This window comes from Rhineura floridana, chromosome 20 (assembly GCF_030035675.1).
Source record: "Rhineura floridana isolate rRhiFlo1 chromosome 20, rRhiFlo1.hap2, whole genome shotgun sequence".
NCBI classification, from domain to species: domain Eukaryota; kingdom Metazoa; phylum Chordata; class Lepidosauria; order Squamata; family Rhineuridae; genus Rhineura; species Rhineura floridana.
The window spans coordinates 7740448-7859390 of NC_084499.1; the positions used below are offsets into that span (position 1 = coordinate 7740448).

A 118943-nucleotide genomic window follows, 5' to 3' on the forward strand; every position below is an offset into this window, starting at 1 on the left:
ACATAATCAAACACAGAAATAACTAAAAAACTCAGTACATGATAATAAATATTAAAATTAAATTAGTTAAAATAATCGGAAGATGTGAAGATGTTGAGGTGTTAAGAATTACAACATTGAATATTAAAGGTATTAAAATATTAAAATGCCTGGGAGAAGAGGAAGGTTTTTACCTGGCGCCGAAAAGATAATAATGTTGGCACCAGGCGTACCTCATCAGGAAGAGTATTCCACAGCTTGGGGGCCACCACTGAGAAGGCCCTTTTTCTTGTTGTCACCTTCCGGGCTTCTCTCTGAGTAGGCACCTGGAGGAGGGCCTTTGATGTTGAGCGCAGTGTACGGGTAGGTTCGTATCGGGAAAGGCGTTCCAACAAGTATTGCGGTCCCAAGCCGTTTAGGGCTTTATAAGTTAAAACCAGCACTTTGAATCGAGCTCGGAAACATATGGGCAACCAGTGCAAGCGGGCCAGAATCGGTGTTATATGATCGGACTGCCTAGTCCCTGTTAATAGTCTGGTCATGCCACCCATGCAGTAAATTCCACCGTCAGCATTGATAATCTCATGAATGTATTGGTACATGGCTAAGCATGGGCAACTCTATGAGTTTCCACATTGGAGGCCGTTAGCACAGATCTGTACACCTGCTGAAACTCAACATGGTTTCACATGCTCGACCCAGAAAAGACCCATTGAAATGAATGGATGTCCACTAATTTCAGTAGGTCTACTCAGGTTAGACTATGACCTAGGAGACCAGGCTTCGAATCCCCACACAGCGCACTGGGTGACCTTGGGCCAGTCACTGCCTCTCAGCCTCAGAGGGAGGCAATGGTAAACCCCCTCTGAATACCGCTTACCATGAAAACCCTAGTCATAGGGTCGCCATAAGTCGGAATCGACTTGAAGGCAGTCCATGTTTACTCAGGGTACGCCCATAACCTGCTGACTGAGGATGGCATGCATGCAGCCTTCCACAGATGTTGCTGGACTCCAGCTCCTGTCAGACCATTGGCCATGCTGGCTACCTTCTCACATCAGTACCTGCAGGTGCCACAAACTTCTGTTTCGCTCTGAGCATGTGCTTCATAATCCAGCTAAAGAACGTAGGAAGAGAATTCCCACCACCACAGCTTTTAGATACCGGAAAAGACCAATATAGCAAGTACACTTTGTCCACAATCCCACCCACCCCCGTTTTCCTTAAAGTGCTTAATGCATCAATGAGAGAAGAGGGAGGTGATGGGTCTGAGAGATGCATAGCTCTACGGCTTCATCCTTTGTCTGCTGCTCTTGCTGCAAGATCACCACAGCCAAGCCGAGCGCCTTCTCCTTGTCACTCTGGAAACACAAAGTGAGGCAGTTCCACCGCCTCTGTATAAGCAAGCTGGAGAAGCGGGAGGCGGGGAGGAAGTCTTGGGCGCCCGGGAGCTTTCTTCGATTGGCTGAACGGTGCACAAAGAGTGGCGAATTCGTCCCGCTCACGATGCCGTGCTCGGGTTCTCATTGGCTCCGGCGCGCGTCCATTTCTTTCTTTCTCTTTCCTCCTCCCCTTTTTTTCCACTTGTGGGGTTGGTGATTGAAAGGAGGAAAGAGGGGACGATCCGGCCGTGGGAGAGAAAGGAAGGAGGGCATCAATGTAGGGGCTGCTTGTCAGGGCGGACGACAGAGGGGGAAATGCAATGGTGACTTCTCCCGTCCGGCTGTTTTCTGGAAGCCGGTTCAGTGCCACCGCCAGCCCGGGCGTAGCAGAGGAAAGCGGAGCCCGGCGGCGGCTGCAGCAGTAAGTGTCCCTGCGGGGGGGGGGGGTTGTCGGTTGTCAATGGGTGACTGACCGCCCCCCCCGCCCGCCCGCTCTCCTCTTCGATGGATGGATGAATGGCTAGATGTCCCTGCGGATGGCGGGATGGGGGCGCCTCTGCGTGGAGAAGACAGCATGAGGACCGCGCCAAGCAGCCGCCGCCGCCGCCGCCGCCGCTGGAGCCTCGGCCGGCTTTCGCTGCTGCCGCTGCTGCCGCTCTGCTTCACGTGCGCGCTGGCCCTTGAGCCAGGTCAGTGGGACGCCACCGCCGGGCCGGCTACAGCAGCAGCACCAGGAGGCGGAGGCGGCTCCGAAGGGGGGTCCGCAGCAGCGGCCGCGGCATTGCCAGGGGAAGTGGAAGCGGCGTCCTTGTCCTCGCCGCCGCCTCCCGGTCCCTCGCTGCTGCTACTTCCTCTTCTTCCTCCGCCGCCGCCTTTCTCTCCTTCGCCCGCCCCTCCGCAGCAGAAAGGCGGAGGCTTCGAGGAGGAAGGGAACGAGCTCGGCTCTTGGGCGGCGGTGGCGGCGCCCAACGCCACTTGGGACCAGCCCACCTTGCCGCCCCCCGAGGATCCCCCCACCCGGCCTGGCCCTACCCGGGGGGCGCAAAAAAGCAGCCCCCCGGGCTCCGAGGGGCCCGAGCCCGTCGTCGCCGCCTCGGCAGCGGGGTCCTCTCCGCCGCCTCTTTCTTCAGCCTCGCCGTCCGGAGGTCTCCAAGAGCGAACCCTCGGCATCGGCTCCAGCAGCGTCCCGACAGCCCTGCCTGTCTCGCCTCGCGAGGAGGAGGAGGAGAAGGAAGAGGACGACCTGGCGGTCTACAGTGGAACAGGTGAGTGGACGTGGGTTTATTCGTGATGGTGATAACACTGATATCCAAGGAGCTCCAGGTGGCTTCTCCCCCTCCTGATTTTATCCTCACAACAATCCTGTGAAGTAGGCTGGCAGAGAAACAGTGGATTGGCCTAAGGTCATCCAGTGGGCTTCATGGCTTAGTGGAGATGTGAACTCTGTTCTCCCAGGTTCCAGTTTGACATGCTAACTGCTACACCACACTGGCTCTCAATTTGTGGGTGTCTCCCACCAATAATGGGTGTTATCTAACTAACCCCCTTTAGGATGCACACCTTAACGTGGTGAGCGGGTTTGAGAGTGTTGAAGAAGCATTGAACTTGTCAAGGATTATCAATACCTCGGCACAGTCATTAACCAAAATGGAGACAATAGTCAAGAAATCAGAAGAAGGGTAGGACTGGGGAGGGCAGCTGTGAGAGAACTGGAAAAGATCATCAAATGCAAAGATGTATCACTGAACACCAAAGTCAAGATCATTCAGACCATGGTATTCCCGATCTCTATGTATGGATGTGAAAGTTGGACAGAGAAAAAGGCAGATAAGAGAAAAATCAACTCATTTGAAATGTGGTGCTGGAGGAGAGTTTTGCGCATACCATAGACTGCGAAAAAGACAAATAATTGGGTGTTAGATCAAATTAAACCAGAACTATCACTTGAAGCTAAAATGTTGAAACTGAGGTTATCATACTTTGGACACATAATGAGAAGACATGATTCACTAGAAAAGACAATAATGCTGGGAAAAACAGAAGGGAGTAGAAAAAGAGGAAGGCCAAATAAGGGATGGATTGATTCCATAAAGGAAGCCACAGACCTGAACTTACAAGATCTGAGCAGGGTGCTTCATGACAGATGCTCTTGGAGGTCGCTGATTCATAGGGTCGCCATAAGTCGTAATCGACTTGAAGGCACATAACAACAACAACAACAACAATCTAACTGAGCCCTACTCAGAGTACACCCATTGAAATTATTGGATCTGATTTAGCCATGCCCATTATTTTCAATGGGTTTACTCTGACTAGGATAAGCTTTGGCTTCGATCCATTGAAATTAATGGACAGGATTAACTTAGCCCTGTTACAATCCATGGGTCTATTCTGACTAGGACTGGCGTTGCAGACCACCCGGTGTTATCGTACTTGCTTACTGGTCCAGCTTCATCACGGAGCCCAAAGTGGAGTCCATGTGGATGTCGTCACACTTGCAGATCCAGACCTGCTTGGTTTTAGTCATGCCTTCACAGAGCATAGCCTGGTGTGCAAAAGGATATTGCAGGGCTGGAAAAGGGCAGGCAGAAATGAGCAGGGGGCTCCAGTGAGGGGAGGTTACAGTGACTGGGCCTTTTTAATTGAGGGAAAAGGTGAGTGGGGAAGACATGATAGAGGGTCTATGATTAAGCATGGCGTGGAGAAAGCAGATAGAGAGTTTTCCCCCCTGCCATAACAGTAGAACCCAATGGGGTCATCCAGCAAAGCTGAAGGCCTTCACACCTCACAGAGTTAAACTGTGGATTTGCTCCCACGAGAGGCAGCGATGGCCACTGAGTTAGCTTTAAAAGGGGATTGGTCAGAATCATGGAGGAAAAGGCTGTCACAGGAACAAAGCCAGCTGCCTTATACAGAGTCAGGCCCTCAGGCCATCTAGCTTGGTACTGGCTGCTGCAGGCAGCGTCTCCAGGGCTTCACACAGGGGACGTTGCCAGCCCTGCCTGGAGATGCTGGGGATTGAAACGGGGACCTTCTGCATGCAAAGCAGGTGCTCTATCACTGAGCGACGGCCCTTCTTCCAGCGATTAGTAGCTGTGATGACTGGGATTTAACTCTTGTGTTGTTGGAGGCAGAATGCCTCTGAATCCCAGTCAGTCGTGGGAGGGGGCTGTTGCTCTCCTGTCCAGTTGGTGGGTTCCCCGCTAAGGCATCTGGTTGGCCGTGATCTGATCCAGCAGGGCTCTGCTTACCCTATGCTGCCTGCTGCGGCTCTGTGGGTGCTTGTTTTAAAGATCATGCTGTTTCTTGTCCTGAGCCTCAAGGCTAGGGTGGGATATAGACACAAAGAATGAAAAGGTGTCTGGATTTGCCTCCAAAGGCCCCAGATTCTTATTGGAAGGCATTCCTGCGCATGGGCTATCTTTCAGGAAGCAGGAGGGTTAAACACTCTACTAAATGAGTCAAGATTTAGCACTTGTGAGGGCATCACAAAAGTAATATTAGTAGTGTTTTTATTAGCAGTATTTGTTACTATTATCTACGTTGTTGTTATATTATCCAATGTGTGTCTCTCTACTCATAGGAGAGGACAGTGGTAAATTGCTGATGGTCTTGGTGGATCATTTCATGATTTTTCTCCCTGTTGTAGCAATTGTAGTGTGTTGTGCCAGATACTGTATGCTGTTTATTTTAAGAACATAAGAAGAGCCTGCTGGATTAGGCCAATGGCCCATGTAGTCCAGCATCTTGTCCTGACAGTTGCACTTGGGAAACCCACAAGCAAGACCTCTGCAAAGAGCACTCTCCCCTTTTGCGGTTACCAGCAACTGGTATTTGGAAGCATACCGTATCCAACTGTGGAGACACAGCATAGCTGTTATGGCTAGTACCCACTAATAGCTTTACCTGCCATGAATTTGTCTAATCCTCTTTTAAATCCTTCCAAGTTAATGGCCATCAGTGCCTCTTGTGGGAGTAAATTCCATAGTGTAACTACGTGTATGTGAAGAAGGACTTTCTTTTGTCACCTCGCTGCTCACCCCTAACCCTAGATCATTTATGAATAAGTTAAAAAGCACAGCTCCCCTCATTGGAGAACTCTGCTGTCTACATCCCTCCATCGAGAGAACTGTCTTTCTGCTACATAACCAATTCCTGATCCATAAGAGGGCCTCTTGTGTTATTCCATGACTTCTAAGCTTACTCAGGAGTCTTTGGTGAGGTACCTTGTTAAAAGCTATTTGAAAGTCCACTGTGTCAACCAGATCACCTTTGTTTATGGATGTTGACACTCAAAGAACTCCAATAGATTAGGACTTGCAGAAGCCATGTGGGTTCTGCTTCACCTGACTCGCTCTTCTATACGCTTGGTTATTTTATCTTTAACAATACTTCCTACCAGTTTTTCTGGGACAGATGTTAAGCTAACTGGCCTGTTATTTCCTGGATCCCTTCTTAAAGATAGGCGTTGCATTGGCCACTTTCCAGTCGTCAGGTGTGGAGGTGGATCTGAGGGAGAAGTTACATATTTTTGTTAGAAGATCAGCATTCTCACGTTTGAGTTAATTGAGAACCAGATGCCATCTGGACCCTGTGATTTGTCAGTTTTTAGTTTGTCTAGCCTAGGACTTCACACCTTGTCACTCAGTTCCTAAGACTCCCTTCCCGCAAAAGTTCGTTCAGGTACTAGGGTCTGCCCTATATCCATTGTGAAGATAGATGCAAAGAATTCATTTAGCTACTCTGCATTCTCCTTACCCTGCTTAAGCATACCTTTGACACCCTTGTCATTCAATGGTCGCACAGCTCCCTAGATGGTCTCCTGCTTTGGATGTAGCTAAAGCATTTTTTGTTGGTTTTTATGTTTTTAGCAATGTGGTCCTCAAATTCTCTTTTGGCATCCCTTATTGTCTTCTTGCATTTTTTTTGCCAGAGTTTTTCCTTTTCTCCTCTTCGCATTTGAACAAGACTTCCATTTTTGAAGGAAGCCTTCTTGCTTCTAATTATTTTTTTGACTCTGCTCATTAACCATGCTGGTATCCTCTTGGCCCTGGTCTGTTCTTGGTTTCCTGATCTAGGGTGTACACGCCAGGTGCTGTTCTAAAATTGTGTTTTTAAACAATTCCCCAGAGAGCCAGTGTGGTGTAGTGGTTAAGGTGCTGGACTACGACCTGGGAGACCAGGGTTCGAATCCTCACACAGCCATGAAGCTCACTGGGTGACCTTAGGCCAGTCACTGCCTCTCAGCCTCAAAGGGAGGCAATGGTCAACCCCCTCTGAATACCGCTTACCATGAAAACCCTATTCATAGGGTCGCCATAAGTCGGAATCGACTTGAAGGCAGTCCATTTTCCCAAACAATTCCCAAGCAACAACTCTCTTGGACTGATTTGACCCTCTGGACTTTGCCTTTCAACTTCCTTTTTACCAATCCCCTCATTTTGGGGAACTTTCCTCTTTTGGAATCAAATATGACTATGTTGGATTTTCTTGGCAATTAGCCATTTACACGTATGTTTAACGCTATGGTCACTGGTCCCAGTCAGTTCAACAACACTTACATCTTGCACCATGTCCTGGGCTTTGCTTAAGATCAAGTCCAGGGTCGCTGCTCCTCTGGTTGGTTCCATGACCAACATGACCAAGGGCACAGTAGTTTAGGGTATCTAGAAATGTTACTGCTTTGTCGTGACTTTGTCAGATATGTAACCAGTCCATGTCAGGGCAGTTGAAGTTGCCCATTACTACAACTTTTCCTAGTTTGGACACTTATTTATTTATTATGCTTGTATACCGCCCCATAGCCGAAGCTCTCTGGACGGTTTACAATAACCGAAAACAAATACAATTTAAAATACATCTTTTAAAAACAATTTAAAACACAATTTAAAAAATTAAAACAATATAGAACACATGCTAAAATGCCTGGGAGAAGAGGAAAGTCTTGACCTGGCTTCGAAAAGATAACAGTGTTGGCGCCATTTTTCATCTCAAGATCTCCCTGAACATTTTGATCAGAGGGATGATAGAATGCTCCAAGTACTAAATTACTCTTGGGGGTCTGGTATCATCACCCACGATTGTGTGGAGCAGTCTGCCTCTTTGGGGTTTCTAGCTTTCTGGATTCAATGCCCTCTTCCAGATACAGAGTTACACCACCTCCAATATGTCCTTCCCTGTCCTTCTGCTATAGTTTATATCCAGGGATAACTGTTTTCTCCGTTCCACCAGGTTTCTGTTATGCTCACTATATCAATACTGCCCTCTAAAACCAAGCACTCCAATTCTCTTCCATAGAATTCAGATTGCAATAAACAATAATATAAAACATAAGAAACTAAAGGAAGCAATAAAAATGCAATTGAAAATCAGTGTGAATATTCAATATGATGGATGTGTCATCTTCTGTCTTCAACCACACATCCACAGACAGCCCATGGACCACCTGAATGAAACTTGTGGACCACTGGTGGTCCACGCAACTACAGTTTGGGAACCCCTAGGCTAGGAAATAATTTTTTGTCACCTTATATTACTATGTATTACTATTTTCAATTTTATCTTATCGTCCAAAGAGCTCGAGGTGGCCTACATAGTTCTTCTCCTCCTCCATTTTATTGTCTCAACAACCCTGTGAGGTAGGTTAGACTGAGAAGCAGCGACTGGCCCAAGGCACCACCTTGGCTGCCACTATGTGTCTGTTGCTTTGGGTTCAGCGTGTTTGTGTGTGTCTTTCTCTCTTCCTAGGCTTGAGATAAGTTGTGGTCACTTTTTATGAGATGTCATCTCTTTCTCTCTTTTCTGATGAGCCCCTGGGATAATAGGTCATTTAGTGGAGTGATTTTTAAGGGTGCTCAAAATGGCAAAGGCAGCAGCAGTTGTAGTCTTTTGAAAGCAAATACAGAGAGTAAAACTGGAAGTGGTTAAAAGAGGTTTTCAGATGAAGGGCTTTTTTCTGGTATTTATTTGAAGGTGATCTCTGTTCTTGTCTCTGTTTCGATGATTTGCATAATTTCTGGCATTTTCTGTGTGCATCTTTTTTGTCAACCTGGTGCACTTCAGATGTTTTGGACCTTGCTTTTTAATGGCGTTTTGATTACTTCTTTTTCTTCTTATATTGTCTTATTGTATTACAGTTTGAAATCTATGGAATGCAAATTGTAATACAGTAAAATACAACATCAGAAATAAAAGAAGCAATAGGAATACAATTAAAAATCACACAGCACCTAGCACCGTGCATGACAATTGCTACAATAGGCAGGGAAATCATTAAGTGGTTCGCAATATTCAAATGGTCCGTGCGGGGGAAAAGTTTGGAAACTACTGGTCTAGAGAAATATTTATAATAGTGGGCTTTAAAAAAAAATCCTATCTTGCCCTAGTTTTGTTAAGGTAATGATTTAGATAACAGTATTATACCTTTGCTTATGCACAATAAAAGCCCTCTTACTTTTGTGTTGCTGAATGTAGCCTACTGTACAGAGGTAAGAGTCGCATCCATTGCTCTGCTCACTTTTTGCATCTGGCCCTGCCTACCACTGGCATGCAGCCCCCAGAAGGATTCCAGTGGGGGTGGGCAGTGGAGACTGGTGGCTCCAATGTCAGTGGGGCAGTGAATCCACTCCAGGAGCTGCCCAAGGTGCTTTCAGCCTCCACTGGGGTGTGTGTGTGGGAGCTGTTCTGTCCCTGGAAAGGCAAGCCTTGGATCTGGATTGTTTTGCCCAATACTGGGGAACATGAAGACTCTGCACATCACTGGAAAGGCTTCTTGTGTGGGGTGGCTCCTTTGACATCCACCACCTCCTGAGATCATCTGTAGCTCCTTGGAATCAGTCACACACACAAACCAGATGTTGCTGCAAGGACATCTCTATTCAGGGAAAGAAGCAAGAGGCATCACACTTCAAGGCACTTGAGGAACGCACAGAAAAGGATCAGTGAGATGTGTGGTCTGGCCTGGGGAAAGTTCCAAGAGTCAGATAGGGAAGCCCGGAGGGCCATATTGAATGCTCTGGGGCTGTTTCCTGCCACTGAGGTCAATTGTGGTTGTTGCGTTTCAAATTAGTCCATTTTTGGTATGAATAATACCTAAGCTACCTGTGGCTATTATGGGTTTTTTTATGGTATTATGTATTTATATTAATGTTTTTAAGTCGATAGGAGACCTTTGGATAACAAGCAACTAATAAGTCTAGACAGTAATCTTTATAAGGCCAACCAGGCTTTTTAAACAAGAAGTTTGGCATGAATGATTGCAAAAAAATTTCAGGACAAAGTACTCCTTCATGCTATGCAGAGTTAATTTGGGGAGCTTGCTGTTGCCAGATGTGAGGGCAGATGCTAGCTTAGGTGTTTTAGGAGTGTTTATGTAGGAGTTTATGTTTATTAAGAGCTGTTGTTAAGTAGAGCCTCCAGATTCAGAGGCAGTCTACCTCTGAATGCCAGTTGCTGGAGGAAAAGAGCAGGGAGGGTTGTGCCCCTCATGTTATGCTTGTGGGCGTTATGGGATGCAGGTGGCTGGTTACTGTTGGGAACAGTATGGTGGATTAGGTAGACTAATCTTTGCTAACCTGGTGCCCTCCAGATGCTCCCCAGCTGTGCTGATTGGGGCTGATTGGAGCTGTAGCCCAAAACATCTGGAGGGCATCAGGTTGTCAAAGTCTCAGATAGACGTTTGATCTAATCCTGCAGACTCTTCTTATGCCTTGAACCCCATAGGCAAATGTCTTGGCATGTATGTGGAGAGGCCTGTGTTCTATAGCTTCCTAAAAGGGGGAAGGGAATTCTTAACTGGCCACGGCTAAGTAGTTTGCCTTTGAATTAAAGAACCCACCAGGTGTTTGATGCTGACTAATGTCTGCAAGCTACCTGCCAGGTGACTCATTCTTTTCCATACAGGCTCGGGTTATGTTCAGGGAGTCTGCTTGGCCAAGGAAAATAAATATTTGCAAACTGAATTTAAAATCTCATCTTAAGAAGCACAGATATGTTTCGGTGCAAAAAACCCAATAATTTTTTCAAGATATGTTTATTAAACTTGCATCCTCTTTGTAGTTTGCCGTCCCAGGGACTGACCAGGTGCACACCTGCTTGGCTTCAGCCACAGCATCAGATGCTCCCAGATTGCTTACTGCCCTCCAGATAGATCCCAAGGTTAGGTTGTCAAGGCACCCTTGCAGATGGATTCTGAGTCAGGGCCGCCTCTTTGCCAGTGAGTCGATTCCAAAAATAGCTCCCGCCCATCCTTAGCTCCAGCAAGCTGAGGCAGTTTCAACTGCTCTCAAATAAAAAAGGGAAACCCCCACACAAACCAACTTGGACATGGCACTCATCATCTGAGACCATTTTCCTTGTGTCTCCTCCAAAGGAAGTGTGAAGGGTAGTGGCTTGAAAATAGGCCTCAGTAGTATCACCCCATTTGTGCAATGCTGTGCCCATGGAAACATGCCCTGGCACCATGGTTTTCTATTGTCAGGCCCCAGGAAAAACATTTTTGTTCACCCAGACTGTTGGCTCTTAATTTGGATGGTAATTACTTAGGTTGCTTTATTGGACCCATCTTTTTAGCGGAATGAGTAGGAATTTTAATTTTTAATATATATTTATTTTAGAGGGGGTTAATTTGTGTTTTTATAATTTGATTTTGAATGTTTCTTACGTTGTTTCTATTATCTTACTTTTGTAAGTCACTTTGAGAGACTTTCGTATAAATACAATTAATAATAATGATTTAAAAATATGTATGTATTGCATTTATGTCTCACCTTTACTCCAAAAAGCTTAAGCCAGCATATATGGGTCCCCCTCCTGCCTCTTATCCTCTCAACAACCCTGTGAGGTAGGTTAGCCAGAGAGACAGTGACTGGCCAGTGAGTATCATCAATGAGTGGGGATTTTTTTCTGGTTGTTCCTAGTCCTTGCCTTATACTGTCACCCACCTTCCCCATCCTGGCACTCTCCAGATGTTCCCGGACTACAGCTATCATCATCCCAGACCATTGGGACTGATGGGAGTTGGTGTTCAGTGACCTCTGGAGGGCACTAGGTTGAGGAAGGCTACCCTAATCACTACACAGAACACAGTGAAGGCTGACCTACGAGGGCGAATGTAGAACTGCCCCGCCAACCTCAGTCTGCCCTCAGCCAGCCCTGCCTTCTTTCTTGCAACCAATCCAATATTTCATGTATTTTTGGCAATAACTAATGTAATGCTCCTGCATTGTTGCTTTTCAGACATTTAAACCAACCCAGGATAAGGAAGAGGAAAGGGTATTGAAAAAGAGCTCCCAACAAAAAAAACCCCACGTTTATTTAAAAAAACCTTGCATATGTAGTATGTTCAGGGAGATATGCTCCACCTGCTTTGAACCTCTTTAGAAGACCTGGACCGTTTACAGGCGGCCAGATGGATAGAGGAAAGTCTTACTTTTCATCACAAGTCTAGGAAACGGCAGGTTATATAGCCAGATTGTGGTGGGCGTCCCTCAGAAAGTGCAGAACAAGGAAGATTCCAGCTCATTTTGAACACTCGGGGGACAAAACGAGCAATCCTGAGCCTTCAAAATTTTGTCTCAATTCTAGACATTCCTAGAATTTGGCAGTCTTCTGCAGCATCCTCGTATGTAGATGCCAGTGGCCAACAGTTGGGAGGTGCTAACAGAGGCAGTTAATGCCTTGTGGAAGAAGGGCTTAGCTCAGAACATCACTGTAGGCCATACTGGTATTTCTCATGATGGCAACTACTAGCCACGATAGCTATGTTCTACCTCCACTGTCAGAGGAAGTATGCCTCTGCATACCGATTGGTGGGAGTTGCAGGTAGGGAGAGTGCTGTTGTGCTCATGTCTGGCTTGTGGGCTTTCCCAAAGAGGCATCTGGTTGGCCATTGTGAGAACAGGATGCTGGACTGGATGGGGGGTGAACAGTATGTTGCTAGATGGACCAATGGTGTGACTTGGTCAGACTTTGCATAAGACAGCTCTGTATATCATCCCAGATCATCTTTCCCCAATCTGACACCCTCCAGATTTTTTGGAATTCTAACTGCCGTCATCCCTAACCATTGGCCATGCTTTCGCTGGGGCTGATGGGAGTTGGGAGTCCAATGACATTTGGAAGACACCAGGTCGGGGGAGCTTGTCCTAGATTAAAAGCCATTCATTGGTCTTGTTTGCCATGTAAAACAATAACTTTGAAAGCTTGTTCACACATTGCACTGAACTAAGGTACAAGCTGTGTTCTATATACTTGTATAAGTGTTTGTGCAAAAGGTTTGCATTGCTCCACTATTGTGTACACAGACAGTACACTTGTTGAACATTACATGTGGATAACTGTAATGTTCAAACATCTCTACTGTTTGTGTACATGGATATGCATGTTGTTGATTGTTGAATGCAATGTATGAACAGCCCTAATAACTCTGTTTCCTGGATATGAGGTTTGAAGGTGCCAGTTGCAGATACAGCTGGAAGGGCCCCCCAGTGTGTGTGTGTGTGTGTGTGCGTGCATACCCATGCACACACACTGGGGGAGAAATTTGATTCTGTTTACATTTAAAGCCACATTTATCAGCTTTTGAAACAATATGAGACGTGAAACACAGCCAGCCATCACAATTAGAATCAATGACCTAGGGAGGTGGTGGGATCTCCAACACTGGAGGCATTCAAGAGGCAGCTGGACAACCACCTATTGGGTATACTTTAATTTGGATTCCTGCATTGAGCAGGAGGTTGGTCTCTACTATTCCAACTCTACTATTCTCTATGATAATTCACACTTAGCTGAATTTTGCAATGGCGTTCTCCAACCAAAGTTTACTAAAATGCATATATAAGGCGAAATGGAAATGGACTGCCTTCACGCTGATCCTGATGTATGGCTACCCTATGAATAGGGTTTTCATGGTAAGCGGTATTCAGAGGGGGTTTACCATTGCCTCCCTCTGAGGCTAGCCCTCCCCACCTGGCTAGGGCCTGCTCAGCTTGCCACAGCTGCACAAGCCCGCTCCTTCCTTGCAACTGCCAGCTGGGGGGCAACTGGGCTCCTTGGGACTATGCAGCTTGCCCACGGCTGCACAGATGCCAGGGCACGTAACCCCTGAGCCACTCCCTGAGCTGGCCCTTGACACCCAGGAGACACTCAGTGATTTGAACTCACAGACTCTGGACTCCCAGCCAGGCTCTCCTCCCCACTGTGCTATACCAGCAGATTTATAAGGCAAAAGTGTGCATAAAAATGTATGCAAAAGTGAAAATATATACAATGCATTATATTAGGAGAAATTCCTTCAAAAATGTGTATATTCATTGAAACTACATACAAAAATATGTTTATTAGGAGAAAGGTGCACTAAAATCCTGAACAATTTTGTGAGGATTTTTTTTAAAATGCAAATTGCTGCAGAAATGTGGAGAATTGAATTTAAGAATGGAGAAAAGGAGAAAGTGGGAGAACTGAATTTGAAAGATCCTTCCGTCCCGTGTGTGTGCGCGCAAAGTAAACAATCACACTTGGTATAATGGGTCAACAACCAAATTGCAGTTTCCTGAGCACGCACACAGGGCATGAATACACCTTGCAATGAGCCACACTTATGTCAATATTTTTCTCCACCTGATTTCCATTGCAAAAGTGTTTTGAAATATATTTTAAAACCACATCTGCTGCCATCAGCAAGGATGTCTCAGCAGCACAAGCATTTATTTTATTGATCCTCATTGTTTCTGGGTTTTATATTCTGCCTTTCATGAAAACGGCAACTAAAACCGGCCAAGGATAGCATTACATCAGAACACATTGCCCACTGCCTAAATGGTAGCCAAAAATTGCCATGTGAAGGCATTTAGGGGGAGAATTCTGTAAGATGGAGTAGAGAAGGGATCCACAAACTCTCTCACCAACTCGCCACTGGCGAATATATCTTTCGCTCTTGCCAGAGTACCAAATCAAGGAGAGTCCCCACACTTCTTAGGAACGTAGGTTGCTGCTTTATTCCAAGTCAGACTGTTAGTTCATGTAGCTCAGTACTCTCTACATTGCTTGGTAGTGGTTCTTCAGGATTTCAGGCAGGGAATCTTTTTGATGCATCCAGGAATTGAACCTGGGACCTTCTGCCTGGAAAGCAGATGCTCTGCCACTGAGCTGTGGCCCTCTCTGTGATGCTAGAATGACTTCAGAAGTGTAGGGAAATGGCAGGGGGCCTCTATGAAAACCTTCTCCAACATGGTACTGCTCAGACTCCACTTCCCATCAGCCCCAACCAACAGGGCCAATGGCCAGGGATTATGGGAGTTGTAGTCCAAAATTACAGGAAGGGGCACTGAGCCTCAGAAGTACTTCTTGCTTCGTCCTGTGAGTCTTAGTGCAGAGAGGGCAAAGGAAGCTCCTAGCCCATAGCTGTGCTGCACTTTGAGCTCGGAGTAATGTCAGAAGACTCTGTTCCCTCACATTCCCTCTGGAGGGAAGGGCTGGGTTATGCCAAGAATACATTTCAGCCCACTAGCAAGGTGAGCCAATAGTGGTTGACCTCTGGAGTAGAGGGCACTTGGTGGCAACTGCAAGCCATTCAAGTCTCTGTCCCTCATTAGGTGAGCCACTGGTCTGCCAAACCGGCCCCACTGAGTCTTTTGGTCACTCATAGCGCAGATGAAGAATTGTATGACTGACTCCCTGAATATGGAAAAACTAGTTTGCGTGCATGCACGCACCCACCCATATCCACACCCACCCATATCCACACATTTCTTTTTATCCAGGCATTTGACGGCTGAAAGGATCTGTCCCTGGTGACCTGAACATCACTGATGAAAGAATGTTTTTGACTAACTGTATTTTAGAATGTTTTAACTGTTTTTAGAATATTTTTCTTTTTCTTGTTCAATTGTTTTTGTTGATATGTTTGCCACCCTGGACTCCTTTGGGAGGAAGAGTGGCATATAAATTATAATAAATAATAATAATAGATTGTTGTTGTTGTTGTTGTTAGTGTGTGCGAGAAAGGGGGGAATTCAAATATGTGATCCCCCATTTGTAGTATGAAGTGGTACAGTCCCAGGAGGACTATATTATGTGGTTGTTCAGCTCCCTGTGTTTGTGTCAGCAATAGCTGGGCAGATTGTTCTTCTTATGCAGGGGTGGTGGGGTTGCTTCTATGCATGCACAGTGGCCTGTGCTTGACTCAAGAGAGGGAGGAGGTGATGATGTTGAAAAGTCATGGCCGTAGGTTAACTTAATGGAAACAGCAACTATAGCGAATCCTGATGATGGCATACCTGCCGTTACTACCTCTGAGCCTTTGCAAATGGCACAAAGCATGCCAGTACGTAAATCATGGGAACCTCTGGCCTGAGGACCAAATACAGCCTTTGGGACTCTCATCAGACCACGCTTCTTCCTGAGCCACTCCTTACACCCACCTTGAATATTTTTGCTTGGCTGGAGCGTGTTCTTGAACTATGATAAAGTTTCTTACTTATCTGGATGGAGTACAGAGAGCGGTGTGCCAGTGTGAAGAAACTCGTGTACTGTATAAAGGTTAAATCCACATTTATTGCTTTGTCCATTTTGGCCTCTGGCCCTACCCACCACTGGCATGTGGCCCCTGGAAAGCTATCCAGAAGGGAATGTGGTCCTTGGGCTGCAAAAGGTTACCCTTGATGCAAATTGAATAAAGGCGAAGTCTCTAGAAAGGACTTAACCAGTTTGGGAGCTGCATGCTATTTGTGTAAGGGATTGCGTATTGGAAGCCTTAGACCACATTCACACCATACATTTATCCACTATTATTCAACTTTAAACAGTCTTGGCTTCCCCCAAAGCATCCTGGGAAGAGTAGTTTTTGAAAGGTGCTGAGAGTTGTTAGGAGACCCCTATTCTGCTCACAGACCCGCAATTCCCAGAGTATTCTGGGAAGAGGATTGACTGTTAAACTTATTGGAGAATTGTAGCTCTGTGAAGAGAATAGGAGTCTCCTAACAACTCTCAGATTCAGCACCATTTGAAAACTACACTTCCCAGGATTCTTTAGGGGAAGCCATGACTGTTTAAAGTGAAATAATAGTATAGTGTAAAGACTGAATGTGGCCTTAGAAGTGTTTTTGATTCCGTGACACCTCTGACTGTCTCACTGGCCTTTATCAAGTTACTTCACCTTTTTTCCTGTTTCATTTGCGACATCACCTTAGCCCATTTTTATCCCCATGTCTCTTTGCCTCCCTCCTATTTAAGAGGATTCCTTGTCAAAGCTCTTTGAAGATTGGAAATGCTAATTATAATGATTAATGCCCACAGCTGGTTATCTCTGTTATCTCTGCTGCCTTCCCTGTGAGAGTGACTTCAGGAGCACGCTTCAACGTGTGGCATGGCAAGCTTCCAAAATTCTAGCCCAACCCCATGTTAAGAGGAAATGAGGAATGGAGGCTACTGGATAGGCACTGAGATTAAGGATGTTTTTGCAACCCTGCTCTGAATTTCTTCCCAGATTTCTGAGTTTTTAATTACTTGGCCTTCTTTCCAAAGTAGAACTGATAAATTTGAAATCCATTGTGTTCTATTTTTCCATTAAAAAAAATATCCAAATTGAGTGTTGCACATACACATTCAGCCACAGCTTCCATAGAACTGTAGAATCTGAAGGGATCTTAGAGGCCATCTAGACCAACCCCTTCCTCAATGCAGGATGCAACTACAGTATCCATAGCAGGTGGTTGCCCAGCTTCTGCTTAAATTTCACCAGTGGCAGACTCTGTGATGAATACCACTTGCCATTGGGAAGTTTCTCCTAATGTTTACCTGTAATCTGCTTTGCTGCAATTTCCACTCATTGCTTCTAGTCCTGCCTTCTAGAGCAGCAGAGAATCAGTTTGCTCCATCTTTTGTGATACTGATCACCCGTCAGATGTTTGGAGAAAGCTATCATGTCTCCCCTTAATGTTCTCTTCTCTAGGCTAAATCTACCTGGCTCTTTCAACGGTTCGTAACAGGACCTAGAATCATAGAATCGTAGAATTGAAATGGGCCTATAAGGTCATTGAGTCAAACCTGCTCAATGCAGGAATCCAGATTAAAGCATATTCAACAGGTGGCTGTCCAGCTGCCTCTTGAATGCCACCAGTGTTGCAGAGCTCACCACCTCCCTAGGTAATGGGTTCTATTGTTGTATCGCTCTGACAGTTAGGAAGTTTTTCCTGATGTTCAGCCGAAATCTGGCTTCCTGTAACTTGAGCCCATTATTCCATGTCTTGCACTTTGTGAGAATTGAGAAGAGATCTTGGCCCTCCTCTATGTGACAACCTTTCAAGTACTTAAAGAGTGCTATCATATTTCCCCTCAGTCTTCTCTTCTCAAGGCTAACATGCCCAGTTCTTTCAGTCTGTCTTCATAGGACTTTGTTTCCAGGCCCTGATCATCCTTGTTGCCCTCCTCTGAACCTGTTCCAGTTTGTCTGCATCCTTCTTAAAGTGCGGTGTTCAGAATTTGACACAGTACTCAAGATGAGGCCTAAGCATTACCCAGTAGAGGGGAACTAATATGCCACACAATTTGGAAACTATACTTTTGTTAATGCAGCCTAAAATAGCATTTGCCTGTTTTGCTTGTGATCAATAACAATTCCAAGATCCTTCTCACATGTAGTACTGCCGAGCCAGATATCCCCCATCTTATAACTGTGCATTTGGTTTCTTTTTCCTTTGCAGTTATCCCTGTTAAATTTCGTTCTGTTGTTTTCAGCCCCATGCTCCAGCCTACCAATATCACTTTGAATTTTGTTTCTGTCTTCCAGGGTATCTCTTCTAGCTATCTCTCCCAATTTTGTATCATCTGCAAATTTGATAAGCATTCCCTGTACCTCCTCATACAAGTCATTAATAAAAATGTTAAGAGCATTGGGCCCAGGACTGAGCCCTGTGGTACCCCATTCGTTACCTCCCTCCAGTTTGAGAAGGAACCACTGATACTCTTTGAGTATGATTCTGGAGCCAACTGTGGATCCACCTGATAGTTGTTCCATCCAGCCTACATTTAGCTAGCTTGCTGATTAGAATATCATGGGGCACTTTGTCAAAAGCTTTGCTGAAGTCAAGATATATTATGTCCACAGCATTCCCACAGTCTATAAGGGAGGTTACCCAATCAAAACACGAGATAAGATTAGTCTGTCAGGATTTGTTCTTGATCAATACATGTTGGCTCCTAGTAATCACTGCATTGCTTTCAAGGTGCTTACAGATTGACTGCTTTATAATCTGCTCTAGAATTTTCCTAGGGATTGATGTCAGGCTGACTGGTCTGTAGTTCCCACTTTCTTCCTTTTTGCCCTCTTTGAAGATAGGGACATTAGTCCTCTTCCAGTCATCTGGCACTTCACTCATCCTCCACAATTTCACAAAGATAATAGCAAAGCTTGGTAAAGTTACTTTTTTTGAACTACAGCTCCCATCAGCCCCAGCCAGCATGGCCACTGGATTGGGCTGATGGGAGTTGTAGTTCAAAAAAAGTAACTTTTCCAAGCTCTGGAATAGCGTGGTTCTGCGAGTTCTTCAGTCAGTTCCTTCAATACTCCAGGATGCAGTTCATTGGGCCCTGCAGATTTGAACTCATTCAAAGTGATTAGGTATCTGTTTGCCATTTGTCTATCAATCTCAAGCTGCAGTCCTGCCCCTTCAGCTTCACGTTTCCCAGGAGGGTCACAGACCCTCTTTGGGAGAAGACCGAGCCAAAGTAGGAATTGAACACTTCTGCCTTTTCTTTGCCACCTGTTTTCATTTTGCCATCCTGTACCACTGTTTCTTTGGTAGCTGTACCACTGTTTCTTTTCAGTGTCTTTTACGGTGGATGTACCTGAAAAAAGCTTTTTTGTTGCTTTTGGCATCTCTCGCTAATCTTAGCTCATTCTCAGCTTGCTTGCTTGATATCCCGCCCTTCCTCCCAGCAGGAGCCCTGCCTTCCTGACTCCATCCCTGCAATTCTGTGTTACCTGTCTGTACTTTTCCTTTGTGGTCTGGCCTTCCTTCCACTTCCTGTATGTGTCCTTTTTTGTTTCCAGGTAATCTCTAAGCTTTTTGTGAAGCCACACTGGCTTCTTCTGCTGTCTTCCCCCTTTTTTCCTTGACGGAATTGTTTGCCATTGTGTGTTTAGAATTTCCTCTTTTAGAAACTCCCACTCATCTTAGACTCCTTTTCTTAGTAGGGTTGCGTGCCATGGGACCTTACTTACCATTGTTCTGAGTTTATTAAGATTTGCTTTCCTGAAGTCTTGGGTATGCGTATATGGCTACTCTCAGCTTTTGTTTCCTTTAAAATCAAGAACTAGTATCGTGAATTTCCCCCAGAATTCTATCCAATATTAGCCCTACTCAGAGTAGACTTGAGAGAAAGTGACTGGCACAAGGTCATTTCAAGGAACCTACTCTGAGTAGGACTAGCATCGCATACCATCATTGGTTTCCAGGCTCTTTACCATCTTGGTCACCCTTCTCTGGACACGCTCCAATTTGTCAGCATCCTTCTTAAAATATGGCACTGAGAACTGTTGATCTGTGTTTTTCTCTCCCTGCTTCATTACTTATGATTGGTGAAATTGCAAACAAGCAATTCTTGATGTGATTCCTAACTGTACATACGGTTAAGATCATAAGAAGAGCCTGCCTGCTGGATCAGGCCAAAAGCCCCTCTAGGCAAGCATTCTGTTCTCACAGTGGCCAACCAGATGCTACAATGGGAAACCCACAAGCAGGTCCTGGGTGAAACAACAACTCTTCCCATCTGCAGTTTCCACAAACTGGTATTCAGGGGCATCCTGCCTCCGGCAGTGGAGGCAGACCAGAGCCATCGTGGCTAGTCGCTATTGATAGCCTTCGCCTCCCGTGAGTTTGTCCAGTTAAATTTATCTAGCTGAGGTGCATCGAGATTCTTTTTGTGTGTGGTGTTTTACTAGTGCTGGGAAATACATCTGCTGGTTGGTAAAATACTGTACAAGAAAGACCTGAATGCAATTAAAAATATAATCATATCAAGAAGCTGGAACCTGTCCAGAGGAGGGCAACTAGGATGGTGAGGATGGGATGGTTTACAGTAGCCCTCTGAAGGTCAAAACGCTCACTTTGCCTGGAAAAGAGACTGCAAGCCAATGTAGATCTTTTATTTCCTGAAAAAAATATGCTCATTGCCACGAGTCCTGGTTAGTATTCTGGCCACCTTGTTTTGAAGTTTCTGACAGGTGATTCCTTTACACAATGCACATTCCTTTACATGTGTGTGTCTATTTATTACCAGGCTGAGCCCCAGAAACTGTTTATAGTGAAGCTGCCCAACCCTTGGAAGTTCCTTTAAAATGTTAACCAGCATATGTCATTGGGTCCAGCCATATCATTAGGAGGAATGAGTTGTTGCACATCAGGTAACAAATTAAATAGCAAATAGGCAGTTTATTATTCATTCATTCATTCTTAATGTTTACCACCATAGTGGGCTTGGTTGTTAGTTCTCATGAGCCTCAGACCTTAGGGGTGGAGCCTAAGAGATCAAAGGTGGTGCTTGTCAGAGGCACATGTCAGTCTGTGCGTGCATGGATTTGTTTTGAAAAGAGCATCTCCTGCTCTAGAAATACAGGCTGCGCACACATCATATACTGAAAGCACAATGAAAGCACATTTCCCCCGCAATAATCCTGGGAGGGAGGGAGGAGTGATGGGGCAAGGGCTTCTACTTTCTGTTGAGAGCATCTGCATCACATGTAGAAGATACCAGGTTGAACCCCAGGGATTGCTGGGGGAGACTCCTGCCTGAAACCCTGGAGAGCCACTGCCAGTCAGCATAGACCAGGTGTGGGGAACCTCTGGCCCTTCAAGAGTTGCTGAACTACAACTCCCAGCAGCCTCAGCAAGTATGGCCAATGTCCAGGGGTGATGGGAGCTGCAGTTCAGCATCGTCAGGAGGGCCACAGATTCCCTATACCTGGTGTAGACAGTACTGAGCTACATGGACAAATGGTCCGATTCCATATAAGGTGGCTTTCTGTGTTCCTACGGCACCCTAGAACCCAGCTAACTTCCACACTCAGGATGAGATAGTATCTTCCACTGTAAGGGCAGCAGGCTAGCTTTGTGGGTAGCAAGCAACCTGCATGGCAGACACAGCTCTGCCCTGCCACTCCTCCCACACTTTGCTGCCCCCCCCTCAACTGCCCTTTCTCTCTATTCCTACTGGCAGTGGAGACTGGTGGTGCCCTGCACCCTCGACAGCTCCTTGAAAGTTTGGACTAAAACCTGGAACGGATTCACTTCCCCACTGACATCAGAGCCATTCATCTCCACTTCCTACTTGTAAGGCTGGCACTGTCCAAAACTTGATTGTCAAGGCTTTTGACCTGTGACACATTTAGTCCCTCTCTGTGTTGCCCTCTGGGCAAACCTGGAGGATATTTTTCCCAGCGAAGTCATCTTCCTGAACAGATGCTGAAAGTCCTGTTTTGCTTGCGAAAGTTGGCTGGTGTGGAATGCAAAGGGCTTGACTTTTATATATTTGTTGTAAATAGCTCTGTGTTTTAACTCTATTAATCCTTTTGTTTGTATCTGCAAAGTCCTTTGTCCCAAGCAGTACCAATAACAAACCTATGTAAGAGGTGTTATTTCTGTGCAGGGAGCAGTTAAGGCTGCAGGTTTTGGTAGAAGGCTGCTTTCTCTTTCTGACGAGGTGCGCCTGGCGCCAACACTGTTGTTTTCGGGGCCAGGTCAAGACTTTCCTCTTCTCCCAGGCATTTTAGCATGTGTTTTTAAATTGCTTTAAAAAAATTTTTAAATTGTCTTTTGTGTTTTAAAATTTGTATATTTGTTTTTAATGTTTTTAATTGCTGTAAACCACCCAGAGAGCTTCGGCTATGGGGCGGTATATAAATGTAATAAATAAAATAATTAATTAAAGAAACAATGGGCACATTTCTTGTATAGCAGGGGCATGGGAACTGTTTTCTGCCTGAGGGCCATATTTCTTTCCGGGCAACTTCCCAGGTGGGAGCAGCTGTTCACGAGAGTAAGTGTGGTGGTGTGGTTAAAGTGTCAGACTGGAACTAAAGAGAGATCCTGGTTGAAATCCCCATTCAGCTATGAAGCCTTGAGCCAGTCACACTCTCCCAACGTAGCCTACTTCACAGGGCTACTGTGAGAATAAAATGGGGGGGGATGAGAACTATGTACCTTAACTGGTACTCCTTGAAGGAAGGATGTCATGGCTGGCCCCAGGCATGCCAGGGACCTTGGGTACCAGCCTGCCCTGGGCCCCGGCATTCCCCTTCTACGATTCGCTGCAGGATTGGTACCACGGATCACAGGGAGGGAGCTCCCAAGCCACCCCCCATTCCCCCGCTCTACTTACCTTTCTCTGAGCTGTTGGACTTTTCCATAACAGCTATAGAGATGCCAACAGATCCAGCAGCATTGACTAAAAGGGAGAACATTTGGATATATTCTCAGGAAACATTGGCACCACATGGCCTGAACCTGGAGGACAGTACCACCACTACTTAGCTTCTGCAAATGAAGCCCCTCTGAGTATTCCATCCTCAAAGATCTATAACTGCCATCTTGGTAAGAGCATTTGTATGTTAGCAGCTCATGAAGGTGGAAGCTGAAACGTTTTGGTAGTAAAATAAAAAAACTTTGCTTTGTTAATCACAATTACGTGTAGATAGACAGACAGACCATGTGTGTTGGGGGGGGAGATTTGAAGGTGTCTTGTAAGTGTGTTTAGCTGAATGTGCTTGCAAGCCTCTCTCCATTTGGGAAGGTCATGGATGGAGCAGGGACACTCAGGATGGGCATCCTTAGGTTTGAGAGCTTGAGCTTAAAACACAGTGCCACTAACTGAAATGGAAATGGACTGCCTTCAAGTCAATTCCGACTTATGGTGACCCTATGAATAGGGTTTTCATGGTAAGCAGTATTCAGAGGTGGTTTACCATTGCCTTCCTCTGAGGCTGAGAGGCAGTGACTCGCCCAAGGTCACCCATTGAGCTTCATGGCTGGTGTGGGAATTCGAACCCTGGTCCTGGGTCATAGTCCAACAGTCTAATCACTATGCCAGTAGGGATAGGCAAACCTGTCAGTGTTGGCTTCTTTCCATTTCTCATTTTTACGTCTTAAGGTCAGTTCTCCGCATTTCCACATCAGTCGGTCATCATCATCATCATCATCATCATCAAAAGGTCTTCATGAACTCATAGTGCAAATTTCTCCTAGTATGTACATTTTGTATGCAGTTTTGCCCAATATACATTTTTACATGGATATTTCCCATGAAACAAACCACCTTCGTATGTTGTTTTCACTCAATATTTTATGCACATTTTACCCCAGTATATATACTTCTGTACAGTAGGGCTCCGCTTTTCGGCGTTCCTCTTCTCAGCGTTCTGCTAATATGGCAGTTTTCAATTACAGTAGGGCCCCACTCATACGGCGCTTGTTCTGCTTTTTTGGTGTTTTTCCGCATGACGCGCTTCGAGAAGGGTGTCGGTGTTCCACTTTTCAGCAATTTTCGCTTTTTGGTGGGGGTCTGGAACCTAACCCGCCATATGAGTGGGGCAATTTTGGAAAGTGCTAATTAGGTGGGTTCTTCTCCATCCCTACCACTAACTCCAAAGTATATGTGGGTGGTGGAAAACTCCTAAGCATACTCCAAATAGCTGAGCTGTCTTACGGAGCTGTGTAACCCTCTGCAGTAGATAGCTAGCTTGAAAAACTATTCTGGGAAGTGCTTTTCCTGATTTAAAACAGCTCTGTCTTAAAACTTCAGAAACTTCTTCATTGATACAAATTCTTTTCCTAATGGTAAGGCAGAAAAAGCCTCTTGGGTTCAACCCATCTCAAGAGACAGAGTGTTGCAGGAGCTATGTCAAGGCAATGAAAAACAATTTACATAAGTGACGCACAACCTCATCTGTGGGGATAGTAAATCTAGGACATAAAACGATGGCCAGCTACCACTGCTAGAATGTATTTGTGCCTTTGGGAGCCAGAGGAACTACAAGGTTTGACATTTACTTGGGACAGTCCCTATTTTCAGGCAGGGAAGGGGTCCCTCTTGATATGCAAGTTGTGCTGTTGTTGTTATGTTGCTAAGTGGAGCACAGTGGATGACCTGTGTGAAGATATTAAATCTACAATGTAAAACAAGGTCCCAGTACAACTGCCAAAATGTATTTATGCCCTTGGTGGCCATGAGGAACTTCAGCTTTTGGTATTTATCAGGGACAGGCACCTTTTTCAGATATCTCTCCCTGGTAAATTACTGTCTGCTTTGGGGAGAATTTGAGGGGTGCAGTTAACATTTTGGTAGCATGCATGAGCTTTCCTTGCACTGTTACCCCATCACTGTGCCATTCGGCGGCACTCAGTTCCTCTGGGAAGTCGAGCTTAAGGGTGAGCATTCACCTCAAGGGTCCTGTCTTAGCTTCCACAGGCTTTGGCCCACCAGCCTCAAATTCCATGGGTTTTGAACCACCAGCATCAGCTGATGGCATCAGCATCTCCAGCTAAAGGGAGAGAATGCATTCCAGCCAGGCAAAAGCACTCAAGGAGGGTGCAGAGTAGGACACCCTGGGAAGAGTCCCGAGGGCCAGATAAAGGGGCCTGGAGGACCTCATTTCCCCCATACTGGCCTTATTACATCCATGGGCCCCCTCCTCTGTGGGTGAGCCAGCAGTCAGGCTGAGGCATTCCTGCTCTAAAGCTGCCTTGCAAGCAATATATGCCAGTTGCTGGAAACCACAGGAGGGGAGAGTGCTCATTGACATCTGGTTGGGCACTGTGAGAATAGGACGTGGCTACTGGCCTGATCCAGCAGGCACCTCTTATGTTCTTAGGCAGCTTCCAAATCTCAGGGGATATCTGTAATCAGCCTCCAGTCCAGTGCAACTTTTTGGGGGGCATGCATGGTTGGGGGGTTTAGGAGAGAACCATGAAGTAACTAACTGACTCATACAAGCACCACATCAAGTTTCATAGCATGGAAACCTCTAGAAGGTCATTGAGCAGAAAAGGAATGTAGCCACAAAACATTCAACCAGCTTTGGGAAGATCATCACAGCCCCAAATGCATTCGTGTGCACAGTGTGTTTGCATGGGTCATTGTTTGTGACATTAGCAGAAAGTCTACTTAACTAGCCCTCTGTTTTGTTTTTCACATCAGGTAGAATGTAACTCTTTGTTTTTGGTGTGATGGGGCTGAGCAATCCAATATTTCCTGGTCCCTTAGGATCACTTCATGTGTTACCAAATTCCTGGATGGAAGGTGCATCCTGGATGGAAGGTGCATGTCGGGTTTAGATATGCCGTGACCTGCCTGCCTATCTATCCATCTTATTTATTGGATTGTTACATACAAGAACATTCCCCAGGTGATTTCCAAATGACTCTGCCTGCCAGTTAAAATCTATTGGGGAGGCTCTGACGTTTTTGTCAGATATGGGGCGTGCAGGGGAAGGGAGACATGGAAAACAGGAAGCTGTCTTATACTGAGTCAGACCTTGCTCTGTCTAGCTCAGTTTTGTCTGCACTGACTGGCAGAGGCTCTCGGGGATTTCAGACTAGGAGTCTTTTCAGCGTTACCTGGAGATGCCAGGAATTGAATCTGGGACCTCCTATATGCAAAGCAGATGCTGTAACACTGAGCCACGGCCCTTCCCTGTAAATGCTTCTGAAGAACTTAATAACTGAGCAGGTTATTTAAGGGAGTGGATGGCTGTTCCTTGGCTCTCTGGAGCATGGGTATGCACTAGGGTGTGGGGCTGTGCAGAATCTGTGTGTAAATTCCTCACTCATGGGACTGAGCCTTTTCTGCCAAGTGCCTTCCATTCAGGAACTGGATGCTGTGTGAAGTGGCTCCAACATTGGGTGGGATAAGGGTGGTGTTGGGGAAACACAAGACACTGTTCTTCACATTTAATCTTCTGTCCCATCAGAGTCAGGGATGGGGAACCTGGTGCCCTCCAGATGTAGTTGATCAACAGCTCCCATCATTCCTCACCATTGGTCATGTTGGCCGGGGCTGATGGGAACTGGAGGCCAGCCACATCCTCATTCCTGCATTCAGCAGAGGATTAAGCAGAGATGAGGAACCTATGGCCCTCCAGTTGTTGGACTTCATTTCTTATCAGCCCTAGCCAACAGTCAGGGATGGTGGGAGTTGTGGGTCTGATTATGAATGGCAACTGGGTACCTCTGAAAAATAAGAACAAGGGCTAGAAAACTCTAGTGAAGGGGTGGGGAATCTCAGACCTGGGGGCCATATGTGGCCCTTCAGGACTCTCTATCCAGCCCTTGGAACTCTTCCCAGGTCACACTTCCTCAAATGCAACACCCTCTCCCTGTGTCCTGAAGCTTGGGTGGAACGTATCTTTGAACTGTGATGTTGCCTCTTGCTTGCATGAATGCAGGATGGAGAGATGTGAGTATATGCAGAAAGCATGGACTTTTGCACAGCAGGAACCTAGCTTGTTGTATAAAGGTAAGAGTCCCACCGATTGAGCCACTTTCTTTTGCATCTGGCCACACCCCTTTGCCTCAGGTCCTGTCTGGGATTGGCATGTGGCCCCTGGAAAATTACGCATGAGAGAATGTGCCCCTAATGTAGCAGGCCATATAGCAATGAATCCATGGCACTACTAAGACCAGCAGCCCTGGTAATAATGGACAAAAGGCAGAGGGGAACACTGCCTGGATCTAGTAGTGATGTGAAACTCCCCACCCGCCTCACTGGAGGAAGTGATGAAATGCAAAAAAGGAACAATGATTTGCAGTTTTGCTAATAAAGCACCTTCGTTTTCCAAGGTCAGCCCAATATCAGGAGGTCACGAAGTCCCAAAACCAAAGCAGCCAAACCACAAAAGTGGGGGGACCATCCACCCTCTGGGTCTTACAGTACAGTCAGGAATGGACTGTAGCTCAGTGGTAGAGCATCCACATCGCCAAGTAGGGCTGGAAAAGATTCCCTGCCTGAAATCCTGGAGAGCCGCTGCCAGTCTAGACAGTACTGAGCTGGATGGACGAAAGGTCTGACTTGGTATAAGGTGGCTTCCTATGTTCCTATTTAATTCAGTCCTTTATTCAGAACTGTGAAGACGGGTGTCTTACTTCATGTTTTAGGGGAAGGGGAATAGCTCAGTGACAGCGTGTATGCTTTGCATGCGGAAGATCCCAAGTTCAGTCTCTGACATCTCCAATGGAGCAGGGATGGGAAAAGTACTGAGACTTTGGAAAGCAACTTCTTCCCTGAGGACCTACCCTCACAGCACCAGCATCTCTAGCTAAAAGGCTGGGAGAAATGCTAGAGAGCTGCTGCCAGTCAGAGCAGGTCAGCTTTTGCCAACTACGTGTCCTCCCATGTTTTGAACTGCAACTCCCATCAGCCCCAGCCAGCACCACCATCCAGAGGAGCTCCTTGGCAGAGGTGAGATTTGCACCGGGGTGACTTCACTTTTAGTCAACCCACCACACCCACAGAAATGAAGCTCAGCTCCTCACTTGAGGAAGTTTTTATTGGGCCTAATTCCATGTTGTCAAACATTAGGGTGGCCACTTATATGCATTTCCTCCCCCTGCCCAAAAAAGGAGACACAGATTTGCACAAAAATTGCACATGCTGATTAAGATGTATAGATGCACATTTGGAAATCATTACTATGATTTCAAGAGGAATACAATCCATCTCACCCTAGTGAGGAAGTGTGTGACCAGATGAGCTGTGTGCCTATTCAATCTGCTATCCAGGTTCTCACTGTGGATGAGCAAGGCCCCTTCTGCTCTCCCTTCTTAGGGTTCTTTATCCTTAAACTGGATTTGTTCCATTTCCAGATGACCTGTTTATTGAGCTTTCATCCAGATTTGTTTGCAGGTAGGCTAGGCAATGCTGGCTATTTAATGAGCATTCATTCTCATTGGTTTGTGGGGATGTTAGATGACATTGTGTCAAAGCAAGTGTTATCCCACACGTACTAGTCCATTTCCCCACTACTTTCCTTACTGCAAAAAGTCCAGTCTTTTGGGGAAGCGAGTTTGCAGTACAAGGCCTCCCAGTCTACTGTAACTGTGTAACCTGAATTTTCTGGTATGTTATTGAATCCCATCCAAAAATAGAGACAGTCTGGAAGTGCCCTTGGACTACACAACCATTCAAAGGGAAGAGTCCTTCATATAGAGGACTGCCCTCTCTAAAGTAGTAGACATGGCCCCCTACCAAACCAACTGCCTTTTACCCTCTTGACCCAAAATAAAATTTGGGGTGTGTGTGTGAATCGTGTGAGAAAAAAAATCATACATGTGTTTTTAAAATATATTTTAAAGGAGAAAGTGCCTTCACAAGGCAGTGTGTGACATAATTCCACAATCAGCATAACAATATGAAAACCATCAATTTAAAAATCCACATTTCACCCTTAAAATGTGGATGGGTGAATTGTGAGAGACCCTCACAAAGTTGCTGGACTCCAGCTCCCATAATCCCTGACCATTGGCCAGGCTGATTAGGAGTGATGGGAGTCCAATGATATCTGGAGAGCCACAGGTTGTCCCATCCCTTGCCCAATATGAACGGTAAAACAGTAAAACTTCATCAGGTTTTAGCAGATAATACAAAGCCAATCAAAATAAAAATATATTTATTTATTTATTGTTTTTAAATACTGCCCCATAGCCGAAGCTCTCTGGGTGGTTTGTAATCTTAAGAGGTTTACAACCTTACAATGCCTTAAGAAGTTTTTTTTTACAAATCGCCAGTGATGGGGGTGGAAGGAGGGAACTTCCTAATGTCATTTGGCTGTTAACAGTACATTGGAACAGGAGTTGCAAAATATCCTTCCTAAATTGATTCAGCTCTAAACCAACAACGCTCTTTCATTTCTGCTAACTGTAAAAGTTAGGAGTGGGTTGATAGGAATTAGATTGAATTCACTAATAGGCAAAAAAGCCCCTTGCCATTTAAGAACGTACCTATAGCCTTCTGACCATGGGGAGGAGGACGGGGAGGGGGATGAGGGGGAAGGGGAAGGAGGGGATTGGAAGGGGATGGGGAGGGAGGAGCAAAGGAAGGGGGAGGGAAGGGGCAAGAGGGAGGGGATAGGAGGGTGGAGAAGGAAGGGTGGATTTGATCATTTGCATACTTTTTGAGTTCAGTGAGATTTACATGGGGTTACCTTTGAAAACGGTCCGGAAATTACAGCTGATACAGAATGCGGCGGCACGTTTGATTAAGAACAGCCGTCGCCGTGATCATATCACTCCGGTGTTAGTAGATCTACACTGGCTACCAGTTGTCTACCGGGCCCAATTCAAGGTGTTGGTGTTGACCTTTAAAGCCCTATACGGTTTCGGCCCAGTTTATCTAAAGGAGCGCCTCCAGCATCACCAATTATGCTGCCTGACAAGATCAGCCACACAAGACCTTCTCTCGGTCCCACCAGTTAAAACAGCTAGGCTGGTGCGGACCAGAGAGAGGACATTTTCGACTGTGGCCCCCGCCCTCTGGAATTCCCTTCCTTTCGATCTGCGTCATGCCCCCTCCCTGCTAGGTTTCCGCCGAGCCTTGAAGACCTGGCTATTCAGACAGGCCTATGGGATTTGTGGGATGGGTTAGCTTTTAATGCTGTTTAGTTTAATTTATTGAATGTGGTTTTCTGGTTTTATATTGTATTTCATTGTATCAGTGTACGTCGCCTAGAGTGACCATTAATTCGGCCAGATAGGCGACTCATAAATAAAATTTTATTATTATTATTATTATATCTCTGTGCAATCATGTTTGAAAATGGAAATGATCCTGACTTATGGCGACCCTGTGAATAGGGTTTTCATGGTAAGCGGTATTCAGAGGTGGTTTACCATTGCCTTCCTCTGAGGCTGAGAGGCAGTGACTGGCCCAAGGTCACCCAGTGAGCTTCATGGCTGTGTGGGGATTCGAACCCTGGTCTCCCACTGATCCGGGGGAGGGGAGGAGATTGAGTGGGTGGGCACTGGGCAGAGAGGAAGCCCCTTTCCTTTCCAAAAGGAAAACATTGTGAACAATTCATTGCTTTTCAGTGTTTCCCCTACCTTTTTATTCTACAGCAGGAACATGTAGCCTCCCACCCAAATTTAAACCAAAGCTGTTTCTGGCCACATCCACACCAGGCCTTTATTTCTCTTTAGACAGTCATGGCTTCTCTCAAAGAATCCTGGGCAGTGTAAGTGAAGGGTGGCTGAGAGTTGCTAGGAGATGCCCTGTTCCCCTCACAGACTTTCAATCATAGTGGCTGACTGTTAAACCAGTCTGGCCACTGGGCCTGTGTCAGGGGAACAGGAGTCTCCTCTCAGCACATTACTAACTACACTTCCCAGGATTCTTTGGGGGAAGCCATGACTGTCTCACATGATATCAAAGTCTGGTGTGGGTGTGGCCCCCTGACTAGCCAAGCGAAGCAGCTGTGAGTCTGGCTTTTAGAACATTGTCAGTTGCCTCTTATTGAGCATGCCCGACACTATCATTCAGTTCAATGCAAAATCTCTTAAATTAATTAAAAATCAGCCAGGCATTTTTTTTAAACTTTTAAATTGCAGAAGATGGGGCAAGGTCAGTAACAGGATTACAGGTACTCTGAACATGGCTGATTTTTAATGAATTTCAACAGATTATGAGAACTCTGACAGAAAAAAGTCCAAAAGGGGGCTGAGTTTTTTCTCTCTCTCTTTAGACTTTGAACTCTCTATTCTCTGTTTTGTTTATCGCCATGAAAATTGAGAGGGTTGTTAAGCAAGCGTTTCTGAGTTCAGGACTATAAGTTTTGTAAGATTTTGTTTTGAAATGAGTTTATGGGAAGCATCAGAATGGCATACGGGGTTTTTTCATTTTCACATTGCGGAATGTGAAAAATCCACGCTGTATAAATCCACTCTTGTGGCTGTATAAATCTCTGTGGAGCCAAGGATCCATCAATGGCCATAGATTCAGCTGCTTCTCTGTCCTAATATGGTGGCTGTGACCATTGGTCAGAAGGATTACTGAGACAATGTCTGTTTAAAGTGCTTTCTGAGCATGTTAGAAAAGAACCATATAAAAATACTGAAAGGAGGATATTCAAGAATTTAATACCTCTGGTGGTTAGAAAAAGCAACCCTTTTTAACTTCCAATATGTCAAGACTGGCTTCAATGGTACTAATTATCTTGCTAGCTCACTCATTTCTCTCTGACTTGTTCTGTTCTTGTTAAACTAAGGGAGATTATAGATGACCTGTTTTTTGAGGATTCATCCTGATTTGTTTATAGGGAGATTAGACAGTGTTGGCTATTTAATGAGCATTTATTCTGATCTGTTTTCGGGGAGGTTAGATGACATTGCATCAAAGCACGTGTAATTCTGCACTTTCCAGTGCATTTCCCCACCACCTTCCTTATCGCAAAAAGTCCAAACTTTTGTGAAAGCAGGTTTTTTGTGCAAACCTCCCAGACCACTATAATTGTGCAACTTGAATTTGTCAGTATGGTATTGAACCCCATCTGAAATTAACAACAGTCTAGAAGTGCCCTCAGCCCATGGCATGGGAAAGCATATTGAAAATCCATCATTCATAAGAATTCCAGATTTAGTTAAGTCAAAAAGCAACAACAAAAGAATGGTGCTGGTCCTCATGATGGTGGGAGTGGAAGCAAGATGGCGCGGCGTTAACAGGAATATGTGGACCTCTGTAACTTCTGACTTTTATTACTTTCTCTCTTTATTACTTAGAATCATAGAATAGTAGAGTTGGAAGGGGTCTATAAGGCCATCAAGTCCAACCCCCTGCTCAATGCAGGAATCCAAATCAAAGCATTCGCGACAGATGGCTGTCCAGCTGCCTCTTGAATGCCTCCAGTGTCGGAGAGCCCGCTACCTCTCCAGGTAATTGGTTCCATTGTCGTATGGCTCTAACAGTTAGGAAGTTTTTTCCTGATATCCAGTCGAAATCTGGCTTCCTGCAACTTGAGCCCATTATTCCATGTCCTGCACTCTGGGACGATCGAAAAGAGATCCCGGCCCTCCTGTATGTGACAACCTTTCATGTACTTGAAGAGTGCTATCATATCTCCCCTCAGTCTTCTCATCTCAAGGCTAAACATGCCCAGTTCTTTCAGTCTCTCCTCATAGGGCTTGGTTTCCAGTCCCCTGATCATCCTTGTTGCCCTCCTCTGAACCTGTTCCATATGTGGATGTGAGTTGAAATAAAATCTGTTGAAGGAGTGAAGGAGGCTTTGAAAAACAAAGAGGTTGGTGCCAATAAGAAGATATAACTTTTTTGATCCAACACGGAAGCCAAGAGGTAAAGATAAACACAGACTATTATGTCGTGCTTCGTTATAAGCTCTGGGATTTAAATACAAGCATCCAAAGACAGAGAGCAACTGTATTAATTTGTGTTTAGAACAAGAAAGTCACTCCTTCAGCGATATCCTGTTCCACTGAGTCTATATATATATATATATATAATATTTTCATGTGCAAAGAATGGTGCTTTCCAGAAATGCACGTAAAGCTTTGGGGATTCCGCCCACCTTCGAGAGCATTCCCCTGAACACACAGAGAGATCGTAGTGAGCAAACAAAAATCACACAGTTCCTTGTAAACAGAGATGAAGAGAAGGGTGTGGAAGGGGAGTACTCTTATGTGCTGAATGCAGTCTTAGCTTGGTCTGTGGATTTTAAAAATTAAATGCAAGATGATTACAAAGAGGATTTATCCACTGCAAACTTGGCAGTAGAGCTGGCCCATGCAGAAACCATGGCAACCCAGGAGAAGGTACAGTCACCTGAGCATACACAGCTAAATTAAGACAAGTTACTGAGTTGGCTTGTAGTGTGGGAGAAGTAAACAAGGAGCAGCCCCCCACTCAGCACGAGATAACTCAGGAGTTCAATATGCCAATAGGAGGATGGCACTTTTTTTTGCTAAAGAAAGTTATTGAACACGTTAAATCCTTCTTATCTGAACGCAGTGAACTTCTAACTACACTTGTGAAAGTGCTCAGGATTTGAAAGTGATAAGGAAGCAAATAAATACAAGCTACAAACGAACGAACTGAATAAGCTAGCTGTGAAGAACAGTAAGGCTCCTAAGAAGGTGACAAGGAAGAAAAGTGTTAATAATTTAAAAAAAAAGCAAGAATGTGAAAAATTCAAAATGCATACCATTTAAGAAAATGGAGTTTAAGAAGCTTTTTGAACTATTAGATGAGGATCAAAATCTGCCAGAAATCTGACCAAAAGCTTAAGAAGACATTAATAATCAAAGAAACGAAATGCACAGATAATGAGTTTGAGAGTATAGATGGTTCGGCACGCCTTCCATTGCCACATCCAAGGGATAAGGTTCAGGATCCAGATAACCAGGATCTACAGACTGACAACACCTGGATCAAAATCCTGTCAGAAGAAGTCTGTTAATGGTAACAGCTGTAACCTTGCTTTGATCCGTCACAAATTGGTTCTTTCTAACCACCCAAAACCCAACGGGTTTTTAAATCAAAATGAACGGAAAATGCACCTCTTGAAAATATTAAACAAGGTCCTCCTGAGTTCTCGTTTCGCTGTAACAGACAAGTCATGTGGAATATTTGTATTATAACTATATTTGTGCTGTTGTGGTGAATACCTTTACAGAGTGGGGTTTAGCCAGAATTGTTCTTGATAGCAGGGGAGATCTTATACAAAGTGGCATAATTGTTTCAAGATTCTTTGAGAATCAAGTGCCCCTATGGGACCTAAGAGGATATGCTCAAAATCCACAAACGGTTGTTTAAGAGAGAAGCCCGATACTTCAATCAATTTAATTCACCTAACGGAACCAGATACCACTTATGAACTTGTTCCCTCACATAAATTCCATCTCAGAACAGTTATGGGAAAAGCCACCTTGAATTAATGAACAAAGGCGAATACAGCATATCATAGAATCATAGAATAGTAGAGTTGGAAGGGGCCTATAAGGCCATCAAGTCCAACCCCCTGCTCAATGCAGGAATCCAAATCAAAGCATTCGCAACAGATGGCTATCCAGCTGCCTCTTGAATGCTTCTAGTGTTGGAGAGCCCACTACCTCTCCAGGTAATTGGTTCCATTGTCGTATGGCTCTAACAGTTAGGAAGTTTTTCCTGATATCCAGTCGAAATCTGGCTTCCTGCAACTTGAGCCCATTATTCCATGTCCTGCACTCTGGGATGATTGAGAAGATATCCCAGCCCTCCTCTATGTGACAACCTTTCATGTACTTGAAGAGTGCTATCATATCTCCCCTCAGTCTTCTCTTCTGCAGGCTAAACATGCCCAGTTCTTTCAGTCTCTCCTCATAGGGCTTGGTTTCTAGTTGCCCTCCTCTGAACCTGTTCCAGTTTGTCTGCATCCTTCTTGAAGTGTGGAGATGAGAACTGGACACAGTATTCAAGATGAGGCCTAAAAGGTGCTGAATAGAGGGGAACTAGTACTTCACACGATTTGGAAACGATACTTCTGTTAATGCAGCCTAATATAGCATTTGCCTTTTTTGCAGCCACATCTCACTTTTGGCTCATATTCAGCTTGTGATCAACGACAATTCCAAGATCCTTCTCACATGTTGTATGGCTGAGCCAAGTATCCCCCATCTGATAACTGTGCATTTGGTTTCTTTTTCCTAAGTGTAGAATTTTGCATTTATCCCTGTTGAATTTCATTTTTTTGTTTTCAGCCCAATGCTCCAGCCTATCAAGGTCCCTTTGAATTTTGTTTCAGTCTTCAATGGTGTTAGCTATGCCCCCAAATTTGGAACATCTGCAAATTTGATAAGCATGCTCTGTACCTCCTCATCCAAGTTGTTAATACAAATGTTGAAGAGCACTGGGCCCAGGACCGAGCCCTGTGATACCCCACGCGTTACTTCCACCCAGTTTGAGAAGGAACCATTGATAAGCACTCTTTGAGTACAATTCTGGAGCCAGCTGTGGATCCACCTGATAGTTGTTCCATTTAGCCCACATTTAGCTAGCTTGCTAATCAGAATATCATGGGGCACTTTGTCAAAAGCTTTGCTGAAGTCTAGGTATATTATGTCCACAGCATTCCCACAGTCTACAAGGGAGGTTACCCGACCAAAACACGAGATAAGATTAGTTTGGCAAGATTTGTTCTTCATAAATCCGTGTTGGCTCCTAGTAATCACTGCGTTGTTTTCAAGGTGCTTACAGATTGACTGCTTTATAATCTGCTCTAGAGTTTTTCCAGGGATTGATGTTAGGCTGATTGGTCTATAGTTCCCCGGTTCCTCCTTTTTGCCCTTTTTGAAGATAGGGGCAACATTAGCTCTCCTCCAGTCACCTGGCACTTCACCAGTCCTCCATGATTTCGCAAAGATAATAGACAGCAGTTTTGAGAGTTCTTCAGCCAGTTCCTTCAATACTCTAGGATGCAGTTTATTGGGCCCAGGTTATTTCTCCAGTGTCACACCAGTAAGGTGGATTGATGGTGCTACAGAGGGACTAGTTTGCACCTGTTGATGAAGCACTTTGATGTTTTTAATATTAAGTGAGAGCCCAAGCTTTCCATATGCTTCTGCAAAGACATTTAGGATAGTTTGAAGATCTTTGAATGTGCAGAGACTATCATCGGCATATTGAAGTTCTATGACAGAGGTTGAGATTACCTTACTTTTTGCTTTCAGCTTACTGAGATTAAAAAGCTTTGCATCTGTTCGATATATGATTTCCACACCAGTAGGACGTTTCCCCTCAATAAAGTGTAGAATCATAGCAATGAAGATAGCAAATAAGGTAGGAGCAATGATGCATCCCTGTTTTATGCCTGATCTGACTCTGAATGGATTACTCTGAAAGCCATTGTTATCCCAAACTGTCGCTCTCATGTTGTCATGAAGGAGTCGCAAAATATTCACAAATTTATCAGGGCATCCAGTTTTCAGAAGGATGGTCCAGACAGCGGTTCAATTCACAGTATCAAAGGCCTTAGTCAGATCAGTAAACGCCATATATAAAGGTCGATTCTGCTCCCTGCATTTTTCTTGAAACTGTTGTGCAGTGAAGATCATGTCCACTGTCCCCCTGGAAGGGTGGAAACCATTTTGAGATTCTGAGAGGACATCCTGTGAGATCTGTAAGAGGCGATTTGCGAGGATCCTTGCAAGGATTTTACCTGCGGTAGCAAGGAGAAAGATACCTCAATAGTTCCCACAATCTGTTCTATCACCCTTGTTTAAAAGGGTGATAATTATGGCATCCCTAAAGTCTTCTGGGATCTGCTCCCTCATCCAGATTTTTTCGATGAGTTTATGAAGTTGTTGTGTAAGTTCAGGCCCACCTTCTTTAAAGACTTCAGCAGAAATCCCATCAGGTCTACTAGCTTTGTTGTTCTTCATTTGATTGATGGCTTTACTGACTTCATCCAAATTAGGGGATACTGCACGCTTGTCTCTGGTTTGTTGTTGTGGAATTTGCGAGAAGACCTCACCAGCCACAACAGAGTTACGATTAAGGAGGTCATGGTAATGCTCTTTCCAGCTCAGTGCAATAGACTCTTTATCCTTAAGAAGTTTGGTACCATCCTTTGAGAGTAAGGGATTTGTACCATGATTTGTTGGTCCATAGATGGCTTTTGTGGCATTAAAAAAAGCCCTGTGCATTGTGAGCATCTGCAAAGTGCTGGATTTCTTGAGCTTTCTTTATCCACCAGGCTTTCTTAAGTTCTCTAGTTCTTCTTTGGACCTCAGCCTTTGCACTGGCATAGATTTTTTTCTTAGCAGCACAGTTGTCTTTCTGCCATATCTGGGAGGCTTTCCTTTTCTTGTTGATATGTTCAATTTCACTATCATTCTCATCAAACCAATCCTGATGTTTTTTAGTGTATGTAAACATCTCTCCCCATCTTTGTGTGTGTGTGTGTGTGATATTTATTTTATTTATAGCAAAACCTCAAAAATAAGTACCATTGAGCTTGGTGGGACTTACTTTCAGATTCATGTGCATAGGATTGCAGCCATAGAGTATTTTTAGTGGCTTTTTAGGGCTATGCTGTCACAAAAACAGCAAGGCAAGATATAACTATATCTCTAGCCATACCCACACCATGCATTTAAAGCACTATATTTGAAAAGTGATAAGGAAGCAAATAAATACAAGCTACAAACGAACGAACTGAATAAGCTAGCTGTGAAGAACAGTAAGGCTCCTAAGAAGGTGACAAGGAAGAAAAGTGTTAATAATTTAAAAAAAAAGCAAGAATGTGAAAAATTCAAAATGCATACCATTTAAGAAAATGGAGTTTAAGAAGCTTTTTGAACTATTAGATGAGGATCAAAATCTGCCAGAAATCTGACCAAAAGCTTAAGAAGACATTAATAATCAAAGAAACGAAATGCACAGATAATGAGTTTGAGAGTATAGATGGTTCGGCACGCCTTCCATTGCCACATCCAAGGGATAAGGTTCAGGATCCAGATAACCAGGATCTACAGACTGACAACACCTGGATCAAAATCCTGTCAGAAGAAGTCTGTTAATGGTAACAGCTGTAACCTTGCTTTGATCCGTCACAAATTGGTTCTTTCTAACCACCCAAAACCCAACGGGTTTTTAAATCAAAATGAACGGAAAATGCACCTCTTGAAAATATTAAACAAGGTCCTCCTGAGTTCTCGTTTCGCTGTAACAGACAAGTCATGTGGAATATTTGTATTATAACTATATTTGTGCTGTTGTGGTGAATACCTTTACAGAGTGGGGTTTAGCCAGAATTGTTCTTGATAGCAGGGGAGATCTTATACAAAGTGGCATAATTGTTTCAAGATTCTTTGAGAATCAAGTGCCCCTATGGGACCTAAGAGGATATGCTCAAAATCCACAAACGGTTGTTTAAGAGAGAAGCCCGATACTTCAATCAATTTAATTCACCTAACGGAACCAGATACCACTTATGAACTTGTTCCCTCACATAAATTCCATCTCAGAACAGTTATGGGAAAAGCCACCTTGAATTAATGAACAAAGGCGAATACAGCATATCATAGAATCATAGAATAGTAGAGTTGGAAGGGGCCTATAAGGCCATCAAGTCCAACCCCCTGCTCAATGCAGGAATCCAAATCAAAGCATTCGCAACAGATGGCTATCCAGCTGCCTCTTGAATGCTTCTAGTGTTGGAGAGCCCACTACCTCTCCAGGTAATTGGTTCCATTGTCGTATGGCTCTAACAGTTAGGAAGTTTTTCCTGATATCCAGTCGAAATCTGGCTTCCTGCAACTTGAGCCCATTATTCCATGTCCTGCACTCTGGGATGATTGAGAAGATATCCCAGCCCTCCTCTATGTGACAACCTTTCATGTACTTGAAGAGTGCTATCATATCTCCCCTCAGTCTTCTCTTCTGCAGGCTAAACATGCCCAGTTCTTTCAGTCTCTCCTCATAGGGCTTGGTTTCTAGTTGCCCTCCTCTGAACCTGTTCCAGTTTGTCTGCATCCTTCTTGAAGTGTGGAGATGAGAACTGGACACAGTATTCAAGATGAGGCCTAAAAGGTGCTGAATAGAGGGGAACTAGTACTTCACACGATTTGGAAACGATACTTCTGTTAATGCAGCCTAATATAGCATTTGCCTTTTTTGCAGCCACATCTCACTTTTGGCTCATATTCAGCTTGTGATCAACGACAATTCCAAGATCCTTCTCACATGTTGTATGGCTGAGCCAAGTATCCCCCATCTGATAACTGTGCATTTGGTTTCTTTTTCCTAAGTGTAGAATTTTGCATTTATCCCTGTTGAATTTCATTTTTTTGTTTTCAGCCCAATGCTCCAGCCTATCAAGGTCCCTTTGAATTTTGTTTCAGTCTTCAATGGTGTTAGCTATGCCCCCAAATTTGGAACATCTGCAAATTTGATAAGCATGCTCTGTACCTCCTCATCCAAGTTGTTAATACAAATGTTGAAGAGCACTGGGCCCAGGACCGAGCCCTGTGATACCCCACGCGTTACTTCCACCCAGTTTGAGAAGGAACCATTGATAAGCACTCTTTGAGTACAATTCTGGAGCCAGCTGTGGATCCACCTGATAGTTGTTCCATTTAGCCCACATTTAGCTAGCTTGCTAATCAGAATATCATGGGGCACTTTGTCAAAAGCTTTGCTGAAGTCTAGGTATATTATGTCCACAGCATTCCCACAGTCTACAAGGGAGGTTACCCGACCAAAACACGAGATAAGATTAGTTTGGCAAGATTTGTTCTTCATAAATCCGTGTTGGCTCCTAGTAATCACTGCGTTGTTTTCAAGGTGCTTACAGATTGACTGCTTTATAATCTGCTCTAGAGTTTTTCCAGGGATTGATGTTAGGCTGATTGGTCTATAGTTCCCCGGTTCCTCCTTTTTGCCCTTTTTGAAGATAGGGGCAACATTAGCTCTCCTCCAGTCACCTGGCACTTCACCAGTCCTCCATGATTTCGCAAAGATAATAGACAGCAGTTTTGAGAGTTCTTCAGCCAGTTCCTTCAATACTCTAGGATGCAGTTTATTGGGCCCAGGTTATTTCTCCAGTGTCACACCAGTAAGGTGGATTGATGGTGCTACAGAGGGACTAGTTTGCACCTGTTGATGAAGCACTTTGATGTTTTTAATATTAAGTGAGAGCCCAAGCTTTCCATATGCTTCTGCAAAGACATTTAGGATAGTTTGAAGATCTTTGAATGTGCAGAGACTATCATCGGCATATTGAAGTTCTATGACAGAGGTTGAGATTACCTTACTTTTTGCTTTCAGCTTACTGAGATTAAAAAGCTTTGCATCTGTTCGATATATGATTTCCACACCAGTAGGACGTTTCCCCTCAATAAAGTGTAGAATCATAGCAATGAAGATAGCAAATAAGGTAGGAGCAATGATGCATCCCTGTTTTATGCCTGATCTGACTCTGAATGGATTACTCTGAAAGCCATTGTTATCCCAAACTGTCGCTCTCATGTTGTCATGAAGGAGTCGCAAAATATTCACAAATTTATCAGGGCATCCAGTTTTCAGAAGGATGGTCCAGACAGCGGTTCAATTCACAGTATCAAAGGCCTTAGTCAGATCAGTAAACGCCATATATAAAGGTCGATTCTGCTCCCTGCATTTTTCTTGAAACTGTTGTGCAGTGAAGATCATGTCCACTGTCCCCCTGGAAGGGTGGAAACCATTTTGAGATTCTGAGAGGACATCCTGTGAGATCTGTAAGAGGCGATTTGCGAGGATCCTTGCAAGGATTTTACCTGCGGTAGCAAGGAGAAAGATACCTCAATAGTTCCCACAATCTGTTCTATCACCCTTGTTTAAAAGGGTGATAATTATGGCATCCCTAAAGTCTTCTGGGATCTGCTCCCTCATCCAGATTTTTTCGATGAGTTTATGAAGTTGTTGTGTAAGTTCAGGCCCACCTTCTTTAAAGACTTCAGCAGAAATCCCATCAGGTCTACTAGCTTTGTTGTTCTTCATTTGATTGATGGCTTTACTGACTTCATCCAAATTAGGGGATACTGCACGCTTGTCTCTGGTTTGTTGTTGTGGAATTTGCGAGAAGACCTCACCAGCCACAACAGAGTTACGATTAAGGAGGTCATGGTAATGCTCTTTCCAGCTCAGTGCAATAGACTCTTTATCCTTAAGAAGTTTGGTACCATCCTTTGAGAGTAAGGGATTTGTACCATGATTTGTTGGTCCATAGATGGCTTTTGTGGCATTAAAAAAAGCCCTGTGCATTGTGAGCATCTGCAAAGTGCTGGATTTCTTGAGCTTTCTTTATCCACCAGGCTTTCTTAAGTTCTCTAGTTCTTCTTTGGACCTCAGCCTTTGCACTGGCATAGATTTTTTTCTTAGCAGCACAGTTGTCTTTCTGCCATATCTGGGAGGCTTTCCTTTTCTTGTTGATATGTTCAATTTCACTATCATTCTCATCAAACCAATCCTGATGTTTTTTAGTGTATGTAAACATCTCTCCCCATCTTTGTGTGTGTGTGTGTGTGATATTTATTTTATTTATAGCAAAACCTCAAAAATAAGTACCATTGAGCTTGGTGGGACTTACTTTCAGATTCATGTGCATAGGATTGCAGCCATAGAGTATTTTTAGTGGCTTTTTAGGGCTATGCTGTCACAAAAACAGCAAGGCAAGATATAACTATATCTCTAGCCATACCCACACCATGCATTTAAAGCACTATAATACCACTTTAACAGTCATGGCTTCCCCCAAAGAATCCTGTGAGCTGTAGTTTGTTAAGGATGCTGAGAATTGTTAGGAGGCCTCTATTACGCTCCCACTGCTACGGTTCCCAGAGCAGTTTAACAATCAGTTCCTTTCCCCATGAAACCCTGGGGATGGTAGTTTTGGGACAGGAATGTCAAGGGTAAGTATCTAGCGGTGCTTCTGTGTCAGGGGTGGGGGACCTCAGGTCCATAGACCACATGTGGCTCTCCAGGCCTTTCTTTCTGGCCCACAGAACTTTCCCAAGACCACACCCTTCACTGGCCCTGCGTTGCCCACTTGGAATGCCCTTCAACTCTGACAATGCCTCTTGCTTGCCTGGATGCAGGACTGAGGGGAGGGTGTGGGTGTGTAGGTAGAAAGGTAAAATGAACATTAATTGGCCCACCCACGTTTGCCTCTGGCCTGACCCACCACTGGCATGTGGCCCCTGGAAAGTTGGCCAGAGGGAGATGTGGCCCTAGAAAACACCCCCCAGCTCTATGTAAATTTAAGAATAATGAATCTTGCAGGAGACACAGCACTTAAAAATATCTATCCAAGGTTGTAGAACCTTCCCTTGGACTCCTAGTTCACCCAGTATATATAATTCCTGTGAACACTAATATGGGAAACACCCCCCTGCCCCGCAACTCTACAAAATCCATGCCCCAAAGTAATATCTGGAACCACCCCTAACGAGGAGGCTGAGCTATCTATGTATCTCCACTGCCATGGGGGGGGGGGGAAAGTAAGCTAGTATGTGACAGAGCTACGGGGAGGAGATAGTTGCTATAAATAGGAGAGACTTTAGGTAAGAAAAAGGAGATACTAAAACAAAGAGGGAAGCAAACCAGAACTGACAAGAACCAACAGGTCTGTCTCTTTGATTAATTTGGGGAACTTTGTTTACAAAAGCAATGGAATGAGAATCAGTCTCTTTCCTTTAGCCTCCAGTCATAAGATTAAGTCAGCAACACATTGGTAGGGTAGTGGCGCCCTCCAAATGTTACTGGACTCCAGCTCCCATCAGCCTCGGCTGGCACAGCCCATGGTCAGGGAGTTGTAGCCCAACAACATCCAGAGGACACCATATTGGTTGCCCCTAAGAGAGGCAGTGTAGTGTTGTGTTTAGAGATTTGGACTGGGATCTGGTTCAAATCCCCACTTAGCCATGAAGCTCACAGGGTGATTTTGCACCAGTCACTGTCTCTCAGCTTAACCTATCTCACAGTGTGGTTGTGATAATAAAATCGGGAGGGGGAGAATCATGTTTGTGTGCTACCTTGAGCTCCTTCGAGGAATTGTGGGATATAAATGTAATAATAATTAAAAAATGAGCATTTTGAAAACCTAGGAGCAACACAAGATGGTGGGGGAGACAAAAGGCGGTTATACAGATACTTCTCTCCTTCGCTTGCCCCTATAGAATTAGAGAAAGCTGCCAGCGTTGTCCCCTACCTAGAGATGCTGGGGACTGAACCTTCTGCATGCAAAGCAGGTTCTTTATCACTGAACTACTGCCCCATGTGTTATGCAACACACTCTGATTTGTTTCCCAAGGCTCTGGGTGGCTGGGGGTGGGGTGGGGAAAGATGCATGTTTAAGAACATAAGAAGAGCCTGCTGGATCAGGCCAGTGGCCCATCTAGTCCAGCATCCTGTTCTCACAGTGGCCAACCAGGTGCCTGGGGGAAGCCCACAAGCAGGACCCGAGTGCAAGAACACTCTCCCCTCCTGAGGCTTCCGGCAACTGGTTTTCAGAAGCATGCTGCCTCTGACTAGGGTGGCACAGCACAGCCATCATGGCTAGTAGCCATTGATAGCCCTGTCCTCCATGAATTTGTCTAATCTTCTTTTAAAGCCGTCCAAGCTGGTGGCCATTACTGCATCTTGTGGGAGCAAATTCCATAGTTTAACTATGTGCTGAGTAAAGAAGTCCTTCCTTTTGTCTGTCCTGAATCTTCCAACATTCAGCTTCTTTGAATGTCCACGAGTTCTAGTATTATGAGAGAGGGAGAAGAACTTTTCTCTATCCACTTTCTCAATGCCATGCATAATTTTATACACTTCTATCATGTCTCCTCTGACCCGCCTTTTCTCTAAACTAAAAAGCCCCAAATGCTGCAACCTTTCCTCGTAAGGGAGTCGCTCCATCCCCTTGATCATTCTGGTTGCCCTCTTCTGAACCTTTTCCAACTCTATAATATCCTTTTTGAGATGAGGCGACCAGAACTGTACACAGTATTCCAAATGCGGCCGCACCATAGATTTATACAACGGCATTATGATATCGGCTGTTTTATTTTCAATACCTTTCCTAATTATCGCTAGCATGGAATTTGCCTTTTTCACAGCTGCCGCACACTGGGTCGACATTTTCATCGTGCTGTCCACTACAACCCCGAGGTCTCTCTCCTGGTCGGTCACCGCCAGTTCAGACCCCATGAGCGTATATGTGAAATTCAGATTTTTTGCTCCAATATGCATAATTTTACACTTGTTTATATTGAATTGCATTTGCCATTTTTCCGCCCATTCCCTCAGTTTGGAGAGGTCTTTTTGGAGCTCTTCGCAATCCCTTTTTGTTTTAACAACCCTGAACAATTTAGTGTCATCAGCAAACTTGGCCACTTCACTGCTCACTCCTAATTCTAGGTCATTAATGAACAAGTTGAAAAGTACAGGTCCCAATACCGATCCTTGAGGGGCTCCACTTTCTACAGCCCTCCATTGGGAGAACTGTCCGTTTATTCCTACTCTCTGCTTTCTGCTTCTTAACCAATTTCTTATCCACAAGAGGACCTTTCCTCTTATTCCATGACTGCTAAGCTTCCTCAGAAGCCTTTGGTGAGGTACCTTGTCAAACACTTTTTGAAAGTCTAAGTACACTATGTCCACTGCATCACCTCTATCTATATGCTTGTTGACACTCTCAAAGAATTCTAATAGGTTACTGAGACAGGACTTTCCCTTGCAGAAGCCATGCTGGCTCTGCTTCAGCAAGGCTTGTTCTTCTATGTGCTTAGTTAATCTAGCTTTAATCATACTTTCTACCAGTTTTCCAGGGACAGAAGTTAAGCTAACTGGCCTGTAATTTCCGGGATCCCCTCTGGATCCCTTTTTGAAGATTGGCGTTACATTTGCCACTTTCCAGTCCTCAGGCACGGAGGAGGACCCAAGGGACAAGTTACATATTTTAGTTAGCAGATCGCAATTTCACCTTTGAGATCTTTTAGAACTCTCGGGTGGATGCCATCCGGGCCCGGTGATTTGTCAGTTTTTATATTGTCCATTAAGCTTAGAACTTCCTCTCTCGTTACCACTATTTGTCTCAGTTCCTCAGAATCCCTTCCTGCAAATGTTAGTTCAGGTTCAGGGATCTGCCCTATATCTTCCACTGTGAAGACAGATGCAAAGAATTCATTTAGCTTCTCTGCAATCTCCTTATCGTTCTTTAGTACACCTTTGACTCCCTTATCATCCAAGGGTCCAATCGTCTCCCTAGATGGTCTCCTGCTTTGAATGTATTTATAGAATTTTTTGTTGTTGGTTTTTATGTTCTTAGCAATGTGCTCCTCAAATTCTTTTTTAGCATCCCTTATTGTCTTCTTGCATTTCTTTTGCCAGAGTTTGTGTTCTTTTTTATTTTCTTCATTTGGACAAGACTTCCATTTTCTGAAGGAAGACTTTTTGCCTCTAAGAGCTTCCTTGACTTTGCTCGTTAACCATGCTGGCATCTTCTTGGCCCTGGCGGTACCTTTTCTGATCTGCGGTATGCACTCCAGTTGAGCTTCTAATATAGTGTTTTTAAACAACTTCCAAGCATTTTTGAGTGATGTGACCCTCTGGACTTTGTTTTTCAGCTTTCTTTTGACCAATCCCCTCATTTTTGTGAAGTTTCCTCTTTTGAAGTCAAATGTGACCGTGTTGGATTTTCTTGGCAATTGGCCAGTTACATGTATGTTTAATTTAATAGCACTGTGGTCACTGCTCCCAATCGGTTCAACAACACTTACATCTCGCACCAGGTCCCGGTCCCCACTGAGGATTAAGTCTAGGGTTGCCGTCCCTCTGGTCGGTTCCATGACCAACTGATCTAGGGAATAGTCATTTAGAATATTTATGTTTATGTTTAGAGGAAAACAAAGGTGGAGTTGGAGAGAGACATTCCATGAGTCACTCACTCTGCTAGTATGCATTTCTCTAAAAACATTGTCCTAATATCCAGCAAGTGCCAGTCGTCTACTACAAGAAAGGAAGGAAGGAAGGAAGGAAGGAAGGAAGGAAGGAAGGAGTGATGATCTGTATCAGGTGTGGGGAATCTTTGGCCCTCCAGATGTTGCTGAAGTACAACCCCATAATTCCTAGCCGTTGGCCATGCTTGCTGAGGCTGATGGAAGTTGTAGTTCAGCAATGTCTGGAGAGCCAAACGTTCCGCATACCTGATCTACATGTTATGCTTAATTTATAAAATGGGACTAATCTGGCTGGAAGCAACATCTTATGATCTAGGAGTGCCCTTGTTCATTTTCAAATTTGTAGCAAATACCTTTGAATAAAAAGTTGTGGGAGGGTGGAACACTTTGTACAAATGCTGGCAACATCAGTGGTGGCACTGAGGCCTAAATACTGGAAATAGAGGAAAAGGTGTGCAAGCCATGGGATGGGGTGCGTTTTTTTATTTATTTATTTAAAATATTTCTATCCTGCCCTTCTACCCTACAATAAGGCACTCAGGGCAGGTACAAGAAAATCACACACGTATGTAATAAAATACACAATAAAACACACAATAAAACAGGGATGGTGGAGAAATTATTTATTTGTTTGTTTGTTTATTTATTTATTTGTATCCCGCCCTTCCTCCCAGCAGGAGCCCAGGGCAGGTTAAAAACATTATTAAAAAACATATTAAACAATTCTAACACAGACACAGACTCTTATGATTCAGTTCACATTAGATTCAATTACATTCAGTTTTTAAAGCAGAATCTATCAAATTCACACTTTCCACAACAATATGAGAACCGAAACACGACCATCCTAAAAAATTCACACATCTCAAAATGTGTACATAAACTGCATATAAAATGTTTTTTTATTAGGAGAAATTCATAGTAAAATGATGCATTTTCATGAGGACTTCTTTTTTTAAAATTGCAAAATGCTGCTCTGAATTTAAGGGTGGAAAAATAAGAAATTGAGAGAACCGAAATTGACAGATGTTTCCATCCCTATGGAATATGAGCCACATAGATTTTCAGGCTACAGGGGAAATAAAGAAAGTCACCAGTAAGTTGCAAAAGTGACCTGTATCCTGGCCTTTTGGAATACGGCTGGGGAACCCTGTTCCTCCAGAAGTTCCTGAACTCCAACTCCCATCATCCCTGGCCATTGGCTATGCAAGCTGGGGGATGATGGAAGATGGAGTCCAACAATATCTGTGGGGTTCCTCACTCGTGCCCCAAACTGTGGTTAATGTTAACTATGTGTTCAAACACGCCTGTTTTATAACCCAAGTTTTGAAGTTACCTTGTTTCAAATAAACCAGTGTGAAGATTAACCACAGTTTGTTGGGTTCAACTGACATTGCAAACAGTAGTTAAGGGCAGACTTTGAATCTCCTCCTCACAACTATGCCGGAGAGGGAAGTGTGCAAGTTGAGGCTTGTTGTGGTTCATTCTCATCATGCTTAAATGATGGTTTAACACAGGCGTTGGGAAACTTTGGCCTGCAAGATGTTGCTCAATGACAACTTCCAGGCTATGCTTGCTGGGTCTGGTGGGAGTTGCAGTTCAGCAACATATGGAGAGCCAAATCTTCCCCACACTTGGTTTAGTGCATTAGGCAAGGTAGTGCCCTCAAAATGTTGCTGGACTCCAACTCCCATCATCCCTGACAATTGGCCGTGCTGGCTGGGATTAATGGAAACTGGAGTCCAACCTCTCAGGACCACAGGTTCCCCATCCCTGATGTATAGAGTTGAATTAGATGTTGGTGTAAGGCTAAGAAGGTTCATTGCCCACATTAGCAGCAATTCTGGTTGCCACATGTTGCTTTTAAATATACTGTGCCCAAATCTTCACTTTCCTCTTTCTCTTATCCAGTGGATCAGCACCAAGCAACCTATGCTGCAGCTGTCCTTAATTATTGGATAGTTAATTTTCTGGGATTCGCCTCTGGCAAGTTACTGCCATATTTTTTGCTTTGTTAAAATGTTGCGGTGACAAAGTTGTTGGGGAAGTTGCCATAGCTCAGTGGTAGAGCAAATACTTTGTATGCAGAAGGTCTCTGGTTCAATCCTCTGCATGTCCAGGTAGGGCTGGGAAAGACCCTTGCTTGAAACTCTGGAGAGCCACTGCCAGTCAGTGTTGACGGTACTGAGCTAGATGGAGCAATGGTCTGATTGAGGAATGTTTCCTGATAGATGCCAAATGAATCTGCCAGCTGATGATGTCAGGCAGCAAAGGCCAGCAATTCAGAAGCATGTACACAAACTTGGTCTGTGCCTGTTGGGAACCGCCTGCCTTCAAGGACAGACTGGAAGCCCAACGTGGTAGCTAAATGCAGCATTATTTCCATGTCAATTTTGGTTCACAATGACTCTTGAGAAATCCAAGGCTGGCTCCAGATAATGAATGGGACACTTTTTGGGGGAGAGGGGGTTAGGCCTTAACTAAGTTATCAATTCTCCCCCTTCTCCAATTCCCAGCTTCTTGGAAATTTACTAATACTTGAGAATAGAATGCCTTTTGACATTTTTAAATGATCTTTGGTATCTGTCTGAATTTTTGACTCTCCCCCTCACAGCTCTCTCTTTTCAGGAGGCGTGTGTGCGTGAAGAAGGGGAAAAATCCAAATTGAACTTGGAAATAAATAAAAGAGGCAGCCAAACTATTTTAAGGAGATCAGGATGGTGGATGTTGTTCCTCAGGAGAGGATTTCTTATGTAAGTCAAGGACCACCATCTTCCTCCTGGACCTGTTGATCTAAGATCCCTCCTTCTGTTTGGGATCTGACATCTGTTCTGCTCCCCCCACCTTTAAAATAATGGTGTGGGACGTTTTTTGATTGAGGGGTCTCCAGTGAGTTCAGATATCTAGGTTAGAGAGCTGCTGCCATTTTAATTTCCCACAATACCCCAACATAGTGTCACTCCAGGGCATTGTGGGAAAGTAAAATGGTGGGATCACTTGGATGGCTGGTGTGAATGCCCTGCTTGTGGGCTTAAATAGGCAACAGCCTTATAATGAGCCAGACCCCTGGCCCAGCTAGCTCACAATTGCATATTCTGACTGGCAGTGGTTCTCCAGTCTCAGAAAGGGGTCCTTCCCAGTCCTACCTGGAGATGCCATGGGCATAGGAAGCTGCCTTATATTGAGTCACATCATTCGTCCACCTAGCTCAGTATTGTCTACACTGACTGGTTGCAGCTCTCCTTGGCCAGAGGCTTCTGAATACCAGTTGCTGGAAACCACAGGAAGGGCGAGTGCTCTTGTGCTCAGGTCCTACTTGTGGGATTTCCATAGGCATCTGGTTGGCTACTGTCACACCAGGATGCTGGAGTAGATGGGCCATTGGCCTGATCTGACAGATCTTCTTATGTTCTTATGGTTTCAGGCAGGTGACATTTTCAGCCTTATCCAGAGATCAGTCTTGGGCCCTTCTGCATGCTATGCCACTGAACTATGACCTAATGTATTCTCTGCTGAGCTAGGGTAGAGGCATTATTTTGAAGGCATCTGGTTGGCTACTATAGGGATTCATTCATTTATTTATTTTACATTATGGTAAAGGTAAAGGTGTCCCCGCATAATTCACCGTTATCAATCTAAGACTTCAATTAAGACTTCAATTAATTTGAAGTCTTCTTAGGTTCTTATCCCATTCTGTCTTTGATGAGCCTCTGTTGTGAAGGCCAGAAACAGGAAGATCTGGAGCTTAGAGACTAACAAGCTTGAAAGGCTACTAATTCAGCAGAGGGCCAGAGGATTCTTGGAGGCTTCTGTTTTCACTGCCAGCTCCTCCTCTGGTCCTCTACTGGATCACTGCTTGCAGCTGGGTCTTTCCCGTCCTCTCAAGTAGATCCCTGATGAGAGAACCATCTGGCCACCAAGCGTGCACTCACCTAGTGACTTTGGCCTTCTATTTGGTCCTGAGCAACTAAGGGCTTTTGCAATGGGGTCCTTGGGCAGACCAGGTGAGGCATTTCTGAGATGGGTCTCTTTAGGTTGCTTCTGAACTACTGCAGATTCCTCCAGGTCTTCAACAGGAGAAGGATTCTCTGCAGGGCCCCTAGACTCTTCCTCCAAAGAGGTCTCTCCGGGATAGATAGGATTTTGACGCCCTGTCTGTGCCTCTCCAGGCAATGTATTCCTGAAACTGATGATCCTGAACAGATGTAGATGTAGATATTTGAAAGGCAGCCTCCTTCCCTAATAGGGTTGCCAGGTTCATGGCCTGATCCTGGTCCTGTATCTTTAGGAGAAGAGAAAGTCAGGCAAGTGCAGGTGTTCCCGGCCTCCAAGAGGTCTTCTGTATCTTTAAAGGTTGTGCAGGGGGAAGGGAGAATTCCACCTTGTGGCTTTTCTCATTACAGTGTTGCAAGAACACCTGCACTTGGCTGACTTTCTCTTCTCCTATAGATACAGGATCAGTCTCAGGCCATGAACCTGGCAACCCTATTCCCTAAATAACCACTTGAGTGTTAAGATTGGCAGAAGGGGCCGTCTAGGTAGTTCCACCACCTTTGGAAGTTTGGGGGGTAGCCCAGGAGAGGGTTTTCTCTGTGACAACCCCTAAGCTGTGGAATTCCCTCCGCACAAAGGTGTGCCTGGTAGCTTCATTGTATAGCTTTCGCTATATGCTGAAGACAGTCCTCTTTTTAATATTATATTTTTACATTGCTGTAGCCTGCCCTGGAACCTTATAGCAAAGGGTGTGCAAGAAATCTTAATACTAATAAATACAGCTGTGTGTTTTCCACTATCATGCCATGTGAAAGAAGTCCAGGATTTTGTATTAGGTTCAGAATTCAGCAGCCTGAGAACCTCTACTTTTTAAAAATAATAATAGAAAGCTGAACTGAACTGAACTGAACTGAGCTGCATAATTTGTACAGGCTTCCAATATCTGTTTTTGCTTCCAAGCAGTTTGGGTTAGTGGTGCAGAAAAAAATTGATTTCTGCTTTTTTAAAAAAGTGCCAGGTCCCTGTCATCTTAGAAGTGCAGAATCCTCGCCTTTTAGGACTTTATTTCCCCCCTCCCCAACTTGAATTGCATTCCAAAGCTTTAAAGAGGTAGCTAGTGCAATTTCTACTTTTTCTACGTTAAGTCGGACAGATGGGCGACTAATAAATAAAAAATTATTATTATTATTATTATTATTATTTCTATGCGTTTTCTACAAGCTTTGCAAGTACAGGAGGTGGAGAGGAGGAGTCTAGTCCCTAGAGATTTTCTCTCCTCCCCCCCCCCCCTTGCCAAGTGCTCAGTTTATTGTGCAGAACAGTCCTGGCATTTTTTGGCACAGGTTTCTGCTCAAGCAGTGACACAGCAAAAATGAAAGAAATGAAAGGAGACGAGTGCATTGCAGCAACGAAATCAGGGCTGCTTCTGTCACCGGGCCAATGGATGACATTGAAAGAGCAGTGCTGAGCGCATAATTACACAGTGGATGTGCAATAAATCTCCATCTGAGACTCCCAAAGAATGCGGGTCGATTGGAGTGAGCTTTGTTTAATGAATAGAGAATCAAAAGAGCTTGTTTGGAATCATGTGGCTAACTGGTATTAAACTGGAATGACTGGTTTCACTGTGGGCCTGGTTGTGTTTGCTTACATTTTCCAGATTTTCTTCGGTATATAGACTTGAAGCCCACTCACCCATGGCAGTATGGTCAAGGGAGAGGAACCAGACAGAACGATCCAAGAGTGTCCTCAATGGCACTTCCTTCCAGCCACTTTGCCCCTGATGGCCCTACGCCTAGCTTCCATACTTTCTGAAACCTCTTACCTGCTGCCTCCCCCCAAAAGTGGGACTCTAGGGCCCTCAGGGGTGACTACTGCTAATTGAGACTGGCAGGGCAGAAGGCAGAGGGGCCAAAAGTAAGTGGAGCCAGAGCCAATGACAGACAGTTTTGTCCCAATCTTTCTTCCTGCTGAGTTCTGCAAGGGCAACATGAAGAAGGAGGAGGAAGCTGACAGGCCACCCCATAGACTGGCTGTTAGTAAGGAGGCACGTAGGTGGGGGTTGGTTGATGCAGACTGACACTGGTTGCGTGGTGCATCACTTGTCCCAATGGACCAGCCTTCTCTGAGGGCTTTATGTGAGTTTTTAACTCTAGCCAAATTGACAATTTTCCTTTCTCTTAGAGTGGACTGTGAACATTCTGACAGCTTTGCTCTGAGTGCAAGTGGAATGTTAAAGAACATTCCCTGTAGCCATATCAGCCAATCACGTGCCAGGTTAGGTTAAGTTGGGGTTAGTAAATTTATGTATCGCTTCCCACCAAAAAAGTCCTGAAGCAATTTACAACCAAGTAAAAAAATAACACAATAATAAAATCACAGATGAAAAACAGATTTTAAACAATACATTATCATATCATTGGTGCTCTTCAAATGTCTGAGAAAACAAAAACATATTTGCCCAGCGCTGACATAACAAGGTTAGTTCCAGGCAAGCCTCTCTGGTAGGAGCATTGCATGCCTCAGTCACAATTCAAAGCAAGCTAGATTTATTAAGGTTGTTCTAAATTATTTTTATTTCTGTGCACCACACCTCAGGTTTTAAAAGACATGGAGGATCCAATTTCATATGATGTGGGAATCAAAGGAGGTCTCAAGTGCACTTGAACCAGTGTAAGTGACTCATGTTCCTGGCCACTTCTGTCCCCTTGCGGCAGACTTTTTGCTTTGGAAAGTCTTGTTGAGCAACAAAGCCAGATGGATGGTGAGGTTGAGTGTGAAAGCCTGCTCAAAACAAGGACTACAGCAGCTGCCGTTCAGAGAAAAGTCATTTCTCCATGCAGGAAAAGGTGATCTCACAAGAGTGCCAGTGGAAAAGAAGAAGCAAAAAGCTAAAATTGGACTTAAAAAAAGATCTGGATTTAAAACTTCGCTGGACTAGAGAAGAATCACCAAGGTTGAAGTCTGATAAAGAGAGAGAACTGGCTATAGTCAGTAGGACAAGTGTTTCAGAGTGTTCTTGGACTTGTACCCAATGCTAGTCCTACTTGGAGTAGACCCATTGAAATGGATGAACATGACACATTTAGGTCTATTAATTTCAGTAGGTCTACTCTGAGTAAAACATAGCTGGATACAACTCTTTATTTTATGATTACATTTCTATCCAGATTTTCCTCCAAGAAACTCTAGGTTTCTACAAAATACCTTGCATCTTACTACAGAAGAGCACTTGCTTGCATCCTGCAGTGCTTTGCTGCATTTGGTGATGTCCAAAAGCAGTGTCGAGAGCAGGCTTGTATCCAGCAGAGTTCTGTGTGCTCTATTGGCTGGGGAACAGTTCCGCTAGTTATTTTGCTTAACATGTTTATTTATCTGATTGCCTTGTAAGTAACATCCCCTTATCATGTTTGCTGGACTCTCCATTTTCAGCACTGCTTTTGCATTAATCATATCTGCAACAGAACAGCAGGGCTCAAAAGTCCATAGTTAATTTTTTAAAATGACATCCAGCGGATTAACCTTGGTTAGCAAATTTAGGAAGCTGCCATGGATAGAGGCAGACAGATCTAATCCAGTATTTTCTGCTCTCCATGGTGTTAGTTAGAAGCCTTTCACATCACCTGCTTCCTTATTCCTTTTAACTGCATGTGCTGGGGCTCAATCCTTGGACCTTTTGTATGAAAAGCATGTGCTCTGTCACTGAGCTATGGCTAAATAATAATAAATAATAAAATTTTATTTCTGAGTCGCCTATCTGGTCGGGTTAACGGCCACTCTAGGCGACGTACATAGTAAGATAAAATACAACATATAAAATACCAACAGATAACCCAAAGTGTGTGAGGGCCTGGGAAAAACTGGGAAATTTGGGGGGGGGCAGAGAAACCCTCTTTCCCCTGTTTTTTCTATTCTTCTTGTACTTTTTCTTGGCCCTCACATCTCTAGCTGGTGAAGGTTTGTCTTTAATATGCCTTTTTAGGAGGGAGTTTAATTGCTCTGAGATTCTAAACATTTTGCCCCAAATTGGCCATGCAGAAGGCAAGGAAATCTGCTTGGGCAAGGGTCGTAGCTCAGTGGCAGAGCTTTTGCCTTGCATGGAGTAGATCCCAGGTATCTCCATGTACGGCTGGGAAGGAATCCCTGCGTGACACCCTGGAGAGCCGCTGCCAGTCAGTGTAGATAGTACTGAGCTAGATGGACCAAAGGTCTGAACTCAGTGTAAGGGAATCCCCTTTTGGGGAGGGCTCTAGCTCAGTGGTTGAGCATCTGCCTTTCCTAGGTCCAGTCCCTGGCAGCTCCAGGTAGGGCTGGGAGCGAGCCCTGCCTGAAACCCCAAGAGCCACTGCCAGTCAGTGTTGGCAATACTGAGCAAGATTGGCCCGATAGCTTCCTATGTTTTTATAGCTCTTATTAGTCATAAGTTCATGATAGAGCATCTGCTTTGCATGCAGAAGGTCCCAGGTTAAATCCCTGGCTGCATTTCCAGGTAGGGCTGGGAGAGACCTCTCTGAAATCCTGGAGACAGTACTGAGCTAGATGGAGCAATGACCTGATTTGGTATAAGGCAGCTTCCTATATTCTTCCTTAATTCAGCCCTATTGTACTGAATCAGGGTTGTTGCTCAATAGCAGACCCCTGCCTTGCATGCAAAAGGTCTGAAGTTCAACCCCCGGCATGTCCAGGTAGGGCTATGAAACACACCTGTCTGAGACTTTGCCAGTCTGTGCCGGCAATACTGTGCTAGATGAACAAAGTGTCATGGCCCTGTCAGAGGACTCCTCAGATGAGGATGACTCGGGAGTAACAGCAGCGGACCCAGGAGCAGCAGGAGACACGGAGGAGCCTCCTGAGAATCCAGCTCCTTCTGCCCCTCAGCTGCAGAGCACCCCAGGGACAGCAGAGGCCCTGCAGCCAGACGCAGACAGTGAACAGGATACTCCCCCCTCACCTGCAGAACGTAGACAGCAGAAGGTCAGGCAGAAGAGAGGCAGGCCTGTCTCCTTAAGGCCCAAACGCTGAGGGCTCACACCTGCTGTCCATCCTGCTCTTTATAAGGCACACCTTGGCTACAGCTTGTTGCTGACTGCAATGTCAGGCGTGGCTTTGTGTAGACCTAGTTTCCCTGCAGCATCTCTTTGACTGACCTCCTTGGCAATTGATCCCAGACCTCCACTGACCTCGCTTCTGGACTTCTGACTCGGCAAGTACGCTTTGGATAGGCCTGGCAGATTTACAACCTGGCTGCTGGCTAAGGACTTTCCTTCTCTGCCAATGACCCAGGAATTTCCAGCCCCCCCTGACACTGCTGATGCAGTGTAGAGCTGACACAAAGGGTCTGACTCGGGCAGTTTCTTCCCATGCCACTCGTGGCTGCTTCCCTTTGTGGTAGAGCACCTGCCTTGAGCCCAAAAGGTCCAATCCCTGCATCTCCAGGTGGGGCTGGGAGAGATCCTGGTGTAAACCCTGAAGAGCTGCTGCCAGTCAGTGAACACAGTACGGAGCTAGATGGAGCAATGGCCTGATTTGGAATAAGACTGGTTCTGTGTTCCTGTGCTCTGAGGGGAAATGGACTACCCAGCCCAAACCATTACGCACAGCTCTGTTCTGCAGGCATTGCTGGATACATTTCAACCGCTGGGCAAACACATTATTGGCAGAGCGAAGGGAGGTATGCTGCTGACACACATCCACCATGGGTGACTTTGATCATCTTCTTGTGAGGCAAGCAGGTGTAGAGGCCCTTGATGCTGACTGCAGTCCTGAAGGGGTTTTGTTCTTGCTTTAACACCTAGCCCTGAGTCAGACTGTAGCTGCAGCCTAGGTGCCCATGGAAGCTGAAGAAATTTCACAAGGGCATATGAATTGGGGCAGTGTCTGCATTGGGTCACATTCTGCATAGCCTGCCTGGTATGGTGAGACTGGCCAAACCCCAAAACCACTCAGTTCTGTACATTTATTGTTAAATTTATATCCCACCTTCCTTGAAGGAGCTCAAGGTGATATACATGACTCCCCCCCCCCCATTTTATTCTCACAACAACCCTCTGATATAGTTTTGGCTAAGAGACAGTGGCTGGCCCAAGGTCACCCCCTGAGCTTCATGGCTGAGTCGGGATTTGAATCCTGGTCTCCCTGGTCTTAGCCCAGCACTCTAACCACTATACACCACTGGCTTGCTCTACATGTCTGCTGCGAAGAAAGCCCACTGAGCTCAATAGGGTTTACTCCATGGTAAGTGGTTATAGAATTGCAGCCTCAATCCTTTGTCAAGAATTATTTGTGTCTCATGGGACTTAACTGAGGCTGTGAGCTCACTAGTTGCCTGTAGCAAAGCATTTCCATTGGCCACACCTGGAGGGGCAACGGGTTGATCTGCTGATCAGTTGTGAAATCTGTGTGAAACTGTTGTTTTAAAAAACACGCTTGAGCTGATCCTACCAGGTTTTACAGTTAAAAGGGGCAGAGTTTGACTAGCGTCGTGTGCCCCGTTTTCAGGAAACAGAAATGGAGACGCACTGGAACCAGCAGAACTATAAGTGTGGCTCTACCCCTAGTAAGTGTGTGTAGGATTGCAGCTTTATACTTCTAACTGTGCAATCCTAACCTGTGTTTACTCGGGAATTAGGCCTACTGCATTTAGAGGGACTTACCAGAGAGGGAGTCCTATTGATTTGTAGTCTAAAGTGGTTCAGTCCATTTTACAACCTCATTACCACCTCATTCTCTTGTATGGATATGCCCCCCCCCCAACCGGGGGATCATAATTCTGACATGATGTACAGGGTTGGTATAAAGATGACAAGAAGATAATGTTTGTGAAGTCTTTTGAATGCTACAAAGTGTTGTACGAATGTTGCGTCAGTTACAGTCAGTTTGGTATAGTGGTTAGATTAGGCCTCGGGGGACCAGGGTTCACATTTCCACTTGGCCATAAAAGCTCACTGGGTGACCTTGGGCCAGTCCACTGTCTCTCTGCCTAACCTATCTCACAGTGTGGTTGTGAGGAGAAAATGAGGAAGGGGAGGACCACATATGCCACCTTGAGCTCCTTGGATATGAGTGCGAACAATAAAATAAAATAAATCTGTTGATTGCAGTATAAAGCCCAAATGCTAACCTTTGCCCAAAGTGGTCAGGACCAGAGCTAAAAGTAAATGTGGTTCACCCCCTTTTTAACACTCTATTTCTGCTGCCCCCCTGCTACTCTTCCTCCTGTTTCCCCTCCCAGTTTTCCCTCCCATGCACATGAAATAGGGTGAGAGCCACATGAAGTTAGGTTAAGGGCCGCATGAACCCAGTGAGCTGCAGGTTCCCCGCTTTTGCTGCCAGTGATGAGGATTATATGTATATTTTAATTTTTGGTGTCAAAATGGAATAAACCTCAAAATGACACTGGGAAGTTTTGCCTCTTGTTCTGCCCTCCAGATTAAACCAGTCAGCTACTCGAGATATTTTGTACAAAGCTGCTTGCTTTGCACAAGTATCGGCAATTTGTGTACTTTTGTGCTGAACTTGCAGCTTGAGTTGAATTTTTAGATCATTATTTTATTTCTAGCCTTATTTATTTATTGCAAAAAAGGTTACAGATGCAGGTGCAGTGCATGGAGATTAGTACATGGTGACCGAGAGGAGATGAACGCTGGATGATTAAGTTTATGGTCAGTCACACATGACAGGATCTGTGAGAATTTAACCCTCCTGTTGCTAGGAAATCATAGAATCATAGAAGAGTAGAGTTGGAAGGGGCCTATAAGGCCATCAAGTCCAACCCCCTGTTCAATGCAAGAATCCAAATCAAAGCATTCCCTACAGATGGCTGTCCAGCTGCCTCTTGAATGCCTCCAGTGTCGGAGAGCCCACTTCCTCTCTAGGTAATTGGTTCCATTGTCGTATGGCTCTAACAGTTAGGAAGTTTTTTCTGATGTCCAGTCAAAATCCCCCAGAAGTGTGTAGTTCACCTGCTCCAAACGCTGGTTTTTACAAACCAATCCCCTGCTTTCCAAGACAGAAATGATTGCTTATATTAGGTCAGAGGTGGGAACCTTTTTAGCCCAAGAGCCACATTCCCTTCTGAGAAACCTTCCAGGGACCAAATATCAGTGGTGGGTGGGGCCAGAGGCAAAAGTGGGTGGAGCAATCAGTGCACCTTTAAATTTTAGCCTCTGTGAGGAAGGGGTAGGGAAGGGTTCATAGTAAGCTCACTTGGATACAATCTCTCACAGTAATCATGCCTGGAGATGTACTGGGAGAGATCAAAACACGACCCTTTAAAAAGATTCATCCCTTTAGAAGCAAAATTTGATGTCTGTGATACAAGCATTAAATCCCCTTTTGCAGTCATTTGATACCTCCTATATCTTCACAACAGCCATGTGAGGTGGGTTCAGATGAGAGTTGATCACTTGTCTAAGGCAGGAAATGAGCAAAACAGGTGGTTTAAAATGTGAAATTGTGCATGTTCAGAGTACAGTTTTCGTTTGCTGTAAAAAACTGAGTGGAATGTCAAAAGCAGGGAGAGTTGAGGGGATGGCTGTTTGCCTGGCTTTGTGTGTGTGTGTTTATTTATAGTGTGTCTCATCACCTCTTTTTTTTGCCTGTGCTATATTACAAATTATTTAGTTACAAATGTTAGTTTTTAATATATATCACATTGCCCAAATGTTTTGTTGCAGTGTTGAAGAGGAGAGAAATGTTCATGGTGTGCTTCATAACTGGAGTGTTGTTGTTCCCCCTGTGGAATGCAGCAGTGGGACTGGAAGTGTGTGTGGGGGGTCTTGTTAAGTTGATTGTAGCAGCAATATGAGGATTGGAGTGATTAGTTGCTTTCCCACCCATGGGAGAATATGGAACTTCTTGGGGGTGGGTTGATGCTGCTGGTATAAACACTTAAATGGGTTAGTGTTGTTAGTATTCAAATAGATCAAGGCGATATACTTGGCTCTCCCATTTCCATTTTATCCTCACAACAAGCCTGTGAGGTAGGTTAGGTTAAGAGAGATTGACTAGGTCCAGGGCACCAAGTGAGCTTCATGGCTGAGTGGGGATTTCAAATTCTTTTTGCTTAAAAATGAAAAAGAAAAGAATTCCTATATTTGTTATGAAGTATTAATAAATAACCGTAACAAATGAGTATAGTGTTTGCTTTTAAACTATTTAAATCTTGAATTTATCCCCTCCCATGTATGCATCTGGATAAAATTGCTGTAAATCTTAAATCACTTTTGATTCCCTCCATCTGAAATACCATGCCTGATCTTGCACCGAATGGAGCATTGTCAGCCTAACATAAGCAGGTGAAAGACCTACAATAACATAATTTGTTTACAACTCATGAATGCATGTTTTGCGCTGGAACTTGGCACTGGAGGAGAGCAAGCCTCTCAACAGTTATGTGGCAGGCAGATATTAAACAGAGTAAGCTTTTGATAGTGTGGGGAAAGCTTAACCTGCAGGTATGTGACCCTTGCTTTATTTTTGGTGCACTAGATTTGGCTACAAATTTGCATTTGACATAAAGTATATGCAAATTTTAGGCAGGTTTGTGTCTTTGGTGAGTGCAGCAGAGGATCCAATGTACATACAGTATGTCGAGCCCAGAAAATCTTGTTGGCACCCTGGTTTTGGTCCTCTCAGTTTCTAATTTTTCCAATCTGAAATTCAGTTCTCCACACATCTGCCATAATTTGCAATTTAAAAAAAATCCTTATGAATTTTTTTCAGCATTTTAATATGAATGTCTCTTCCTAAACACATTTTAATGCAGCTTTGGCTAATGAGCACATCTTTGCAAGCAATTTATCCTAACATTATGCATTTTTGTATTTAATTTTCACTAATATATCAATTTTTATGCACACTTTCCCCATAATATATGCATTTTTGTAACTGTTGTTTTGTTGGAGAACTGTGTCCCAAAATTCAGAGAAGTGCAAATTTCAAACGATGGCTGTGTTTCGGTTCTCATATTGTTGTGGAAAGTATGAATTTGTTAGATTTGGCTTGAAATGGGAATTTAATAGAAGTTCTCTTCCTCCCTAGTCCCAGAGGATATAGTAAACTTACATTGGGGGCAGCTTGCATGACCCACAAATGGTTGACAACTGTTTTAAGTGAACCTGGGTTTTGTGGGGGTTTTGGGTGGTGGTGGTGGGTGATCCATATTAATTTCTTTTTCTAAATTCCTTCTGCAGACCTTTTCTGTAACTGCAGTTCTGTTGGGAGCGCAGGCCTGAGCGACTGTAACTCCACAACAGGGCAGTGCGAGTGCCGGACAGGATACAGGGGACTGCACTGCGACGAATGTGAAGAAGGCTATTACCTGGAGCACGGCAGCGGGCACTGCCTTGGGTGTGGCTGTCATTCCGAAGGCTCCGAGTCCTTGTCCTGTGACAAGTAAGGAATGAGGTGTCTGGAGTATTACCCTCCACCCCGTTTGTGCTTTGTCTTTTGGCTGTATGTTCATATCCAAGAGAGGGCTTGTTTATGTAAGGCTCTGTTCTTGTTTTTTGTTTTAAAGCGGGGTGGGGGGGGAAGAAGAGGCTTATGACACATCCACATTATACATTTAAAGCACCTTAGTCTATCAAACTCAGTGGATTGTATGCAACTAACTCCTACTCGGAGCAGACCCATTGAAAATAATGAATCTAAGATAGCCATGTCTATTAACTTCAATGGGTCTACTCTGAGTAGGACTAGCATTGAATACCACCAGTATTATCTATATAGGGGGCTCTCCTAACTACCAATGCTCTGTGAACTTCATTGAGGTGATCTGTGGCATGTCTGTAAAAATACAATGAAAACTCATACAGTATCTAGGACAGCCCATTACAATTGCTACTAAAATCATTAAGGTCGAGTGCATACCATACATTTAAAGCACATGGCTTCCCCCAAAGAATCCTTGGAACGATAGTTTACCCCTCCCAGAACTACAATTCCTACCACCCTTAACAAACTATAGTTCCCAGGATTATTTGGGGAAGCTGTGTGCTTTAAATGCATGATGTGGATATGATCTCACTTAATCAAGTTGGTAAGGACTATTTTATATTATTTTCTTCCCAATTTAAGGTTTTTTAAAAATGCAGATTAGTAGCAAAGTTTGTTGGGGGGAGGGAAATCAATCAAAACTGGTAAAGAAAACGGATTTCTACCTTGCAAGATTGTTTGTTTGTTTGTTTATTCAATTTATTAGTTGCTTGCTATATAATGAATCTCTTAGCTACTTACAAACTTTAAAAAGTTAAAACAACATAAAATCAGAAGCAAAAGGAAAGAACAACAGTACACTAAAATAAAAACCATGCAGAAATCCATAGAACAGCAGAGAAAAAGAAAACTTCAGTACTCCGGACTCTTTTTGGAAAGAACCATTAACACGAACCTGGGTTACAACCAGGTTCTTGGGCTAAAACTCTGCTCTGACCTTCTCAGACAAAGGGCAATTGATGAACATTAACATATAGAGCAAAATTAGGCAGCCCAAATAATAACTTGTGCAACTTCAAGTGAAAGTGAGATCTGGCTAGGAGGAATAATCGGCAATCTTTTTGCATACTTTTGTATATCTGTTTGGTCTACAGACAGAAGTGACTTCTGGCTTCTTCCTCCCACCTCCCCACTGCCTCTCTTTTGTAAATGTCGACAAAGGTTTCCGTCAACAGGTCTAGGAACATCAATGTTATTGCAAAGACAAATAGGCAAATCAGATTTCAGCGTGATGAGGTCAGAGGATGGCAAAGTTTTAAAAGGTGGTTTTTACAATGGAAGAGGACACTCTCCTAATGGTTTGTCAGGTCTAAGTTGATTACTGGACAGAGCAATACAAGGACAGTCATTGTAAATCTCAAGCCAAATTTGATGTTTGGCCATTGGATTGGAACAGTGATTGGCAGTTCCTTTCTTTTTGAAAGGTGCTTGGTTTTTGGAGGTGGGCAAGGCCTCCCTCATTTTCCTCAGATCGACTTGGAAATGATCCATGTTCTTTTCCCCACTGGGACTGGGGAAAAATCAGATAGTTTTATGAGCCAATCTGAACTTGAAAATTACCTTGTACCCATTAACACTCCTTCTGAAAACCCTCTCCCTGCAACTCCCCCACTTCTTCCATTTAATTCTTCCATTTAATTATCTGCTGCAGCAGTAATTAGTTAGCAGCTGTAGTGGGAGGTAAAGAGGGAGGCCTGTCCCTTCTGCGCCCCGCATTTTGTAAGAACATAAGAAGAGCCTGACTGCTGAATCAGGTCAATGACCCATTCAGGCCACCATCTTATTCTCACGAGCCCACAAGCAGAACCTGAGTGCATCAGCAACTCTCCCCACTTGTGATTCCCAGCAACTGATACTGCCTGCCACATTGTGTAGCTATGGTGGTAAATGTTCTGTCACCCTTTTTGCGTTTGCTGGGGGGGGGGGAGATTTTTTTTTATAACGAGGTCAGATAAGCAATAAAGTTTGATACCAGCTGTTACTTAATGTAGTTTTATTCAGCTAACAGATTACACTTCAGCATTACAGATAAGATCCTTCATTGCAGAAAATACTTTACCAGTCTCAGCTATGGGGAAGGTCTCCTTCCCTATATTACGGGGAAGGGAGCCTCTTGTGCATCAGTTCAGCAGCCCTCCCTAGGCCTCTACAGAGTCTGTACCATTGATATGTGATAATTAATGTCTGCTATCTCTCTCCTGTATCTGTTCTCTCTCTGTGTCTGTGTGTTTCTTTTATAGGCAGAGAAATGACTATCATAGGCCATTTCTAGTATTGTAAATGGCCAATAGGTGGCACTGCCACCTCAAAGAATATTCTCTAGTATTTACTATCTTGTTCCCATGGCTTCACTGTTGTAGGCATAACATACTGATAAGGCACCAGCTGTTTGTTTACCGTTTATCTACTTCAAAGGCAACTCATGTTTTCTGCATGAGTCACCTCATGCCCAAGCAGTGTACTGAGCCTATCTCTCATAGTCTGTTCTAAGTAGACTGTCTTTCATTCTTTATTTTTATCATTAATTTTTATTCAAATTTTCAAAAACATAACAAAACAAAACAAAAATAATTAAACAATAAAATAAAATGTTGACTTCCGATTTGTCGCAGATCAGTTATAGGTCTACAATATATAACAATCCTGTCTCTTAAATTATATTACAAAATCACTTTCCTCCAGTAGTTATCTTAATTAATCATCAAATCTCATAAACATTACTTTATTCTTTCCACAAAAAGTCAAAGAGAGGTTTCACTTCCTTGAGAAATATATCTATCAATTTTTCTCCAAATAAACATATCGATTAATCCATCTCATCAAATCTGTTAGGTCCAATAATTTCAATAGCCATTCTTCCATTATCAATGTTAATTCCATCTTCCATCTTCAATAATCCTGTTAAGTCCAATAATTTCAGTAGCCATTCTTCCATTATCAGTATCCCATAATAATCTTGCTGTCATAGCCATAGTCATATAATAAGAGTCTAATGGGAATTTCCTTTTTCACAAATATTTAATCCATCTCATCAAATCTGTTAGGTCCAATAATTTCAATAGCCATTCTCCCATTATCAATGTTAATTCCATCTTCAATAATCCTGTTAAGTCCAGTAATTTCAATAGCCATTCTTCCATTGTCAGTATCCCATAATAATCTTGCTATCATAGCCATAGTCATATAATAAGAGTCTAATGGGAATTTCCTTTCTCACAAATATTTCCTTGCCATCAATTCTGAATATGTTGCTGAAATATTGTTGCAGAGTCATATCTCTGTTCTTTTTTTTTTACAAAATGCACTGGCACATCTCTTGAGAGTTTGTCCATTGTCACATATCTGTAGTTAATTCCATAATTTTTTTCTATGTCAAGCTCCATCACATCATTCTAGTCCAGAAATTTATCCAAGACATTAGTATCTCTAATATCTTCATTAATTTCTTCAGAGACAACGTTGAATTCCAAACAGTAAACTGTATCTCTAATATCCATAAAGTCCAGGTCTTTTTCCAATTCCACATTTGTTCCAATCTCCAGGGCTTGCATCTTCTCTTTAATTTTTCTTTTCTCATCTCTGATCTCATCAATCTCCTCTCTCAGAAGATCCCCTATTTCTTTAAGCTCCTGGTTCATTTTGCCAAATTCAATTTTCATCTCCATTCTACCCTGTCTCAGGGTTTGTTTCGTTATCTCAATCTCATCCATTATTTTCTGAAACATAATTACTTCCAGATTCTCAGCCACTTTCTTGATTGCCATTCTTAAAACCACAAAGAAAAAAAAACACTTCTTATTTCAGCAACAATTGGGTTAATAATTCAAGCCTGATGACATCACAGTATAGACAATACAGCCTGCCTTATCTCTTATATGTTCAGGAATGCAAAACAAATTTAGTTCACAGCATCAGAACAGTTAGTGGCGTCGTGAACAAGCAGATTCATCAAAATGAAATAGACCAAAAAAAAATAGTCCCAGACATATAATATTCCAAAGTTCATAAATCAAATTTATTTATTTATCTCCTCGGAATAGAAATCCCTCATCCGTTTGTATCTTTAAAATTCACAATTCCAGGTCAGCTTTTTGCAATCAAAATAAAGATAAGCTTTTTCAATTTCTTTCCTCCTTAATTTCGTGAATGAAAGAGAAGAATGTTAACTCACCCAGGAATTCTTTATAGCTGATTCATTGACAAATCTCTTTTTGCTGCAACAATTTAAACCAGATGAAAAAAATAGAAAGAAGAATGCTTGCCTGTTAGAATCCGTTTTTCTTTGAAGAAAAGATAAACGTGTCGCTTTATCAGTTAGAGCTTGTTTGAAAATCCGTCCGGCATTGCTGGCTGAACCTTCTCTCATAAATTAATGAAATCCAGTCCTCCCAACTAACACAGGCTTTTGTGGTTAATCTCTATGTTTCTCCCTGCCCGGGAGAAAATCTTTACCAGTCAAAAAGAACGTTCTGACTGATTTTAAAACTGAAAAAGCTTCTTCTGAGACGAGAGCTCGTCTCAAAAGCAGGCACAGGCGAAGTCACCCTTCCCGGAAGTCCCGACTGTCTTTCATTCTTAAACAGAATTAACAATCCTCTGGTTAGAAGCAGTTTAAGGACTCATCCAGACTCAAATAGTGCATTAAAGGGAAAAATTGCTGGATTCCACATACTCTCCTGACAATATTACATTACAGAAACTCTTGGTAAGACTACTGAGGACCTTTCTTCCTGTTATGCTGCTCTCAGCACCACAGGCTAGATAGATAAAGGTAAGGGTGTTTGGGGAAGGGAAATTGGGAGTTTATAAGGAACATCCTTATATAACTAAAATGATACCCCTCACACACAAACATGAGAGGAGGTATCAGCAGACTTCGGTGCAGAAAGAATCTTTTGAGGGGGAAAACACACACACCTAAAGATGAAAAGAAACCCAAGCTAGGCCAGGAACATGCTCAGTGCCCATGGAATGTTGACTCACGTTTGGGAGGGGAATGGTGCAAGAGGAGGGAATGAAATGGGGTGTCCTGGAAATGGGCATGACTGGTGGCTGGAACCCTGAACAGAATCACTCCACACTGCAACATTTTGTTGCAGGCCCCACTGATACCTTCTGTGTTGGATTGCAGTGTTCAGTGTGACAGTGTGATTAGTCTTTGGGATTAGACAAATGCATAGGAAACGTCCATGATGTTATAATAATAATAATAATATTTAATTTGTTTGTCGCCTATCTGGCAATTAGCCACTCTAGGCGACGTACATTAAAAGAGATAAAATACAATAATAACAGATGTAATCACATTAATAACAATAGGTAAAATACTGGACAGTCATCAATACATATAAAAGCAATTATAATAACAACATACAATAAATGACAGAATCATGGTGATTTACCCAATGACCTCAAAGGCTTGCTGGAATAGCCACGTCTTCAGGGCCTTGCGGAATACATCTAGGGAAGGGGCATGTCGAAGATCATATGGGAGGGAGTTCCAGAGAGTGGGGGCCACCACGGAAAAGGCTCTCTCCCTAGTACCCACCAACCTAGCTGTTTTGGTTGGAGGGATTGAGAGAAGGCCTTGTGTGGCTGATCTAGTTGGGCGGCATAATTGGTGGCGGTGGAGGTGCTCTTTCAGGTAAGCTGGGCCGAAACCGTACAGGGTTTTAAAGGTTAAAACCAACACCTTGAATCGGGCCCAGAAAACAACCAGCAGCCAGTGTAGGTCAAACAACATTTGCTAGGTTCTGAAGCAGAACTGCAGGGGAAAGCTTTCCTTGTTATGTCTTTGTTCTGAACTGTGTGGGAATATCTGGCTGATCACGATTTACTAATATATGAAACTGCCCTCTATAGGGTGTCCTGGCTCCCACCAAGACTAAACTACAGGGGTGTTTACTTGTAAGTGAACTTTTATTATAGTAGTCTAATGGTACAAAATCAGTGGCTAAGAAAGAGCAGAATCTAGTCTAGGGACTCTTACAAGGCAAAGAAATAGCAACTATAAATCCAGTTCAAGAACAAAAGCCAAGGTTCAGAGGCCTGAGATAGTTGAGTTCCAAGATTGCACAGGAACTGTGAAGTTGTTCCATCAAGTTTCCCCACCTACCCAACCAAGCTTTTAAGCAGAGGTGGGGAAAGCTCAGTTACTCATAAGAATCCCTGTTCCTGCAGGAATTCCTGGCCTTAAGGCACCTCTGGGGGGGGGGGGAGTAAGTCTCCTTTGTTCTTGATGGAAGACATTGCTAATCCCTGGGAGACATTGCTGGGCATGCCCTCTCCTCTGAAATTTCCCTCTCTGGTGACACTGGGACCCTGAGCCCCTTCATCTTCCACAGGCTGGGAAAAGGCAGCCCTTGGGTTTCCCACCTCATCAGGTTTGGGTGTGTCTGGGGGCAGAGGGTGGGGTGTCATCCAGTAGGCTCTGCTGTATAGTCCAAGGGTTTGCAAACTGGTCCATGGACCACTGGTCCATGAGCTTCTTTCAGGTGGTCTGCAGTGAGTCCATTTTCAATTTTCATATTAATTTAAATTGTATTTTTTTGTTTCTATGGAATTCAAATTGAGATACAATACAAGAAATAGAAGGTAATAAAATACAATTAAAAATCACACAGCATCTAGCACAGCACATTATAAATGCTGCAATGTGCAGAAAAATCATAAGCGGTTCACCAAGTCCCTCAGCAATACTCAAGTGGTCCTTGGGGAAAAATAGTTTGGGAACTACTGGCAGAGTCTCATCCCTCCATTCCTCGCCAGGGTCTCAGGTCCCTCTCATTCCTGGTCTGAATCAGAGGGAACCATGACACAGGGTTGGACCAGGCAGAGGTCTTTCCTAGCCCCTCTACCCAAGATCCAGCCAGCCAGTGGGTCTACCAGCTCAGCTGTGTCTTGCATATCTCTGGTTATTCTCTAGATTCTAGATTTACATCACCTGAGAATTGTTGCTGATAACTCTTGTCCTCTTTAAATAACATTCCAAATATGGAGCTGCCAGAGCGTCATATTTGCAGACATTATTTACAAATATAGAAGAGGGTTTATACTTGCTCATTTTCGTGTTCTGTCTTTTGCTTTGCTAACTGGCCAATTATTATAAGATTCCACCTAAGGAATTTGTCTTTGTGGAACTGGAGAAATAGAGTCTGTAGTCCATGTTCTTTTATATTGCAGTTGTTTTAAGGAGGCTAGCGAGAGGCTGATTCTTCCTTGTCTAAGAACTCTACCCAGAAGACCCACAGCTTAAGTGATGACTTTTTTTATGTTTCTGTAGCTAACTTTTTCTATCCTCAATACAAATTAGGAAGCAGATGGTAAAGCAGAAGTGGGGAATCTCTAGCCTCTGGACCAATCATGGCCCTTTGGGGGTCTGATTTGCACCCTGGGGCCATTTTTCCAAACTCATGGCAACCTGCTGATCAGCTATCATTAGTGCCATCACCTGATGGTGGGAGGACAAGGTTTAATCCAGTATTGACTGTGTGATCCAGTTCCAGCAGGGAACAAGACCACACAGTCAAGGCAGCAGAATTTAATCCCAGTTTATCAGCTGAGCAGAGACTGAAGCCCTGTGGAAAAGCACCCTTTGAAGCAGTTGTTGTGTGCAAGCTAATTCAAAGAGGCTTATGCAAAGGCTTTAAGGTTTGCTCATACAGGAGTGCAGGGGCTGTCTTAAAGCCTTTTCCAAGTCTCCCTGCATTTCCCTTTTAATTCTCCAAGATCAGGAACTTAAAGGCAGAGGGGGAAGGCTTGCAAGAGGCCTTCAGAATCTCTGTTTCCACTTTAAGTCCCCGATCACGGAGAATTAAAAGGGAAGAGACTTGGAAAAGGCTTTTGCAAGTCTTCCCCCTCCCCTTTAAATCCCTGGTTGCAGAGACTTAAGGGAAGCACAAAAGATTTTGACAACTTGGCGACCCTGCCCACTTGTCAATCACATGACATGATAAATGATGCCATGTGGCCCTGCCTACCTGCCAGATTGCTCCTGCAAGACATGGAGCCCAAAAGGCTGCCCACTCCTGTAGTAAAGTCAAATTTTTGTTGGCTCCTCTGCGACTTGTAGGATTTCTTATTCTATTAATTACCCTCTGTGTATCACTTATATTGATCTGTGAATGTAATAAATCTGTCTATCTACTCATTAGGCCCCATGGCTTAGTGGTAACTTAGTAGCAGCCAGTGGGTACATGATCAGTGTTGAAGCCAGGGCTGAGAAATGTGTGACCCCCCCGATGTTCCCAGCCTACAACTCCCATCGCCATTGGACATGCTGGCAGCTAGGGCTGCCACCACTACTTGAAGCTAATCTGAATGGAAGTGTTTGGGTCATATCCAGTGTTAGCTATACACTGAAAAGAAATGATTTAGGTCCATTATGCTTCCAGTTGGATTCCTGCATTGAGCGGGGGCTGGACTCAATGGCCTTATAGGCCCCTTCCAACTCTATTATTCTGTGATTCCATGAATGAGTCTGCTCTGAGTAGGGCTACCATTGCATAAACCCAATGGGTCTACTCTGAGCATAACATAGAAGACTTGCACATGTGTTGCATCTCGAATGTCAGTCTCCGACCTCAGCGGGAGGCCCTGGTGAACGTTGCCTCTGCAAAGTCTTTTCCCTTCCTGCATACCCTTAACCAAACAGTCTGTTGCCTGCATCAGCTGGAAAGGCTAATTATTAACAGAGTCACTCTGGCAGAGAATGTGGTGTGTGAGAAGGAAACACAATCCCTTCCCGGAGCACTGGGTTGAAGTCTGAAGTGAACATTGACTTGACAAGCTGTATGGCCGCTGCAGGTGCTGTAATCAAAGGCCTGCTTGAACAAATTAATCACTGAGACAGAGAGATGCCGTGTGTGTGTGTGTGTGTGTGTGTCCTTTTGAATAGCAGAATTTCTTTTGTGGTATATACCACACAGGTTTCATAGCAATACCTTTGACAGCTCATGTCTATCCCCCCTTTTTTTCTGGTCAGGGTTTATTTTCTTGCTATTATTTTTGCAATAAGATAATTGGATAAAGCATTGAATCCCCCCCCCCTGAGGTGTGTGTGGCACCTTTATTTTATAGTTTTCTTTGTATGCTGGAGGCTTACTTCTTTACCCTGGCCCTCTTTCACACCCTGATCCACCCAATTGTTCTGATTGTAAAGAGTTGTAACTGATTTTCATATTGGATTTTTATATTGTCGTAACCTGTCCTGGCGCCTTCTAGTGAAGGGCAGGTAAGAAATATAGCTGCTGTCGTTGGTCCTGCAGCCAATGTGTCTTTTATTTACTTTGGGTTGCAGTGTAGTGGTCAATTTTATTGTTATTTATTAATCACCTTCCACATATATGTCTCAAGGCAATTTATGCAATATGATAAAAGCAGCTAAAATAGACATCCATGGGAGAGACTTGGGGCACATTCACACCATACATTTATTCCATTATTGTTCCAGTTTAAACAATCATGGCTTCCCCCAAAGAATTCTGGGAAGGGTAGTTTGCTAAGGGTGCTGAGAGGAGACTCCAAATTCTCCTCATAGACCTGCAATCTAAGAATTCCCAGGAAGACTGATTGTTAAACCTCTCTGGGGATTGTAGCTCTGTGAAGGGAATGGGGTGTGTGTCTCCTAACTCTTTGCACCCTTCACAGACTACCCTTCTCAAGATCATTTGGGGGAAAGCCATGACTGTTTAAAGTGGAATAATAGTGAAATAAATGTGAGATGTGAATGTGGTCTTAGTCTTATTTTCTTTCAGTTAGATTCTGCCCTTACAGAGCAAAAGTTCCCAGAGTTTTCTGGGAAGAGAGACTGACTGTTAAGACAATTTGGCAACTGTAGCTCTATGAGTAGAAAAGGAGGCCTTCTTGTTATATTGATCAGGATGAGACCGAGGATAAAATAAGAGCTTCTTTATTTAATAATTCTTAAACAGTAAAACATCTGAGCCTGTTCTGTGCTAGGCCTCACCCAGCACACACAACACTGACTAACTAACTCCAGTAACTAAATCAGTCTAGCTCCCCCTACAGAAAGTTAACTCTCTGCTGTGCATCTAACTTAAAGACACATTTCACTACATTTCCCTTTCTTTGAGTTCTAACACCCCCCTCCCAGCAAACATTGTGTAGAATAACATTTAGTCTCTATAACGTTCTGGTTTTTGAATTACTCTTCCTCTGGATGTCACTCTCTTTGGACTCTCAAGAGATAGGTTGTCTTTGGCAGGTGATGCTTGCTCACAAGAATTTGTCAGTTCTTTGTTCTCAGTCTTTTGAGATTGTTCTGGCAATAAATTCTGCTCTTCTGGTATTTCTGCCTCTGAATTCCCACTTTGTTGTGTAATTGGTTGTGGTTTGGGAACCATCTGTAGATGTCTCCTGTTCCTTCGGAATGTTCCATTGTAGGTAGTGACAACATAAGATCTTGGAGTTTGACTTTGGCTCTGAACTGTTGCTGGTTCAGACCATCCTTTCTGGTCATCCAGTTTCAGTCTTGCTTGTGAACCAGGTTGTAATTTTGGAAGTGTCTTCACTCCATAACGTCTGCCATAGTAATATTTGTAGTTTCTTTTAGCCATGTTGTCTGTGACACGGACTTTTCCCAAAACAGGCCCCTTAGGATAAAAATTTACTTCTAAGGTTGGAATTAGTGTTCTTGATTGTCTTCCCATTATCAGTTACGCAGGACTGCACTTCATTGTGTTGATAGGTGTTGCTCTGTAGCTTAGCAGTGCTAGGAAGGGATCTTCCTGACATAAGATTCACTTTGCTCTTTGTATTGCTCTCTCTGCTTCCCCATTGGCTTGTGGGTAATGGAGACTGGCTGTAAAGTCATATTTCTTTGCGAACAAAGTAAACTCTCTGCAAATTGTGGTCCATTATCTGTTCCTAACACATTTGGGCATCCCCATCTGGCAAAGATTTTCTTCAGACAACTGATAACAGTAGAGCTTGTTGAATCAGGCATATATGGAATCTCTATGTATCTCAAGAAATAGTCTGTTGCAACTAAGTACTTTCGTCCTTGTAACTCACAGATGTCTGCTCCCACTCTCTTCTATGGTCTATCTGGCAATGGAGTGGTAATGAGCAGTTCCTTCCATTGTGAAGGTTTATTTGTCTGGCAAAACTCACAGTTTGCTATTATTGCCTTGAGGTCTTGCCCTATTCGTGGCCACCAAACAGCCATTCTTGCATATTATCTGCACTTAGTGATTCCTTGATGACCTTCATGGAGTTTCCCAACATTTCCTGTCGCATTGTAGCAGGAATGACAATTCTGTCACCAAATAGGACTGTTCCTTCCAACTCTGTAAGGCTTCCCTTTTCTGCAAAGACAGGTTTAAGGTTAGTTGTCACTTCAGACATGTACAATGACCAACCAGTTCTGACAAATTTCAGCACCATTGAAAGTTCTGGATCAGTGCTGGTAGCTGCCTGAATGCGTTGAAGGAGTGTGGTAGATATTGGTTTAGAAGCTTGTAGAAGATTTACATAGACTTTGATTTCTTCAACTAACTGGGCTGTTTCAGGGTCTGGAGTTTCCAGTAGATTTCTTGATAGTGTGTCTGCTACAACAAGAGTCTTGCCTTGTCTGTATTCTGCTTGAGGATTGTACTTCATCATGTGTAAAAGGAGTCGCTGACATCATATTGGTACTCGATCCAGGTCTTTGGAATTTATCAGTGGTACCAAGGATTTATGGTCTGTACAGAGTGTAAATGATTCTAGCCCATAGAGATATTTTGAGAATTTTTCACAAGCCCAAATAGCAGCTAGACATTCCTTTTCTATCTGAGTGTATTGGGTCTCAGCTTCTGTTAGCGTTCTTGAGCAATAGGCCACTGGTTTAAACTCTCCATCATGATTTTGGAGTAGTACTCCTCCCAGGCCATAACTGCTGGCATCAGCACTCACTACGGTCTGCCAGTTAACTTCATAGTAAGCAAGTACTGGAACCTCTGTTAAGAGTGTTTTCACTGTTGAGAAGGCCCTTTCTTGGCTTGGATCCCAGCACCATGTGCTGTCTGTTTTCAAAAGTGTATTTAATGGGTGTAGTTTCCTAAATAATGTACCATGCCCAAAAATCTTTTCAGTCCTGTGATGGAGTCTGGAGGTTTGATTGCGGAAATGGCTTCTACTTTCTTAGGATCTGGACTCACACCATGCTCATTTATGCAGTGTCCAAGATGTGTAAGGTCTTTGTGGCGTAAGATGCATTTGCTGTTCTTGAGTGTTAACCCTGCTGCCTTTACTGTTGCTAAGACTTTGGCCAATCTTTCATCATGTTCTATCATTGTGGCACTATAAACCAACACATCGTCCATGAACACTGAAACGCCTTCCTGGTGTTGTAACAGCTCTGACATTTCTCTCTGAAACAGCTCAGGTACACTTGAAATTCCAAATAGCAATCTCTTGAAGAAGTATATCCTAAATGGAGTGATTAAATGTAGTCAATTTAGCAGTGTCAGCAGCTAGGTAGATCTACCAGAATCCACTTTCAGCATCAGGCAATGAAAATACGCAGACACCAGCTAACTGTGGCAGGGTATCATTCATAGTAGGAAGAATGTACTTTTCCTGCTTGACAGCTTTATTTATTTATTTTATTTATTTATTTATTAGATTTTTATACCGCCCGACTAGCATAGCTCTCTGGGCAGTGTACAACAGAAAATACAAATACATCTCATAAAATCCCATATTAAATACAACAAAAACATGTAAAAAGAAGAAACAATCTAAAATCAATTACACACATTTTACAATTTAAATTAAAATGCCATAGAAAAGAGGCAAGTCTTAAGCTGGCACCGAAAAGACAGCAGCATCGGCGCCATACACACCTCATTGGGGAGACTGTTCCAGAGTTCGGGGGCCACCACTGAGAAGGCCCTAGTTCTTGTCACCGCCCTCCGAGCCTCCCTATGAGACGGGACTCGGAGGAGGGCCTTCAAGGTAGAGCGCAGTGTCCAGGCAGGTTCATATCGGGAGAGGCGTTCCAACAGATATTGTGGTCCCGCGCTGTATAGGGCTTTATAGGTTAAAACCAACACTTTGAATCTGGCCCGGAAGCAAATTGGCAGCCAATGCAAGCGAGCCAGAACAGGTGTTATATGTTCCGACCGCTTGGTCCCCGTTATTAATCTGGCCGCCGCATTTTGGACAAGCTGTAGCTTCCGAACTGTCTTCAAAGGCAGCCCAACGTAGAGCGCATTGCAGTAGTCCAATTGTGAGGTTACCAGAGCATGTACAACTGATGTAAGGTCCTCTCTGCTCAGGTAGGGGCATAGCTGGGCTACCAGCCGAAGTTGGTAGAACGCATTCCGTGCCACCGAGGCCACTTGGGCCTCAAGTGATAGGGAAGGATAAAAAAAAACTCCCAGACTACGAACCCGTTCCTTTAGGGGGAGTGTAACCCCGTCCAGGACAGGGTAAACATCCACCACCTGGTCAGAGAAGCCACCCACCAGTAGCATCTCAGTCTTGTCTGGATTGAGCCTCAGTTTGTTAGCTCCCATCCAGTCCATTATCGCGGCCAGGCAACGGTTCAACACATTGACAGCCTCACCTGCAGAAGATGTAAAGGAGAAGTAGAGGTGCGTGTCATCAGCATCCTTATGACAACGCACTCCAAAACTCCTGATGACCGCACCCGACGGCTTCATGAAGATGTTGAAAAGCATGGGAGACAGAACCGACCCCTGCGGGACCCCACATTGGAGAACCCACGGTGTCGAGCAATGTTCCCCAAGCACTACCTTCTGGAGACGACCCGCCAAGTAGGAGCAGAACCACTGCCAAGCAGTGCCTCCAACTCCCAACTCCGCGAGCCTCTCCAGAAGGATACCATGGTCGATGGTATCAAAAGCCGCTGAGAGATCAAGGAGAATCAACAGAGTTACACTCCCTCTGTCCCTCTCCCGACATAGGTCATCATACAGGGCGACCAGGGCTGTCTCAGTGCCGAAACCGGGCCTAAAACCCGATTGAAATGGATCTAGATAATCGGTTTCATCCAACAGCGTCTGGAGTTGGCCAGCAACCACTCGTTCCAAGATCTTGCCCAGTTGTTTTAGATCCACACATATGCATACTGTTCCATCCTTTTTTGGTACTGGAACCATTGGCACGCATCAATCAGGTTCTGTGATAGGTTCTATGACTCCACAGCGAACCACTCTATCCAGTTGTGCTTTTATTTTGGGTTGCAGTGGAACTGATATTGTTCTGGCAGTGTGAATAGCATAAGGTACAGCCCCTTCTTTGAACCTTATCTGTACTGGTGGTGTCTTCAAAGTTCCAACTGTGTTGGGAATTTCTGTGGAAAGCTCATCTAAACGTCGCACCAACCCCATCATAGTTGCAACATCTCGGCTTAGGAGGTTATTAGTCTTTGCACAGATCACATAGACCTTAAAGTCATAGTCATTGTCCTTAGCAGGTTCTTGCTATGAAGTCTCCCATGCAATTTAGATTCTGGCCTCCAGGACTAGTTAAAACTGCTGCTGTTTGCTGGAGACAAGGTGGGTTAGAAAAAGATTTGCAAACAGCCTCAAATTATGCTGACATCTGCACCAGTGCCCATTTTAAACTTTATTGAAAGCCCACTGATTTATAGTGATACTACCCAAGGATCTGTGGAATTTTCCACCCATGTGGCTGGACCCAGAAAAAAATGTTCTTGACTTTTCTGCTGCTCTATAGTTTCACTCACCATTCTAGTGCGGCACACAGTGGCAAAATGATCTATCTTCTTACATTTGTGGCATTCTGCAGCCTTTGCAGGACAGACTGCTCTTTGTGTATGCTCTTTCCCACATATTGTGCGTCCAGAGGCTTTTATTTGAGTGTTAGATGTTTGACTGTATATTTCTTTCTGGTATTTTGGAATTTGGGGTTTCCATTTCTGCAGGGGGCTATTTCTTGCAGCCCTTTTAAAACACCCTGGTTTCGGACCTGGCCTTTTATCAGCTGAGTTTCTTATCATCTCCACAGCCCTCTCCAAAGTGAGATTAGATTCCGCCTGCAGCTTCTGAGACAGGTCTTTATCCAAAATTCCCACTACCAATCAGTCTCTGAGCATTTCACTCCTGGTGTCCCCAAAAGCACATTCATCAGCTTTCTCATGCAGCCATCTTATCTAGGCCTCTGCAGATTCCCCTGGTTTTGATGTATCTGGTGAAAGCATACCCTCTCGTGAATGAGATTTTTCTTTGGCACAAAATATTCATCAGATTTCGTCAGGACTAGGAGATAGTCATCCTGGTCCTCTGCAGCAGCAAACTCTAATGATTTAAATATCTGCTCTGCTTGCTGGCCCATGGAGCATACCTGAATTTCTTCTCTTCATTCAGTTTTGTAGCAATGCGGTGTCTGGAAAACCTCTGCTTCCAATCTGGCCATGCTGCAGGCCTGGTGAAATCAAAGGCGTCTGGTGGGGAAAACGTTGCCATTGTTTTCCTTTGTTTTTTTTCCAGTTGTCCCAGGAGCTCTGCTACTCTGGAGACACTATGAGGATTTCTTAATTTCTAACACTATGTTATATTGATCAGGATAAGACCGAGGATAAAATAGAGCTTCTTTATTTAATAATTTATTTATTTAATAATTCTTAAACATCTGAGCCTGTTCTGTGCTAGGCCTCACCCAGCACACACAACACTGACTAACTCCAGTAACTAAATCAATCTAGCTCCTCCTAGGGTGTGTAATACCCTATAGGGAAAGTTGACTCTTTATTTGCTGTGCATCTTCCTTAAAGACACATTTCACTACACTCCTGACAACTCTTAGCCCCCTTCACAAACTACACTTCCTAGGATTCTGTGGGGAAAACGACGACTGTTTAAAGTGGAATAATAGTGGAATGAATGCACAGTGTGAATGTGGCCTTGCTCATCTGGCTGGGAAAGCTTGCCAGAAAAAAAATGCATTCGTTTCTGGAAGTTGCAGATAGTGCAAGAGCTAATTATGTTAGCCCCATAACCAAATCTCCAAGGAGAGTCCAGATATGAAGGCAGAAACGGTTGATCCATTATTATATTCTTCCACCACCACCACCACCACCAAAATGCACCATAATGAGGCATGATACCCAGTTTATTAGGATCAGCATGGGAGCAACCTGCATTAAACTTAGTGGGGCTTCTTTTTGACTTCATAGGCTCAGCTTCGAAAGGTGGGCTTTTACAAGAAGACTTCAGTCAGCTGAAATGCAACCTTTAGCTTTTAGTTAGAAGTGCAAACAATCTTGCAAGTAAGTGTTGCAGTTTAATCTGTGAGCATGGAACAGGAACCCCATCAAAGGAAAGATGTATCCAGCTCCTGCTTGATTATTTACCTTGTTCTCTGGCTTTCTCTATGCTAGTTGTCACAAAGAGATTTGAAGGTCTCGGTATTGCCTCATTCACTTGCCAGAGCAATTCCCTGTGTCTGTTGCTCCAGGAACTGCTGCCCCCTTTGTCCTCTCTTCACTAGATCACTGATTTAGAGATTTATACCCTGCCCTTCCTAAGGCTTCTGCACTACGCAAAGCAGCTTCTAACTATTAAAATACAAGATTGCCATAATAAACCAACAATATTTTTTTATTGCAATACTGTGAATTATGGAATGATCTCCTTGATGAGCTGCGCCTGGCGTCAACACTGTTATTTCTTCGGCGCCAGGTCAAGACTTTCCTCCTCTCCTAGGCATTTTTAACAGCATTTGAATAGCACATTTTTATGGGTTTTAATTTGGTGTGGTTTTAAAGTTGTATACTTGTTTTTAATGTTTTTAATTGTTGTAAACCGCTCAGAGAGCTTCAGCTATGAGGTGGTATATAAATGCAATAAATAAATAATAAACTTGTCCTGAGCTGCTTTGAGTATGGGTGGCTATGGGAAAATGGCATACACCTAAACTGGTGGTGATGGGAAGAATGAGGGCAAACACGACATTTATACTTAAAGCAGGGATTGGGAATCTTTATCAGCCTGAAGGTCACGTTCCCTTCCAGGTAACCTTCTGAGGGCCACATGCCAGAGGTAAAAGTGGGTGGAGCAACAAACGTAAATTTTACCTTTGCGCAGTAGGTTAGTTTCTACCCGCACTCTTGATCCTCCAGTTAGACAAGAAAGGGGCATCGTCAGAGTTCAAGGTCACAATCCTGCCTGGCAAAAACTCTCAAGGAGGTTGTGAAGCAGAGATGGTGAGGGGTGTAGCCTAGGGAGAGCTTTGAGGGCCCAATTGAGAGGCCTTGAGGGCCTCATTCAGCCCCCCAAGCCTGAGGTTGCCCACCCCTGTCTTAAAGAGTTGAGAAGGAAGATGGAAGGGGGAGCTATACATAACACAAAATAGTTGTTGCTGAGGTGTGCAGAAGGCACCAAGAGAGGCATTCATAAACCAAGCCCCCTCCAAGAGGGTTTTGCTCCCTCCACTACTAGCAAATTGTCAGCAAATTGGGCGTAATAAGCTCTGCGAGTCAAGGGCGTTTGCAAAACGTAGTTGATCTGCTTAGATGTGAGCAGTCATGGCAATGAGTGCTTTTCTCTTCGTGTCCTTTCGTGCACAAGTGCTCTTGAGGCCAAGAGCCACACAGGAAGGGGGAGGGAAGCCCGTGTCCATTTACTTTTTCCGTGCATAGCAGCATCTGTGGGGAAGTGTGGATTGCTTTTCAAAAGAGAACATTTCACATAACTGAACTTCAAAACCAAAACAGAAACCCAGTTTTATTTATTTATTTGGCAAAATTTCTTGAAAAAGCATTGATGTACAATCATCCGTTCCCCCCCCCCCAATGGCTAAATCAATAGTTTCTCTGTCAGACCCGTCTGCCAATACATGCATATGTGGAGTTTGTTCTATATACTAATAACAAACTCATTTACCCAGCGTGGTCCCTTGCGAAGACGAAAGAGCACCATCCACGTGTAAGAGAGATGTGTTAGCTGACTTGGAGGAAAGGACATCAGCAAAATTTAGTTGCTGAAGTGAAAAAAAGTCTTTTGGGCGGGGGGGAACCGAAGGAGGGAAAATACTCCAAAACAGCCGAATGAGAACTTAGCATGTTCAGTGACCATGGGATGGGGATGATGGCTGGCTGTTGCAGGGAGGGTATATATTTATTTATTTTATTTATTTCATTCCATTTCTATACCGCCCTTAGCCTATGGCTCTCTGGGCGGTTCACAGCAAGGAATAAAAGACAATACAGTAAAATAAAAATCAGGTAAAATCACTAAAAACATACAGCTTGAGCATGTAACACTTGGTATAAAATTAACTTAATAATAAACATTAGACATTAAAATGCCTGGGAGAATAAAAAGGTTTTAACCTGGCGCCGAAAAGATAGAAGAGTAGGCGCCAGGCACACCTCATCGGAGAGACTGTTCCATAATTCGGGAGCCACCACTGAAAAGGCCCTGGATCTAGTAACAGTCCTCCGAGCTTCCCTATGGGACGGGACTCGGAGGAGGGCCTTAGATGTTGAACGTAGTGAGCGGGTAGGTTCATAGCGGGAGAGGCGTTCCGCAAGGTATTGAGGTCCCGCACCATGTAGGGCTTTGTAAGTCAGAACTAGCACTTTGAATCTAGCCCGGAAACAGATAGGTAGCCAGTGCAAACGCGCCAGAACAGGTGTTATATGTGCGGACCGTCTGGTCCTCGTCAACAGTCTGGCTGCTGCGTTTTGCACTAGCTGTAGTTTCCGAATTGTCTTCAAAGGCAGCCCCACGTAGAGTGCATTGCAATAGTCCAATCTCAAGGTTACCAGAGCATGGACGACTGAGGCAAGGTCATCATTATCCAGATAGCGGCGTAGCTGGGCTACCAACCGAAGATGGTAGAACGCATTCCATGCCACCGAGGCCACCTGAGCCTCAAGCGACAGGAATGGATCGAAAAGGACCCCCAAGCTACGAACCTGCTCCTTCAGGGGGAGTGTAACCCCATCCAGAACAGGTTGAACATCCACCACCTGGGTCGAGAAGGCGCCCACCAACAGCGTCTCAGTCTTGTCAGGATTGAGCTTCAGTTTGTTAGCTCTCATCCAGTCCATTATCGCGGCTAGGCAACGGTTCAGCACGTTAACAGCCTCACCTGAAGAAGATGAAAAGGAGGAATAGAGTTGCATGTCATCAGCATACTGGTGACAATGCACTCCAAAGCTCCTGATGACCGCTCCCAGCGGCTTCATATAGATGTTAAAGAGCATAGGGGACAAGACCGATCCCTGCGGGACTCCACAATGGAGAGTCCAGGGCATCGAGTAATGTTCCCCAAGCCCTACCTTCTGGAGACGACCCACCAAGTAGGAGCGGAGCCACCGCCAAGCGGTACCTCCAACTCCCAATTCCGTGAGTCTCTCCAGAAGGATACCATGGTCGATGGTATCAAAAGCAGCTGAGAGGTCAAGCAGAATCAACAGGGTTACACTCCCCCTGTCCCTCTCCCAACATAGGTCATCATACAGGGCGACCAAGGCTGTTTCAGTGCCGAAACCGGGCCTAAAACCGGATTGAAATGGATCAAGATAATCGGTTTCATCCAAGAGTACCTGGAGCTGGTTGGCAACCACACGCTCTAGAACCTTGCCCAAAAATGGGATGTTCGCAACCGGTCTATAGTTGTTCAAATTATCTGGGTCTAAGGAAGGCTTCTTCAGGAGTGGTCTCGCCACCGCCTCTTTCAGACAGTAGGGGACCACTCCCTCTCTCAAGGAGGCATTTATCACTTCCCTGGCCCAGCCGGCAGTTCCAATCCTGGCAGCTTTCACTAGCCAAGAGGGGCAAAGATCCAGTACGGAAGTGGTTGCACGCACCAGTCCAAGTATCTTGTCAACGTCCTCAAGTTGTACCAACTGAAATTCATCCAATAAGTGAGGACAAGACCGTGCTCCGGATACCTCATTAGGTTCAACTGCCATAATATTGGAATCTAAGTCCCGGCGGATGCATGAGATTTTATCTTGGAAGTGCCCAGCAAACTCATTACAGCGGGTTTGAGATGGTTCTAAGATATCCGGAGGGCTAGGATGAAGAAGCCCTCGGACAACTTTAAAAAGCTCTGCTGGGCGGTTGAGAGATGATTTAATAGTGGCAGCAAAATATCGCTTTTTTGCTGCCCTCACCGCTTCTGTATACCGTTTAGTGGAAGCACTTACCAAGGCATGATTGCATCCGTCGGGAGTCCGCCTCCATCTGCACTCAAGCCTCCTCCTCTCTTGCTTCATTGCTCTCAGCTCCGGGGTGTACCACGGAGCTGCATGAGCTCTGCAAGGGAGAGGGCGCGCAGGAGCGATCGTGTCCACAGCCCGGGTCATTTCGGTGTTCCATAGTTGGACCAGGGCTTTGACAGGAGCGCCAGTCTTCTCAGCCGGAAAATCCCCCAGAGCCCTTTGGAAACCATGTGGATCTAGTAGTCTCCGAGGTCGGACCAACTTAATAGGTCCCCCACCCTTGCGGAGGGAAAGGGACGCTGTAAGCCTAAACTTCAGCAAGCGGTGATCTGTCTATGACAATGGGGTCGTTGAAAGACTCCCCACCTCCAGATCACCATCTCCGTGTCCAGTGGCGAAGATCAAATCAAGAGTGTGTCCTGACACATGCGTTGGGCCAGTAACAAATTGAGACAGCCCCATGGTTGCCATGGAGGCCATGAAGTCCTGAGCTGCCCCAATTAGAGCAGTCTCGGCATGGATGTTGAAATCTCCCAGTACCAATAGTCTGGGAGACCTCAACAATACCTCCAAGACTATCTCAGTCAGCTCAGTTAGGGAAGCTGTTGGGCATATAGTGGTTAGAATGCTGGGTAAGAACCTGTGAGACCAGGTTTCAAATCCCCACACAGCCATGGAGCTCACTGGGTGACCTTGGACTAGTCACTGTCTCTCACCCTAGCCTACCCCCAATGGTTGTGAGGATAAAACAGAGGGGAGAACAACATGAACCACTTTGAACTCCTTGGAGGAAAGATGGTAGATAAATGGAATAAAAAAATCAATAAAAATAACAGGACCCTGGGGGGAGGGGAATGGAATAGAGTGCCCTGGAAGAGGGCATGGCTAGCTGGTACCCTGAGCAGGAGCACTCCACTTGGCAGCATTTTGTTGCCATCTAGCCGCCCCTAGGCTGTGGAACTCCCTTCCGAGTGAGGTGCGATCAGCTCCCTCCTTGCCGTCTTTCCGGCGACAAGTAAAGACTGTTTTATTTCAACGGGCATTTGGGATAGAGAACGACCAGGATTAAGTGTCATAGGTTTGGTGACTACATTATATGATTTTATTATTTTAAATTGTCCGCTGTTTTTAACCTATATTTTATGGTTTTAATTTTTCTCATAGTTTCATTCTTTTTTAATAATATACTCTGTATGTTTTAATGGTGTTGTTTTTAGTTGTAAGCCGCTCTGAGTCCTATTGGGAAAGGGTGGGGTAGAAATAAACTTATTATTATTTATTATTATTATTTATTATTATTATTTATTATTATTATTTATTATCTGCCATTTCTTCAACTTGTTTCTTCTTCAAATTTGTAAACCCACCCTACTTTGAAAGTACAGATAGGGTAACAGTGTTTTTAACTGCACATTTTAATTTTTTTGTTGCTGCAAATATCAATATCCAGATATCTATTAATTGATTACGCTAAGGATGCTACCTCATCATTCTGGAGGGGCTGTGGGGAGTCAGGTACCTACATACATATGTGGTGGGTGTGCCCAGTCATTCAGACTTTTTGGAACAAAATATTCCGTGAAATTGGCTTCCATCACAAAACGACAAATAACACCCGACCCACTCACAGCCCTTCTCTCAATATTCCAGGGAGATAATGAGGCTTTGCATTTCAAAGAGTTACTGGTCTCTTTTTTCATAGCAGCTATTGTGGCTTGCCGCTGGAAACAGCTTGGCCATGACTTAATTAAAGGATGGTACCAACAAATCTCGGCAATAGCCCTTATGGGGAAACTCACCCAACAACAAAGAAAACAACATAACCCTTCAAAGGAAGATACATTCCACACAAAATGGTACATGTTTATTAGCCATATAGCAAAAAAAGGAACATGATTGGAGCCCCCCCCCTCCACCCATGACTTATGATGTATTTGGTTGAATAACCCTACAGTCATATCAGGCTCCCTCTGTGCCTCACTCTAACATTCCTTATACTGCTTTTTATTGTCATTTAAATGTCATGTCATATACAAATTAGATAGTGATATAGTATGACATGGATGTTGTTCACACACCCCTCCTTTTCCTTGATGATGATGATGTACTGCCTTCATGTCGATCCCGACTTATGGCGACCCTATGAATAGGGTTTTAATGGTAAGCGGTATTCAGAGGGGGTTTACCATTGCCTTCCTCTGAGGTTGAGAGGCAGTGACTGGCCCAAGGTCACCTAGTGAGCTTCATGGCTCTGTGGGGATTCGAAGCCTGGTCGCCCAGGTCGCAGTCCAACACCTTAACCACTACACCACACTGGCTCTAACACCTTATTCTGCCTTATATGCTTTATTCTGACCTCTCTTCACTCTCCAACCTCTCTTCTACCCCCTCTGTCACTTTTCTCTCTTTTCTCTCTCCTCTTCTCCTCTTGATTCTCTTTCCCTTCTTCCTCTTCTCCCTCTCCTTTCCCTTCCCTGTTTGCCACCCCCTCCCCTTGTTATTGTCATTATAGTTATTTATTTTCTAATTGTATTAAAACTGTCTTTTTTGAAAGTTGGACATCATGTCCCCTTATTTCATGTATTTGAAAACCTTTATAATAAACGATTTGGTTTTTTAAAAAATTGATTAATATATATATGGCTTTACTTGCCACAATGGCTTCTAAGTGGTTTACCTAAGTGTAAAACCAATTATAAAAATATATCCATAGAATTATAGAATAGTAGAGTTGGAAGGGGTCTGTAAGGCCATTGAGTCCAGCCCCCTGCTAAATGCAGGGACCCAAGTTAAAGCATACCTGACAGCTGGCTGCCTCATGAATGCCTTCACACATAATTAAAATACACAATAAAACAATTTCATCAAACATTAAAACATCCACAGTTAAAATTCGCAATAAAAGAAGCCCATTAAAACAGTGTCACAAAACAATTGGATCAAGAGGTTCAGGGCAGGAGATCAGGGAAATGCTTGCCTAAACAGGTGTGTCTTCAAGAGCCAGTGGAATACCAATAAAAAACCTTTCCCAGTCTTTGGTTCCCCAGATGTTGCTGAACTACAATTCCTATCATTCTCGACCATTGGCCATGCTGGCTTGGGCTGATGGGATGTCTAATCTAACAACATCTGGGGACCCAAAGATTGGGAAAGTCTGCCAACAGCGATGTTTTTCTGCTCTTTTTATATTGTACTATTGTATTTTATCGTATTGTGTTTTAACTGTTCGCCTAGAGTGGCCATTGGCCAGATAGGCGACACAGAAATTAAATGTATTATTATTATTTATTATTATGGGCCTCTCATATTCCAGCTGAGAAGGCATTCCACAACAGTGGCACCCCAGTGAAAAAGCCTACCTCTGTGTTACCAGAAGCCAATAATTATCAGGCCATTGCAAAACTAACTAGGTTCATTGCTGATCACAATGCCCTTAACCAAGCAATGGAGGTTGAGACAGTGAATGATAAAATAATATATAAAGTCACCATCGCTAGACAATGAAGACCACCCTCCTATTCAGGGCTTTCAAGTGGGTAGGCAGTGAAGGCACCAAAACCTGTTGCCAAAGCATGCACTCCCCATCATCGTGAAAAATCAGTTGCTATCCCAAGCCGCTGGCCAAAATCCACCTTTCGTTTTCAGGGGGGAAGTATTGAGGTTTGGTGCAGTGTGTGTGCGCTTGAGTTTAGAGCAGCATTTGGTAAGCTAGCGCCCTCCAGATATTTTAGGCTACAGCTCCAGCCAGCACATTTTTGCAAAGTCCTGCGTAAATGTGGCTGCCATGTTTGTCAGCCTCAGGTCAGTTCTGTCTACATTCTGCTCCTGTATTTGGACTTGAGGGTGGCAAGTGATGAAAATCCCTGGGCCCTACATAGGGATGGAAGGATCTCCCAGTTTTGATTCTCTCCGTTTCTCTTTTTCCCGTCTGAAATTCAGTTCTCCACATTTCTGCAGCAAAAATCCTTATGAAAACTCAGCAGCATTTTAGTGAAAATTCTCCTAATAAACACATTTTTGTGCACAGTTTTGAATAATGTACATATTTTTGAAAGCAATTTCTCCCAATATATTAATTTCTATGCACACTTTCCCCTAATACATGCATTTTTAAAAAACATTGTTTGATTGGAGAACTGCACTGGAATTTCAAAGGATGGCTGTGATCTGATTCTCATATTGTTGCAGAAATTGTGAATTTGATTTGACTTTCAAGGCGAACTGAATTGAATTTCTCCACCCAGTCCTAGCCCCATGCCAGCATCCTGTTAGCCTGTTGGATAATGTGGCCCTGGTGAAAACAAACTCCATTCTCAGGAAAAATAAAGTGCAGGGCCAAGTATAGATATCTGCAATTTAAGAACATAAGAAGAGCCTGCTGGAGTAGACCAAGGGACCATGTAGTCCAGCATCCTGTTCTCACAGGGGCCAACTAGATGCTCCAAAGAGAAGCCCACAAGCATGCGCTGAATGCAGAAGCACTCTCCTCAGTTGTGTTTCCTAGCAACTGATATTCAGAGGCATATTACTCCCTTCAACTGTGGAGACAGAGCATGGCCATTGTTGCTAGTAGCCATTAGTAGCCTAATGCTCCACAAATTAGTCTGATCATCTACTTTAAAACCATCCATGCTGGTGGCCATCACTACATCTTGTGAGGGTGTTTAACTATGTTCTGTGTGAACCTTTTTGAGGATCCATGGACTACAGTTTGAGAACCTCTGCCCTTTATGAAATGGCCAGTGGTTCTGTTGTTACTGGGTTTTTTTAGTTAAAGTTCAAACTCAGCAGTTGGAAGAGATCCATTGGATCCGAAGCCTTCCCCAACATGCCCCTGGAACACCTCTTCTTGCCCTCTTTGTCACTGGAACATCAAAGGAGGAGGAGGAGGAACAGCAGCAGAGATCTCCTGGGTCTTTGTGTTCTGATCTCATGCTCCTCCCATGGAGGAGAACTACAAAATCCTAAGGCCCCTGGGATTCCTACACAGGGACCATGTGATTGTATCCTAAGAAGCTGCTCCCAATAAATTGGGTAGAAGTTGTTTATTTATTTATTGTATTTATATACCGCCCCATAGCCGAAGCTCTCTGGGCGGTTTAAAAAAGATCTTCAAATACAGTTATTTTATAAGCGCACTATCTTGAAAAAGGCATCCTTCCTTTTTTCTCTGGACAGAAACGCCTCTTCTAAGATGATGGAACATGATTGCATCACCTCAAAAGGAAAAAGGGAAGCATCTTGCTTCAGAAGCGGTTGTTTCACCATCTTATCCATGTATTGTGTTTTTAAACTTTTTATTTGTGTTAGTTTTATATTGGTTTTAATATTTTTATTGTCCGTTGCTTTGGGTTCATTTTTATGAAGAAAAACTACTAATAAATTTAATAAATAATAATAATTTCCCATATGTCCAATTTTAATGGGCAGATTACTTGATCAATGAAAACTCGTATGATTTGAAAACTCTCTGCCTTTCATAGAGGGCTCTGTGTGAGATTTTTCTTCCTTTGTGATCAGTTTTGAGGGCAGTGGAAATATATGGATGTTGTTCCTTCCCGAGATCCTGTCCATTGAAAAGTATCTTGCGATCCATGTAGACCTTTCAGGATAGACAACCCGTTGGCCCAGGAGCCTGGCCTGGGCTGTACTGTGTCCAGAATGGCTGGATAGGATTGTGAAGGCGTCGTAATCTTGAATCAAAACATGCTTGGTGTTTTGACATTTCACAAAACGCCTCTTCAGAGTTCTTGAATATTTTGGCTCCTCCGATAAATTTCAGGCAGACTGATTCCACTCAGTGGTATAAAGCGGGGAATGTTGTGCATACAATGCCCGAGTGTTTTCTGGGAATAAAGCTGCCCTTTTTCCTCCCCTCCCCACCCCCATCACCACAAAAGAGACTTTGCTGGTATTGCATAATGTTGGAGGCAGCAGCCATAAGGACTAGGGAGGCAGGGCACTTCCTCAGAACACAGAAGGTGTTATTAAATTCAGATGGTTTCAAATAGCCAAGATGTGCCCAGGGAGAAATGATATGAAACTGAACCTTTTTTTGTTTTTGATAATAGGCATTTCGGTCCTCTTGATTTTCCAATCTCCTGAGCTGAAAATCAACATCTTGGTTATGATGTTTCCATTAAAGCTCAGTTTAAAAGCTGGTGAATGTAGATGGTGATCTTTCCCCATGGAACCATCTTGTACAATCACTGGACTTGTTGAACTGGGAGAAAATGTTTTGTTTCAGACATTAAATCTTATTGAATCATTTTTTGAAATCCTTCCAAGAGAAAAGGGAAAAAAATAACCTTTCTTTCTTTCTTTCTTTCTTTCTTTCTTTCTTTCTTTCTTTCTTTCTTTCTTTGTTTCTTTCTTTGTTTCTTTCTTTCTTTCTTTCTTTCTTTCTTTCTTTCTTTGTACACCAAAGCAATAGCTTTTGCGCATAAGTGTGCATCTCTCAAACATAGCCCATTTCTCCATCTTGTAGGTTTCATGATTGATTTATTAAGTATCTCCCTGTTCTAGCAGCACTATGATGCCTGTGAAGCAGAAAGGAGGAAAACAACTCAGAGGTGTAGAAAATGGGTTTGTTGTTTGAAGTTTACCCAACGTATTTGGAGTTGATTGCTTTTTATTAAGGGCATTTGATTTTTCCTACATGTTTCTATTTTTTCTTTTTTAAAAAGCCCGGTTATCTTCCTTTCCTTTCTTTTTCTGTTTTCCAGATAAGGTTAAAAAATGGTCCGTTCATACATGGTTTGTTAGATCAGTTTCATTCATTCATTCATCTAAGAAACTAACGTGAAGAGAAGGGAAAGAAGATAGATTCTGAAGTGTGGGGAATTCAGGAGGCAGCCATGGCTTGCCCGAACGTCCACTTGCAGGACCTGGGTCTGTGATGGAGGGGGCAGGAAGAAGGAAGAGGAGAGATATAGAGACAGGAACCATGGGAACACTGGCCGTTGGCTTCCCTGTCACCTGCCTCGTTGCACCCGAGAGAAGGTTCCTCTCCTTATTACTCGCAGGTGTACACTCCTGCCCCCTCTATATATAGTGGCGACAGCCCCTATTTTCAGGATTTGTCTCAGGTAACACCACATTCATGGGAGAGCAAAATTACAGTGGAAACAAGACTTTGTTTAATATATAGAGAGAGATTCAAATATGACAATAATAACATAAGCAGGCAGCAATAAAATGCATTTATAAAAATGCAGCATAAAATACATGAAAACCTAAGAAGAAAAATACAAACATACAAGAAAGGCAGAGACTACAGGTATAAAATTGGAGAAGGCGGGGATGTAAAAATAAATAAGAGAGCCAGTGTGGTGTAGTTGTTAGAGTGTTGGACTACGGCCTGCAAGAGCAGGGTTCTAATCTCCACACCGCCATGAAACTCACTGGGTGACCAGTCATTGCCTCTCAGCCACAGAGGGAGGCAATGGTAAACCCCCTCTGAATACCGCTTACCATGAAAACCCTATTCATAGGGTCGACATAAGTCGGGATCGACTTGAAGGCATTTCCATTTTGTGCCTTGAAAGGTGAATTCTGTTTGCAGTCTTCAGGAGAAAAAAAAAGTTGGGACTTTTCTTTTTCATTCTTCTTTCTTTTTTAAAAAAAGACACACCTTAATTGGCCTATTAACAGTAGTGCTTTGGGCACATTTAAATTGTTGACCTTTTCTTGGAAGAGCGTTTGAGAGCCTTTCCAATATGGGAGCTATGAAAAGAGATGTTGTCCTGAAGCTTTCTTCTATGGGCGCATCAACCAGAGGCAGAGTTTTTCGTTTTGCTTGAAAGATTTAATTCTTGCACGCACCCAGCCTGTGGTCTGAAGCCATCTGTATCGAGTCGAATATCCTGCCAGAGAGGCATTAAATCCCCTTTTGAAAAGTTTAATAACTTCCTTTCCTGCCGTGCTTCAGCTGACAGGTATAAAATCAAGGGGGTGAAAAGACCCCGGATTGGCCCTAAAGTGGAAAAAAAGGTTTGACTATGCAGACTTTGGAACTCAGTGGAAATATATCGACCTGGGACAGGCTGCAGCCTGTCCTATATTCACTTACCTGGGAATCATCCCTGTTGAACTCAGTGGGATTTACTTTTGGGTAGACATGCAAAGGATTGTGATGTAAAGTGGTTTTAGTGGACTTATGGCGACCCTATGACTAGGGTTTTCATGGTAAGCAGTCTTCAGAGGGGGTTTACTATTGCCTCCCTCTGAGGCTGAGAGGCAGTGACTGGCCCAAGGTCACCCAGTGAGCTTCATGGCTGTGTGGGGATTCAAACCCTGGTCTCCCAGGTCATAGTCCAACACCTTAACCACTGCACCACACTGGCTCCACTAATGCACTGTTATTACGTCAATGACATGCTGCAGAATACACTTGCAAAAAAACCTATTCTGGAGAAGCTCTTGCAAAATTTTGTTGTTGTTATGTGCCTCCAAGTTGGTTACAATTTATGGTGACCCTATGAATCAGCGACCTCCAATAGCATCTGTTGTAAACCACCCTATTCAGATCCTGCAAGTTCAGGTCTGTGGCTTCCGTTATTAAATCAATCCATCTCTTGTTTGGTCTTCCTCTTTTTCTACTCCCTTCTGTTTTTCCCAGGATTATTCTCTTTTCAGTGAATCATGTATTCTCATGATGTGTCCAAAGTATGATAACCTGAGTTTCATCATTTTATCTTCTAGTAATAGTTCTGGTTTAATTTGTTCTAATACCCAATTATTTGCCTTTTTCGCAGTCCATGGTATCCACAAAGCTCTCCTCCAACACCACATTTCAAATGAGTTTTTTCTTTTGTCTGCTTTTTTTACTGTCCAACTTTCACTTCCATACATAGAGATCAAGAATACCATGGTCTGAATGATCCTGACTTTAGTGTTTGAGGACCTTTTCTAGTTCTCTCCTAGCTGTCCTCCCCAGTCCTAGCCTTCTGATTTCTTGACTATTGTCTCCATTTTTGTTAATGACTGTGCCTAGGTATTGATAATCCTTGACAAGTTCAATCTCTTCATTGTCAACTTTAAAGTTGCATAAATCTTATGTTGTCATTACTTTAGTCTTTTTGACTTTCAGCTGTAGTCCTGCTTTCCTCTTTAACTTTCAGCATTCGTTTCAAACCATTACGGGTTTCTGCTAGTATGGTATCGTCTGCATATCTTACTTTATTGGTATTTCTCCCTCCAATTTTCACACCTCCATCTTGGTCCAATCCCGCTTTCTGTATGATATGTTCTGCGTGATAAAATACACCCCAGTCTCACACCCTTTCCGATTGGGAACCAATCGGATTCTCCATATTCTGTCCTTACAGTAGCCTCTTGTCCAGAGTACAGGTTGTGCATCAGGACAATCAGATGCTGTGGCACCCCCATTTCTTTTAAAGCATTCCATAGTTTTTCGTGATCCACACAAAGGCTTTGTTGTAATCTATAAAGCACAGGGTGATTTTCTTCTGAAATTCCTTGGTCCTTTCCATTATCCAAAGTATGTTTGCAATATGATCTCTGGTACCTCTGCCCTTTCTAAATCCAGCTTGGGCATCTGGCATTTCTTTCTCCATATATGGTAAGAGCCTCAGTTGTAGAATCTTGAGCATTACTTTACTTGCATGGGATATTAAGGCAATAGTTTGATAATAATTGCGTTCCCTGGGATCCTTCTTCTTTGGAATTGGGATGTATATTGAATGCTTCCAGTCTGTGGGCCCTTGTTTTATTCCAGTCTGTGGGCCATATTTGTTGACAAATTTTTCAGTAACTTGTAGCAACTCTGTTGGTATGCCATCTGTTTCTGGTGATTTGTTTCTTCCAAGTATTTTAAGAGCGGCTTCTACCTTACATTCTAAAATTTCTGCGTCTTCATTATACGGTTCCTCCATGAATGAATCTTCATCCTTGCATCTCTTTTATAGAGTTCTTCAGTGTATTGCTTCCATCTTCCTTTTATTTCATCTTAGTCAGTCAGTGTGTTCCCCTGTTGATTATTCAACATCCCTACTCGTGGTTTTAAATTTCCCTTTAATTTCTCTAATCTTTTGGAACAGGGCTCTTGTTCTACCTTTTTTGTTGTCCTCTTCTATTTCTATACAATAGCTATTATTTATTTATTAATTACATTTATACTCCGCCTTTCTTTTTACGGAGAGCCAGTGTGGTGTAGTGGTTAAGGTGTTGGACTACGACCTGGGAGACCAGGGTTCAAATCCCCATGCAGCCATGAAGCTCACTGGGTGACCTTGGGCCAGTCACTGCCTCTCAGCCTCAGAGGAAGGCAATGGTAAACCCCCTCTGAATACCGCTTACCATGAAAACCCTATTCATAGGGTCGCCATAAGTCGGGATCAACTTGAAGGCAGTCCATTTTTTTCTTTTTATGATAGGCGGCTTACATATGATTTCCAGGCTGTCTCCCATCCAGGCACTGACCACGCCTGTGCTGGCCTCATGTGCCTTCAGACCATAGTCTGGGACCTATGTACCAGTTGTTGTATTATTGCATTTAGGATTCTAACTGTGTTTCTATCTTCTTTTGCTTTTGCTTTCCTTCTCTCAAGAGTTTTGTCAGTCATCCATTAAGGTCTATCTTTTTTACTAGAGGTATTGTCTTTTTGCATTCTTCCCTGATAATGTCTCTGACTTCACTCCATAAATCTTCTGGTTCTCTCTTAGCTAAGTTTAAAGCCTCAGATCTGTTCTTTATTTGATCTATATATTCTTCTGGGATGTTATTTAAATTGTACTTTGGCCTTATGCTTGCTTTGTTGTTCTTTAGCTTCACTCTGATTTACGATGTTACCAGTTCATGATCTATACCACAGTCTGCTCCTGGTCTTGTTTTCACAGAAAGTATGGAACTTCTCCATCTTCTGCTACCAATTATATCATCAATTTGATTCCTATATTGACCATTTGGTGATGTCCACGTGTTACAGTCGCCTTTTTGGTTGCTCAAAAATGTGTTTGCAAGAAACAAATTATTGGCTTCACAGAATTCAATAAGTCTTTCTCCTGCTTCATTTCCATCTCCTAAGCCCCATTTCCCCACAATTCCTAGTTTGTCTCTGTTGCCTACTTTTGCATTCCAGTTCCCCATGATCTTGATTTGGTATGTGATCAATTTCTTCCTGTACTTCTGCATAAAATCTCTCCAATTCCTCTTCTTCTGTGTTTGCTGTTGGAGCACAAACTTGGATGGTGGTTAATACATTTCCTGTTAAATCTCATTGATATCACTTGCTCAGACCTTGCGTTATTGCTCCTAATTGCTTTTGTTATATCACTTCTCACTATTAAAGCAACCCTACTTCTTCTTGATTTCTCATTTCTTGCATAAAATATTTTGTAGTTGCCTGATTGAAAATGTCCCATTCCTGTCTATTTTAATTCACTCACGCCAAGTATTGTAATGTTGATATGTTCCATTTCTTGCTTGCAATTTCTAACTTTCCCTGGTTCATGCTTCTCACATTCCATGTTCCTATTGTGTGCTTTGTACAACTCTGGACTCCCCTTTTGCATCTGTGTGCATCAGCCTCTGGGCTTCCATTCGGCATTGACCCAGTGGTGTCATTAGTCACAGCGCTACTCGTACTTGTCCGTTGTTCTTCCCCAGTAGCTCGGTGAGTGCCTTCTGACCTGGGGGTCTCACCTTCCAGCACTATCTCACATTGCATTTTTGATACTCTGTTCAATAGGGTTTTCATGGTAAGTGGTATTCAGAGATAGTTTACCATTGCCTTCCTCTGATTCTGGATGCACCTTAGTCTGGTGTCTCAGCTTTGACCATTCCACCTTGGGTGACCCTGCTAGATTTTAAAGGAATCAATTATTTTTATTTCCCACCAAACAACCCATGAGTGGTAAGCCAAGAACAAACCTTGGGGTTAAAGAGTACATAGAGACCTGAATGACTTAGAATGTAGATACCTGATGGCTTGTCTCTCTCCATATCAGCTAGCACAGCCTAGTGTCTATTGCTTGCCGTGCTGGGATACGAGACAGGGCCTTCTTGGTGACTGCACCCCAACTTTGAAAAACTCTTTCCTGTTAGAGATGCCAAGTACTTCCATTGTCTATTCAAGACCCATCTGCTCTGCAAGGCTTTTGGAGGTCTTGCTTAGCCTGGCCTGTGGGTTTAGGTTGCTCTTTTTTTGTATTCTGTATTGTTTCTACTTTTGTTCTGATTTTAAATTGTATGTTATTTTAACCTGTATTAGTTATTGTTGGAAGTGCTTTGGTGTGGTTGACAAAAAGTGGTCTAAAAATCTTATAAATAAACATGGGGGAAAAGTGGTTTGTTTCTAGAGAGACAAACTGTGAAACTGGGTTTGGACATAGTACTAACCTAAATCTGGTAGCATGGCAGGAGTAAGGGAGACGCGACGCGGTTGTGATTTTCTCCCAGTGCACCAGCATGCTTGCTCATTCATTTGTGCTAAGCCATGGTTTGACTTAGTGTTAGGTGTGAACCTGGCCAGTATTTACGAACAGTGCCATAAAGCTGGGAACAACAAGCAATGGAGCAAAATATTTGAGTGACCCCCTAATCTGTACCCTAGGGGTAGGCAGATAGAAATCTACCAGTACATCCCAATCTTCAGAGTGATTTGCTGTAGAACAGCCAGGGGTTTCTGTTTGCTGATCCTATTTACAGCAAGCCACTTTGAAGTTGTCACCTGATGTCATTATGACATCAGGTGATTGACAAGTGGATAGCCCCACCCATCTGTCAAAAATGGCCCATGGGGGTGGTCCAGTTCTTCATCTGGTCATCAGCTGAAAAAGGTTCCCTGCACCTGGATTGGATAGTGGCCAACAAGGCCCCTTCCAACTGTTTGGTTCTCTGGCTCTTGTTAGTAGACCTTGGGCTTCTAACGAAAATCAACAAGTAGATCTCACAAGCCAGAAGTCTTGCTATCTCTTCTCTGAATCGCCTTCTGTAAACATTTTCACTCACTGAAATAGTTGCTGCTTTCATGAAATTTTCCATAATCCCACCTTTCCTGGCGCAAACCACCTCTCTTGTTTATTTTTAAACAGCTCTGGAAGATGTCGCTGCAAAGCTGGGGCAATGGGTCCGAAATGCACCCAGTGCCAGGAAGGCTATTCCAGGTTCAATGGGACCACCTGTGAACTTTGTCAGTGCAACAACCAGTCTATGAAGTGCGATCCATGGACAGGTAAAGCAAGGCATATCTCGGGCTTTCTGGTGACCTTGGGTAAGACTGGTGGGATTTTGCCAAGGCTGTTGAATAGTAACAATCCAATAGTGTGTCCCCAAACATTTCAGAGAGGAATGCTCTTGTGTCCTTGTAATTCTCCCACTTTCAGCATGGAAGGGCTGTAACTCAGTGGTAGCGCATCTGCTGTGCATGCAGAAGGTCCCAGGTTCAATCTCCAGCATCCCCTCGTAGGGCTGATAGTGTTCCCTAAGAGCCACTGCCAGCCAGAGTAGACAATATTGAATTAGAACCTTTGGCCCTCCAGATGTTGCTGAACTACAACTCTCATCAGCCCCAGGAAGTGTGGCCAGTGGCCAGAGATGATGGGAGCTGTAGCAATATCTGGGGGGTGGCACAGGTTACCCACACCTGAACCGATCGTCTGACTCAATTTTCTATGTTTGGCCGACAGACCTTTGCTAGACTCTTCTCATTTCTGAGAGATGGACCAATGGACTGATTCAATAAAAGCCAGCTTTCTATGTTTGGTCCAAAGACATCTGCTAAGAGTCTTCTAATTTCTGAGACCCAGTGTAGTGGTTAGAGTGTTGGACTGTGACCTGAGTTACCAAGGTTCAAATCCCCACTCTGCTATGAAGCTTACTGGGTGACCTTGAACAGGGTTATATCCAACTGAATTCTGCTTGGAGTAGACCCATTAAAATGAATGAAGGCTAAGTAATTATTTTCAGTAGGTCTCGTTTGAGTAGGACTAGCTTTGGATACAACCCCGTCTCTGTTATTGTGAGGGTCAAATGGGAACCATGTTTGTGTGCCACCTTGAGCTCCTTGGAAGAACAATCACTAAATAACAACTGGTGAGTTCCCCCTGCCCCCCCAGCCTGGAAATGTAAATCTTCTCACCTTGCATCAGTACACTCTGGGGGGTTGGGTGTGGAGGAGAACATAACCGTTCAGCAAGATCTGATAAATGAAACTTTGGAATGGGGATGTGGGGAGGGGGTAAACCATGTGTGAGCTCCTGGGACGAAAGGTGAGATATAAATGTAATCGTACATGAAATGCACTGAGTGAATGCCTGCTTCTTAAACATGGCCTAAAATGTGCTAAAATGCAGCAGCGTAAATATCACTGCAGCTGCATCAGAAGCATTCTGTAGTTGCAGTGGATCCATTCCTCGTTACTTTCTTGCTCTGTTGTGATGGAGGAAGGACCTGTCCTGCCATTAACCCTAAGTTATGCATCACCAAAAAATGGGACAGAGTAGATTAGCATATGCTAATGTATACGTATAGATGCCAGTTTAGAAATAATCACTGTAATTTAAATAGTACGGATGTGAAAGTTGGACATTGAAAAAAGTAGATAAGAGAAAAATCAACTCATTTGAAATGTGGTGTTGGAGGAGAGCTTTGCGCATACCATGGACTGCAAAAAAGACAAATAATTGGGTGTCAGAACAAATTAAACCAGAACTGTCACTAGAAGCTAAAATGATGAAATTGAGATTATCATACTTTGGGCACTTAATGAGAAGACATGATTCACTAGAAAAGACAATAATGCTGGGAATAACAGGAGTAGAAAAAGGGGAAGGTCAAGCAAGAGATGGATTGATTCAATAAAGGAAGCCACAGACCTGAACGTACAAGATCTGAACAGGGTGGTTCATGACAGATGCTCTTGGAGGTCACTGATTCATAGGGTCGCCATAAGTCGTAGTTGACTTGAAGGCACATAACACAATTTAAATAGAATTTGCCCTAGTGAGGAAGTCTGTGTGTCTGCTCAGTCTATGACCCGCTGTTCACTGTGGATGGGGAACTTCAAGGCCCCTCCTGCTCTCCTTTGTTAGGATTCTTCATCTTTAAACTGGACTTAGATCGATCAGCCTGCAGTGTCCTCTAGCTACTTCTTGGAAAAAAACTTTTTTCATCCCAAAGGCCAAATTCCCTTCTAGGCAACCTTCTGGGGGCCTCATGCCAGTGGTGGGTGGAGCCAGAGGCAAATGTGAGTGGAGCAATCAATGTCAATTTGGGCTGTAAACTAATCTCACATCCAGGCAACCAAGAGGCATTATCAGAGTTCCAGCCAGGCAAAAACACTCAAGGGCGTGCAAAGCAAATCCAGTGACGGGTACAGTCTGAGGAAATTCCAGAGAGCCAAAAAGATAGCCTTTGAGGGCCGCATTTGGCCCCCAAACCTAAGGTTCCCCTTCCATGGTATAGGGAAGTAGATTTGAAAAGTTTATTCATACCAACAACGGTGTTGCAAAGACCATTTCTTGCTTAAAAGCAAAACTAAACAAAATCTCACATAGTAAACTGACCATTATGGGGGTTCTGTTTTTGTTTAGGGGATTTAAGTATTAAACAGCCAATTTTCTTAGTCATCATTAATGTGTGTGTGAGTTCTTTTTATCTAATTAAAGGGTGTCCCTATCAACACACACTAAGTGAATGTTAAAACTATCTCACAAAAATGGGAAATATTTAAATATTTCAAAACATATGAAATGTTAAACTTAAAAGCAATGGCACTCAAGCCTAAACATCAGAACACAGACGGAACAATTTCAGCCAATGCTCTGTTTTGGGAATGACTCCTTTACGGCACAAACTGATCTCTATTGTATATGCCCTTGGTATTAACAACCACCATTAATTTCAGATACGTGGGTTGGTTGCCCTCTAGTGGCTACCATTGGGACGTTATTGGGGCAGGTGGGTTTTTTTGGTTAGAAATGTATAAAAGTTAAAGCAGGTATGTCTGCCTCCCTGCATCCATCCTCCCCTTGGAAATCTGTCCAATGTTTTGAATCTCTGTGCAGATGCAAATCGTTCCCTGTGTTGAAATGGATGTTTGCAGAAATGGTGACTGGAGGACCGTTGGCATAAAGGTGTTCCCTATTGGGAAGCACATCCCTGCATTAAAACTCCCATTAGCATATTATGGTCTGACATTTTAGGTGGGACATAACTCTATCGTAAGTTACCCATTTTGCTTTCAAACGGTCCCAGGTTCAAACTCCAAGTAGGGCTGGGAAATATACCAGTCTGAGATATACCTGCTGCTGCCAGTTAAGGTTGATCAGAGATGGGGAACCTCAGCCCTGCAGGCTGAATGCGGCTGTACAGGCCTCTCCATCTGGCCCTTGGGACTCTATCCATGCCACACCCACTCCACAAGCTATTCCCCTCGCTGGCTTCCCACTGCTTCAGATTCTTCTTGAAGGTGTTCGCCCAGCTAGAATGTGTCCTGGAACTCTGATAATGTCTCTTATTTGCCTGGATTTTGTTTATTCGCTTATTTATTGAATTTATATCCTGCCCTTCGTCCTGAAGGAGCCCATGGCAGCAAACACATCAACAAGACTTTTTAACAACAACAAAGCATTGTGAAAACAATTACAGATACAAACATTTTATAAACATTCTATAAACACTTTTTAGTGTTTAGGCTTTTTAGTTTAGAGAAAAGGCAAGTAAAGAGAAGTATGTAAAATTATGCACGGAGAAAGGGGACAGGGAAAAGTTTTTCTCCCTCCCTCATTACGTGGAACTCGTGGACATCCAATGAAGCTGAATAAATTCAGGACAGACAAAAGAAAGTACTTCTTCAGGTAGTGCATAGTTCCACTATGGAATTCGCTAGGCAGTGAAGGCCACCCACTTGGATGGCTTTGAAAGAGGATTAGACAGATTCATGGAGGATAAGGCCAGGATGGCTGAGTACCCACTAGTACATCAGTGGCTACTAGCCATGATGGCTATGCTCTGCTTTCATAGTTGGAGGCAGGATGCTTCCAAATACCTGTTGCTGGAAACCACAGGAGGAGAGAGCGCTCTTGCACTCAGGTCCTGCTTGAGGGCTTCCCACAGGCATCTGGTTGGCCACTGTGTGAGCAGGATAATGAACTAGATGGGTCCCTGGCCTGATCCAGTACACTCTTCTTATGTTCTTATAAAAATGTTTTAAAAACAGTTACAGATAAAAACATTCTTCCATCCAGTGATCTCCCAGTTGCCAGAAACAGTCTCCTTCAGCCATCATATGCCTGGGTAAATAGGAAAGTTTTAAATTCCTCCCAAAAGTCAATAATGAGGGAGACAGACACCACTGGGGAGGGCATTCCACAAATGGGGAGGCATCACCAAACAGGCCCTGTAATGGGTCAACATCATCTGGGCAGCTGCCAGTGACAGCACCAGGACCAAGGCCTTGCCTGTCAATCATAGGGCCCGAGATAGTTGATACTGGGGAAGGCGCTCTTTTAGATGCTTGGGTCCCAAGCCGTTTAGCTATTACTAACACCTTGGGCCCAGTGGATGGGGGATAGAAAGGGGTATGTGCGTGAAAAAATTTGCCTAGTGTGCAAAGATAAAATGTACATCTGCTGCTCCACCCACCACTGGCACGTTCCCCACCCAGAAGGGAATGTGTGTTTCATGGCCCCACCTGGAGATACCAGGGATTGAACCTGGGACTTTTTGAATGCATACCATGAGCTCTACCACTGAGCTGTGATTCGGTACAAGTGTCATATATTTTAGTTGCAACCACAATTCTCTGAGTGCCAGTCCTTATCAATGGTGGCTGGTGCACATTGGTACTGGTAGGGTGAAAGGCAAGGAGGTCCACAGTAAGTGGAGTTAGGCCCAATGACAGGCAGAGGCAGCTTACTCTAATTTTGTCCCCACCTTCCTCTCTTCTGAATTCTTCAGGGGCAACAGTAAAGCTAACGAGGATGAAGGTGACAGACAGGCAGGGCCACCCCACTGGACTGGTTGCAAGTAAGAAGGCAGGGCAGGAGGTGGAGGCTAGCTGATGGCAGAATGAGATTGGTGGAGCACTGCCCCATTTGCCCCAATGGACCAGCTTCCACTTGTCCTTGTGTACCCAAAATGGCACCATCCATGGTGTCACCAGGTTTGGGGAACCCCAAGGAAAAGTTCAAAATATCTATAGGAAAAAACCCTACGTTTGGAGACACACCTCCCCCCAAAAAATCCAGCATAATGATGGCTGAGAGTGCCCAGTGGCCATAGAATGCTCATTGTCTTTTGGGGGTGTAGAATGGAAAATTGGGTGGGAATGGAATGGAGTATCCTGAACAGGAACCTTTTCATGCTGCAACACTTTGTTGCAGGTCCCACTTGTATATTTGTGGACCTCATTGGGAAGCACCTCCCTAAGCAGGGTGCTGTAACATTCTGAAATATCTCTGTATTCCCACTCAGCGCTACAGACGTTGCATACTTCTTTATTTCTGCCTTTGTCTTGTTTTGTAGGCACTTGCGTGGACTGTCAAGGCAACACAGAAGGTGCTTCCTGTGAGAAATGTAAAAGGCAGTTTTACCGAAATGGCTCACAACAGCACGAGTGTCTCCTGTGCCCATGCTCCTACATAGCTTCCACTGGCAGCTGTCATATAAGTAAGACCGTTTTCTAAAAAAAATTAATGCGTGTCCAGGGGAATTCCATTAGGGTGCCCTAACATAAGAACGCAAGAGCAGCCCTGCTGGATCAAACCAAAAGAGGCCCATCTAATCCAATATCCTGCTCCCACAGTAGCCAGCCAGATGCCCCAGCGAGAAGCCCACAAGCGGGACCTGAGTGCAAGAGCTTTGGAGGTTTGTACAGTGAGGTGCTGTGGAAGACAGCTGAGTAAGAAAGGCTGAGGCTGACTTACAGTGTCTAGTAACCTTCTATGGTTCCTTTGAAGACCAGGAACTGCTGGCTTGATAGATCTGTGGCTCCCTCTTCTGACCAGCTGGCTCAGATCCAGAGCCAGGATGTGTGTTCACAGCATTTAGAGCCACATCACCTTACATTACTAGTTCCTAGGAATAGCAAGTGAGAGGAGTGCTGTTGCACTCAGGTCCTGCTTGCAGGCTTCCCGTGTGGTTGGCCAATATGAGAACAGGATGAAGAACTAGATGAGCCATTGGCCTGATACATCAGGAAGGCCCTTCTTACGTTCTTTTGTACCCCAGGGTTGGGAGCCTGTTGCCCTACAGATGTTGCTGGACTACAGGTCCCTATTGGCCATGCTGGCTGGGGCTGATGGGGGTTGAAACTCCAGTCAAACCACCACAGATGCCATGCCTAATCCAGCTTTCAATGCCATTCAGTGCGCAATTCATTACACGTGTGCTTATGCTGGAATATAGTCATGTAAGTCCAGCCTTGCATGTTTTGTGGCTCCAAGAAAGTTTGTCATTTTGTCCTCTCATTAGGCAAAAGTGATGTCAGTGGTAAGTTATCATTTAAAGAGCAGGCTTCCGTAATGTATGAGAGTATTTATTTGCACTGAAATGTAATTTAAAATATAAAAATGCATTTATTTATAAAATTGACATTTTCATTCCTTCCCAAAAATATCCCCACACACACATACTTTCATACTAGCAAACCTAGCTAAGCTCATGCTGTGAGGTTTGTGGCACAACGAAGGATGCAGGAACCAAGTCCTATGAAGGAATTGTTGAGAAAGCTCAGAGAAGAGAAAATTCAAGGCAATCATGATAGTGGCCTTCAAATATCTGAAGGGCTGTCGTGAAGACGATGGGGCAACTAGAATTAGTGGGTGGAAATGGCGGTTTTGACTAAACATTCAGAGATACTTCCTTGTTGATAAGAGCTGTTCAATAGCTCCTTGGACAAAAGGTGGGAAATACATGTAGTCGTAGTAGTAAAATACCAGCATGGTGAAATATGGAGGATAAGGCTATATTCAGCCTTCACTGTTGGAGGCAGCAGGCCTCTGAATACCAGATGCTGGGAATCACAAGTGTGGAGAGGGCTGTTGTGCTCAGGGCCTCTTTGTAGTCTTTCCATCGGAGACATCTGGCTGGCCATTGTGAGAACAGGATGCTGGACTAGATGGGTCTCTTCTTACGTTCTTAGGGAGATGGTTTGGCCACACTTATCCATACACCAATAATGCCCAGCCTGGATTTCTGTCATGTTGAGGTCCCCAGTAAGGTGCTTGTGGGCACCAAAGGGCCCACAGTTATGTACCATGGCACCCACCAGGCTCTCTAATCTCCTTTGCACCAGATTATGTTTCACTCCTCCAAGCACTGTCCACTCTATCAGTGGCCATGATGGCAATATACTTCCTCCCTCCATGGTCAAAGGCAGCATGACTCCGAATACCAGTTGCTCAGAATTACAAATGTGGAGAGTGCTTGAGTGCTCATGCCGTTTGTTGCTTCCCAGAGACACTGGACCTATGTATTGTCTTGTTTTTATTTTAGCGGGTCTATTGACATAAATATGTCCCCCCCAACCAAGGTAAAAATAATCCTTCATAGTAATTTGAATAATCAAAAAGCTGAGTTAAGAGGAAAACATGTATGAAAAAAACACAATAGGGATCTGCTTGTGGCCTTAGGATGTCAATGTGGCACATTATGGTAATGGAAGCAGAGCCTGGAAAAGTTACTTTTTTGAACTACAACTCCCAAAAGCCCAATCCATTGGCTATGCTGGCTGGGGCTGATGGGAGTTGTAGTTCAAAAAAGTAACTTTTCCAAGCTCTGAATGGAAGTAACTAGTGTTTTATTTCCCACACTGTAGAACCTAGTCACCACATACCAACTTGTGACCAGTGCCAGGCCGGCTACACTGGTGCTCATTGTAACCACTGTGACAACGGCTACTACAGCTCTGACAGCCTCTGCATCAAATGCCAGTGCAATGGGAATGTTGACCCGGCACAGTCACCAAGGGTTTGCAAGCCAAACACAGGGGAATGCCTCGGCTGTCTCTACTACACGGCTGGCTTTCACTGCGAAAAGTGTCAGGAGGGTTACATTAAACATTCGGAAGATGGGAATTGCACCAAGAAAGGTAAACGTGTTTTCTCTTGTTGACGTTGACTCTGCGTCTTAAGGCTTAGTTAACCAGCAGCCATGTTAGAACTAGGGATTGATTGATTGATTGAAACTTTATTTGTACCCCGCCCTTTTTCCAAACTGGAACTCACGGCGGCTTACAAATAGAACTACATGTAGTTAAAAACATACAAAAACATACAGTTAAAATACAATTAAACTATGCACAACCTTAAAACCGTAAAAGGCACTTAAAAATCTAAAAACAATTTAAAATAATACAAATAATAATATAAAACAATAAAACAAGCCTTGTAAAGTCCAATCCTAAACACCTTCTATCCCAAAAGCCTGTTGGAATAAAAAAGTCTTTACTTGCCGATGGAAGGATGGCAAGGAGGGGGCCATTCGTGCCTCCCTAGGAAGGGAGTTCCAGAACCCAGGAGCAGCCACCGAGAAGGCCCTATCTCGTGTCCCCACCAATCGCACTTGCGAGGGTGTTGGCACTGAGAGAAGGGCCTCTCCTGAAAATGGAGGTAGAACTTTATTTTATGCACATTTGATTGAGAAGCTACCTAATCCATGCTTCTTGGACCAATACGTGAACAATTCTCCCAACAAACAATATGCACAAATATGCACATACGGGAAATGTGCCCAAAAAAGGCTATATTAGGCAAATATATACAACACTACAATATATTAGTGGAAATTGCTTGCAAAAATGTATATATTATTTAAAACCACATACAAAAATGTGTTTATTGGGAGAAATTTCCACTAAAATGCTGACATTTTTTTCATGGTTTATTTTTTAAAAAGCACATTGCTACAGAAATATGGAGAACTGAATTTAATATTGGAAAAATGAGAAATGTAGAGAACTGAAATTGGAAGGTTTATCCATCCCTAGCTGGAGCAAAGCTCGTGTGTGGGTATGTGCCTCTCCTTAGAAATCAATGCCTCTTACATAGACTAGAATACCTTCTTTCAATTTGTAATTCACTGCTCTTCCCTGATCTTTGAGATTTATTTTATTTAAAAATCTATTTCATTAGCAAAAGCTCAAAATGGTTTACAAAACCGTGACTAATACTGGAACCTAGAGGAAAATACTGGAACCTAGAGAAATGTAAAAAATTACATTTCGGCTTGTATGCTGCTTTTCAAAACCAAGGTTCTCCCCAAAGTGGCTCAATATTGAAAGGTTATAGATGGGGAAATCCTGTCTCGATAAGTGGAAAAATAATCTTCATGATATTGTAGTAGTGACTAATTCTTTTTTATTAAAAGAAAAAGAAGGGATAGGATTTATTTTTCCTTTCTGAATTGGTGACCATTTGTAAATACTTAATATGCACTTGCCATGCTGTAACATGGGGTAACGGCTGTATTTTATGCATATTTTTTATTTTTATTATTATTATTAATAATAATAATAAAACATTCACTTTGATGTATTTTCATTTTTAATCATTCTGCAGAATACATTCCTGGTCCAGAAAGCAGAGCGCCCGTTCCTTCAGCTCCAAACATTAGCGTATCAACATCATCCTCTATAACAGCCATCAACAGCACATTACCACAGACTATGTTGGTACAGACAGTTTCTCCCATCAGTCCCTCTGACAATAGCACGTCTACTTTAGCTGATGTGTCGTGGACCCAGTTCAATATCATCATTCTCACCGTCATTATCATTCTCGTCGTTCTGCTGATGGGTTTTGTGGGCGCTGTCTACACGTACCGTGAATATCAGAACAGGAAGCTGAACGCCCCCTTTTGGACCATTGAGCTCAAGGAAGACAACATCAGTTTTAGCAGCTACCATGACAGCATCCCCAATGCTGATGTCTCAGGCTTATTGGAGGAGGATGGGAATGAGGTAGCACCCAATGGCCAGCTGACGTTGACAACTCCCATGCATAACTACAAGGCTTAATAAAAGCAGAGTTAAGAGTTTATTTCACAGGCTCGTAAGCAGAGCAAACCAGTGCCGTGCTCTTTGGGAGGGACACCAGTCAGTGACACCAGTGTTCCAGGCAAAGGGACTGGATAATTGTCGGCCATGGCCAGGCTTTAGAGTCCACAAAAAACCCACAAGTGATTTTGGACACTGGAGATAATAAAGGAGTTTCAGGTAAATTTACAGCTTGTATCCAGTTTTTCATTTCCCATCAAAATCCATCCATGTCACTATGGATATTAATTTGTATTTAATAAATAAATAAATATGGAATTGCTTTGAAATATATTTTTGTATGAAATGATGGAGGCCTATACCAAGATGTCATCTCATCGCTAATCAAAAGCTGTGTTTACACACTGGACACCTAATTTTTAAGCTCTCGTTTATGGGAAATGGATTTATTGTTTGGAGGGAGAAGGAAACCTAGAACTTTTGTGCTCTGAATTAGAATTTGCTATTTTTTAAAAAAATCAAATAAAAAAAATCTAAGCATCATAGAATGGTGAAAGATGTGCTGATCAAAACTAACAGCATTATCCTTGGATCGCAGGGAAAAAAATGGGCGTGTCCCCATTTTCCCCTAGCAATCTTCCTTCCAAGGTGATGATGAGGATGCTGTTTAAAATGCAACAATCTATTTTATTTTATTTTATTGAACTTGAATTCTCCCAAGCGATGCTAGTGAGGACCTTGCAGGGACATCTTTGCCAAGTCTTCTATCCAGAGTGGAAACAGTCTGTATTCAGAATGTAACAAAGATTCCTCAGCATTGTATTTGTAAACTATGTGTACAAAAATGTCATATTTTATTGGTTAGATTTTATCTGTACAGCAGTTCACGGCATTGTAAAAAACAAATACAAAACTCAAAGAAAGGAGCAACAAGTAAGCAAAGTATTGTATTAAAGTGCTGTAAACTTCTATGGCAATATTGTTAGAGCTGGGCCTCTGGCAAAGGTTTGTTGCTAACCTTTTCTCATAATACGAATGGGTTTTTAATCTTAAGTTTCATTTCCCAGGTTCTTTTGCTGGAATGTCTACAGCAGGAGAGGGGAGCCTCTGGTCTGGGGGCCAAATGCAGATTCTCCTCAGGCCGCACCCGCTCTCCAGGCCATACCCTTCACCAGCCTTGCCTCACACCCTGCTTGAGTATTTTTGCTTGGCTGGAATATGTCCTTGAATAATGATAACCCTCTTGCTTGCTTGCCTGGATAGGGAGGGCTGATTGAAGGCGTGTAGAAACTAGCCCTGGACAAAGGTAAAATTCACATCCATTGTTCCATCCACTTTTGCCTCTGGCCCCACCCACCGCTGGCAAGTGGCTGCTGGAAGGTTGTCCAGAAGGGAATGAGGCCCTTGGGCTGTAAAAGGTCATCCTGCCCAGTCTCTCCCTCTTCTCTCCTACCCACTCAGCACGGCTGAATGAATCTGTCTTTGAGGCAGTTATGAATTTCTGGCAATCGAATGTGATGCTCTGACAGTTCTTGGGCTTGATGCGAAATCCGTTTCTTTGAAAGCCTGGGAAATGTATTAGGAACGTGAAACGCCATCACAGTGCTGAGATCCTTTCCAATCTCTTGAAAAGCTATCGTTTCTTGCTTCAGTGAGCCCCATCTTGAAATCTGAATCTTCCCATTAACTCGGGCTTGTGTAAAGAGAATATGGGCAAGGTAGCAGAACCCCCTTATTCAATCCTTTCATTTGGCGGTGCATTGAGCTAGATGATCTCCAAGACCCTTCTGTATCTAAAGGCTCCTCCAGACAAACAGTTTATTCTGCATTCATCCTGATTTGTTTGTGCAAAGCTTACATAGAGGTTAGACTATGTCTTTACTGTGCATTCATTCTGATTTGTTGGGCACTTATACAACAATGAGCATTCATCCGGATTTGCTTGCGGGGTGTTTAGACATCTTCCTGTTCATCACCCATACATTCCACATTTTTCAGTGCATCTCCCCATCACGTTCTCCATCCTATCTACAAAAAGTCTTTTTAAGAAAATGGGCTTTATTCCACTTTAATTGTGCAAACTTACATTTACAGTATGCACATCAATCTCTCCCACAATACAGGCATACCCCGCTTTAACGTTCACAATGGGACCGCAGAGTATACTTTAAGCGAAAATAAACTTTAAGCGAAGCAATTGTCTTCACTTGTACTGCACGCAGTCACCACTAGACGGCAGCGGCGTCATGCCAATAAAGTGTACGTTATTGCGAAGCGCGCGAACGTTAAGCCGGGTATGGGGACATATGGAGCATGTACGTTATAGCGAGGCGATGTTAAGTGAAGCGACGTTAAGCGGGGTATGCCTGTAGCAACAACCCGGAGGCACACAACACTTTTATGACTCCACAATTGGTATTCTACTATGGAATTGCCATTCTTCATTCACATGTTTTTGTGTGGCATCTCCACGCTACCACCAACAAATTCTTGTTCAGGAGAACTCTTGTTTTCCCGTGCTTTTTCCATTTTGTTGAAAGAACAGAACAGCAGAATAGTCTCCACTGGTGGAAGAGTGGTAGGCTGTAGACTTCAGGCACAATCAGATTGAGACAGCTGTATATATAGTAGCGGTAGCTGCATTCCAATTGCTAGCCCCACTCCCACTGGGAGGTGCTTCTTCATTTAAAGGAGCCCAGTCCCCTCCAGTAGTCTTCTAGTTTGAGCTTACTAGGGTCTCAGCAATGGAGTCCGAGGCTGGGGATGTCAATGCTGCATCCTCAGGCTGGAGCACTGCCACCACAGCCTTGGTCTTGGGGAAGCTCTTCTGGGGCTTACCCTGTGAGCCATTTCCTTTCTGATTCAGAGTTCTTGACCTGATCCCCTGGAAAAAGAGGAGTTTGACTCCAGGGTTGTGACAGAAGGCAATCTAATTCCCTACCCCCACCCCTAGATTTTGACATGTGTGGTGATGTTTTGGGCAGTTTGAATCCTGTTAATATGCTTCTTCATTGTGGCACCCCTTTTGAGGCAGCCCCATTGTATGAGTACCTCTGTGAATGGTGAATAATTGTTGCCAACGTTAGTAGACAGTGTTATAGTGCAAATGGGAAAATCAAGACAAGGAAAAGGGAATTAACCTCCCAGGCACTCTACTAAAATGGTGTGATCAGGTGCATTGCCTCTCTCCTGCCCACACATCGATGCCACACCCAGTAACGTGGATGGAACATAATGGGATGTGCATTCAAAAAAAGTGCTACGCCTGCTTAAGTGTGGTAAGTCAATTGCAGGTCCACATTGCAGAGATTCCCCTGGAGCTTATTGAACTGTCTGCATTCATCTTTAGATGTGGATGGAATGACAACCCATCTGGGGCCACTGGCTTTGCACAACTTGCATGGGATCAGGATCCCAGAGTGCTCCCCCCCCACCAGTGTTTGGGAAATCACACATAGCTCTCCTGTCTTCATTGATCCTTCTAGAATGTTGATTCTTTGCCACACTGAAATTCTTAGCACCAGCCCTTCTGTTAGGCAGAGTGAGATGGTAGCTGAAAGGTGGGCAACATCAGCAAAGTGTTGAAGGGTAGAGGTCTGTATGTGCCTGCACCCCTTAGCTAGGCTGCTGCCCTCAAGTGCAGTGGAAAATGCTGTTCTGTCATCTGGGTTAAAGTAAGATTCACCTGCCAGGTCTTTTGGGCAAAGTGAACATCACTTAGTGGTATACTTGTTCTGCTGGCAAAATGTTTTATACCAGTGGGTGGGTGCAGGGAATGAAGCTGAATCAGTGCTAAAAAGAACCTTAGTGAGCAATCCACAGTTCTGAACAAGTGTGGGAGTTTGCAGGAAATTACATTCCTTATTTTAGTGTTGCATTGAAAAAGTGTGTGCCAACGTAACCAGGATGTAGACCATAATCAGACAATTTCGTCTCTCAAACGTTCCTCAATATATTTGCCTTCTGTTTTTTAAAACCACCTTGTGTTTTGATGGCTTTACATAGTCTTACCTACTCCTTTAAGCTCTTCTCCAGTTGGCCAGGTCTTGGCCCACGGGGAAGAAAGTTTGGGAACCATTGCTCTATTGCAATCATAAATGGCCACTGTAATGTCTTCACTACAAATGATTCTGGTTGAAAATAATAATAATAGCCCTCAAGTTTGGGCTCACAAATAGTATAATAAAAATTACTTTGTGTGTGTTTGTGGGAAACTTGCTTTCATGCACTGTAAACTCTCTGGATTACTGGGATGTCTTTTGTGTTGGGATACCTTTGGAAAGTGTTTAGAAATGGCAGTTAGTGGGAAATGCCATAGCCTATTTGCGGGTGGCAGAGCAGAGTTCAAATTACTTACATGAGCCTTCCCCAACTTGGTGCTGTCCAGATGTTTTGGATTCCAAATGCCCATCAGTCCCAGCCAGCATGGCCAGTGCTCAGGGATGATAGGAGCTGGCATCCAAAGACATCTGGAGGGAATTAGGTTGGGGAAGACTACTGTGGGCACTCTTGTTTCTTAGTTTGTCCTAAGAAGGGTATGTTGCTACAATTGCTTATGGATTCTTCCTCATTAAGGCAGGGATGGGGGAACTTACAGCCCTGCAGACATTGCTGGACTCCAGTGCTGATCAGCCCTGGCCATTGGCCACACTGACTGAGGCTGATGGGCACTGGAGTCTAACAACAGTCGCAGGTTCCCCCATCCCTGGTATAGACCAAATGCTTCTATAAGTCAAACAAGGGACTTGTGGTCTATTGCAGGCTATAGATAAGGAAATCCCCCCCCCCGTCCCCAGAATGCAGAAGGTCCCTAGTTCAATCCCTGGCATCCCCAGGTGAGCTAGGAAAGCCTCCTGGCCATGAATTTGGAAAGCCAGTGCCAGTTAGGGTGGAGAATCCTATGGCCCAACAGATACAGTTGGACAACTCCATCCCTAACCATTGGCCATGGGAGTTGGAATCCCAATAACATTTGGAGGGCCAAAGGTTTTCCCATCCCAGGCCAACATTGCAGCAGGGGAGAGAAGTCTTATCAAGCAATTCCTAACTTTCAGGTGGGGATTAAAACAGAGTAGTGTATGAGTGTTTAAGCATTTTGACACATTTTATAGGTTTGTGTGTGTGTAACCCAATTAATCCACACTCGGAAGTCTACCAGGGCAAGAATATATTGTCCCACCCAACTTAGGATGTGACATGTTGTGTTGCAATCACTGAACAGTGGGTGGTGTTTCAGCATCGTGTACTATTTTAGAAGGAGCAGGTTGAGAACCTGTGGCCCTCCAGATGCTGTCAAACTACAACTCTCATCATCCTTGACCACTGGCCTTGTTGGCTGGGGCTGATGAGAGTTGTAGTGCAGGATTATTGTACTCTGAAGACATTTTGAAGAATTCAGTGCCCCCTCCCCAAATTGCCAGAGTTCCTTAGGGGAAGTCATGAGATGTTAAACCATTTGGGGGATTGTATTATGGCTGTGGCCTCATGCAATGCTTCTAGGCATATATTCAAGGAAGTGATACTGTTGCACGGTGTGAATGGAGAAGACTGTAGTAACTGAAAGGTATACATGCTAGCCAAAGGTTTATGGCCCTTATATCTTGCTCTGAGTATCATCTTAAACCACATCAGTGGGGCCTTTGACCCATGTCAACCTATTCCATAACTCAGGGGTGGGTAATCTCTGTCACCCCAGATGTTGCTCAACTATAACTCCCATCAGCCCCAGCAAGCACAACCAGTGGTCAGGGATGATGGGAGTTTTAGTTCAGCAGTCTCTGGAGGGACAAAGGTTCCCCACACCTACCATAGCTGCTTTGGGTGAAGGCAAGTGCAATCTTAACTAGGGATGTGCTAGAGTTCCGCCCAGTTTGGATTTGGTGCCAAATTTCCTATTAATTCGCTTATTCTCTATAGTTGAAGACTGGATTTTTCTGCAGTGATTTTCCATGGCTATTTTCTAAAAAAAGTATTTAAAAAATATGCCTCTAAAATCAATATTAAGAAAAATAATTTTATTGATATTTCCTTTCATTTATTGATGATTCCTTTCAAAATATCAACATTTCCTTTCAAACTATCAATACTTCCTTTCATTTATTGACATTTCCTTTTGTAATATTTTTTTGCAAAGAAAAAAACCCAGATCAATGAAAAGCAGCTAGCGAGCAAAGAGTGAATTCGAATCGATAATGGCCTGTTAGGTTGACGGAATGCTTTTGAACCAGCACTGGCCAACAGATCCCATCCCTAATCGCAACATAGTGCAGAATGAGCCACCCAATGGCAGGTTTTGGCTCCACAAAAGTGTGCCCCCCCCCAGGAAAAAGAGCAACTGTTGATGTTTTTGCATCTTCTTGAGAAATGGGCCATTAATGAACAATGCTATTTTGTAGCCACATGTGGAAACACTTGTGCTCAAATATAAACAGTGGTGCCGTGGTTTTTGTTTTAAAAATAGAACTTCTAATGAACTACCATAGCTAGAAATAACTGCATGAAGTTTAACTGTAGAGAGACAACATGAATTGTGTAGTGAAATAGGCGCTACATTAGATCAGGCTACCTAATATGTTAAATCTATGAAGCAGATAGGATGGTAGTAGCCCAAAAGCATGGTTGGCTGAGCCCTTTTTTGTCCTGCAACTTTATACCAATTCACTGGCCACATCCACATCATACATTTAAAGCATATCCCCGCCACCGCCACCACCAAGAATCCCAGAAACTGTCGTTTTTTAAGGGTGCTGGGAATTGGAGCTCTGTGAGATTCCCAGTTACCAGGATTCTTTGCGGGAAGCCTTGTGTTATAAATGTTCTTTAAATGTATGCCATGCAAAATGGGTATAATGAGTGACAGCAATAAGACAGGAACCCAAGATCAAAAACTTGAAATAAATAGCCATGAAATGCAGCAACCCAAAAGCATTCTAAACATCTGAGAAACTCAGAATCATATAAGGAGGTTTTGGGTACTGAATTGAATACAAGTTGATCCCTCTTTTGCCAAGAATGATCCATCAGCTATAATTTATGTCCCTTTTCCCAAGCATTTGTTGAGCTTAATGAAATGCATTTATTTGAAAAAAAAAATAAATGTGGGGTGGGTGGGTGAGAGGGAAGTGTACGATCAAAATATATGTTGGAATTTATACTGAAGAATGTTATTTAAAACAAATTAAAATAAAATGTATATAATTTGTATCTACCCCAGTTTAGCTATTGCATTTTTTTTTAAGTAAAACCTATGAATGCATCATATCTGCACACAATTTAAAGCAGGGGTGGGGAACCTCAGGCCCTGGGGGTGAATGGCTCTCTATCGGACTCTCAGGACTCCCTCCAGGCTTCTCCTCCTCCTCAGCCACACCCCTCACCAGCCTTCCTTTGCATACTCCTTGAGTGTTGTTGCCTGGCTGGAATGTATCCTCGAACTCTGATGATGTCTCTTACTTGCCTGGATGGAGAACAGAAAATATGAATCTGTGTAGAAACTAGTGTAAAGCTTACATTCATTGCTCCACCTACTTTTGCCTCTGGCCCCACCCACAACTGGCATGTGGCCCCAGAAGGTTGCCTAGAAGAGAACTCAATCCTTGGGGTAAAAAGTGGTCCCCACAACTGCTTTATAGATTTTGGAATGAGACACTAGTTAGAGTTAATGGGACACTCCTCAAGCTGATGGAAGGTGGGTGCTTGTGCATATATGGATGTGAAAGAGAAATAGTCGTCTGAATGTACAGAAGAGTAGAGATGAAGAAAGTTGTTAGCTGAAACTTTTGTGGGGGCACAGCCATGGGGTGGCTTCACAAGGTGCTCTCACGGGATCTGCTGCTGCTGAAAAAGGGGCCTTTTGCCCCCACTGTGCTCTGTTTGCACATTTGCAAATAAAGTGAATGACTATGAGCCTGATGGCTAACTTCTCCATCCACCGTTGGAGGCAGTATGCCTCTGAATGCCAGTGGCTGGGAATCACAAGTGAGAACGTTGTTGCACTCATGTCCTCTTTATGGGTTTTCCAAGCGGGCATCTGGCTGGCCACTGTGATAACCAGATGTTGGAATAGATGGGACATTAGCCTGATCAAGCAGGCTCTTCATAGATTCTTCTGTACAAAGGCAGTGTGTATGTTTCTCGTGCTCTAAGCCCACTCAAAATAATTTCAATCCTATTAGTGCTGCCCTTGGATTTGCTCTCCACTACAAAGTGAGGTGCACATAAGAAAAAACATTGCTGTACTCTTCCCTCCTACCTCAATCCCATCCCACCGAAATCCTGGTAATAGATCATTCAAGGATAGTCTCCGCTTCTTTTACTAGCTTCCAGACATCATCTGCTTCTGTAGTCAGACTCCCATCCAATGCATGAGAGGCCAGAACTAATCCTAATCCTAAAAGCATGCCTCTATAGTTCCATCTTGCAAATCTTTGAAGTTCAAGTTTCATCCCTTCAACAGATGCTGATCTAAGGGGCAGGCAACTTAATCTATTATTATTTTTTAACTATTACAACAACACACAAGCTCGATGTTGATTCTTTGCAGCACTGACCAATAACAATTTGCTGGTCAAATGGTTTACTCTCCTGAAATCCATGGCTAATTAAGATAAGGCTAAAACAATGCTAATCAGATTAGCAGCAAGGAAGTCTTTGACTGCTTTAAAGCAATACCACCACTGTTTCATCAACACTGCCATTGCCCTGTGATGCTGTCTGCAGCAGGTAGGATAAAATATATAGAATAATGGAGGAAGCCAGCTTTCTGCTAGAGTAGGGATCCTCAGGACCAAGGTGAAGAAGGAGGGATGTGGCCCTCTAGATCTCTTCATTTGGCCCTCAGGACACTTCCTCGGGCCACACACTTTTGCCTGGCTGCGATAATGCCTCTGGCTTGCCTGGAAAGAGGATGGACGTGTATGTGGGTGTGACTATGGTTTTTGCATGGCTGGAATGTAATCTTGACAGTTGCATCCATTGCTCTACCCACTTTTGCATTTGGCCCCACCCAACCCCCAGAAGACTGGACGCAAGGAAATGCGGTCCTCCCACTGAAAAAGGTTCCCCACCTTTGTGCTTGAAGGCAGGACTATTTGTCATAAGTCCCTCTGTGCCCATTCTGCAGAGATCAAGCCACGTAATTTGTGATGAAGCACCCCTAAAAACATCCAGCTTTTCCTATGGTAGTCTGCACCTCCGAAAGAAGCTTTGATTTAGGCCTGGAGAAGCCTCAAGAGAGATTCCATTACAAGAAGCCAGGCAAGCATTTTGCAAGCAAGATGAGAGATGCAAGAGCACCTGATAAATTCATTATCTTCTATCACTAAATCTCTGCCATTCCTCCCTTATCACTTGTAAATTTAAACATAAACGAAGAGTATCAGACTCCTTCTAGAGGTCACCTGCATGTCACTCTTCCGCCCGCCCCCCACGACTAATCAAGTAGGCTTTTGCCAGCAGAGCCTAAAAGATATGCTTATTCATGGGAATACAGTATTCTTTAGTTTTTAGTTTAGTTTAGTATTCCTTAGTTTTTTTTATTTTTTGTAAGACCATGGATGGTCTGTCAGAGTGCTCAAGTACAGCAAGTACACCTATATATAAAAGGTTGGAGCAGCTATTAGAAGAGAATGAACGATTAAAGATTAAACTCACAAAGAGAAAAGGAAGGAGAAGAAAACTGTGATGTGACTGGGAGTCCTGAAGGATGCGAGTCCTGATGTGTCCTGACCCGAAAGATTATGGAAGAAGATCAGATGTGAGACTGAAGAAAAATGCAAGGCTGCTGAGGAACAGGGTATTATTATAAAAGGAGAACCAAGGTCACTGTTTGAACACAAACTTAAAGTATTTATAGAGCCCCGCAAGTCAAAAAACAAGTGCCTGACTATTAATGTCTAACAAGCAAGAAAGATCAGCAAGGTGGTAGGCCTTAGTACAAAAACACAGGAGAATACGGGAAAGAACTGAATCAAAGAGAGAAATAATTCAGTATCTCCGGAGATACAGATGGCAGAACACAGGGTATTAGAATTAATTGTTCTGCAATCCGAGTCCACTCTTGTTATCATTCAGGGTGTATAAGTATCTTCGTATTAATTTTGTTTTTAGTTTCACACCTTCCAGTTGGAGGAAAAAGTTTTCTTTTGCACATTTCAAGATCAGCTGCAGCAGAAGACCATGCAGATCAACAAAGGAAATCATATTTTGTGTTCTGTATTGTGTCTTATGTTCTGCATTATGTCTTAAGTGTTTTGTGGCCACTATATGCCCATCTGAGCTCATGTATTTTGATCTGGTTTTGAACTGATAACTATTAAATTCTAAATTTAAGATTTTAAAGGTAATCAGCCTTAGGTTTGAAGAGAAAGTGCTTAAATTGAGGAATCCTTTGGGACTCCTTCTGCGTATTGATTTTGAGAGGATCCTTAAGAAAATTGCTAGCACTCATATTGTTCGTATTTTTGATATTTTCTATTTTAAGCACACTGTTAACTACTTGTTGGAAGTGGGGCAAGAGCAACTCCTGTTTTGTTCTTGTGTTTGTGTTCCAGAAAGGAGATAAAGTTAGGGTCCTCCAGATGCATAGGCTTGATTACTTTTACCTGTGATGCTCTGACTGACTTACTTCCGGCTGTTAGACTGATATGTCTTAAGGGAAGCTTACCTGCCCCTCCTCCTTCCGCCCTTTCCTCTTCTCTTCTCCAACTGTCTGAAAGAGAGGAGACACCTTTGTCTCTGCTCTCTCTCCTAGCCATGAGGTCAACCCCCAAGCCTGGACGTTGTGCCTCCAACTTAGTTAGTTAGTTAGAACTAGGTATGCCTTTCTATCCACTCTGTATTTCTATAAATAAAGTAGCTTTTCTTATTTTACTAAGTCTTAAGTCTCAGTGATCTCAGCGCAGGGTAAAAGCCTGCTTTCTTAGGTAAACGCACACACACTGACACATACGCATTTCAGACCACTGTTACTCTCTGCTTAACAAATATACAAATTTACACTACAACACTACTACCATTGGCTGTGCTTCTAATTTTTCCTCTAAGGTTTTCTTCTTCCACAAGAACAAACTTTGACATCATGTTATCATCCTCATGTGGTTGATTCTGAGATAAGAGACATTAACTGCCAAACATATATGTCCAACCACATTGAACCAAACTGCAGATGGACTTTGAAACTTTTTCTTCAGTTACTTTCCATTATGTGTATGAAATACTCATCACCCTTGAGACCAGTGATGAATCAATGTGCAGGGCAAGTAACAATAATATATATGATCATGAGAAATACACCAGGCTTGTGAGATGAAAATACTACATTCCATTTAAAAAGAAGAATCTAGATATGCTGATGATGCTAATTTAGATGACATGGTGCTGAAGACTGACCTTGAGCGGAGTCATGTGCTAGCAACCTCTGACTCTAATTACATGAATGAAAATAAATAATCTTAGAGAATATTCTGTGGGAGCATCTGAGCCACATATCTCCAACAGCTGTGGCTAATAAAACAGCTTAGACGTTATTTCATCAACATTTATTCTGCATACATTTTTCTTTTCTGTGTAATTCTATTGTGAGATTTACATTCGTGACACCTCACTCTCAAATATTTGTTATTTATTTTTATTTATTAATTTTATATCCCACCCTTCCTCCAAGGATCCCAGGGACGCAAACAAAACACTAAAAATACTCTAAAACATCTTAAAAACAGACTTCAGAATATATTAAAACTAAACAACTTTTTAAAAAAGCTTTAAAAACATATTAAAAAGCAATTCTTACACATATGCAGACTGGGATAAGGTCTCTACTTAAAAGGATGTCTTCAGTAGGCACTGAAAAGATAACAGATGGTGCCTGTCTAATATTTAAGCAGGGGGAATTCCAGAGGGTGCCACAACACCTACAAATATGTAACGGCTTTAGTCTTTAGGGCAGTGTTTCTCAACCAGTGTGCCCCCAGATGTTGTTGGACCATAACTCCCATCAGCCTCAGCTAGCATTGCCAATGGTCAGGAAAGATGGGAATTGTGGTCCAACAACATCTGGAGGCACACCGGTTGAGAAACACTGCTTTAGGGTTATGCTAAAATGCAATAATAATTGTTTGTATATTTATATTTTGATTAGATGGTTCAGAAATGATATTATGTAAGCAATAATATGTACACATGCACAGACATATACATGTATATTCTGGGATGTGTATACCACAAGGGGAGATCTTGGGATTTTAGGCTGCTAAACCCCAGTGAGGTCACTGGTAAACAGTCGTTCTATTACATTCAGGAAGACATGTAACATCAAATCCATTTATATTATGATTATTCATGCTCATGTTCTGGCTATGGCCTAGCAGAAAGCAGCAGTGAGTAGAAATAAATTGGGAAATTCATTCCTTGCGAGAATTCTCAAGTTCAAATGGGGAAGACATTCAGTAAGAAAATCACTTTGTTAACAGTAAATATATATTTGCTCTTGGTTTATTAAAGAATTCTAGCATTTGTTGCAGGAGGCAATATGTTGCTATAAAAAAAGTACCTCAAGAATGAACAAACACCTAAGCACTCCTTGTATCAGTAATGAAAACTGCTGGAACAGAGGTGTCAATGGGAGTGTTACATGATATCATTGCTCTAACAGGAACCTGTAATAAAGGATTATCATCTGAGGGAGAGAATGGAAAGTAACGTGAGCAACAAAGTATGCCCTCAATAAAGTGTGGATAAGACATGCTAAGCTGAGCGCAGAATAATATCTCAAATTTAAGGGAATACTTTATGAGGGTTTTCTATGGGAATGAATGATAAAATCTTCAGATAATGTTTTAAGGCTCTGAAATTCTGATGACCTATATTCAGAATATGTTTATGGATTTGGTACAAGCATAAAGTATAGATTCCACACAAGGAATTCTGCTGTTTCATCATGGAGTTCATTATCTGGAAAGGTGGGGAGTGTAAGAATTGTAGACATCATATAAACTAACTTTGATAGATATTGAAAGGACTCATTATACAGTAAGACCAAAAGCATTCATCCTAAACTTGGCATGGATGAAAAAGGGCTTGCAGAAGGCTATGTGATGAGCTAAAGGCCTTACAAATTCTTACAAAAGATTCTGCAACAGCTGTCTGTGGTTACCTAGAAACGTATGGAACATCCAGACACAGAGAAACCACAATGTATAGCAAAGCATGGATACCCTTAGCAACCTGTAGGTAACCAGCTTTTGTTTTGCAGATGAGAGAGACTATGTGCTTTCCAAAATGTTATGATTTTATAAATGATAGGATTTCAAATAAATAAAAATAAGGAAAGGTGCATTCCAAAAATAAGCAAAGAAGAAAATCATGTTATAATGAAATGAGATTGCAATAAAGAACTCACAAATACCAATTCACCCCTCGCCCCCAAGCATAGGATTAGGAATAATGAAGTGTTTGACACCTTTATGACTTTGTTATATCTTCACAAAAGTATACCAAATCATATTCTAGTAGACAACCTAATGAATGCATTCTACCTATTAACATAGAAGCCAACAAGTGCCATTCTATTCAATATGACAAATATGCCAGGGGGAAGATCACACTAGATGATGTTAGAGCAGGATCGACTAATGAGATGCGCTGAGCATAACGGGTTCAGAGGAGGACAACAAGGATGATCAGGGGACTAGAAACAAAGCCCTATGAGGAGAGACTGAAAGAGCTGGGCATGTTTAGCCTGGAGAAGAGAAGACTGAGAGGAGATATGATAGCACTTGAAAGGTTGTCACAAAGAAGAGGGCCAGGATCTCTTCTAGATCGTCCCAGAGTGCAGGACACAGAATAATGGGCTCAGGTTACAGGAAGCCAGATTTCAACTGAACATCAGGAAAAATGTCTTAACTGTTAGAGTGGTTCGACAATGGAACCAATGACCTAGGAAGGTGGTGGACTCTCCACCACTGGAGGCATTCAAGAGGCAGCTGGACAGCCATCTGTTGGGTATGCTTTAATTTGGATTCCTGCATTGAGCAGAGGTTGGACTCAGTGGTCTCATAGGCTCCTTCCAACTCTGCGATTCTGTAAGACAGCAGTTGATGTTTTCTTAGCTAAGGCAGGGAAAATAGGGACTTTCCATGAAAATGGCATAGGTGCTTGATCAATGTTTCATATTTTGCTCAGCAGGTATGGACAAAGGTGTAGGCTTTCTTATATAGTTATAAATCAAGGCTGATGGGTGCCCATAAAAGCAGACACACTGTGGGAGTCCAGAAAAAACCAAATAATTTTGAATGGAGGTCCAGTGGTGTCTAAACATCTTGATGATGGCAAGGGACAAACAAGAAGGTCAAGGAACATTTTGTGGGCAGGATGTAGCCAACCACCAATGTTCTGAGAGAGGAAAACCAGGAAGTCAAAAGAGAAAGTATAAGGAGAAGTTGATTACAGTAGGGCCCCACTCATACGGCGGGTTACGTTCCGGACCCCCCCTGAAAAGCAAAAACCGCTGAAAAGTGGAACTCATTGAATAGAATGGCGCATGAAGCCCGAAAACCACCATAAAAGCGGAACAAGTGCCGTATCAGTGGAGTTTGCGTCTAATTGAGACTGCTACATTAGCAAAGTGAAGTGGGGCCCTACTGCATTCATTCTAAAATCTGCTGTAGAATTACAAGGTGACAGAAAGTTCACAAGAAAGAGAAACAGATACACAATTTGGATAAACAACTCATGTCACTGGGGTGGAGGGTTTTTTTTAGAAAATGCAGAATCTAAAGGGTAATGAGGACTAATCAGCTGTAGCAAATGGAAATGGACTGCCTTCAAATTGATTCCGACTTATGGCGACCCTATGAATAGGGTTTTCATGGTAAGCGATATTGAGGCGGTTTACCATTGCCTCCCTCTGAGGCTGAGAGGCAGTGACTGTGTTTTTTATCTGTTGTTAGCTTATTGTTGGTTTTCAAAACACTGCCCTCTGAAACAGCCCAGGAAAGTTTAAACTTGTTTGACTCGCACACCAGAGAAAAAGACTGAAAGCTAGATACTTACTCGATTTATGACATTTTCAGATAAGCAGGAAAAACAAGTTTTCTGGCCTTGCAATGGGGTTTAGCTACTGGCTGAAGGTCAACAAATCCCTAGGCAATCAGAATCCTGACTTTGCTTACTGGCTACACACTTGAAAGGGAGAGCAGCCAGCTACGAGCCCATTTAACAGAAGTTGCAGGGGCAGCTTACGTTTTGGTGTATATCCTTTGAACCAGTCCACCTAGAAACTTAATTTTTTAAAAAATGAAAGCTGAGAATGTGGAGATTAAGGTGACTCACCCTGAGAGGACCCCCAAAATCCAGTCTCCGGGCAAAAACCAGAGGCTTAGCAACCCTAGTTTGGAGCTCAGCTCAAATATCTGAGGATATTAGAATAAACATTTCTGAATCAACCTGATTCCTGCCCCCACAGCCTCTCATTGGATGGAATGGAAAAGGTCACATTGATAAATTAAGCATAGAT

At 43.6% G+C, this 118943-nt stretch overlaps 1 protein-coding gene across 1 annotated transcript; it reads left to right on the plus strand.

The window, feature by feature from the left end:
* Positions 1-1518: 1518 nt before the first annotated feature.
* MEGF9 (multiple EGF like domains 9) lies at positions 1519-104401 on the plus strand. Its single transcript, XM_061603900.1, has 6 exons — positions 1519-2626; positions 60001-60202; positions 93528-93667; positions 98962-99105; positions 101255-101527; positions 102996-104401. Exons 1-6 carry the CDS (start codon positions 1870-1872, stop codon positions 103451-103453), a joined length of 1974 nt encoding a protein of 657 aa, XP_061459884.1. The 5' UTR covers positions 1519-1869; the 3' UTR covers positions 103454-104401.
* The last annotated feature ends 14542 nt before the right edge of the window (positions 104402-118943 follow it).

Excerpts from the sequence above, each read along its gene's own strand:
- MEGF9 (XM_061603900.1), top strand. The coding sequence starts at position 1,870 with ATGGATGAATGGCTAGATGTCCCTGCGGATGGCGGGATGGGGGCGCCT. Across the intron at positions 2,627-60,000 it reads GGCGGTCTACAGTGGAACAG|ACCTTTTCTGTAACTGCAGT; the intron begins GTGAGTGGACGT and ends TTCCTTCTGCAG. Across the intron at positions 99,106-101,254 it reads CACTGGCAGCTGTCATATAA|AACCTAGTCACCACATACCA; the intron begins GTAAGACCGTTT and ends CCCACACTGTAG.